The sequence below is a fragment of the Oncorhynchus keta genome, chromosome 34 (assembly GCF_023373465.1).
Source record: "Oncorhynchus keta strain PuntledgeMale-10-30-2019 chromosome 34, Oket_V2, whole genome shotgun sequence".
NCBI lineage: Eukaryota > Metazoa > Chordata > Actinopteri > Salmoniformes > Salmonidae > Oncorhynchus > Oncorhynchus keta.
Genome location: NC_068454.1, coordinates 65,770,921 through 65,894,869, shown reverse-complemented (window position 1 = coordinate 65,894,869; position 123,949 = coordinate 65,770,921). Strand labels below are relative to the sequence as shown.

General features: G+C 43.3%; 2 protein-coding genes and 2 pseudogenes across 2 annotated transcripts; 3 read left to right on the top strand and 1 right to left on the bottom strand.

Moving 5' to 3' along the window:
• Positions 1–27,845: 27,845 nt before the first annotated feature.
• LOC118367625 (metalloreductase STEAP4-like) lies at positions 27,846–73,699 on the top strand (annotated as a pseudogene).
• Positions 73,700–81,849: 8,150 nt separating this feature from the next.
• On the top strand, positions 81,850–93,531 carry LOC118367709 (metalloreductase STEAP4-like). Its single transcript, XM_035751320.2, has 10 exons — positions 81,850–82,565; positions 82,710–82,817; positions 83,135–83,205; positions 83,337–83,424; positions 88,758–89,036; positions 89,117–89,211; positions 90,547–90,657; positions 90,767–90,809; positions 91,688–91,852; positions 93,206–93,531. The coding sequence occupies exons 1-10, from the start codon at positions 82,344–82,346 to the stop codon at positions 93,467–93,469; spliced, it is 1,446 nt and encodes a 481-aa protein (XP_035607213.1). The 5' UTR covers positions 81,850–82,343; the 3' UTR covers positions 93,470–93,531.
• A 12,088-nt stretch (positions 93,532–105,619) lies between these two features.
• Positions 105,620–114,081, top strand: LOC118367624 (C-reactive protein-like; annotated as a pseudogene).
• A 4,548-nt stretch (positions 114,082–118,629) lies between these two features.
• On the bottom strand, positions 118,630–121,912 carry LOC118367623 (metalloreductase STEAP4-like). The gene is made up of 3 exons (XM_035751221.1): positions 121,814–121,912; positions 119,130–119,300; positions 118,630–118,887 (listed from the first exon to the last, which is right to left on the bottom strand). The coding sequence occupies exons 1-3, from the start codon at positions 121,910–121,912 to the stop codon at positions 118,630–118,632; spliced, it is 528 nt and encodes a 175-aa protein (XP_035607114.1).
• Between the last annotated feature and the right edge of the window lie 2,037 nt (positions 121,913–123,949).

Below are 123,949 nucleotides of genomic sequence, written 5' to 3'. Positions count from 1 at the left end.
TTTCCGTCATGCCTACTGCATTTCTTATTATTCAAGCAACAAAAAAAACAATGCCAAATGAGTAACTTCAGCACCTCTTTAAGTGTACATTTCCTCAGAAGTGTAAGAATACGTTCCTCATATTCCTCATATGTTCCTCATATTCTTATCGGCAGACTCAGTAGCCTCGGTTTTTTGGATGACTGCCTTGCCTGGTTCACCAATTACTTTGCAGACAGAGTTCAGTGTGTCAAATCGGTGGGCATGCTGTCCGGTCCTCTGGAAGTCTCTATGGGGGTGCCACAGGGTTCAATCCTCGGGCCGACTCTTTTTTCTGTATATATCAATGATGTTGCTCTTGCTGCGGGCGATTCCCTGATCCACCTCTACGCAGACGACACCATTCTATATACTTCCGGCCCGTCCTTGGACACTGTGCTATCTAACCTCCAAACTAGCTTCAATGCCATACAACACTCCTTCCGTGGCCTCCAACTGCTCTTAAACGCTAGTAAAATCAAATGCATGCTTTTCAACCGTTCGCTGCCTGCACCCGCACACCTGACCAGCATCACCACCCTGGATGTTTCCAACCTTGAATATGTGGACATCTATAAGTACCTAGGTGTCTGGCTAGACTGTAAACTCTCCTTCCAGACTCATATCAAACATCTCCAATCGAAAATCAAATCAAGAGTCGGCTTTCTATTCCGCAACAAAGCCTCCTTCACTCACGCCGCCAAACTTACCCTAGTAAAACTGACTATCCTACCGATCCTCGACTTTGGCGATGTCATCTACAAAATTGCTACTACTCAGCAAACTGGATGCAGTTTATCACAGTGCCATCCGTTTTGTCACTAAAGCACCTTATACCACCCACCACTGTGACTTGTACGCTCTAGTCGGCTGGCCCTCACTACATATTCGTCGCCAGACCCACTGGCTCCAGGTCATCTACAAGTCCATGCTAGGTAAAGCTCCGCCTTATCTCAGTTCACTTTGACGATGGCAACACCCATCCGTAGCACGCGCTCCAGCAGGTGTATCTCACTGATCATCCCTAAAGCCAACACCTCATTTGGCCGCCTTTCGTTCCAGTTCTCTGCTGCCTGTGACTGGAACGAATTGCAAAAATTTGTTCCATAAGTTGGAAACTTATCTCCCTCACCAACTTCAAACATCTGCTATCTGAGCAGCTAACCAATCGCTGCAGCTGTACATAGTCTATCGGTAAATAGCCCACCCATTTTTACCTACCTCATCCCCATACTGTTTTTATGTATTTACTTTTCTGTTCTTTTGCACACCAATATCTCTACCTGTACATGACCATCTGATCATTTATCACTCCAGTGTTAATCCGCAAAACTGTAATTATTCGCCTACCTCATGCCTTTTGCACACAATGTATATAGACTCCCCTTTTTTTCCTTCCTATTGTGTTATTGACTTGTTAATTGTTTACTCCATGTGTAACTCTGTGTTGTCTGCTCACACTGCTATGCTTTCTCTTGGCCAGGTCGCAGTTGCAAATGAGAACTTGTTCTCAACTAGCCTACCTGGTTAAATAATGGTGAAATAAAAAAAAAGAAAGAAAATAAAAGAAGATTACTTCCCTAAAGACTTGTTCCAGGACACAGTAAGCTATTCTACCTGCCAAGAGCAAATAAGGTGTCATGATTCCAAAGCCTGAACTCTCTCAGGAGAATCAGTTTGGCACAGAGGCCTGGTCATTTGTTTTGGTGGCTTGATCAGAGTAGTGGCACTGCAATTCGACTGAAAAGGACTAAGAAAACAATCAAACTTTACTCTGTGTGGCGACAGTTCGGCAACGCTGTGCTGTGCCTGGGTCAGAGATGGTAGGAGATCGTGATGGAGAAGAAAGTGAAGCAAGTATGGAGCATAGCGGTAAAAATAAAAGGGAGAAAAAAAAGGAAGTGGGAGAGAAAGAGAGTAGGGGTTTGAAGGGGAGCGATAGGTCGATGGAGGCAGAGATGAAGAAGAACAAGGAAGTGGGAGAGAAAGAGAGTAGGGGTTTGAAGGGGAGCGATAGGTCGATGGAGGCAGAGATGAAGAAGAAAAGGAAGTGGGAGAGAAAGAGAGTAGGGGTTTGAAGGGGAGCGATAGGTCGATGGAGGCAGAGATGAAGAAGAAAAGGAAGTTTGAGGAGAGCAACATAGTTTCCAAAGCCAGCGGCAGTTCGGAGGTAGAGCGTGCCGAGAAGGAAGGGCAAGCTAAGTCGCGAGGGGATCATGAGTCTGACGGCTGTGATAAAAGAGTTGATTGGGGAAGTTGTCAATGCTAACAAGTTAAGAGTGGAAGCCTTTTCTGTTCACATCATTTTTAGGATGATGCTTTTGTGGCGATGTTGGTGCGGTCTCTTGTTTCATTTGTATTTGGGAACCCATTGATGACATCATGGCAAAGAAACCCCTCTTGAAAAATGACTGCACTTTAGGCTATATGGATTAGTATTGTAGCAAATGCACTGATGTTGTCAAATTATATGATATAGGCTGGTAGGTAGGTAAGTATATCCGGCTGGCCGGCAAGCCAGGTAGGTAGGTCGGCTGGACCTACCTACCTGGCCAGACTACCAGATTAGGTAGGTAGTTCCGGCAAGCCAGGTAGGTTCAGCCGACTGACCAGGTAGGTCCGGATGAAACAGGAATTTATTGAGCTGATCAGCAACCTAAAAGGCTCTGAAAAGCATCCAATTATCTCCTGTCCCTTGCCATCATTGGGTCGCGGCTGCGAAAGTTTCAGCAGGCTCTTAGCACTTTAAATCTGGCTTAAAGTCTACTGCCAATCTGTAGGTGTAACCTTGGCTGACAATTTCAACACTTGTTGGAAACAAAAGATGCTCTACGGGGACAATGGACCCAAACCATCTAGGCACCTGGACCCTTTTCATATTTCAAGGCTGCGTTAAGATATTGACACAGAGACAGACCAAGCCCTGCTCAGGTAATACCTCCCGTCCTCTCTAAGCGTTATCGTCATACTGTTGTCTATGTCTGCCAGGGGTGTTGTCAGTTGTAATTTTGTACCCATTCACTCCACTCTTAGATCTGCTATTGTTAGCTCAAAAGAGGAACCCGCTGTGGCCTGCTCACCCAATGTTTTTAGTTCAAGTGTGAATTCCGTAAACCTGAATACCCCCTGGTTTTCAAATCGCGTAGAGGGCTTGGGCTATGCACCATCATTGGTTACTCTGAGAGTTCCTCATATTGACATTGGTTGCGGCCTCAGGCCCTATGGTGCTAACCTTGGCAAAGTCATTCCAATTTCTTATTGTTCCTCTATTACTAACAGGGATGGAACTGCAGTTCTATGAAATCTTTTATCCATACCAACTATATCAACCATCAGACAGGGCATGCAACCGCCTATTGAACATAGCTTGTTTGAGCTGGAGTTTCCATGTGACTTTAAAAATCGTAAAGGACTTGGGTTGATGCATCTGAACATTAGGAGCTTACTTCCTAAACTAGATTACATCAATATCTGAGCTATGCAGACGAATCCGGATATTCTGGTATGGACTGAAACTTGGAACTCTGGGGACATTCTGGACTCTGATATTAAAGCCATAGGCCACACATAAAAGCAGGCTCAGCTACACTCATAGACTGCATAAAAAACAACTGACATGGCTCATACTGCATTAAACAAAATGTGTTACAATAGTAATAATAGTAAAAAAAGGCAGATGCTTGTTTTTGATGTCTTCCCCACTAGATGGCGGTGTTGGCACAGACATGAAGAGTGGAACATGGAACCTAAAACTGAAGAAGGAGGTACATGAGGATTGTGGACGGATGTTGAGTTTAATTCGAAAGAGTTAGACCACATCCCATACCAACACTTAGATGGGCTGCATCTCCTCTTCTCCAGCCTTTTTCTGCACTAATTTGAAACTGCACTGGTGACCTATTCTGTGTAGGAAATGAGTCGGGTTAAAACAATACATACAAAAATAATTATTGTGCAATTTATATTATTTATATAGGCTACATTTAGATTTGTCTTTCATAATTTGGCATTAGTGCATAAACCTTAGCTTTAGGGCCTAACTTTACACGTGCCAAATAGCCTTCACGCCACATGCTTTTGTGAACTGGCAGAACAATTCCACTGAGGCAAAAACTAAAATGTCAGAATTGAATTCAATAAGAGAAAATCTGCAAAAGTTAAAATAAAGAGAAGGGAGGGCCAGAAAAGTAATGTTTAGGAAAGATTTGGGGAAGCGGTAAAAGAGGATGATAGCAGTGCCTATGTGTGATGACTGTGAGGCGCTACACTAATTTGACAGAGACAAGATGGGGACATCCAATAGACCTATGCCATGTCAATGAAAGGGTAGCCTACTCTTTAGATGGCTTAAGTGAAATCTGAACACTGATTATAGGTCTATAACCTTTCACATGTTTCCAAGCCGAACTGAAACATATTGGGTCGTTTTCACAGCTTTCTATTTCCTAACAACTGGTCAAACTGATGTCATTAGGACATTTGGCACAGAAAATCTTTCCTATTTTTCTTCCCTGTTCCTAAATGTATTTTCCCGTGAAAGCAGAGATGACACTGAAAACGTTACCGATGTCAACTAGTTTGAAGCATTCATTCTATAATTTATGACATTAGTCTGGTGAGCAAAACATTATTTCGTCTTCTAGGGCAACATACATTACATGACCAATGTATATGGGCACATGCTTGTCAAACATCTCATTCCAAAATCATGGGCATTAATATGGAGATGGTCCCTTACTTTGCTGCTATAACAGCCTCCACTCTTCTGGGAAGGCTTTCCACTAGATGTTGGAACATTGCTGTGGGGACTCGCTTCCGTTCAGCCACAATTAGTGAGGTCGGACACTGATGTTGGGTGATTAGGCCTGGCTCGCAGTCGGTGTTCCAATTCATCCCAAAGGTGTTTGACGGGGTTGAGGTCAGGGCTCTGTGCAGGCCAGTCAAGTTTTTCCACACCGATCTCGACAAACCATTTCTGTATGGAACTTGTTTTGTGCACGGGGGCATTGTCATGCTGAAATAGGAAAGGGCCTTCCCTGAACTGATGCCACAAAGTGAAAGCACAGAATCGTCTCAAATGCCTTTGTATGCTGTAGCGTTAAGATTTCCCTTCACTGGAACTAAGGGGCCTAGCCCGAACCATGAAAAACAACCCCATACCATTATTCCTCCTCTACCAAACTTCACAGTTAGCATTATGCATTGGGGCAGGTAGCGTTCTCCTGGCTTCCGCCAAATCCTGATTCGTCCGTCGGACTGCCAGATGGTGGAGCGTAATTCAATACTTGAGAGAACGCATTTCCATAGCTCCAGAATCCAATGACGGCGAGCTTTACACCCCTCCAGCCTACACTTGGCATTGCGTATGGTGATCTTAGGCTTGTGTGCAATTGCTCGGCCATGGAAACCCATTTCATGAAACTCCCAACGAACAGTTCTTGTGCTGACGTTGCATCCAGAGGCAGTTTGGATCTCGGTAGTGTTTTTACACCCTACGCGCTTCAGCACTTTTTTAATGATCAATTAGCCTTTTAAAATTATAAACTTGGATTAGCTAACACAACGTGCCATTGGAACACAGGAGTAATGGTTGCTGATAATGGGTCTCTGTACGCCTATGTAGATATTCCATTAAAAGTCAGCCGTTTCGAGCTACAATAGTCATTTACAACATTAACAATGTCTACACTATATTTCTGATCAATTTGTCAAAGACAAAAAAATGTGCTTTTCTTTCAAAAACAACCCCCAGAACCATCCTCACATACTTTGTGCCCCCGCTGGGTTTTGGTGTGTGTGTGTGTGTGTGTGTGTGTGTGTGTGTGTGTGTGTGTGTGTGTGTGTGTGTGTGTGTGTGTGTGTGTGTGTGTGTGTGTGTGTGTGTGTGTGTGTGTGTGTGTGTGTGTGTGTGTGTGTGTGTGTGTGTGTGTGTGTGTGTGTGTAAGTGATCTGATTTATAGAGAGAAGCTCTTTCAGAGGGCAGTGGAGATGTTGATCCATGCAGATATAATATCTCTGCTGTCAAAAAGGTTGGCACTGCTACCTGTGAATTGTGGCAGTCGGTCTCTCTCTGTCTCTCTGTGTCTGTTCCAACCATTTATATCCCTCATCCCTATATATATATCTTTCTCCCCCCTCTCTATCTATCGATCTATCTTTATATATATATATCTTTCTCCCCCCTCTCTATCTATCGATCTATCTTTATATATATATATATCTTTCTCCCCCCTCTCTATCTATCGATCTATCTTTATATATATATATATATCTTTCTCCCCCCTCTCTATCTATCGATCTATCTTTCCTCTCTTTTTCTCTGTCTCTGACTTCACCTTCCCCCTCTCTATCGTCCACTCTCTAGCTCCCTCTATTATTCTCTCTCCTCTTTCTCTCTCTATCGTCCACTCTCTAGCTCCCTCTATTATTCTATCTCTCCTCTTTCTATCTCTCTATCTCTCTGCACTTTATTTCTGTCTCTCCTTCAGGAGATAATATGATATCTGTGATGAGAAGCATTTCCTTGCTTTAACGATTCGATAACGACCCCCTCCTATCAATCCTTCACAACGTTGTCCACTCCACTCTGTTCTCCTGTCATGTGTGTCTCAGGCCGTTAACATTGATGGCACATTACGGAGTTAACTACGGAGATATCAAAAGTGCTCAAAATGTGAAATAACTTGGAAAGTGCATGCAAGTGCACTTAAGTGCATATAAGTACCTATAAGTTGCTATAATTGTATTCCAGCAGTCGGAAGAGGAGGTTGAGGACTTTTTAATAACTGTTGGAGTTCAATCTCATCCTGATTCGAAAGTCGTGTGTGTGTGTGTGTGTGTGTGTGTGTGTGTGTGTGTGTGTGTGTGTGTGTGTGTGTGTGTGTGTGTGTGTGTGTGTGTGTGTGTGTGTGTGTGTGTGTGTGTGTGTGTGTGTGTGTGTGTGTGTGTGTGTGTGTGTGTGTGTGTGTGTGTGTGGGGAGACTGAGACGGTATTAAAGAGACCTTATTACCAGGAATTAAATTATCAGCAGGAGGTTGAGGAGGAGGAGGGAGTTTATTTTCACCCAATAAATTCCCAGTGTTCTGTATCAGAACCCTACAATTCAGTAAGAATTAGCTGGCATTTGTGATATCATCAGATAGAACCACATAGAATGTTCCACGGAGGATAGAAGTATTCAGTCAGTACATCTAGCGTGTTTAATAGGAGTCTAGCACCTGTCAATCAAATTAAATAGAATTCTCACAATAAGAGATGTCGTTTCCCCAAATGCCATAAATCTGATCACCCTGTTGCAGGAGAACTTTCCTTTCCTAAAATGTGCAGTGTATTTGAGGTTTAAAAAGGCTTCCGAACTTTGTAGTTTCCACTTAGAAATGTCAGACTTGATTTTCTCTAATCCACATACAATAATGTCCATGAATTATAATCCACATAACAATTCACATTTCCTGTTGCTGCAGGATTATTTTAGTGCTGTATCTAACTGGCACAAATGAAGATCCTACATCTATATCTAAAGGTGAGATGGGGAGGGAGGGAAGTGATTGAAAAAGCGAGAGTGAGATTCTGAGGCAGAGAGTAAGAAACGGGGAGAGGGAGAGAGCAAGACGACGATGATGGTTTGTCTGGTGGGAGATGGCTGACTCCTGGCTGACTCTAATCAGCAGAAATGTAATGTCTTAATAGGCCAGTGCAGTTACACACACACACACACACACCCGCACACAGTTTTAAAAGGCCGTAGCAGTCAATAAAGTTCCTAATGTGCTTTAAGAAATTAAGCCTTTGGAAAGGAGCAGAGTGCATGTCGGATATTAACCCCAGGCAGTAACCTGCTCTATCAACACTCTAATTAAATTACCCTCTCTCTCTCACACACACACACACACACACACACACACACAAACTCTTCAAAAGGAGAATGAAATTAGTAAGGTAAGGGAGATAAGTCAGATGATGACTGTAGGCGTCTGTGCCAGTGGTCTATAGACGTCTATATTTATTGACCGTGGCTGTTTCTTATGGATTTATGTATTATGTTTTGATATCCTGTTTCAGAGCACAATCTCTCACTGGTCGCTGCACGCCTCAATATGAATCCCGAGTTGATATTTTCTTTGTAGAGATTGGCTTTTTAATGGAATATGTCACCCATCTGTGGGGCTTTCTGACCTTCTTTATTTCTTTCTCTTTTGCCTCAGTTCAATATTCAAAAGGCACTCACACATCTGAGCTATCTTTGTTGCTGGTCATGGTAACAATTGAATAAGATGAATTCAATCAATTGCAGAAGAAGGAAACCGCTCAGAATGTTTACGCTGTATTTTAAGGACAGGTGTTGTTTGTGTCCAACACTGTATCAGAGGTGTCAAGCTGTTTCTCAAGCAGACATTGTAATTGGATATTGACACAAAACCACTCCTGTCCCTAAAATATGGTGGACACATTTGAACCAACAGTGCCGTTTCCATTACCTGATGAAATTGGGACATCTGTCTAGACTCTCTTACTCTGAAACTCCCGAAGTCAATTCAGGCTACCATATTCAACAGAGGGTGTGTGTGTGTGTTTGCCATGCTGAGGTGCACTCTTATACTGAGACAGGAGACTGTCTGGGAGAATGCTGGACTGGGGAGAGCGGTTAGCAGCACATCAGCAGCTGTCACACACGCACACACACAAAAACACACAAACAAACACACAATGCACCTGGCAAGCGCTGACAAATGAAAAGACAGGGCCAGATAACTCCCATTCAACACACACACACACACACACACACACACACACACACACACACACACACACACACACACACACACACACACACACACACACACACACACACACACACACACACACACACACACACACACACACACACACACACACACACACACACACACACGAGTCCATCCCATATCCTATTCGAGCTAGCCCTCTTTCTTTGTCCTCCTGTATTAAGCTGTCAGTGTCAGTGTCAGATCCACTTCACAGAGATAAGGAGTTAGTGTGTTGGTACATGCGTGCTTGTGTTTGTGTTGGTTTTGGTTCATACCACCCACTCTATCTAGGAATCTCTTCCATAGACAGACAGCTATACATCTTATTGTCTTTCTTTGTGAGAAACGTTGACTGATCTGTTTTATAAAAGGCCATAGTGTATCATGAATGTAGTCACAGCCTACCACCTTGCCTTATAATCAGAGGTGTCATGCCCATAAGGGGCACAGGGTTTTTCCTGTTTAATATTTTGTTTTTAATAAATTGTTGTTAATATTGTATCTCTGTAATACTACTTGCCACCTAGCAATTTTATGAAGTTGGCTATAGCTAGTCCAGATTGGTTCCCAATCTCATAACTAGCTACCAAGAAAGTTATTTCAGACTATCAATCAAGTTAGAGTAGCTAGCTTGTCTAACTATCTTAGCTGGCATGGCTGCTGGCAAGGTTGGTAGACTTTAGAAAAGCAAACCATTACTAAACGTACTGGAAAAGACACACATTCCTTTCAATCTTTTACCCAGATTTTAACAGAGATGCAAAGAAACATATTACATTTCTTAAAAACACCAGTCAGGAGGATACAGAGAGCTCCAGAGGTTTGCTTAGTACCCCTCCAGACCACCCCCCAGCCATCTTCACATACTTTGTACCCCGCCAGATTTTGGGGGTGCATGACGCCTCTGCTCATAATGATGTATTATCCATGATGTACAGTGCTGTTATTTGCCCCCTTTCTAATTTTCTCTACGTTTGTATATGTTTTATACTGAATGTTATCAGATCAAAACCTAATGAGATGGGTCTCATTATGTCTGGCGAAAACCAAATGCTGCATATCACAGTAAGAACCTCATACCAACAATCAAGCATGGTGGAGGTAGTGGGATGGTTTGGGGATGCTTTGCTGCCTCAGGACCTGTACAACTTGCCTTAATAGAAGGAACCATGAATTCTGCTCTGTATCAGAGAATTCTACAGGAGAATGTCAGGCCATCCGTCTGTGAGCTGAAGCTGAAGTGCAGCTGGTTCACGCAGCAAAACAATGATCAAAAACACACAATCAAGTCTACATGGTTAAAAAGCAACACATTTGAAGTTTGGGAAGGGCCTAGTCGAAGTCCAGACATAATCCCAATGGAGATGTTGTGGAAGGACTTGAAACGAGCAGCTGATGCTTGAAAACCCACAAATGTTGCTGAGCTAAAGCAGTTCTGCATTCAAGAGTGGGCCAGAATTCCCCCACAGCAATGTGAGAGACTGGTCAACAACTACAGGAAGCATTTTGTTACAGTCATTGGAGCTAATGGTGGCACAAACCGTTATTGTGTAAGGGGGCAATTACTTTTTCACACAAGGGAATTGGGTGTTGTGAAACGGCTAGCTTAGTTAGCGGTGCGCGCTAAATAGCGTTTCAATCGGTTACGTCACTAGCTCTGAGACCTTGAAGTAGTAGTTCCCCTTCCTCTGCAAGGACCGTGGCTTTTGTGGAGCGATGGGTAACGATGATTCGAGGGGTGACTGTTGTTGATGTGTGCAGAGGGTCCTTGGTTCGCGCCCGGGTATGGGCGAGGGGACGGTCTAAAGTTATACTGTTACAGTTGCATAAATTTGTTAAATAAAATAAGTATTTTTTTGGTTATTTGTAAACTCTGGTTCCCTTTATCTAATATTAGGTTTTGGTTGAAGATCTGATAACATTCAGTATCAAAAATATGAAAAAATAGAGAAAATCAGAATGGGGGCACATACTTTTTCACGGCACTGTACCACATTCTCAAACACATTATGGCTTAAACTCTGTTTATAGTTTACCGTAATCATAAAAAGGTCTGGAGAGCAGATGGAACAAGAGCAGAAATGGGAATATAGGCTCATATAAGCTTATACACATACCAGATACACACACACACACTATTAATTTCACCAATCTCATTTTCTCTCAGTCCCTCTCTCCCCATCACACACACACACACACACACACACACACACACACACACACACACACACACACACACACACACAATGACTTAATGAAGAATAACTTTGTTCTGCATTCTCCCTCTCTTCTCCTGCAGTCATGGACCTTGGGAGGTCAGGGAGACAAAACATAGTCTAATATAGAAGGAGAATGCAGGACCACAGCCTTGGGGACTGAGAAACAGCAGTGTGTGTGTGTGTGTGTGTGTGTGTGTGTGTGTGTGTGTGTGTGTGTGTGTGTGTGTGTGTGTGTGGTGTGTGTGTGTGTGTGTGTGTGTGTGTGTGTGTGTGTGTGTGTGTGTGTGTGTGTGTGTGTGTGATGGGGAGAGAGGGACTGAGAGAAAATGAGATTGGTGAAATGAATAGTGCACTTTCTTTCCCCAAATGAAAGTGGCTCTCATATTTGGGGAAAAAGTGATGGGGTGTGAAGAAAATCCATCTGAAGGAGGGAGGGATGCCAGTATCCCTGATTAAATGACAAAGGCTCACAAACAGAAAACGAATCAGGGAGAAAAGCAGACAAACAGATTGTATAGAAAGCCAAGGGCTCGCCATGAGACAGTTAGAAACTTCACTGAAACTTTACTGTGAGACTTTACATGGAGAAAATGTACTCATCGTTACATGCAATGTACTTAATTAAAGTGGAATGGACAGTGTTTTAACTATTTTGCAGATATAAAACAAACAATCATAATATTTGTCAAAAAAAATCAAACTCCTAGTCAAAGGGTTTCAAACTGCCAAACTCCCATGTCACAACGCTTTATGATGCTGGGTGTAAAGTAAAGTGTTACCGTTGGCAGAATAAATGGATGCAGTTCAATACAGCATGGTTAATATTATTCATCAATACATTTCTTGGTCGTCCAAAAAAGTCTTGCTATCAATTTGTAAATCACAGCTGGCCTGGTACACTGTATGCTTCCTCTACCCATTCAGGATGCACTGTTTCAGTTTCAATGACTCAATATTTTGAACGGAAATGGATGACTGTAACTAAGGCTGGGAATGTCAACAAGTCAGTCATGATCACAAGTCAGTCATAACATGACTAATAGACTAGCACACTTGTGTCAAACACAATGTCTGCGGGCCGAATAGGACACACAAATTAGTATAAATTAGTCAAAAGTTTAGTTATCTACTTTATAAAATTACAGCTTGATGCGCTCGCATCGGTGAATTCAACTTTAATTGTTTTCGTGTGTCCCATTTACAGTAAGGTGACCAGATTTCTGAAATTAAAAACCGGGGACATTTCCAGCTCGGCAAGTCAATATATCATTAAAATATCCAATGTTATTATCTATTAAATAATAAAGGGGGACAATTCCAGTTTCATGTATTTAGTCTAACAGGCACGCTGTGATAGAGAAAACAACTATATTACAGAAACACTACAGACAAGACAGAACTGTCCGATCTGAACAGCCATTCAGGGGTCCTGGTAGTCTGGGTAGAATAAGAGCAGAAGAAAACATGAGCAAAATTGAAAAAACAGACAATAGTCTATGTGAAATACTTAACAACATAATAAATAAATAAGACGATGATGAGGTTGGTACCTACATTGTATACTTATACTGACCTAATCTGTATATTTCTCAGAATAATGTATCTTCTTCAGGATTGCTCTGTCTTTGGCCAGCTTGAACTCCTGGTAGAGGAGGTTGAAGTTTCAAATCAAATCAAATCAAATGTATTTATATAGCCCTTCGTACATCAGCTGATATCTCAAAGTGCTGTACAGAAACCCAGCCTAAAACCCCAAACAGCAAGCAATGCAGGTGTAGAAGCACGGTGGCTAGGAAAAACTCCCTAGAAAACTCCCTCTTCTTCCGAAAGGCCAAAACTATCAGGTACACATGAACAAACTAACAAAACAAAAAAATGTGAAAACTCAAATTACAGTCCTATCTGGTGCAAGAAACCTAATCAGAGACAACTAATGACACCTGGAACCAGGCTATGTGGGGTGGCCAGTCCTCTTCTGGCTGTGGACAGAGGGGCAGCTCGGGAAGGGGGAGGGGCTCTGGATTAACAGGGGCACAGAGGGACAGGGGCTCTGGCGCCTCTGGGCTGAGGGGCAGGGGCTGGCCAAGATGTTCAGAACGCTCCGCAGCGGCGCCAGACAGGCGGGGCGCCCAGCAGCGGCGCCCGGACAGGCGGGACATAAATGACCAGCAGCAGCGCCGGACAGGCGTCGAATAATAATAGCATGCAGCGGCGCCGGACAGGCGGGAACAGCTTGAGCGCGCCGGACAGGCGGGAGGCTCCGGCAGCGGCGCCGGACAGGCGGGAGGCTCCGGCAGCGGCGCCGGACAGGGCGGGAGCACCTGCAGAGAGGAGACAGAGAGACAGCCTGGTGCGTGGAGCTGCTACAGGAGGCAGCGGCGCCGGACAGGCGGGACGCTCCAGCAGCGGCGCCGGACAGGCGGGAGGCCCGCAGCGGCGCCGGACAGGCGGGAGGCTGGAGTGGCGCCGGACAGCGGGAGGCTCCGGCAGCGGCGCCGGACAGGCGGGAGGCTCAAGTCAGGTGGAACTGGGGCAGAGACAGCCTGGTGCGTGGGGCTGCCAACAGGAACTCCAGGCTGGGGAGACTCAGGGCTTGGTGTTAGAGAGCCTGAAAGACCGGGCTGTGGGGAGCACTGGTCTGGTGATGGCACCACTTCCCCAGGCTGGACAACAGCCCGAACAGGCACAGGTTGAACCGGGCTATTTGCTTGGCTGTTGCCCGGTCAGCAGCGCAGGCAGAGACATCCCAGCGCCCGGAGACACAGCACGCAGAGCCGGCGCAGGATAATTTGGGAGCAACATATCCTGGCTCAATGCCCACACTGGTGCATTAATTCCAGGCATAACACGGTGCCTGACCAGTAATGCGACAAGCAGACTCAGCTGCTACCTGGCCAGGTGTGCCCCCAAAATTTTGGGGCTGCCTCTCGTACCTGTCTGCCGTGCTGGCTCCTCATTTCAGCTTTCTGCCTCCAGCTCTGCTTTGGGGCTGCGATTTTCCCCAGCCCGTGCCCAGGGTCCCTCTCCGTTCAGTATCTGCTCCCATGTCCAGGAGTCCTGTGATGGTGGCTGTTGTTGATGCTGCTGCTGCTGTCGTCGCTGTCCTTTACCACGCCGCTGGTCCGATTTTGGTGGGTGATTCTGTAACGACAAATTACAGTCCTATCTGGTGCACACACAGAGACAGGAAACAATCACCCACAAACACACAGTGAAACTGGAAAAAAAACCTAGAGTAACAAACATGCTCCACGCCCTGACCATACTAACTAAACACAAAACACAGAAAATAAAGGTCAGAACGTGACAGAAAGGCTAGTCCTCTTCTGGCTGTGCCGGGTGGAGCAGAACATGGTGTTCAAATATTCATAAATGACCAGCATGGTCGAATAATAATAATGCAGAACAGTTGAAATTGGAGCAGATGTTTTCATCAAGTCAGGTAGTCCTGGGGCACGGTCCTAGGGCTCAGGTCCTCCGAGAGAGAGAAAGAAAGTTTGTCTTCACAATAAGTATGGTCTTGATGGTAGGAACAGTGAACCTATTTCTTGCTGCTGTCCATAGATCATTAATTTGGGAGAACACTCTCTCGACTGGTGCATTACTTCCAGGTAAGCACATGACAACAGACGCTAATCTAGCCAGGTTAGTGTGTGGGATGTCGTTCTCTTTGAAGTGAGTAACCACCATGCTCCATCTCTGACTAAGCGGTGTCTCAGATGTTTTCCATTCTTCAAGCGATCCCCCCTTTAGGAACTCTTGCTGGCCAGTAACCTCGTCAAACAATGCATTATCATTGATGGTCACATTAGGGCATTTTTCCTGTGGTTCCCTTTTTAAAAAGGAGACAATGTAAATCTTTTAGATGATCTGTGTGCTTTCCCCATGCTTGCAAGTAGTTCACAGCTGTAGTGAAGAATGATTGGGATGTTTTGTGAAAGCTCTCTTTAGACATGGCTCCATTTTCCTCCAGCTCTCTCAGAAGTCCTCTGACCAAAACTGGAATGAAGTTGTCATCACGTCTTGCAGTCAATTTTGCCTCAATATTTCTCAGAATTGCAGCGGACTCCACAGCACAGTGGTCCTGGCCTTCAAGCATCTTGATCGTGTCACTGAATACGGTCAAGTCTCCATGGACAAAGGCCAGCCAAAGTTCAGTCAGTGGATCTTCAAACATTGTTCATAGGACAACAGGGCATTCGTCTTCCGAAAAAAAAAAGGATTTCAATGGCACATACATTTTCAGCACTCTTTCTAGAGCAGGGAGCAGGGACAGCCAGCGAACATCACAGCAGTTCGCTCTAAAAATAGCACGAGCAAGTAGTTAGTAGAAGAGATAATGAAGCTGCTGTAGTGAGCAGCCCCCTCTGCTGGACAAAACAAGCACAACGCGATTGTGACGTCAACCGGTACACTCTGCTGCCCGATCTTTCTTGCCACGTAAAATATTATTTCACTTTGCAGTCTGTTTTTAACGCACAGTTAAAAACGGGGACATTTCCGGGGACAGCTCCAGCCGGGGACAGGCCACCAAAAACGGGGACGTCTGGTCACCCTAATTTACAGTGCAGCAGAGGGAAAGTGTATAGACACATGCCACAGTCCTAGCTAGGCTACTAAAATGTTGCAGTCTAGCTATGGTTTTTGAAGCTTGACAATGTATAATCAAAAAACTAAACCTGCAACAAAACACCATGCAAAGGAGAAACATGTAGACCTAATATAGCAACATTTAAGCAGTAGCCTATGGTGGCTATTCAACTACAATACATTTTGAGTACACCATACAGCAATGCTGCATTCAACTGCACCGGTGATCCATGCAGTACAAGGAGTATTTCTATCTGTAATAACGCCCACCTGTGGGGAAAACTCATTCTGATTAGCTGGGCCTGGCTCCCAGTGGGATGGCTCCAATGTAGGTGGGCCTATGCCCTCCCAGGCCCACCCATGGCTGTGCCCCTGCCCAGTCATGTGAAATCCATAGATTGGGGATAATGCATTTATTTCAATTGACTGATTTCCTTATATGAACTGTAATTCAGCAACAGTATCTATTTATGGCGCTAGATATTTATTTAGCACACTAAAAACACAGAGCCTAACATTAACTAGCTAGCTGCTGGTAGGATGTCATGTCATTGGAGGAATGGGTGAGTGGCTGGCTTTTTACCCTCACATCGTTTTTCGGTGGCTACAGATAGAGATGAAGGTGTCATTTGGTTAGCTAGCAAGAAATGTGAATAGTTTTGCTAACTAGATATGCTGAACTTGAACAACTGTTTTGTTATCCACAGTTCGCATATCTCTTAGTTGTCAATCAAATGTATTTGGTGTCGATCAAATGGGCGGCCAGGCAGACAAGTTCCCACTCAGTTGTCAAAACGTGGGTTTGGACAAGCATGGTAGGCAAGCTGTAGAAGGACGAGCATGCTACTAATGCAATTTTGACGCCAACTAGCTGAGAGAGTTTATCTAATGTTCCTTCGTTAGATTTTAGCTCATCTCGCTCTGGCGAGCATTAGTTGTTAATCTTGTTGTTGTTGATATGCATAGGCAACTGAGGGAGAGATTTCCTACCTTTTCAAGGTTGTTTGATCAATTGGACTGTAAAAGTTCCCAAATGTAAGAGGACTCCCGTGCTATTCACATATTTGCATAAATAATTTAAATAAAAGGTGTATTTTGAGGCTTTTGGCGAATGTGTTCTAATGATCTAAAGTTGCTCGATTGTCAGAAAAAAAGTTATTCTTCCTGGGGGTGTATATGAACAGATTTTAATAAGATTTCATGTTGCTAAAACGCTGTCAGCTCCACTTTAAACATTGAGCTTTAGTGCTCCTTTGAAAAAGGAAGAGCAATGCAGGGCTGTTGCGGTGACCATATTACCAGCAGTCCTGAGTCATGACCGCATTAAAATTCCACATGACCGGTGAGTCACGGTAATTTCCTCTCATGCACTCTGGACATGCGTTGGTTATACCCAAGTCTCTAACAACAAAATGGACAGCGCTTTCAGAGGTGATAATTAATTCAAAACGCCCACACGCATATAAGAGCTTATGCATATACATAGGCCTATATAGAGTGCATTCAGGAAGTATTCAGACCCCTTGAGGTTTTCCACATTTTGATATGTTACAGCCTTATTCTAAAATTGATTCAATTGTATATTTTTCTCATCAATCTACACACAATAGCCCAGAATGACAAACCAAAAACAGGTTATTCTAAATGTTTGCAAATATCTTACAAATAAAAAACAGAAATTATTAAGACCCTTTGCTATGAGACCCAAAATTGAGCTCAGGTGCATCCTGTTTCCATTGATCATCCTTGAGCTGTTTCTACAACTTGATTGGGCTCCACCAGTCAAAATTCAATTGAATAAATTCAATTGATTGGACATGATTTGGAAAGGCACACACCTGTCTATATAAGGTCCCACCGTTGACAGTGCATGTCAGAGCAAAAACCAAGCCATGAGGTCGAAAGATCTGTCCATAGAGCTCCGAGACAGGATTGTGTCGAGGCACAGATCTGGGGAAGTGTACCAAAGAAAATGCAGCATTGAAGGTCCCCAAGAATACAGTGGCCTCCATCATTCTGAAATGGAAGAAGTTTGGAACCACCAAGACTCTTCCTCGAGGTGGCCGCCCAGCCAAACTGCAATCGAGGGAGAAGGGCCTTGGACAGGGAGGTGACCAAGAACCCGATGGTCACTCTGACAGCGCTCTAGAGTTCCTCTGTGGAGATGGGAGAAATTCTAGAAGTTCAACCAGCTCTGCAGTACTCCACCAATCAGGCCTTTATGGTAGAGTGTCCAGATGGAAGCCACTCCTCAGTAAAAGGCACTTGACAGCCTGCTTTGAGTTCGTCAAAAGGCACCTAAAGGACTCTCAGACCATGAGAAACAAGATTCTCTGGTCTAATGAAACCAACATTGAACTCTTTTGCCTGAATGCCAAGTGTCACATCTGGAGGACACCGGGCACCATCCCTACGGGGTACCATACCTACATGGTGGTAGCAACATCATGCTGTGGGGATATTTTTCAGTGGCAGACTAGTCAGGATCGAGGAAAAGATGAACGGAGCAAAGTACAGAGACATCCTTGATAAAATCCTGCTACAGAGTGCTCAGGTCCTCTGATGGGGGCGAAGGTTCACCTTCTAATAGGACATCAACCCTAAGCAGACAGCCAAGACAACACAGGAGTGGCTTCGGGACAAGTCTCTGATGTCCTGGTGTGGGCCAGCCAGAGACCGGACATGAACCTGATCGAACATCTCTGGAATGACCTGAAAATAACTGTGTTGTGATGCTCCCCATCCGACAGAGCTTGAGAGGATCTGTAGAGAGGAATGGGAGAAACTCCCTAAATACAGGTGTGCCAAGCTTGTAGTGTCATACCCAAGAAGACTCAAAGCTGTAATCACTGCCAAAGGTGCTTCAACAAAGTACTGACTAAAGGGTCTGAATACTTATGTAACTGTGATATTTCCTGTTTTTGCTTTGTCATTATGGGGTATTATGTGTAGATTGATCAGGGGAAAAAAACAATGTAATCAATTTTAGGATAACGCTATAATGTAACAAAATGTGGAAATTGTCAACAGGTCTGAATACTTTCCGAACGTACTTTATGAGCCCCCCAAAAATCTAACCTGAATTAAAATTATTATTATGCCTTTCTACAAGACATAGCCTATTGCTTATTATGCATGGCAGAAAAACATATAAAAAACATATTTAAGATGTCTTTGGTAAATAATTGATCTAGCCTATACTCCAAAATTAAAATAATTCTAGTAATCTCCTTTAAGTGTCGACTTTATTATTATTAGCTGACTTGCCAAGTTAAATAAAGGTTAAATAAACAATGCAAAATGTATACTGGGTGGGCTGGTTACCTTATGCTATGCTCCAAACTTTCTATCCAATATGATGGTGGTCCTTCTGTAGCTCAGTTGGTAGAGCATGGCGCTTGTAACGCCAGGGAAGTGGGTTCAATCCCCGGGACCACCCATACGTAGAATGTATGCACACATGACTGTAAGTCGCTTTGGATAAAAGCGTCTGCTAAATGGCATATATTATTATATATGATAATATGGCTACAGGTTCATCTGCCTAACCTAAAGCACATTCTTGTGGGAAGCTGCTATAGACCACCAATTGCTATCAGTGAGCATCTGGAAAACATGTGTGAAAGGCTTGATATTGTATGTGATCTCAACAGAGGGGTATATTTTCTGGGTGATTTAAATATGAACTGTCTTTCATCAAGCTGCCCACTCAAGAAAAAGCTTCAAACTGTAACCAGTGCCTGCAGACTGGTTCAGGTTATCAGTCAACCTACCAGGGTAGTTACAAACAGCACAGGAATGAAATCAGCAACATGTATTGATCACATCTTTACTAATGCTGCAGAAATTTGCTTGACAGCAGTATCTATATGGATCAGATGTAGTGATCACAGTATAGTAGTCATATCTAGGAAAACCAAAGTTCCAAAGGCTGAGCATAATATAATGTATAAGAGGCCATACAATACTATTTTTTGTGATTCCTATGTTGTAGATATTTTTCCCCCTTCTGATGACCAGGTGGCGAATCGCATCTCTGCATGTCTGGCAGACATATCAGTGTGGATGACGGATCACCACCTCAAGCTGAACCTCGGCAAGACGGAGCTGCTCTTCCTCCCGGGGAAGGACTGCCCGTTCCATGATCTCGCCATCACGGTTGACAACTCCATTGTGTCCTCCTCCCAGAGCGCTAAGAACCTTGGCGTGATCCTGGACAACACCCTGTCGTTCTCAACTAACATCAAGGCGGTGGCCCGTTCCTGTAGGTTCATGCTCTACAACATCCGCAGAGTACGACCCTGCCTCACACAGGAAGCGGCGCAGGTCCTAATCCAGGCACTTGTCATCTCCCGTCTGGATTACTGCAACTCGCTGTTGGCTGGGCTCCCTGCCTGTGCCATTAAACCCCTACAACTCATCCAGAACACCGCAGCCCGTCTGGTGTTCAACCTTCCCAAGTTCTCTCACGTCACCCCGCTCCTCCGCTCTCTCCACTGGCTTCCAGTTGAAGCTCGCATCCGCTACAAGACCATGGTGCTTGCCTATGGAGCTGTGAGGGGAACGGCACCTCAGTACCTCCAGGCTCTGATCAGGCCCTACACCCAAACAAGGGCACTGCGTTCATCCACCTCTGGCCTGCTCGCCTCCCTACCACTGAGGAAGTACAGTTCCCGCTCAGCCCAGTCAAAACTGTTCGCTGCTCTGGCCCCCAATGGTGGAACAAACTCCCTCACGACGCCAGGACAGCGGAGTCAATCACCACCTTCCGGAGACACCTGAAACCCCACCTCTTTAAGGAATACCTAGGATAGGATAAAGTAATCCTTCTCACCCCCCTTAAAAGATTTAGATGCACTATTGTAAAGTGGCTGTTCCACTGGATGTCATAAGGTGAATGCACCAATTTGTAAGTCGCTCCGGATAAGAGCGTCTGCTAAATGACTTAAATGTAAATGTAAATGTAGATATAAATAATATTTGTTGGTCAGTGGTGTGTAATGAGAAGCAACCAGACGTTGCATTTGACACATTTATGAAATTGCTTATTGCAGTTACTAATAAGCATCCATTAAGAAAAGGTCTGTAAAAACTGTTAAATCCCCATGGATTAATGAGGAATTAAAAAATTGTATGGTTGAGAAGGAAGAGGCAAAAGGAATGGCAAATAAGTTTGGCTGCACAACCGATTGACATGCCAGCAACAAACGATGACACTACACATCCAAGTATAACTGATGAAATTATGAAAGCTAAGCATTGTCATTTTGACTTCTATCAACAATGACAAGCCACCGGGGTCTGACAAATTGGATGGAAAATTACTGAGGATAATAGTGGACGATATTGCCACTCCTATTTGCCATGTCTTCAATTTGAGCCTATTACAAAGTGTGTTCCCTCAGGCCTGGAGGGAAGCAAAAGTAATTCCACTACCTGAGAATAATAAAACCCACTTTACTGGCTCAAATAGCAAACCAATCAGCCTGTTACCAACCCTTAGTAAACTTTTGAAAAATGTGTGTTTGACCAGGTACAATTCTATTTTACAGTAAACAAACAGACTTTCAGCATGCTTATAGGGAAGGACATTCAACAAGCACAGCACTTACATAAATGGCTGATGATTGGCTGAGTGAAATTGATAATAAAACGTGGGCTGTTTTGTTAGACTTCAGTGCGTCTTTTGCCATTATCGATAACAGTCTGCTGCTGGACAAACATATGTGTTATGGCATTACACCCCCTGCTATATTGTGGATAAACAGTTACCTGTCTAACAGATCATAGAGGGTGTTCTTTGATGGAAGCCTCTCCAACATAATCCAGGTAGAATCAGGAATTCCCCAGGGCAGCTGTCTAGGCCCCTTACGTTTTTCAATCTTTACTAACTTCACTGGCTGCGCAGTTAGTTTAAGAATGGGAGGCAAGGAATAAGTTAGTTAAATATTTCAAAAATGAAAAGTATTGTATTTTGGACAAATCAGTCACTGAGGTGACTAAACTTCTTGTATTAACCCTGGATTGTAAATTGTCATGGTCATGGTGTCACGAGTCCGACCAAGGGTGGTTTCCCTTCCCGGTCGGGTGGCGCTCGGCGGTCGTCGTCACCGGCCTATTAGCTGACACTGATTGTCTTTCCTCCCCCCTCCTTATATGTTTATTGGTAGCACCTGTTTGTGATGATTAGTTTGTCTTTATTAGACAGCCGGCCCGCCTGGTTGTTGTGCGGGATTATTCATTGTAACCTTCGGCTCTGTAGTAGAGGAACGTGTTAGTTCCTGGTCGTGCATTTTTCAGTAGTCATTTTTCATTCCCTGTGTTTTGGGGCCGTTATTATTGTGAGCACCCTGTGGTGCGTTGGTGCAATTAAAGAGCACAGCATTGTACTCTCTGTCTCCTGCGTTTGACTCCACACCCACGACACCTGGAGTATTACACATGGTAACAGTAACAAAAATGGGGAGAAGTCTGTCCATAATAAAGCGCTGCTCTACCTTCTTAACAACACACTTTTGTGGTAAGCTTAAATTAAAGATATGGCAAATAGGAGTGGCGATATCTTCCACTATCCGCGTTCTTAGGAAACTATGCAGTATTTACTTTTTTTATGTATTATTTCATACATTGTTACTGCAGAAAATCTTAAGTCTTATTACATACAGCCGGGAAGAACTATTGGATATAAGAGCAACGTCAACTTACCAACATTATGACCAGGAATATGACTTTCCTGATGAGGATCCTCTCTTCGGACCACCACCCAGGACAATTAATCTAATCCCAGCAGTTGACCTAAAGCAACAGCGATGAAGAAGGGGCATATGGAGCGGTCTTCTGGTCAGGCTTCGTAAACGGGCACATCGCTCACCGCTCCCAAATATACTAATCGTGTCGTGGCAGAATAAGAAACCTTTAGGTAACATTTATAAATAAGATGTTTTATTAATTTTCATATTTAAACGTATCTTTTAAACCATGTGAAGGGATGATTGAAGGAGAACCAGTTATTTCTTGGCTCCACAATGTCTGTGTGCCAGTCCACTACAATTTCCCACTACACTTGCCAATGTCCAGTCTCTTGACAACAAGGTAGACGAAATACAAGCGATGGTTGCTTTCCAGAGAGACATCAGAGATTGTAACATTTTCTGTTTCATGGAAACATGGCTCTCTCGGGATATGTTGTTGGAATCGGTTCGTGCCAACAGAGATAAACACCTCTCTGGGAAAAGGAAAGGCGGGGTGTGTTCTTTATGATTGACAACTCATGGTGTAATCATAACAACATACAGGAACTCAAGTCCTGCTGCTCACAGACCTAGAACTCCTTACAATCAATTGGTGGCCATTCTACCTACCAAGAGATTTCTCGTCAGTTATAGTCACTGCTGTGTACATCCCCCCTCAAGCAAACACCAAGACGGCCCTCAAGGAACTTCACTGGACTCTATGTAAACTGGAAACTATATATACGGAGGCTGTAGTTATTGTAGCTGGGGATTTTAACAAAGCAAATTTGAGAATAATGCTACTTAAATCTTATCAGCATATTGATTGCACGACACGTAGGGCTAATACTCTCGACCACTGCTACTCTAACCTCCGCAATGCAAACAAATCCCTCCTCTGCCCTCACTTCGGCAAATCTGACCACGATGCTATCTTGCTCGTCCCGGTTTATAGGCAGAAACTCAAACAGGATGTACTAGTGATGAGAACCATTCAACGCTGGTCCAACCAATCGGAAGCCACGATCCAAGATTGTTTTCATCACGTGGACAGGAATATGTTCCGGTCAGCCTGAGGACAACATTGACCTATATGCTGACTCAATGAGTGTGTTTATAAATAAGTGCATTGGAGATGTTGTAACCACTGTGACGATTTAAACCTACCCTAACCAGAAACTGTGGATGGATGGCGGAATTCGCGTAAAACTGAAAACGCGATCCACCGCATTTAACCATTGAAAGAGGTCTGGAGATATGGCTGAATATAAACAGTGTAGTTATTCCCTCCACAAGGCAATCAAACAAGCGAAATGCTGGTACAGGGATAAGGTGGAGTGGCAATTCAACGGCTCAAACACGAGACGTATGTGGCAGGGTCTACAGGAAATCACGGATTCCAAAAACAAAAACAGCCTCGTCACAGATACCGACGTCAGGCTTCCTGACAAACTTAACATCTTCTTTGCCCACTTTGAGGATAATACAGTGCAACCATCGCGGCTCGCTAACTAAGACTGTGGCCCCCCTCTCCTTCACAGTGGACTGACGTGAGTAAAACATTTAAACTGGTTAACACTAGCAAGGCTGCTAGCGGAGCACAGACCTGACTAATGAGACATGCTGGACGCGGCCAGCAGAATAAACCAAAATGTTGAAGACTGTTGGAGCATGCTCCACACAAAATGTTGTCTATATAGATCACTAGGCCCCGTCCCAGCATGTCCCAAAACACTTTGTTGATGAAGGCCTGGAAGACTGAAGGAGCATTAGACAGTCCAAACTGCAGTCTATGGGGGTACCACAGGGTTCAATACTCGGGCTGACTCTTTTCTCTGTATATATGATGTCGCTCTTGCTGCGGGTGATTCCCTGATCCACCTCTACGCAGACGACACCATTCTGTATACATCTGGCCCTTCTTTGGACACTGTGTTAAATAACCTCCAAACGAGCTTCAATATCACACAACACTCCTTTTACGTGGCCTCCAACTGCTCTTAAACACTAGCAAAACCAAATACATGCTTTTCAACCGTTCGCTGCTCGCACCCGCCCGTCCGACTAGCATCACTACTCTGGACGGTACTGACCTAGAATACGTGGACAACTACAAATACCTAGGTGTCTGGCTAGACTGTAAACTCTCTTTCCAGACTCATATCAAACATCTCCAATCCAAAATCAAATCTAGAATCAGCTTCCTATTTCGCAACAAAGCCTCCTTCACTCACGCCGTCAAACTTACCCTAGTGAAACTGACTATCCTACCGATCCTCGACTTCAGCGATGTCATCTACAAAATAGCTTCCAATACTCTACTCAGCAAATTGGATGCAGTCGATCACAGTGCTATCCGTTTTGTTACCAAAGCGCCTTATACCACCCACCACTGCGACCTGTATGCTCTAGTCGGCTGGCCCTAGCTACATATTCGTTGCCTATGCTAGGTTAAGCTCCGCCTTACTTCAGCTCACTGGTCACGATAACAACACCCACCCATAGCACGCGCTCCAGCAGGTATATCTCACTGGTCATCCCCAAAGCCAACACCTACTTTGGTCGCCTTTCCTTCCAGTTCTCTGCTGCCAGTGACTGGAACGAATTGCAAAAATCGCTGAAGCTGGAGACTTACATTTCCCTCACTAACTTTAAACATCAGCTATCTGAGCAGCTAACCGATCGCTGCAGCTGTACATAGTCCATCTGTAAATAGCCCACCCAATCTACCTACCTCATCCCCATATATTATTTATTTACTTTACTGCTCTTTTGCACACCAGTATCACTACTTACACACCATCATCTGCTCATCGATCGCTCCAGTGTTAATCTGCTAAATTGTAATTACTTTGCTACTATGGCCTATTTATTGCCTTACCTCCTCATGCCATTGACACACACTGTATATAGACTTTCTTTTTTTTTCTTCTATTGTGTTGACTGGACGCTTGTTTATTCCATGTGTAACTTTGTGTTGTTGTTTCTGTCGCACTGCTTTGCTTTATCTTGGCCAGGTCTCAGTTGTAAATGAGAACTTGTTCTCAACTAGCTTACCTGGTTAAATAAAGGTGAAAAAAAAATGTAAATTAAAAAAATAACGAGATACTCCTAATGACCTATGGTCTTGGAAAAAAACATCTACCGTTCATCGCCTGCATGAATGCGCACCAGATTGTGGGCGCTCCTCATGTCCAGCTTCGTAAGTACTGCACCCCGTGCATTTGTTCGATGATGGTTGGGGTGAGGGGTGTTGTGTCTTTGGCTATGCCGGATTAAGTGATATGACATGCTATTCTATAAAATAATTTCTCCGTCATTAATATTACCTTATTGAGCTAATCATGTAAATGTAATTAACGAGAGTCGGGCACCACAAAATAATATTTTTGAGCTGTTATCTTCAGAATAAACACTTAAAGACCTAGTAATATTTTACATCAATAGCCATCAATATTAATCGTCATCTTAATTCAGTCTCATCTGAAAGTTGTAAATTATTGGTTTTCTGCACGAACCCTGGCTAACAAGTTGAACCAGCAATACAAAATTGGGTTAAATTATGTATTTACCAAATACCTAACTAATCACACAGAATTACACATACACATACTTAAATCATAACTTGATTACAAATTACGTCATAAAGGAAAATGTCCCTAGCGGGCGGAACAGATATGACAGCTTGTTACACAAAAGAAAAGGGGCTGGTTTTGAGTGAAAGAGCGGGAAGATTGAGGAACAAAGGGCGAAGCTGTGCTATCGTAAATACAGGATCTTATGCACTCTAAATTACCGGCCATTTGGAAAAGGAAAATGCAATAAATATTTACTCTGAGGTGTGCTTCGGTAGGCTGGTGGTAGATGGAAGGCCGTGTTGCCCAACCGAGTCCTTTGAAGAATGTCTCTGGTTATCAATTGGATACGTTGTAGTAACGTCGTTGTGTGATAGACGGGATACTCTGTCTGTTCCTTCCTGACCCTCGTTTGCCATAGCTGTTGCTAACTCAACGGCAAGGAGGTATCACTTCTGTAGTGAATAAGAGTTCGTACCATTCGCAACCAAAGCTCACGCTGATGTTGTCCTCGTTCTGTAGTTATTATCTGAACCATTCTGACATCGGACCGTTGTTCCTCACGTCCTTGGAAAAGGAGGTTACATTGTCATCAAGGGCTTATATAGGAAGGGAGAGGAGGGAGTGTTTAAAAAGTTTTATAGCCCATGTCCCTTCACAGGGGCGGGCCACTGATTGAGCAGAGCCCTATCTTATGAAAACCCAAATCTCACATTTTAGAAGCTAAAATTACATTTCATCCCATCATGAAACATTTCATATTCAAACATTTAAATTGAACAACAATTCCACGTGAATCCGATAACTCTGATGTGTAGACTTTCCACTGTAGAGTTTATGTCATCTCATCACTGATGAGAATGTCTCAGATGACAACTGAACAGACATCATATTCATTAAGTACCACCACATATGTTCCATTGGTCGGATTACCAGAATATAGTTCATTTCCCCCCACCTTCTGATGTTCCCACAATCTCTATGTTAACCAAGGGTTTTGCAAATGTAACATCAGTAGGGTAGAGAGAGGAAAAAGGGGGAAAGAGGTATTTATGACTGTCATAAACCTATCCCCAGGCCAACGTCATGACAGGGGAAAAGGATAGCTGAACTTGATGGTGGCCAATAATCAATGCAGAGGAGCAGTCCCCCATCTTTCTAAAAAAAGAAGCTTGATGAGGCTGGTGACTTGCGGATAAAACTCTGCTGGAGACTCTCCTGTACATAGTTCTCCATGGCCTCGGTCTCTGCATAGGAGAGGGGATAGACATGTCCTCTCGGGAGGGCTGCGTCAGACAACAGGTCAATGGCACAGTCCCAGGGGCGATGGGGAGGCAGGCATGTAGCCTGGGTCTTAGAAAAAACCTGGTACAGATCCTGGTACTCCTCTGGTAAATCCACTTGAGGAGCACAGTCCAGAATTTCCACCGTAGTGGTGTTGACAGACACCGCGAGATACCTCCCCTGATACTCTTACGACCAACCCAGCAGTCTCCTCTCAGACCAGGAAATAACTGGGTTATGCAAACTCAACCAGGAGTTTTGTTCTGAATGAGTATCCTGGATCAGCAAAGAAACAGGAACAGTAATGTGATGTAGGAGCCCTGTCCATATTGGACCATTATCCAGGGCTCAAACCGGAATGGGTGACAGTAGGGGAACCAAAGGGATGTGTAATTCAGTGGCCAGTGTCTAAAAAATTACCAGCAGCTCCGGAATCAATCAGAGCTAACTGGAGTGAAGGGTGAGAGTACTCATGGAATTTAACGGGAAAACACACTGGTTGATTTGACAGACAAGGAGAGGAGACCTTGCCTTCTACCTGGGTTAGCGCAGGAGAATTCCCTGGCTTGTCACTTCCTTGACTCATAGGGGATTGAGAGCAGGTCGGGGAGAAATTACCCCTTTCCCCACAATAGAAGCAGATGCCCAGATTCCTCCTTCTCCTGAGCTCTGCCTCGGGAAAACGTGCCAAGACCACCTCCATCGGCTCTGGCCATGGAGCAGGTGTAGCCATGGGCTCTGGATTCCGCGCAGGTTTACATCAGGACCACATGATATTGTCCAGCTGGATCGCCATGCTGATGAGCTGGTCGAGTGACAGTTTGTCATCACGGCAGGCTAACTCCAGCTGTACCTCCTCCCGCAGTCCGTTGCGGAAAACGGTGACCAGAGCCAACCCATTCCATCCGGTAAAAGCCGCGATAGTCCGGAACTCCAGGGCAAACACAGAGGCGGTCCTAGCTCCCTGGCATAGTTGGAGTAGACACTCCCCCTCCCTCTCTGCCCTCCACAGGATGATCAAACACCGAGCAGAAGAGGAGGGTGAAGCGCTCATAGGACTCGACCTTGGGCCCACCCTTCTCCCAGACCATGGCACCCCAGTCCAGAGCCTGTCTGGTCAGTGCCGAGATGATGATGGAAACCCTGTCTCCTCTGGAAACAGCCTTGGCATAGCGAGCGAGGTACAGGTCGCATTGTAGAAGGAACCCCTTGCATCTTGCTGTTGCGCCATTGAAGCACTCCGGGAGGGCCAGGGGTATTCCGAGGACCGGCTCCGATGGAGCGGAGGTAGGCCGTGGTCTTGGAGCTGGTACCGGAATCGGTGCTGGAGATTAGAGGGACTGCACATTCCGCTCCAAGCGCAAGATGGTTGCCAGCACACTGTCCATGGCGACACAGAGTCTGGAGAGACAGTCCTCATGGTGATGTACTGTCCCTAAAATGGTTGCAAGCTTGGCCTTCCCTGTTGTCTCCGTATGTTGGGTCGATCATTCTGTCATGTTGGTATAAAGGATTTGGAGAAAAGGCGCAGGAATACATCATCTGGGGTTTTTAATACAGCCAAAACAAACACGTATACAAACACTGGGATGTGCACAAACAAAAGAGCGTGGGTAAACCTCGTAGTACACAAAGACCCATAGTACACAAAGCACAAAACACGCAGCACAGGCTGAGACTACGCATAGGTACTCACACGACCAACGTGGAACAATTATCAACAGCCCAATGGGGAAACAAAGGGCACACTTTCACTGCAGTGCACTTTCCCTTAATCTGTGAATTTCCTGTTTTGGGACCTCAGTCAGTGGTCTCCCATGCTGGTTCTGGGAACTCAGGGTGTGTTGACTCCCGTTTGTGCTTTTTATGGTTATGGACTGGGGCTGGGGCTGGGGCTGGGGCTGGGGCTGGGGCTGGGGCTGGGGCTGGGGCTGGGGCTGGGGCTGGGGCTGGGGCTGGGGCTGAGACTGGAGGGTCATTGAACTGATGGTTCGTAATAAGGGTCTGTGTGGGGTAGAGAGCAGTTCAGGTCACACGCACTGCTGACAGGCCAGCTGTAAACGACGAGATACAGAAAAAACAACAGAAAACAGTTTTGTCTTATCTTGTGACCCACCCAGTAACATCAACACGGCCTCTGACTGGTCCTTAGCTAATACCAAACAATAATAAGCCTGATCAACCTAAGTCTGATTAACTACATTAATCACAGCTTTAGTTTGGACCTTGATTAGACTGAGTCTGGTGTTTTAATGCTGGGCAAGAACAAAAACTTGCAAATTCCAATAGCGGTCAAAGCCAAAACTGAAGAACCTTGTTATTATGGGAGGAAGTGGATGCATATTGTTAGTTGCCAGGTAGCAGACACTTTGCTGGTAAGGAGACAGACCAATCAGAAGGCCAGTAACAATGCCAGCGCTGTGCCCCATTATCAGTTTGTTTGTGTGTGTGTGTGTATCTGTATTTCCCCTCCCGCCTTATGAGATAATGACTGCTGGTGAGTGGGTGTGACATGGGTTCCAGAAGAAAACCCACAAATTACAGGCTAATGTAAGACCTAGTCTCTCTCTCCCTCTAGCTATTTCTCTCTCTCTTTTTCTTTCTCCAAATGCAAATACACAAAATATTATTATATAGGACAAGGTTTAACATCATTACTCAATTCCACCTCTGAAAGCTCCTCTTCCTGTGTTCATAGAACACCATAATTGCTGTGTTTGGGTTAAGGTGAACCACAGTTCTGCTGACCTGTGATTGCTCTCTGTGGTATAATGTGAGTGGTTGGGTAGCAGTGTGTCTTTGTGTGTCTGTCTTTGTGTGGTTCATGATGTGTATGGGAGGGTTGTTTATGTCGTTCCCACACACACACTGATCACAAACACGCACACACAGAGAGAGCTCAAATCAAATTTTCTTGGTTGCGTTCACATCTTTTGCAGAGGTTATCGCAGGTGCATCGAAACATTACCTTGCTTGACCATGCTGTCGGTCATGTAACTGTTTGTTACATGCAATATGTTTTGTGGACTTCACCGGACAGAGGTTGCTCTTCGGTTTTGTAATGAAAAAAAGTTCTGGTTCAATTTATTCTGCCACTGTGTCTTCATATTGTCTCAGACTTATGCCTATATATCAGGGTCCCAAGGCATATGAACTAACCGGTTGTAGAGCAAAATGCAATTATCACAACACATAGGTTGTAAAATGGCCATTTTTTAGCTTCCCCAGTGATTTTACCCATGCACCGCTACTAGCTTACTGTAAACTAAGCCCAGTCTAATGCTTGGGTTCATTAATTCCACTGTGCTCTGACCCCACCTCAAGCACTTAGATTCTTCTTCATGAAACCAGTGTTTCAAGACACTGTTCATGGTGATGTGACACAGTTATTCAGGTATTTCACATTAAGGTATGTACTTATCCCATCGTGCTCTAGCAACTCTTGTGGCGGGCCGCGCGCATGCATGCTGGCACGGCTGGCTTTTGGTTAAGCGAGCAGTGTGTCAAGAAGCAGTGTGTTTCGGAAAACGCATGGCTCTCAACCCTCGAATCTCCTGAGTCCATACGGGAGTTGCAGCGATGGGACAAGACTGTAACTACCAATTGGATATCACAAAAAAATATATAATTGATTCGATCACAATAGTGATATGCTCTAAAATGCTCTGGTGACAAACAAACTTTGATGCACTGTTTCCAATCATCCACATGGCTGGGAGAAACTATTCAAGTAAGTAAATACATTTCGAAAATGTTTTAAAAACCTATATTATTAGCTAACTAGCTACACTGCAGGGTAACTCAAATGAGCTGCTAACCTAGGTAAACTCACCCCATTCCGTACAAATGTGCGCAACCGCAACATTCAAACGAGGCTACAAAGAAAACTAATGGGACTGTAGCGATTGTGTTGCCTTCAAAATCTGGGCTGTGAACTACGTTTCTATTCAAGCGTTGATCGACATGGTAATGGCTCTATAGTATTGGAGAAAAGTTGAAAAAACTGACCCTCCATTACATCGTGACTTGTCATGCCGTAATGTACAGCACGCATAAAGCAACTATTTCTGTCTTACAATCTCTCTCCACCAGGTGTAGCACTTCTCTCATCGTTTAAAAACAAGAAATGGACAGTGACGGGGGTAAGTCATATATATTTTAGTCATATTTTGCGTCGTCACTGCAAGCGATCACGATTCTCAAAAAAACTGTTTACTTCTGAAAATCACTTTAGCATAAGGTGACCAGATTTCTGAAATTAAAACCGAGGACATTTCCAGTTTGGCGGTCAATATATATCATTAAAATATCCAATGTTATTATCTATGAAATATAAAAGGGGGACAATTCCAGTTTCATGTATTTAGTCTAACAGGCACGCTGTGATAGAGAAAACAACTATATTACAGAAACACTACAGACAAGACAGAACTGTCCGATCTGAACAGCCATTCAGGGGTCCTGGTAGTCTGGGTAGAATAAGAGCAGAAGAGAACATGAAAAAAAATGAAAAAACAGACAATAGTCTATGTGAAATACTTAACAACATAATAAATAAATAAGACGATGATGAGGTTATATTATGTAGTTACCACTTTTACCAACCTAATCTGTATATTTCTCAGAATAATGTATCTTGTTCAGGATTGCTCTGTCTTTGGCCAGCTTCTCCATGAACTCCTGGCAGGGGAGGTTGACGTTTGTCTTCACAACAAGCATGGCCTTGATGGTAGGAACAGTGAACCTATTTATTGCTGCTGTCCATATATCATTCATATTTTTTAAACTGCATTGTTGGTTAGGGGCTTGTAAGTAAGCATTTCACTGTAAGGTCTACGACACCTGTTGTATTCGGCACATGTGACTAATACAATTTGATTTTGATTTCATGCCTTGTAACTGGAGATTCCTTCAAAATTATTTCCTACAGTTACTGTGTAGGGCACTGCAAGGTTGAGTGACCAGGGCCATCTGCAACTGCCTCCTGGGGGAATTCAGGCATGTGAAGGCTACCTGTGTACTGCAGAATTTCATGAGGATGGACACAAGGACCAGGAGGGGATCTGCAGCTCACTGTCATGTGCCAGAGGAGAGGTCTACTGCAATGCAGGATATTTCAAGGATGGGGCCAACAATGCAGCAGTGGAGGCAATCTCTTCATTGGTTATACCCATGTGGGTGACTGAAAGACTAACGAGGTCAGTGGCGGTAATGCACCTAATTTGGTTGACCGTTTATTGTATGCATTAATTGGCGAAGTAGAGGACCTTGTGCATTTCAGGTCAAATAACAACTCGATGTTTATATTCCAGGACAAATTAGCTAGCAACAGCAAGCTAGCTAAATAGGACAAATTAGCTAAATTGCCATAAATGTTTAATACTTTTCGACCTGTCCCCAAATAAATATAATTGGTTCAGAGTTTGTTTTGATATTTTAACCTGTGTATTTTAACACGCGTTTGGTGTGGGGGGGGGGACAAAATAAATTTATGCACGATGGCGTACCCGCTCAGCCAGTTTGAAGTCCACAAAACATATTGCATGTACAGTAACAGACAGTTACATGACCTACAGCATGGTCAAGCAAGTTAATGTTTCTGACAATTTTGGACCACCGAACAATTGATTTAGAACCACAGAGAGTTACCGCAAGTCACAAAGAAAACAGGAGCTGCCTCCACTATTCCAGCACCATTTCAACTTCAACATTTCAACATCATCAAATCACCTCTGCTTAGTCTAATACAGTGACAACTAAAATATATTTAAAAACAATTTAGTCCAATTAACACCATAAACTAAATATGATGTGGCTGTCCATGGTTCTGATTTCTGTGTGAGAGCGTTTGTGCAAGTGGAAAAACATGTTGACTCACCGACTTGTAGAGAAACACCAATGCCATCCTCCTCTCTTTCATGTCTCTTTCATGCTGGCAAAACGGTCTATCACTCTGTCGTACGCTACATGCTTTTATTTTTGTTGTTGTCCTAGGCTACCTGGCTAAAATGCTCGCTAGCCTAACTTCCATTCATGGGCAACGTTAGCTAATTAACGTTAGTCTTCTACATCAAGCTACATATTGAACTTCCACCCTCTCAGGCCAGGGGCACAACAATGTATGAATTAATGGTTAGATCAGAATCGCCGTTATAATCATTGGCTAGTATGGAGAATTAAGTAAAACCACAAGTCCTAATCCCTTTCTCCATCCATGGCTAATTCCAGAAAAGGGCAATGTTTAGCAAGCTGGCTAGCTAGCCACTGGAAGATAACACAACCAGATGTAACAAATCAAGTTGTCTGTCAATGATGTATGCTCTCAATGGGATCTGATAGGAGTGACGCCAAATCCAAGCTGGTTTCCCTTAACACTTTTTTTGGTGCGCAAGGATGATTCACAGTTGAGCTTGCTCAATTTCGCTCAACGCTGATTCGCAAATGTTTTATACTTTTTTTGTCAAGGGAGGCCAGATGCTCGCTGGCTTCCCTTGCCTTCAATGCTATGGGTGGCAACAATGTTAAACGCGTTTGGACCAGACCGCATCAGATAGATGGCCTACATGTAGAGAGACAGAGAGGTGCTGTTTCGCTCACTTGTATGCTTTCTCCTGTGAGATCTATTCAGCCAATTGCGAATTGAAGAAGAAATTCTGAAACACAGAGATGAAGGATAAATTATTTTATGTTATTAAAAAATATATTGGTACGTTTTTTGGGGAAGCCTGGTGTCATGACTTCCGCCGAAGTCGGTTCCTCTCCTTGTTCGGGCTGTGTTCAGCGGTTGACGTCATCGGTCTTCTAGCCATCCCCGCTCCACCTTTCATTTTCCATTTGTTTTGTCTTGTTTTCCCGCACACCTGGTTCACATTACCTCATTAGACTAAATGTATATTACCCTCTGATTCCCCCATGTCTGTGTGTGGAATTGTTCTTTGTGTAGGGTGTTATGCTACAGGCTGGCTTGCGCTAGGTTTGTTTCAAACCTAGGTTTGTTTGTTTTGTTTATTCCGGTTCATGTTACCGTGGTTGTGCTTTGCGCTGCCTCGGCTGTGCCTTTGGGCCAGGGTGTATATTAAAGTTCTCCTGTTATCACCCATCTCTGCTCTCCTGCGCCTGACTTCCCGGCAACCAGTCACTCACCCCTTTACACCTGGCTTCCCTTGGTGTCCATGAATACACACTACTGAGTGTATTTTTGGTTTAAAATGCTGCTGACGTTTGTAATTTCCACGTAGAAATTTCAGACTCGATTTACCCTTATGAAAAATGTTTCAACCCCAACAAAAATTGGAATTTAATTATAATCCACATAATAATTCATATTTCCTGTTGCTGCAGGATTATTTTCCTGCTGTAGCAAACTGGCTCAAATTAAGATCATAAAGTGAGAGAGATGTGTGAAAGAGTGAGATTGTGAGGCAGAGAGCATGAGAGACAGCGTGAGAGAGTAAGAAAGAGGGAGAGAGAGAGATGATGGTTTGTCTGGGGAGAGCTGGCTGACTCTAAGCAGCAGAATGTAACGTCTTAATAGGCCAGTGCAGTTACACACACACACACACACACACACACACACACACACACACACACACACACACACACACACACACACACACACACACACACACACACACACACACACACACACACACACACACACACACACACACACACACACACACACACACACACACACACACACACACACACACACACACACACACACACACGTGCACAGTTTTAAAAGTCTGTTTAAAGTTCCTAATGTGCTTTAAGCAATTTAGCCTTTGGAGAGGAGCAGAGTGCATGTAGGATATTAACCCCTGGCAGTAACCTGCTCTAATTAAATTACCCTCACACACACATCTATAAAACACACACACTCTTCAAAAAGAGGATGAGATTAGTGAGGAGGAGGATAAGGGAGATAAATCAGATGATTACAGTGGTTGTCTGTGCTAGTGGTTTATAGTTTGGGGCGGCAGGTATCCTAGAGGTTAGAGAATTGGGCTAGTAACCAAAAGGTTGCTACATCAAATCCCTGGGCTGACAAGGTAAAAATCTGTTGTTCTACCCCTGAACAAGGCAGTTAACCCACTGTTCCTAGGCCGTCATTAAAAAAAAGAATGTGTTCTTAACGGACTTGCCTAGTTAAATAAATAAAATAGATAAATACTGTATTTATTGACTTTGGCTGTTTCTTATTGATTATGTATTATGTTTTGATTGCCAGTTCTGAGCACAATGTATCACTGGTTGCTGCATGCCTCCTAACATGAATCCTGAGTTGATATTTTCTTTGTAGAGATTGGCTTTTTAATGGAATATGTCACCCATCTGTGGGACTTTCTGGCCTTCTTTGTTTCTTCTTTTGTTTCTTTTTCTTTAGCCTCAATTCAATTAATTGCAGAAAAAGGAAACAGGCCAGAATGTTTACGCAGTATTTTAAGGACAGGTGTTATTGTGTCCTACAGTGTGTTGGAGGTGTCAAACTGTTTCTCTTGCAGACATTGTAATTGGATATTGACACAAAACCACACCTGAAATATAAAGGACATATTTGAATCCACAGTACAGTCTCCTTTTCCTGATGAAATCTGTCTAGACTCTCTTACTTTGAATCTCCCCGAAGGTCAATTCAGGCTACCATATTCAAAGGGTGTGTGTTTTTGTGTGTGCCATGCTGAGGAGCACTGTTGTGGTGAGACAGGAGACTGCCAATCAATTTGGCTGGGCCGCCAGCTCTAGGAAGAGTCTTGGTGGTTCCAAACTTCTTCCATTTCAGAATTATGGAGGCTACTGTGTTCTTGGGGACCTTCAATGCTGCAGATATTTTTTGGTACCCTTCCCCAGATCTGTGCCTGGAAACAATCCTGTCTCGGAGCTCTACAGACAATTATTTCGACCTCATGGCTTGGTTTTTGTTCTGGACCTTATATATACAGGTGTGTGCCTATCAAAATCATGTCCAATCAATTGAATTTACCACTGGTGGACTCCAATCAAGTTGTAGAAACATCTCAAGGATGATCAATAGAAACAGGATGCACCTGAGCTCAATTTTGAGTCTCAAAGCAAAGGGTCTGAATAATTTCTGTTATTTATTTGTAAGACATTTGCAAAACTTTCGAAAAACCTATTTTTGGTTTGTCATTCTGGGCTATTGTGTGTAGATTGATGAGAACATTTTAGAATAAGGCTGTAACATAACAAAATGTGGAAAAACTCAGGAGTCTGAATACTTCCTGAATGCACTCTATATAGGCCTATGTATATGCATAAGCTCTTATATGCGTGTGGGCGTTTTGAATTAATCATCACCTCTGAAAGCGCTGTCCATTTTGTTGTTAGGCTTTGAAACAACTTTCACAACGACCATATTTTCCACTCAGTTTTACCCTGGTGTTGAACTTCTTTCTTCAGTTTGATCAATCACGGTGAGTTTTAAAAGCATGATACTGTTTTTATGATGTGATTGATAGCGTTTTTTTATTTAATATATTTTTTGTATAGCATTTTCATTGATGTCAAAGTGGTTACAGGGACAATAGAGCCCTAAGTACCAGGCCATTAGCAACCTAATCGTTGTTAGCGACTCGGGTATAACCGACGCATGTCCAGAATGCATGAGAGGAAATTACCATGTGGAATTTTAATGCGGTCATGACTCATGAATGCCGGTAATATGGTCACCGCAACAGCCCTGCATTGTTCTTCCTTTTTCAAAAGAGCACTGAAGCTCAATATTTAAAGTGGAGCTGACAGCGTTTTAGAAACATGAAATCTTATTCAAATCTGTTCATATACACCCCCAGGAAGAATGTGACACATTTTTATTTCTGACAATCGAGAGGCTTTAGATCATTAGAAGGCATTCGCCAAAAGCCTCAAAATACACCTGAAATGATTTATGCAAATATGTGAATAGCACGGGAGTCCTCTTAACATTTGGGAACTTTACAGTCCAATTGATCAAACAACCTTGAAAAGGTAGGTGTAATGCTCCGGGTGTCGTGGGTGTGGAGTCAAATGCAGGAGACAGAGTTCAATGCTGTGCGTCTTTTAATAGCACCAACGCACCACAGGGTGCTCACAAAAGTTACGTTCCCAAACACAGGGAATCAAAAATTACAATGGAAAAAATCACGACCAGGCACAAACACGTACCTTTACAACAGAGCCGAAGGTTACATTGAAATAATCCCGCACAACAACCAGGCGGGCCGGCTGTCTAATAAAGACAAACTAATTAACATGAACAGGTGCTATCACTTAACATACAAGGAGGGGGAGGAAAAACAATCAGTGGCAGCTAATAGGCCGGTGACGACGACTGCCGAGCTCCACCCGCCCGGGAAGGGGAAACACCCTTGGTCGGACTCGTGACAGTAGGCAATCTCTCCCTCAGTTGCCTATGCATATCAACAACAACAAGATTAACAACTAATGCTCGCCAGAGCGAGATGAGCTAAAATCTAACAAGGGAACATTAGATAATCCCTCTCAGCTAGTTGGCATCAAAATTGCAGTAGTAGCATGCTCGTCCTTCTACAGCTTGCCTGCCAATGCATGCTTGTCCAAACCCACGTTTTGACAACTGAGTGGGAACTTGTCTGCCTGGTCGCCCATTTGATCGACACCAAATACATTTGATTGACATGCAAGAGATATGCGAACTGTGGATAACAAAACAGTCGTTGAAGTTCAGAACATCTAGTTAGCAAAACTATTCACATGTCTTGCTATCTAACCAAATGACACCTTCATCTCCAGCTGTAGCCACCGAAAAACGAGGTAAGGGGAAAAGGTCAGTCACTCACCCACTCCTCCAATGACAGGACATCATCCCAGCAGCTAGCTAGTTAATGTTAGGCTCCATGTTTTTAGCGTGCTAAATAAACATCTAGTGACATAAATAGATACTGTTGCTGAGTTACAGTTTATATGAGGAAATCAGTCAATTGAAATAAATGCATTATCCCCAATCTATGGATTTCACCTGACTGGGCAAGAACGCAGCCATGGGTGGGCCTGGGAGGGCATAGGCCCACCTACATTGGAGCCATCCCACTGGGAGCCAGGCCCAGCCAATCAGAATGAGTTTTCCCCACAGGTGGGCGTTATTACAGATAGAAATACTCCTGGTACTGCATGGATCACCGTTGCAGTTGAATGCAGCATTGCTGTATGGTGTACTCAAAATGTATTGTAGTTGAATAGCCACCATAGGCTACTGCTCAAATGTTGCTATAATAGGTCTACATGTTTCCCCTTTGCATGGTGTTTTGTTGCAGGTTTAGTTTTTTGGTTATTCATTGTCAAGCTTTAAAACCAATGCCAGACTGCAACATTTTAGTAGCCTAGCTAGGACTTTGGCATGTGTCTATACACTTCCCCTCTGCTGCAACTTTAAATGGGACACATGAAAACAATTAAAGTTGAATTCACCGATGCAAGCGCATAAAGCTGTAATTTTATAAAGTAGATAACTAAACTTTTGACTAATTTATACTAATTTGTGTGTCCTATTCGGCCCGCAGACATTGTGTTTGACACAAGTGTGCTAGTCTATTAGTCATGTTATGACTGACTTGTGATCATGACTGACTTGTTGACATTCCCAGCCTTAGTTACAGTCATCCATTTCTGTTCAAAAATATTGATTCATTGAAACTGAAACAGTGCATCCTGAATGGGTAGAGGAAGCAAACAGTGTCGCCTGCCAGGGCGGCAGGGTAGCCTAGTGGTTAGAGCGTTGGACTAGTAACTGAAAGGTTGCAAGTTCATATCTGCCGTTCTGCCCCTGAGCAGGCAGTTAACCCACTGTTCTTAGGCCGTCATTGAAAATAAGAATTTGTTCTTAACTGACTTGCCTAGTTAAATAAAGGTTAAATAAAAAAATGTAAAAATAAATGTACAACTTGATAGCAAGATTTTATGGACTACCAAGAAATGTGTTGGTAAATTACATGAATCATGCCTCATTGAACTGCTTCCTTCTATTCCGCCAACGGTAACACTTTACGCCCAGTAACATAATAAGCTATGACAAGGTCATAACCATATGGTAATAACGCTTTTTAAAATCATATTTGAAATAACTAGCAGAAAATACACTTTATGACACAGTCATGAAGCATTATGACCATCCAGTGTCACTTTACTTGGACAAAGAAAATACACTGACACTTTCAAGAAGAATTATGACCATCATAATCATATAAGCCAGATAGGCCTATCACGTACATGCCATTATGTCAGTCTCCAGTCAAAAAGAGGGTTTCTTGTCCTGCTCCTGCATTCATACCAATCATCAGCAACAGAGCATTGGGGGTAGATGCATGTCTAACATCAATGTGTGCGCAATTACAATGATAATTTAACATGGTTAATTTCAGAAATGTTGATTTAACATAAGCACACTGTTGGCAAGTAGGCTTAAAAAAGTAGTGGTGTCATGCAGTGGTTCCCAAACTTTTTATGGTCCTGTACCCCTTCAAACATTCAACCAGGTGCGTACCCCCTCTAGCACCAGGGTCAGCGCCATCTCAAATGCTGTTTTTTGCCATCATTGTATGCCTGCCACACAGACACGATACGATACATTTATTAAACATAAGAATGAATGTGAGTTGTTGTCACAACCCGGCTCATGGGAAGTGACAAAGAGCTCTTATAGGACCAGGACACAAATAATAATATAATCATAATAATCTTCAATAATTTTGCTCTTTATTTAGCCATCTTACATATAAAACCTTGTTTGTTCATCAAAAATTGTGAATAACTCACCACAGGTTAACTCCTTATGGCTGCAGGGGCAGTATTGAGTAGCTTGGATGAAAGGTGCTCAGAGTAAACTGCCTGCTCCTCAGTCTCAGTTGCTAATATATGCATATTATTATTAGTATTGGATTGAAAAGACTGAAGTTTCTAAAACTGTTTGAATGATGTCTGTGAGTATAACAGAAGGCTCTTCATCCGAACGTGGAAATAGCGCCTCCCAGCCATAACAAGTTAACAGCGTGATTTGCCAAGGCAGGATACTCTGAGCGCAGCCCGATCCAGAAATCTGGCAGTGGCTTCTGATTAAATTATATTTTCACAGAACCGCTTGATGCAATTTTGATGAGGCTCTCTTGTTCAGATATCGATAAGTGGATTGGAGGCAGGGTATGAAAGGGATAACGAATCCAGTTGTTTTGTGTCATCCGTTTCGGGAAAGTACCTGCGTAATTGCGCACCCAACTCAGGTGCTTCGCTATATCACATTTGACATTGTCCGCAAATGAGTTCATTTAAACACAAAAATCATACAATGATGGAAAGACCTGTGTGTTGCCTGTGTGTTCCCCTGTTTGGGAATACCTGGTGTAATGGAATGTTTTTCCTTGTGTGGTAGGTTTTGTAGGTTTAGACACATATGTAGATGTCCTAACCATCCATAAATTAATGCAACATATGTCACAACAGGTCTAAATATGTGTCATGACAGTGTTATGACCATATTATGACAAGTTATGTCAGCTGTTATGGCATATTATGACATGGTTATGACCGTTCAAGCAATGTTTTTTTTTGTCAAATAGAACACATTTTTTAAAACCTCTTATGAATTTGGTTTTGCATAAACCAGAATTTGGTTCCAGCGTAAACTGGAAGTTTGATATTTATGACGGATACTTTATTTATGTGCATTACATGTAACAATGAGTAAAGTTTCGAACAGACTCATAGGGAACACTTGGCTTTTATACAATCTGTTTGTCTGCTTTTCTCTCTGATTCGTTTTCTGTTTGTGGGCCTCTGTCATTTCATCAGGGATACTGGCATCCCTCCCTCCTTCAGATGGATTTTCTTCACACCCCATCACCTTTTTCCCCAAATATGAGAGCCACTTTCATTTGGGGAAAGAAAGTGCACTATTCATTTCACCAATGTCGTTTTCTCTGTCCCTCTCTCCCCATCACACACACACACACACACACACACACACACACACACACACACACACACACACACACACACACACACACACACACACACACACACACACACACACACACACACACACACACACACACACACACACACACCTGCTGTTTCTCATTCCCCAAGGCTGTGGTCCTGCATTCTCCTTCTATATTAGACTATGTTTTGTCTCCCTGACCTCCCATGATCCATGACTGCAGGAGAAGAGAGGGAGAATGCAGAACAAAGTTATTCTTCACTAAGTCATTCTGTGTGTGTGTGTGTGTGTGTGTGTGTGTGTGTGTGTGTGTGTGTATCTCTGGTGTATGTATAAGCCTATATGAGTGAGTGCGTGCATGCGTGTCTATTTGAATGTGCTTTTGTATGTGCATGAGTGAGTGTGTGCATGTGTGTGTTTTCTGTGCCTTTTCGGTGTGTGTGTGTGTGTGTGTGGTTACATGTGTGCGAGTATGCGCAGTGAGCGTGTGTGTATGTTCGTTTGTGATGATTAAGTTTCAGCATTGAGCTGCCCAGTGGACACAAGAAACACATACTCCCATTTCTCCTCTTTTTCCATCTGCTCTCCAGACCTTTTTATTATTACGGTAAACTATAAACTTAGTCTCTGTTCAAAGTTTAAGCCATAATGTGTTTGAGAATGTGGTACAGTGCTGTGAAAAAGTATGTGCCCCCATTCTGATTTTCTCTATTTTTGTTATCAGATCTTCAACCAAAACCTAATATTAGATAAAGGGAATCTGAGTTTACAAATCAAATAAGTGTAATTTTTTTGGTTATTTATTTATTTAAATTTATTCAACACCCAATTCCCTTGTGTGAAAAAGTAATTGCCCCCTTACACAATAACGGTTTGTGCCACCATTAGCTTCAATGACTGTAACCAAATGCTTCCTGTAGTTGTTGATCAGTCTCTCACATTGCTGTGGGGGAATTTTGGCCCACTCTTGCATGCAGAAATGCTTCAGCTCAGCAACATTTGTGGGTTTTCAAGGATCAACTGCTCCTTTTAAGTGCTCCCACAACATCTCCATTGGGATTAGGTCTGGACTTTGACTAGGCCCTTCCAAAACTTCAAATGTGTTGCTTTTGAACCATTTTCATGTAGACTTGATTGTGTATTTGGGATCATTGTCTTGCTGCATTACGCAGCTGTGCTTCAGTTTCAGCTCACAGACGGATGGCCTGATACAGAGCATAATTCAACGTCCCTTCTATTAAGGCAAGTCATCCAGTTCCTGAGGCAGCAAAGCATCCTCAAATCATAACACTTACCACCACCAAGCTTGACCGTTGGTCTGAGGTTCTTACTTTGACCGTTGGTCTTAGGTTCTTACTTTGGAATGAATTTGACGGTAATTTAGTTGTCTGTGGTTATTTCGTTCTCACTATAATTTGCATGAGTTATGTTACGGGTCTCGTTACCATCTCCCCTAGACTGTCGGGCCAAAAGGGATTCGTAACAATCATATTTAATATGAAATTAAGTATGTGTCAAGTCGGTTCCTTGCCTTGCCTCGTCACCGGTCTTCAAGCCATCGCCGATCCACCTTTAATTTCCATTTGTTTTGTCTTGTTTTCCCACACACCTGGTTTACATTTCCCTCATTACTTGCTGTGTATTTAACCCTCTGTCCCCCCCCCCATGTTTGTGTGAAATTGTTTGTTGTAAGTGCTTGTGCACATTTTGACTGGTGGCGACGGGTTTTGTACCCATATTTTGTATTTCTGGATGCCGTTGGTTTTGATAATTAAACTGCTCCGGTTATCACCCAGTTCTGCTCTCCTGCGTCTGACTTCCCTGCCACCAGTTACGCACCCCTTACAATATGTATTTTTCTGCATATCTAAGCAAACCCCTTAAGCTATCTTTATCCTCCTGACTGTGCTTATTTTTAAAGAAACTAAATATTCTTCTCTGCAAAAATCTGGGTAAAAGATTGAAAGGAATGTGAGTCTTAGTAATTGCTTTTATATCCAGTAGGCATGCCAGCTAAGATACTCTAACTTGATCTCTGTAGCTAGTTATGAGGTTGGGAGATTGGGAACCTGTCACGGTTTTCATATGGTGAAGGAGAGTCGGACCAAACTGCAGCGTGTCGATTGCGATCCATGTTTATTTAAACAAATGTAACACGAATCTAAAATACGAACACTACGAAACAATAAACGAAATGAAAACCGAAAACAGCCTATACATGTGTCAACTAACATCGAACAAGGACATCAAGACACTCAGGACAATCACCCACAATACAACCAAAGAATATGGCTGCCTAAATATGGTTCCCAATCAGAGACAACGATAAACACGTGCCTCTGATTGAGAACCACTTCAGACAGCCATAGACTTTCCTAGAACACCCCACTAAGCTACAACCCCACTAAGCTACACACCACATACAAAAACCCATGTCACACCCTGGCCTGACCAAATACATGCAGAAAAACACAAAATACTTCGACCAGGGTGTGACAGAACCCCCCTCCTAAGGTGCGGACTCCCGAACGCACCTCAAATCAATAGGGAGGGTCCGGGTGGGCGTCTGTCCATGGTGGCGGCTCCGGCGCGGGACGTGGACCCCACTCAGTTAATGTCTTAGTCCCCTCTCCTTGCGTCCCTGGATAGTCCAACCTCGCCGCCAACCATGGCCTAGTAGTCCTCACCCAGAACCCCACTAGACTGAGGAGCAGATCGGGACTGAGGTGAAGCTCGGCACTGAGGTGAAGCTCGGCACTGAGGTGAAGCTCGGGACTGAGGTGAAGCTCGGGACTGAGGTGAAGCTCGGGACTGAGGTGAAGCTCGGGACTGAAAAGGAAGCTCGGGAGTGAAAAGAAGCTCGGGAGTGAAAAGAAGCTCAGGAGTAAGAGGAAGCTCAGGAGTAAGAGGAAGCTCAGGCAGGTTGATGGATCTACCATATCCTGGCTGACTGGCAGATCCTGGCTGACTGGCGGATCCTGGCCGACTGACAGATCCTGGCTGACTGGCAGTTCTGGCAGATCCCCGGCTGACTGGCAGATCTGGAAGAGTCTGGCTGACTGGCAGATCTGGAAGATTCTGGCTGACTGGCAGATCTGGAAGAGCCTGGTTGACTGACAGTTCTGGCAGATCCCGGCTGACTGGCAGATCTGGAAGAGCCTGGTTGACTGGCAGATCTGGAAGAGCCTGGTTGACTGGCAGATCTGGAAGAGTCTGGCTGACTGGCAGATCTGGAAGAGCCTGGTTGACTGGCAGATCTGGAAGAGCCTGGTTGACTGGCAGATCTGGAAGAGCCTGGTTGACTGGCAGATCTGGAAGATTCTGGCTGACTGGCAGATCTGGAAGATTCTGGCTGACTGGCAGATCTGGAAGATTCTGGCTGACTGGCAGATCTGGAAGAGCCTGGCTGACTGGCAGATCTGGAAGAGCCTGGTTGACTGGCAGATCTGGAAGAATCTGGCTGACTGGCAGATCTGGAAGGGCCTGGTTGACTGGCAGATCTGGAAGATTCTGGCTGACTGGCAGATCTGGAAGATTCTGGCTGACTGGCAGATCTGGAAGATTCTGGCTGACTGGCAGATCTGGAAGAATCTGGCTGACTGGCAGATCTGGAAGAGCCTGGTTGACTGGCAGTTCTGGCAGATCCTGGCTGACTGGCAGCTCCTTGCAGACTGGCAGCTCCTTGCAGACTGACAGCTCTGGCTGCTTCATGCAGACTGACAGCTCTGGCTGCTTCATGCAGACTGACAGCTCTGACTGCTCCATGCAGACTGACAGCTCTGACTGCTCCATGCAGACTGACAGCTCTGACTGCTCCATGCAGACTGACAGCTCTGACTGCTCCATGCAGACTGACAGCTCTGACTGCTCCATGCAGACTGACAGCTCTGACTGCTCCATGCAGACTGACAGCTCTGACTGCTCCATGGAGACTGACAGCTCTGACTGCTCCATGCAGGCTGGCAGCTCTGACTGCTCCATGCAGGCTGACTCCGGTAGCGCAGGAGAGGAGAAAGGCTCCGACAGCGCTGGAGAGGCGGGAGACTCCGACAGCGCAGGAGACTCCGGCAGCAGCGGCGGACAGGCGGGAGACTCCGGCAGCAGCGGCGGACAGGCGGGAGACTCCGGCAGCACTGGAGAGGCGGGAGCCCCTGTAAGGATGAGCCGGAGAGACAGCCTGGTGCGGGGGGCTGCCACCGGAGGGCTGGTGCGTGGAGGTGGTGACGGATAGACCGGGCCGTGTAGGCACACTGGAGTTCTTGAGCACCAAGCCTGCCCAACCCTACCCGGTTGAATGGTCCCGGTCGCCCTGCCAGTGCGGCGAGGTGGAATAGCCCGCACTGGGCTATGCAGGCGAACCGGGGACACCGTACGCAAGGCTGGTGCCCTGTAAGCCGGCCCAAGGAGACGCACTGGAGACCAGATGCGTAGAGCCGGCTTCATGGCACTTGGCTCGATGCCCACTCTAGCCCGGCCGATACGCGGAGCTGGAATGTACCGCACCGGGCTGTGCACCCGCACTGGGGACACCGTGCGCTCCACAGCATAACACGGTGCCTGCCCGGTCTCTCCAGCCCCCCGGTAACCACAGGAAGTTGGCTCAGGTCTCCTACCTGGCGTAGCCATACTCACTGTGAGCCCCCCAAACATTTTTTTTGGGGGCTGACTCTCGGGCTTCCATCCGCTCTGCCGTGCTAGTTCCTCATAATGCCTCCAGCTCGGCCTTGGAGTGGCAATATTCTCCTGGCTGAGCCCAGGGTCCTTTACGGTCCAGTTCATCCTCCCATGTCCATTTCTCCAGGTAGTGCAGCCTCTCCCACTGCAGATGCTGCTGCTCCTGCTGCTGCTGCCTCTGTTGCCTCTCCTGTGGCTCCTGCCTGTTGACACGCTGCTTGGTCCGTTTGTGGTGGGTGATTCTGTCACGGTTTTCATATGGTGGAGAGTCAGACCAAACTGCAGCGTGTCGATTGCGATCCATGTTTATTTAAACAAACGTAAACACGACTAAACACGAACACTACAAAACAATAAACGAAACGAAAACCAAAAACAGCCTATACATGTGTCAACTAACATCGAACAAGGACATCAAGACAATCACCCACAATACAACCAAAGAATATGGCTGCCTAAATATGGTTCCCAATCAGAGACAACGATAAACACCTGCCTCTGATTGAGAACCACTTCAGACAGCCATAGACTTTCCTAGAACACCCCACTAAGCTACAACCCCACTAAGCTACACACCACATACAAAAACCCACGTCACACCCTGGCCTGACCAAATACATGAAGAAAAACACAAAATACTTCAACCAGGGCGTGACAGAACCGATCTGGACTAACTAATTCCAACTTCATAAAATTGCTAGGTGGCAAGTATTACAGCGGAACAACAGTTTTTAACAATCACTTTGGCACTAATTTCAGAACCTTGTGGACATTTTTCAAAACTAGACAAACTCAAAACGGTCATCACTTGTAACACAGGCTGTCCAATGTTCAAAACATTGCATTGTGCATTCATATCTTTAAAGAAACATTGTACTGAAAACCAGTTCCTAAGAAATATTGTTTTCCAACAAGAACTCACTGAGCAGAGACCTAAACATTTATTTTAATTTTAAATCTGAACGGTGTGTCCTCGGGGTTTTGCCTGCTACATAAGTTCTGTTACTCAGACATGATTCAAACAGTGTTAAACTTAGAGTGTTTCCTTTCCAAATCTATGAATAATATGCATATCTTATATTCTTGGCATGAGTAGCAGGAAGTTGAAATTGGGCACGCTATTTATCCAAAAGTGAAAATTCTGCCCCCTAGCCCCAAGAGGATAACCTTTTACAGCTAGACGTGCCGCTAGCGGGACACCTCAACAACTATAATGTAACAAAATGTGTTATAAGTCAACAGGTCTGAATATCTCCCAAATGCACAGTATGAGCCCCAAAAGATCTAACCTGAATTCAAATAATGATTGTGCCTTCATGCAATACATAGCCTATTGCATATTATGCATGGCAGAAAAAAACGGGGGAAAAAACGGAGTTAAGATAAATAATTGCTCTAGCCTGTACTCCAAAATTAAAATAATTCTAGTAATTGCCTTTGAGTGTCGACTTTATTATTATGCATACTGGGTGGACTGGATACATTATGCCATGCTCCAAATTTTCTGTACATGAGTGTTGGGGAGAACATGTAGGTCTAGGTGACACTGTTTCATTGATTGTGCAGGGTCTTACGATTATAGTGAATTTGTATTTGTGGAAACATTATACTATCGATGTTCCAGAACAGATTTCACTTGGTTTCCCAAATTAAGCATTGGGCGCGTCAGGGATCGTCTGCATGGCCAGGTGCTAAAATAGGACTTGGTTCTATTTGTGACGCTCAACGCGTTGCAAGTCCTGCCTCTTCCATCTCCTCATTGTTTTTTAGGAGGGATATACAGTGCCTTGCGAAAGTATTCGGCCCCCTTGAACTTTGCGACCTTTTGCCACACGCCCAATTTTTCAGTTTTTGATTTGTTAAAAAAGTTTGAAATATCCAACAAATGTCGTTTCACTTCATGATTGTGTCCCACTTGTTGTTGATTCTTCACAAAAAAATACAGTTTTATATCTTTATGTTTGAAGCCTGAAATGTGGCAAAAGGTCGCAAAGTTCAAGGGGGCCGAATACTTTCGCAAGGCACTGTACCTACGTGCCATCTGTGATTGAAATATGAACTGATGTCCACACTCTGGTGGGTTATGGCATTTCAGGTAAAATAACAATAATATATGCCATTTAGCAGACGCTTTTATCCAAAGCGACTTAGTCATGTGTGCATACATTCTACGTATGGGTGGTCCCGGGAATCGAACCCACTACCCTGGCGTTACAAGCGCCATGCTCTACCAACTGTGCTACAGAAGGACCACAATCCAATGTTTATATCCAAGGACAAATTGGCTAGCAACAGCAAGCTAGCTAGCTAAATTGCCATAATTGTTGAATGATTTTTAACCTGTCCCCAAATTATTATAATTGGTTCAGAGTTCGTTTTTATATTTCAACCTGTGCGTCCTGATCGCATCTGGTGTGGGGGGACAAAATCAACATGCGCATGTGCGGTCTGGTCATTATGTAACACGTTCAAAAGTGAATACTGGAACAATATTTCAAACATAGATCGCAGGGAATGGTCAGAGGCGATCTATATAACACTAATGTCATTTTGTTGGTTATTTTGTGATGTCATTAAAAATGTTATAAAGGAAATACTGTAACTTGGAAGGTATACCCACAACATGTATGACGTTTCCATACTATATGTTGTGCATGTAATATGAAAAAGGAGGGATGTGTTTTGAGAAGCTATAAGAGATAATAGTTTTTTTTATAACTTTACACAGTGAGTAGTAACAGCCCCTGAGTGAGGTCAGAGAGTGTGTCCTGCCAACTGTATAAATTATGGGTTAAGAAATTAAAAACGTGAAGCTGCAGCTGCACGTTTAAAGTGGTTTGAACTTTGAATCTCAACACGAAGTGGAGACGATAAACTCACCTCCCGGACAATCACTGGTACAGCTGATTAGCAGTACTAAGTAAAGTATCATTGAAAGCGAATTTAAGGAGCATTACGCTACCCTCATCACCCCACTGGGGAACCATCAATACGGGAAGCATCTTCAAGAGTGAATGGATGGAAAATAAACTACAAAGAAGGACACAGTAGCAGTCTTGGTGGAACCATTTTGGACAATCAGAGACTGACAAGCATGCCGCAGTAAGGCTCAAACCCATTTTTACAAGCCTGCCCTGTCCACCGAGAGATCCCCGGTGACCCAGGAATTTCACATAAATACATTCATGATTACTTACTCAAAGCGGGCGGCGGTTCGTGTGCAAAGTATAAGGTTAATGCAAGTGAGAGTAGTGTCTAAATGTACCAATGTTAAGTGTCTCTGTCCCTCTCTCTCTCCCTCTCCATCTCTTCTTTAATAAGCAGCAATGTTGTTGTCATTCCACTATGGACCTATTTTCTGCATATTAATTCTCCAGTCAGTAACCGGTGCAAAGTGTATGTTTATCCTATGTTCCCATTTAATTGGCTAGTAAATAAATAAATAAACCAGTTTGTGTAGTACTGAATCATAAGTAAGGCTATGGTTTTTGCAGATGCAAGGAGGTTATGACTGTTCAGAATGATGATATGATACGAGGTTATGATTAATAAGTTGACTGTTTATAGATGTGATATGTAAAGACCATTTAGAGTTTAATTAGGGAGATGGTAGGTCTTTAACGAACCGCTCTTGTGGTGACTCAGATCCTAATGAGTTAAATGTTACATGATTAAGTTAATCGGGTAACAATTAAACATAGTTAGTTAATTAGATCAATAACAGTCCTCAGATTAATGTTAGGGTCAAGTAACGACACTATCCATCATGATTGAATTCTCTACTCTATTCGAGTACATATTATTTCCCCTACCACTGTTCCTGCCCATTTGATAATGGGCCATTATAAATCTAAACTCATTTCACATGATAGTTGAGATGATAAAATTGAGAATAGTCTGACGGGTAAATGGTAACTTGATGAGAGAACTGTGTGCAGCCCGAGGCAATAATTAACACTAAATCTAGCATATAGAACCTGATTCAAATGATCCCTTCTCCTCTCAACATGGGAAAAATATTGTTTCTATTTCATTTAGCAAAGTTCAATTCTATTATTCTTACTATAAAATCATATAAAATAATGGCACGGGACTTATAAGTATATATTGTCTGTTAAATGAACAAGACTACAGCCTGTGGAATGGCGCATAGCCAGATAGGATAACATACAGTAGGCCAACTCATGTTTTGTTCTTCTAAAGTCTCTTTTTTTTTTAAATATCATAATGTTTCTTCAGATCTGCTTAAATAAATTATGGATTTATTGAGATGGTGAATATTAAATTGATTTAGACCTTGTCTTCCAAAAAGGCTCACATCAGTCACTTGTATGCGTGGAGCCGTGGAGATGCTAAAGGGGTTCATGTTTATTAGTGGTCAATTACCGTGAGGCTGGCAGAGTTTTGCATGACATTAACAGGCTGACAAAATTCCACGAACGCCACAGCCCTATACACTGTAGGGTTTGGACAAGGCCTACACACACACACACACACACACACACACACACACACACACACACACACACACACCAAGAGACACATATTGGGAGATGGATGGGAGAGGTAAATAGGTGTGTCATGGCAGCGTGATGAAACGAGAGAGAGGAGAATCCATCCTGTGTTCCCTCACACCGTAGTCTGAAATGTGTGTGTGTGTGTGTGTGTGTGTGTGTGTGTGTGTGTGTGTGTGTGTGTGTGTGTGTGTGTGTGTGTGTGTGTGTGTGTGTGTGTGTGTGTGTGTGTGTGTGTGTGTGTGTGTGTGTGTGTGTGTGTGTGTGTGTGTGTGTGTGTGATTCCTCTTGCTTCTGTCCATCTGCTGACAGCATCATGAAATAAGGCTGTGTGTGTGTTTGTTGCTCCCACTATGTGTGTAAGAGACAGAGGAGAGATAATGGTTGAGAATGCAACAGGGAGAGAGGGATGGAGGATAAGAAAGCCTTTTACATTTTTTTCAGTTAGGTGTCTCCCTGGTCACCTACTCATGATAGGTTGATAAGAGGTCACGTGTGTCATTCCTGTAACAGTGATGTCTTAGTGACTTATCGGTAATCCTAGTTTATATCCTTATTATATAAACTCATACATAAAACAAGGCTACAAACTAGTGATGCACCGATATGACATTTTTGGCCAATACCGATATCCGATATTTTCCTTGCCAAAAAAAACAATACCGATACCGATAACCGGTATTTGACATTTTTGCTGTCTTTTAAGCATTCTAGTACAGTTACACATGGACGCAGCGATCTAAGGCATTTAATCTCAGTGCAAGAGGTGTCACCACAATCCTTGGTTCGAGTCCAGGCTGTATCACATCCGGCCGTGATTGGGAGTCCCATAAAGCGGAGCACAATTGGCCCAGCGTCGTCCGGGTTTGGCCGGGGTAGGCCATTATTGTAAATAAGAATTTGTTCTAACTGATTTGCCGAGATAAATAAAGGTTACACACATACACCACACTTACCAAATAGTTATTTTTGTTGGCATTTACGTATGTCCCCATTACCAGTAAAACATAATCAAAACATTTCTTTGACTTACTTGCTGTGCTGTTTCGTTGTTAATTTGTTCAGTCGTTTCATTCTCAACCAGGATTTCTATGGAACGCCGTTTGGGTCTTCGCATGTCAAAAAATATACGTCAGATAACACTATCTGACATGTCAAATCAGCTTGGTGACCAATCAGGACCTGAATATGACTGACTGCACGTCACATAGTAATTTAAAGCGTTCATATATTTTTTACATAGTTATCACACATTGATTACACTATCACTCGTATTTCATATGTCACAACGATTCATCAATACATATGCTAAGATGCTGGTAAAGTTGTCTCTCACACCTACAGTGCTGGTCATCATGGATGCAAACAATGTTCTTCCCCAAAAACATAGCAAAATGACATTTACATTTTTATTTAATTTTTTTATTTCACCTTTATTTAACCAGGTAGGCCAGTTGAGAACAAGTTCTCATTTATACCTGCGACCTGGCCAAGATAAACCAGAGCTGTGCGACAAAAACAACAACACAGAGTTACAAATGGGATAGACAAACGTACAGTCAATAACACAATAGAAAAATCGATAAACAGTGTGTGCAAATGTAGTAAGATTAGGGAGGTAAAGCAATAAATGGGCCATAGTGGCGAAATAATTCAAATTTAGCATTAACACTGGAGTGATAGGTGTGCAGTAGAGATACTGGGGTGCAAAAGAGCAAAACAATTCTAACAATATGGGGATGAGGTAGTTGGGTGGGCTATTTACAGATGGGCTGTGTACAGCTGCAGTGATCGGTAAGCTGCTCTGACAGCTGATGCTCATAGTTAGTGAGGGAGATATAGAGTTATCGGATGTTTACATACACCTTAGCCAAATACATTTAAACTCAGATTTTCACAATTCCTGATGTTTAATCCTAGTAAAAATTACCTGTGTTAGGTCAGTTAGGTTCACCACTTTATTTTAAGAATGTGAAATGTCAGGATAATAGTTGACAGCGATTCATTTCAGCTTTTATTTTTTTCATCACATTTCCAGTGGATCAGAAGTTTACATACACTCAATTAGTATTCGGTAGCATTTCCTTTAAATGATTTAACTTGGGTCAAAGTTTTCGGGTAGCCTTCCACAAGCTTCCCACAAAAGGTTGGGTGACTTTTGGCCCATTCCTCCTGACAGAGCTGGTGTAACTGAGTCAGGTTTGTAGACCTCCTTGCTCGCACATGCTTTTTCAGTTCTGCCCACAAATTTTCTATGGGATTGAGGTCAGGGCTTTGTGATGGCCTCTCCAATTCCTTGACTTTGTTGTCCTTAAGCCATTATGCCACAACATTGGAAGTATGCTTGGTGTCATTGTCCTTTCGGAAGGCCCATTTGAGACCAAGCTTTAACTTCACGACTGATGTCTTGAGATGTTGCTTCAATATATAGACATAACTTTCCAATCCTCATGATACCATCTATTTTGTGAAGTGCACCAGTCCCTCCTGCAGAAAGCACCCCCACAACATGATGCTGCCACCCCCGTGCTTCACGGTTGGGATGGTGTTCTTCGGAATGCAAGCCACCCCCTTTTTCCTCCAAACATAACAATGGTCATTATGGCCAAACAGTTCTATTTTTGTTTCATCAGACCAGAGGACATTTCTTCAAAAAGTACGATCTTTGTCCACAAGTACAGTTGCAAACCGTAGTCTGGCTTTTTTTATGGCGGTTTTGGAGCATTGGCTTCTTCCTTAATGAGTGGCCATTCAGTTTATGTCGATATAGGACTCGTTTTACTGTGGATACAGATACTTTTGTACCTGTTTCCTCAAGCATCTTCACAATGTCCTTTGTTGTTGATCTGGTATTGATTTACACGTTTCGCACCAAAGTACGTTAATCTCTAGGAGACAGAATGCGTCTCCTTCCTGAGCAGTATGACGGCTGCGTGGTCTCATGGTGTTTATACTTGTGTACTATTGTTTGTACAGATGAAAGTGGTACTTTCAGACGTTTGGAAATTGCTCTCATGGATGAACCAGACTTGTGGAGGTCTACAATTTTTTTCTGAGGTATTGGCTGATTTATTTAGATTTTCCCATGATGTCAAGCAAAGAGGCACTGAGTTTGAAGGTAGGCTTTGAAAAATACATCCTCAGGTACACCTCTAATTGACTCAGAATATGTCAATTAGCCTATCAGAAGCTTCTAAAGTCATGACATAATTTTCTGGAATTTTCCAAGCTGTTTAAAGGCACAGTCAACTTAGTGTATGTAAACTTATGACCCACTGGAATTGTGATACAGTGAATTATAAGTGAAATAATCTGTCTGTTAACAATTGTTGGAAAAATTACTTTTGTCATGCACAAAGTAGATGTCCTAACCGACTTGCCATAACTTTAGTTTGTTAACAAGAAATTTGTGGAGTGGTTGAAAAACGAGTTTTAATGACTCCAACCTAAGTTTATGTAAACTTCCAACTTCAACTGTAAGTCTAAAGCTTCAGTGACTTTTGCAATTCTTTCCAGTCATTGGCAGCAGAGAACTGGAAGGAAAGGTGGCTTTGGGGATGACAAGTGAAGTACAGTGCCTTGCGAAAGTATTCGGCCCCCTTGAACTTTGCGACCTTTTGCCACATTTCAGGCTTCAAACATAAAGATATAAAACTGTATTTTTTTGTGAAGAATCAACAATAAGTGGGACACAATCATGAAGTGGAACGACATTTATTGGATATTTCAAACTTTTTTAACAAATCAAAAACTGAAAAATTGTGCGTGCAAAATTATTCAGCTCCTTTACTTTCAGTGCAGCAAACTCTCTCCAGAAGTTCAGTGAGGATCTCTGAATGATCCAATGTTGACCTAAATGACTAATGATGATAAATACAATCCACCTGTGTGTAATCAAGTCTCTGTATAAATGCACCTGCACTGTGATAGTCTCAGAGGTCCGTTAAAAGCGCAGAGAGCATCATGAAGAACAAGGAATACACCAGGCAGGTCCGAGATACTGTTGTGAAGAAGTTTAAAGCCGGATTTGGATACAAAAAGATTTCCCAAGCAGCCAAGAGGTCCATGATCACTCTGGATGAACTGCAGAGATCTACAGCTGAGGTGGAAGACTCTGTCCATAGGACAACAATCAGTCGTATATTGCACAAATCTGGCCTTTATGGAAGATTGGCAAGAAGAAAGCCATTTCTAAAAGATATCCATAAAAAGTGTTGTTTAAAGTTTGCCACAAGCCACCTGGAAGACACACCAAACATGTGGAAGAAGGTGCTCTGGTCAGATGAAACCAAAATTTAACTTTTTGGCAACAATGCAAAACGTTATGTTTGGCGTAAAAGCAACACCGCTCATCACCCTGAACACACCATGCCCACTGTCAAACATGGTGGTGGCAGCATCATGGTTTGGGCCTGCTTTTCTTCAGCAGGGACAGGGAAGATGGTTAAAATTGATGGGAAGATGGATGGAGCCAAATACAGGACCATTCTGGAAGAAAACCTGATGGAGTCTGCAAAAGACCTGAGACTGGGACGGAGATTTGTCTTCCAACAAGACAATGATCCAAAACATAAAGCAAAATCTACAATGGAATGGTTCAAAAATAAACATACCCAGGTGTTAGAATGGCCAAGTCAAAGTCCAGACCTGAATCCAATCGAGAATCTGTGGAAAGAACTGAAAACTGCTGTTCACAAATGCTCTCCATCCAACCTCACTGAGCTCGAGCTGTTTTGCAAGGAGAAATGGGAAAGAATTTCAGTCTCTCGATGTGCAAAACTGATAGAGACATACCCCAAGTGACTTACAGCTGTAATCGCAGCAAAAGGTGGCGCTACAAAGTATTAACTTAAGGGGGCTGAATAATTTTGCACGCCCAATTTTTCCATTTTGATTTGTTAAAAAAGTTTGAAATATCCAATAAATGTCGTTCCACTTCATGATTGTGTCCTACTTGTTGTTGATTCTTCACAAAAAAAATACAGTTTTATATCTTTATGTTTGAAGCCTGAAATGTGGCAAAAGGTCGCAAAGTTCAAGGGGGCCGAATACTTTTGCAAGGCACTGTATACCTGCTGGAGCGTGCTATGGGTGGGTGTTGCTATGGTGACCAGTGGGCTGAGATAAGGCGGGGTTTTACCTAGCAAAGACTTACAGATGACCTGGAGCCAGTGGGTTTGGCGACGGATATGTAGCGAGGGCCAGCCAACGAGAGCATACAGGTCGCAGTGGTGGGTAGTATATGGGGCTTTAGTGACCAAACGGGTGGCACTGTGATAGACTATGTCCAATTTTCTGAGTAGAGTGTTGGAGGCAATTTTGTAAATGACATCGCCGAAGTCAAGGATCGGTAGGATAGTCAGTTTTACGAGGGTATGTTTGACAGCCTAAGTGAAGGAGTCTTTTGTTTATGTGAGTCTGGAAGGAGAGTTTGTGGTCTAACCAGACACCTAGGTATCTGTAGTTGTCCACATATTCTAAGTCAGAATCGTCCAGAGTAATGGCAATATTCGGGCGGGCAGGTGCGGGCAGCGATCGTTTGAGGAGAATGCATTTAGTTTTACTAGCAAATAAGAGCAGTTGGAGGCCACAGAAGGAGATTGGCATTGAAGCTCATTTGGAGGTTTGTTAACACACTGTCCAAAAAAGGGCCAGATGTATACAGAAGGGTGTCATCTGCGTAGAGGTGGATCAGAGAATCAACAGCAGCAAGAGTGACAGTATTGATATATACAGAGAAAAGAGTCAGACAGAGAATTGAACCCTATGGCACCCCCATAGAGACTGCCAGGGGTCCAAACAACAATTTGACACACCGAACTCTATCTGAGAAGTAGTTGTTGAACCAGCTCCTGTATGCAACTGTATCTCTGACTCGTTTAAATACTTTAGAGGACAGTACCCCCCAGGGGTGCATCTATTTGACTTAACATTTAGCATCAGTATATACAGAATGACGTGGCCATCAACTGGACATTCAAATGTTTAGTGATTTCTGTTGTAACAGTTTGCTATGTTTCCATCATTCTAAACACAGCTCAGATGACAGTTATAGCTCTGGTTTACAGCATTATCCCTCTACACTCCTGGAAGGGGTGAATTGCTGATGTTTTTCACCCTTGTTGTTTTTGATTAAAACAAGCAATATTTGTTGAATGCTGAACTTGGTTTTGCATGGATTCTGCGACACGGTTAGCTTTTAACAATTTGTAAGTCGCTCTGGATAAGAGCGTCTGCTAAATGACTTAAATGTAAAATGTAAATGTAACAGCTAGGACTGCTATTTCTTGTCCTGGAATCCTGCTTAACAGACAGTTTGGAGCCTGCTTGACAGACAGGTTGAAGCCTGCTTGACAGAGCCTCTAATCTTAGTTAGCTAGCTAAGCTGCTAGCCTTCAAGCTAACAAAGTTATTCCCAGATAAGTTTTGCAATGGAGCCCTCTTTGGAGAAGTAAATGAACAGTTCCAGCGCTGTAGGAGCTGTATCTATTGCGCTTTGAGACAATGACTTATCAATGACCAAGCCCAGCTCAGTTCATCCCTATCATTGTGTCACTGAGTTGTCATAATACTTCAGCAAATGTACATTATACCAGGGGCGTTGGTAGACACAATTTAAGTAACCAAATCCATGTCCCTCCAACTTCTCTGAATGCCTCTAATCATCCTACAGTTATTATATGCATTAATCATGTGCCTATGAACCAGAGTTATACTCTTAGCACTGAGGCGATGTGCCCTAGTAGGAAGTCCACTGTGTGCAGCTCACCCTGCACTGACATAAATAACAAATTGTATGGTTGAGAGGGAATAGGCAAAAGGAATGGCAAATAAGTTTGGCTGCACAACCAATTGGCAAACATACAGCAAATTGAGAAATCATGTGACTAAACTGAATAAAATGAAGAAGAAACTATACTATGAAACACAGATAAATGATATAAAAAATGTATAGTAAAAATCTCTGGAGCACCTTAAATTAAAATTTGGACAAAAGGGCAAACTCAGCTCCATCATTCATTGAATCAAATGGCTAATTCATCACAAAACCCACTGATATTGCCAATTATTTCAATGATTTTTTTTCATTGGCAAGATTAGCAAATTTAGGCATGACATGCCAGCAACAAATGCTGACACTACACATCCAAGTATAACTGATCAAATTATGAAAGCTAAACATTGTCATTTTGAATTCTATCAACAATGATAAGCCTCCAGGGACTGACAAATTGGATGGAAAACTACCGAGGATAATAGTGGACGAATTTGCCATTCCTATTTGCCATGTCCTCAATTTAAGCCTACTAGAAAGTGTGTGCACTCAGGCCTGGAGGGAAGCAAAGTAATTCCGCTACCTAAGAATAATAAAGCCCCCTTTACTGGCTCTGTCACGCCCTGACCGTAGAGAGCTTGGTGTTCTATGGTTTTCTATTTCAATGTGTTTGGCCGGGTGTGGTTCTCAATCAGAGGCAGCTGTCTATCGTTGTCTCTGATTGAGAACCATACTTAGGTACCCTTTTCCCCCACCTGTTTTGTGGGAAGTAACTTTGACTTTGTTCAGGGCACATAGTCCAAAGCTTCCCGGTTTGGTTTTGTTCTTTGTTTTGTGGGTGTCATTTTTAATAAAGAGAAAATGTACGCTTACCATGCTGCACCTTGGTCCAGTCCTTCAGCCAGCCGTGACAGGCTCAAATAGCAAACCAATGAGCCTGTTACCAACCCTTAGTAAACTTTTGAAAAAATGTGTGTTTGACCAGATACAATTCTATTTTACAGTAAACAAACAGACTTTCAGCACGCTTATAGGGAAGGACATTAAACGGGCACAGCACTTACACAAATGGCAGATAATTGGCTGAGTGAAATTCATGATAAAAAGTTGTGTTTGTGGGGGGTGTTTTTTAGACTTTGGACATTATCGATAATAGTCTGCTGCTGGAAAAACTTATGTGTTATGGCTTTACACCCCCTGCTATATTGTGGATAAACAGTTACCTGTCCAACAGATCAGAGGGTGTTCTTTGATGGAAGCTTCTCCAACATAGTCCAGGTAGAATCAGGAATTCCCCAGGACAGCTGTCTAGGCCCCTTACTGGGTCTCGACCCCGCCCTGTGCAACTGGGTCTTGGAATTTCTGATGGGCCGTCCCCAGGTAGTGAAGGTAGGAAACACCATCTCCACCCCGCTGGTTCACAACACTGGTGCCCCACAAGGGTGCGTTCTCAGCCCTCTCCTGTACTCCCTGTTCTTCCATGACTGCGTGGCTATGCACGCTTCTAACTCAATCATCAAGTTTGCAGACGACTCTACAGTGGTAGGCCTGGTTACCAACAGCGACGAGACGGCCTACAGGGAGGAGGTGAGGTCCCTCCGAGTGTGGTGTCAGGAAAATAACCTCTCACTCAATGTCCTCAAAACAAAGGAGATGATCGTGGACTACAGGAAACAGCAGAGGGAGCACCCCCTCATCCACATCGACGGGACAGTAGTGGAGAAGGTGGAACGTTTTAAGTTCCTCGGTCCATCCACACAGACAGCATGGTGAAGAAGGCGCAACAGCTCCTCTTCAATCTCAGGAAGCTGAAGAAATTTGGCTTGTCATCTTAAACATTCACAAACACTCACAAACAGATGCACAATCGAGAGTATTCTGTCGGGCTGTATCACTGCCTGGTACGGCAATTGCACCACCCTCAACCGCAAGGCTCTCCAGAGGGTAGTGCGGTCTGCACAATGCATCACTGGGGGCAAACTACCTACCCTCCAGGACACCTACAGCACCTGATGTCACATGAAGACCAAAAAGATTATCAAGGACAACGACCTGCTGAGCCACTGCCTGTTCACCCCATTATCATCTAGAAGGTGAGGTCAGTACAGGTGCATCAAAGCTGGGACCGAGAGACTGAAAAACAGCTTCTATCTAATGCCATCATTGGTTTACTGGTTTACAGCCATCACTAACATTGAGAGGCTGCTGCCAACATACAGACTCAAATCTCTGGCCACTTAAATAAATGGACATAATAAAGGTATCACAAGTCACTTTAAATAACACCATCTTAATAATGTTTACATATCCTACATTACTCATCTAATATGTGTGACCATATCCCCTGTGCATCCCGCAAAGGTGGAGGTGTTGCTAACATTTACAATAGCAAATTTCAATTTACCCCCAAAAAATATGTTTTCGTCTTTTGAGCTCCTAGTCATGAAATCTATACAGCCTACTCAATCACTTTTTATAGCTACTGTTTACCCGGCCTCCTGGGCCATATACAGCATTCCTCACTGAATTCCCTGAATTCCTATCGGACCTTGTAGTCATAGCAGATAATATTCTATTTTTTGGTGATTTAAAAAAAAATATTCACATGGAAAAGTCCACAGACCCACTCCAAAAGGCTTTCGGAGCCATCATCGACTCAGTGGGTTTGGTCCAACATGTCTCTGGACCTACTCACTGCCACAGTTATACTCTGGACCTAGTTTTGTCCCATGGAATAAATGTTGTGGATCTTAATGTTTTTCCTCATAATCCTGGACTATTGGACCACCATTTTATTACGTTTGCAATCGCAACAAATAATCTGCTCAGTTGTGCTATGAATTCTCAGACAACCTAAAGATTCCTTGATGCCCTTCCAGACTCCCTCTGCCTACCCAAGGACGTCAGAGGACAAATATCAGTTAACCACCTAACTGAGGAGCTCAATTTAACCTTATGCAATATTCTAGATGCAGTTGCACCCCTAAAAACTAAAAACATTTGTCATAAGAAACTAGCTCCCTGGTATACAGAAAATACCTGAGCTCTGAAGCAAGCTTCTAGAAAATTGGAACGGAAATGGCGCCACACCAAACTGGAAGTCTTCCGACTAGCTTGGAAAGACAGTACCGTGCAGTATCAAAGAACCCTCACTGCTGCTCGATCATCCTATTTTTCCAACTTAATTGAGGAAAATAAGAACAATCCAAAATTTATTTTTGATACTGTCACAAAGCTAACTAAAAATCAGCATTCCCCAAGAGAGGATGGCTTTCACTTCAGCCGTGTTTCTGCTCCAGTTTCAACTGTTCTGCCTGCGGCTATGGAACCCTGACCTGTTCACCGGACGTGCTACCTGTTTTCAACTCACTAGAGACAGCAGGAATGGTAGAGATACTAATGATCGGCTATGAAAAGCCAACTGACATTTAATCCTGAGGTGCTGACGTGCTGCACCCTCGACAACTACTGTGATTATTATTATTTGACCGTGCTGGTCATTTTTGAACATTTGAACATCTTGGCCATGTTCTGTTATAATCTCCACCCGGCACAGCCAGAAGAGGACTGGCCACCCCTCATAGCCTGGTTCCTCTCTAGGTTTCTTCCTAGGTTTTCTAGGGAATTTTTCCTAGCCACCGTGCTTCTCCAAATGCATTGCTTGCTGTTTGGGGTTTTAGGCTGGGTTTCTCTACAGCACTTTGTGATATCAGCTGATGTAAGAAGGGCTAAATAAATCATTTTGATTTGATTCGATTTTTTTTTACATGTATATATTGTATTCTATAACATCTACTGCATCTTGCCTATGCCGCACGCCATCACTCATCCATATATATTTATATGTACATATTCTATTCATCCCTTTACATTTGTGTGTATTTGTGTGTACAAGGTAGTTGTTTTTGTGAATTTGTTAGATTACTGTTAGATATTACTGCATAGTCGGTTCTAGAAACACAAGCTTTCAAGACGCTAATTGTCACTTGCCACACAATCAGGATGTCAAATACATTGCATCATCATGATGATGTGGCAAGTGAAACTTAGCGTCTTGAAAGTCCTATATCTTGAAAACTTGGACTTTTCCTGTCATTTTTGTATTTTCCTGTAAATATTCCAATATTCCAATATTCCAAAGTCCAATATCTGCTGACATGCAAAATATTTATTTTGGGACTCTATTAACAGTGGACTAATGCAAAAGTACAAAAACATTGTTTTTAAGTGGATTTTTCCTTTAAGTGCCAGGGAGAGAAGAAATGAAGCAGAGCGTGTAGGCCTGCAGGCCTGGAGCGTTACAACGGTTTGAGAGGCAGCCTGACACACAGTTAACTGTTATTATACATGACTGTCAGAGTTAAATATTCAACAGAGTGTGGTCAGAGGGATAAATTATAGATAGACTACAGTCAGGAATTTGTTCAAGAGTGAGATTTGATGTCAAAGGGAATGATAGTAACGAAGAAAATGTGTAGAAAGGAGGGATGGTGAGGAGGGAGTGGAGTTGAATGGAGAGATGGGAATAAAGGTAAGAGTGTACTGTCAGTTTCCAGGCAGATGAGCTACTGGGAGATGAGCTGGTGGAGACAAGGACAGAGTCTCCATGGTCACTCACACACACACACTGGTCATCCAGGGTGCTGTTTTGGGACCTCAGTCAGTGGTCTCCCATGCTGGTCCTGGGAACTCAGGGTGTGTTGACTCCTGTTTGTGCTTTTTATGGTTATGGACTGGGGCTGGAGCTGAGACTGTAGGGTCATCGAACTGGTGGTTAGTAATAAGGGTCTGTGTGGGTTAGAGAGCAGTTCAGGTCACACGCACTGCTGACAGGCCAGCTGTAAACGACGAGATACAGAAAAAACAACTGAAAACAGTTTTATCTTGTCTTGTGACCCACCCAGTAACATCAACACGGCCTCTGTCTGGTCCTTAGCTAATACCAAACAATAATAAGCCTGATCAACCTAAGTCTGATTAACTACATTAATCAAAGCTTTAGTTTGGACCTTGATTAGAGTCTGGTGTTTCAGTGCTGGGCAAGAACAAAAACCTGCAAATTCCAAAAGTGGTCAAAGACATTACTGAAGAACCTTGTTATTAGGGCCTGCATATTGCATATTGTTAGTTGCCAGGTAGCAGAAACTTTGCTGGTAAGGAGACAGACCAATCAGAAGGCCAGTAACAATGCCAGCGCTGTGCCCCATTATCAGTTTGTTTGTGTGTGTGTGTGTGTGTATCTGTATTTCCCCTCCCGTCTTATGAGATAATGACTGCTGGTGAGTGGGTGTGACATGGGTTCCAGAAGAAAACCCACAAATTACAGGCTAATGTAAGACCTAGTCTCTCTCTCCCTCTAGCTATTTCTCTCTCTCTTTTTCTTTCTCCAAATGCAAATACACAAAATATTATTATATGGGACAAGGTTTAACATCATTACTCAATTCCACCTCTGAAAGCTCCTCTTCCTGTGTTCATAGAACACCATAATTGCTGTGTTTCGGTTAAGGTGAACCACAGTTCTGCTGACCTGTGACTGCTCTCTGTGGTATACTGTGGGTGGTTGGGTAGCAGTGTGTCTTTGTGTGTCTGTCTTTGTGTGGTTCATGATGTGTATGGGAGGGTTGTTTATGTCGTTCCCACACACAGAATGATCACAAACACGCACACACAGAGAGAGCTCAAATCAAATTTTCTTGGTTGCGTTCACATATTTTGGAGAGGTTATCGCAAGTGCATCGAAATGTTTATGCTTAGCTTCAACAATACAGTACCTTACAATACAAAACAATACACACAAATCCCAAAAATGTAAAGAAAGAAATGAAGAAATATCAGAATGAATGTCAGAGTACGGAATATAAATGAATGTATTACCGAACAATATAAAGGCAACAAGCAACCATTTCAAGGATTTTACTGAGTTACAGTTCATATAAGGAAATCAGTCAATTTAAATAAATGAATGTGGGCATTGTTACATGTTGTCTGAGGTTGTAAGGCCGGTTGGATGTACTGCCAAATTCTCTAAAATGACGTTGGAGGTGCTTATGGTGGAGAAATGAACATTCAATTACATTCTCTAGCAACAGCTATTGCGGCCATTCCTGCAATCAGCATGCCAATTACACGCTCCCTCAAAACCTGAGACATTTTAAAGTGGCCTTTTATTGCCCTCAGCACAAGGTGCACCTCTGTAAGAATCATTCTGCTAAATCAGCTTCTTGATATGCCACACCTCTCAAGATGAATGGATTCTATTGGCAAAGGGGAAATGTTCACTAACAGTGATGTAAACAAATTTGTGCACATCATTTGAGAGAAATAAGCTTTTTGTGCATATAGAACATTTCAGGGATCTTTTATTTAATCTCATGAAACATGGGACCAACACTTTACTTTACATACTTTGCTTTTATACTTTTGATCAGTGTGTGTGTATATATATATAGTGGCAGTTGGCAGAGAGAGATGAGGAGAGTGGTGATTGAAGGTAGATATCTTGCAGCCTGCTGGCTCCACCCCGAGCCTCATATGGACTTCCTGCCCCAACGAGGCAAGCCTGGGGATCATTAAGCCATGGAGTGATTGGGAATAAAAGAGGAAGCGGGCTGCACAAACAGGGAGAGGACCGTGTGATTACACCCCACTGTGTACTGAACTAGTTTGGCTGAGGACCTGGGTTTTGTGATTACCCCTGGAGAACGGCATGGACAACAAGAACGGACTGTGAACTGGTTGCTGAATCCTTACTTCCATCAGCTACAAGAGCGTTAGTGAGGTCGAGCACTGATGTTGGGCCATTAGGCCTGGCTTGCAATCGGCATTCCAAATTATCGCAAAGGTTTTCCATGGGGTTGAGGTTAGGGCTCTGTGCAGGCCAGTCAAGTTCTTCCACACTGATCTCAACAAACCATTTCTGTATGGACCTCACAGGGTCCAGGGGCATTGTCATGCTGAAACAGGAAAGGGCCTTCCCCAAACTGCTGCCATAATGTTGGAAGCACAGAATCGTCTAGAATGTCATTGTATGATGTAGCGTTAGCCCGAACCATGAAAAACATCCCCAGACCATTGTTCCTCCTCCACCAAACTTTTCAGTCGGTCACTATACATGGTGACAGGTAGCGTTCTCCTGGCATCCGCCAAAGCCACATTTGTCCTTCGGACTTCCAGATGGTAAAGCATGATTCATCACTTAAGAGAATATGTTTTCACTGCTCTAGAGTCGAATGGCTGTGTTCTTTACACCACTCCAGCTAATGCTTTGGCATTGCTTATGGTGATATTAGGCTTGTGTTTGGCCATGGAAACCCATTTCATGAAGCTCCTGATGAACAGCTTCATTCTGATGTTTCATTTCGTATACATTATAAAAAATAAAAACATAATTCCACTTTGACCTTTTGAGGTATTGTGTGTAGGCCAGTGACATATAATCTCAATTTAATCCATGACAAATGCAGGTTGTAACACATCAAAATGGGGAGGAAAGTCAAGGGGTGTGACTACTTTTTCAAGGCATTGTACATTTTGACTGTCAGCATGTCGATTTTACTTTCTCTCCTCTGTGTTCATTAAGAACATGGAGCTAGAAACCTGTATTGTGCATCCTCTGTAAAGAGAAGCATACAGAAAGAAGCATGTGCACACACACATACATGGGGACACACTCCTACCAGACTTGGCCAATGTTTATTTATTTTGTATTTGATTTAAAAAGACCAACTTTTCAAATACTTTGGGTAGTTGAATATAGAGTTTTAAAAGGCAATACTTTTCTATGATATACAACTTCACCTCCCTTAAAACCCCAAAATGTTTGAAGGTATTTTGAACACCTCAGAAAACCAAATAATATTTGAGTTATTTGAAAAGAAACAAAACATATTTATTTGTTGACTACCAAATATAAACTACAAAGGTTAGTTGAATTCGTCAAAATACCATCAGCTCAATATTTATTGGGACCCTTGGAGCTATTTTTTTTTTTTTTTTAAGGCTGTCGAAAATATGTATTTCAATTACTGAGCTATTTTCAATGCACATTTTCTGGGGAAATTATATTATTTTATACTAATACAATGGCTCAGAGAAAGTAATAATAAAACAACCATTTTATTGGCACCCCTGTTTTCGACACACTAGAACCTTCCCCTTGTGAGGATAATGACACTGGCCTTTTTCTGACTTGTTTGATGAGTTGGAGAACACATTTGGAGCAATTATTTTTGTCCAATTAACCATTTCTTTGTGGATTGTTATTAGTGTTTGGGGTTATTGTCTTGCTGGAAGATCCACTTGATGGCAAGTTCCGACATCCTGGCAGAGGCAACCAGGTTTTTTGTTAAAATGTCAAGGCACTGAGTAAAGTTAATTATGCAGTTGACCTTAAGACAAAGGGCCCCAGGACGAATGGAAGCAAAATAGCCCCATAACATAAAAAAGATCCACCATATTTAACAGTAGATAATTGGGTGGCAGGTAGCCTAGTGGTTTAGGGCATTAGGCCAGTAACAGAGATGTTGCTGGTTTGAATCCCTGAGCTGACTAGGCGATGTGCCCTTGAGCAAGGCACTTAACCCCAATTGCTCCTGTAAGTCGCTGTGGATAAGTGTTTGCTAAATTATGCAGCTACTTTTCTGCATACACTTCTGTATTTCAACGCTAAATCCACAACTGGCATGCTTGTCCAAGGAGCTCTATTGTCATGTCATCTGACAAAAGCACCTGTCTCAATCCAAGTGCCAATGTCGTTTAGCAAACTCCAGGCATTTGCATTTTTCTATAATTTTAGAAAAGGCTCAGTGTTGTTATCCTCATAAAGTGAGCTATTGAATGGTATTGAAAACTGGTTTGTCAATAATTGACCCCTACCTTTTTGAGATTTTTTTTATTACTTGTTAAACAAAATATTTTTCTCTCAGCAATTGTATTAGTACAAAGTATTATAATTTCCCAAATTTTTGAATGTATTTGAATGATTTATTTTGTACAGGCATTTTTGCTCATCTTTATCAAGGGCGTAAATGATTTCGGACCCCACTGTATGTGCATAAATATGTCAGGTGTATGTCTTCTGCGGGGAAAGTGCAAAGGCCAAGCAGGCGGTGATGGTGGTAGCCACTAAGCTGTGTCTCAGTGCCCTGGACCGGGGCTTTCTCTCAGTGGCCCGGGAGCTGGAGGACTTCCCCCTGCAGCTGTTCCCCCAGTGGAGGCTCCCCCTGTACATCGCCATTGGCCTCAGCGCTGCCTTCTTCTTCTATCGGCTGATCAGAGACATCATCTATGCATACGTCACACAGGGCGAAGACATCTCCTTCAGAATCATGGTCTCACTGGCCAACAAGGTACTGGCCCACAGACCCTCTGAGTGTTTGTGTTCTGTTTGTTTCTGTGTGTGTTACCAGCTGTTCAAGGTGTGTGTGTGTGTTCTCTCCAGGTGTATCCCATCGTGTCTCTGATCATGCTGTCTCTGTTACCTGCCTGATGTCCTGGCTTCCTTCCTGCAGCTCTACAGAGGCACCAAGTACAGGTCAGACCTCTGTGGGTGTGTGTGTTTGCATGCATGTATGTTCACACGATGTTGCATATGTATTTATGTTGATTATAAGTGTTTATGTATGTTTAACATCAGGCGCTTTCCTGATTGGCTGGATGCTGTGCAGGAAACAGCCTCAAATCTTCTGGCACTGGGGTTTGCCTTTCTGCATGTGCTCTATACACTTATCATACCCATACGGTCAGTGGAACACACACTAAAATGCACACGCATACACACACAGTGGCATGTATCTTTCTTTAGTTTTTAGTAAAGTATTGATTTTGTTCTCAAGTACTTTCTGATGTTCTGGGTCACTGAACACACTGTCTCTCTGGCAAGAACACCTACCTGGCTGTAAGGTCTAAATTAAACACTTTCAAAACATTGAATAGACAAAATTGTGTACAGATGTAGGACCTTAATTTGACCACTCTGTTGTTGCTGAGAATTTTCCTGTGCTGTAGGATTTACATAAATTCACACCAATACATGGTTACATTAAAGAGATTCTCCTGAACTTTTAAACTTCTTAGCCAGTAGTTCTGATAGTAGCAGTCATTAGCTAAAACTGGTCCCCAAAAATGCGTAGTACGTTATATATGTGCACCATGTCATTGGTTTCTCTCTTTCTCTCTGCTGTGGGCACTGAGCCTTTGGGCCCGCCCTGCAACCTCATTCGATAACGCTGGGCAGGCCTCTTGTTAGCTGTCACTCAAATGTGAGGAGCTGAAGCTCTTTGGCTAGAACTCAAATTGTTAGGAGGCTGGCCCATATGGGGGAAATGCAGGGAAAATGTTATGGCTCAACTTCAAGAAAACAGTCGCTTTCATACTAAGTATTTTGTGGCTAATTGAGGTAAGAAAGTCATTTCGCTCATTGATTATGAATGTATGAACTACACATTGAGACATCCAGCCCAAAGCAGGATGTTTAAAAAATACTTTCTTCGTCACCAAAGTTCTGTCTTAACAGCGTTGCACTTTCATGTAGCCTAATTTTGGTCAGTTAATTGCCTAACCACCAATCAAGTAACATTACATTAGTGAAAAAGTGTGAACAGACAAAACATTCAAATCCTGTTGCTGCAGGATTATTTTGCTGTGACACAATACTGGTCATATTAAGATCATACATCTGTACATTGGACACACACCTACAGTATATAGCAGGAATCAAGCACTGGTTTTGATTATTCCTCTCTCCCTGTCTCTCCCTGTCTCTCCCTGTCTCTCTCCTGCCTTGTCTCTCTCTCAGATCAGAGAGAACAGGACCACAGTGTTTGATACCACAATGGCCTGGCGTGCGACTCCTACTTGTCCCTGGGAATTCTAGGATTTAGCCTGTACGTCCTGTTAGGAATCACATCTCTTCCCTCCATCAGTAACGTTCTCAGCTGGAGGGAGTTCAGCTTCATACAGGTGGGATCAGCAGGACCGGTCACACTGAATGCTTAGGCCAGACTCACCTGCAAGGCACAAATTTTCTGCCCATTTTTCCTTGCGATGGAGGGGAAAATTGATAGTTACGTAACGCAATATTATTTTGGACGATGTTATATTGATACTTTGACTCCAAGTATCAATTTGTTGCTAGATAGTTAGCTAGGTCTAGTCGGCTGTGCCCCTGGTATTTTTCATCCATTAGCTTGTTCTCATATTATTTTTAAACAGTATGCCAATGTTTTCAGCACTTTTATTTCCATGACTGATAAAAACATTTTCTCATGCTCTCTTGTCTCTCTGCAGCAGACACATAGTGAACAACATCAAATCGCAATAAAATCTAAGTATCGAATCATGATACACATAGAATCGTGAGAATTGCAATACGTATCGCATTGCACCTAAGTATCGTGATAATATTGTATCATGAGGTCCCTGGCAATTGCTGTTCTGCCTGCGTCTATGGAATCCTGACCTGTTGACTGGACGTGCTACCTGTCCCAGACCTATTATTTGACCATGCTGGTCATTTATGAACATTTGAACATCTTGGCCATGTTCTGTTATAATCTCCACCCGGCACATCCAGAAGAGGACGAGCAATCCCTCATAGCCTGGTTCCTCTCTGGGTTTCTTTCTAGGGAGTTTTTCATAGCCAATGTGCTTCAACGGCAGGGTAGCCTAGTGGTTAGAGCGTCGGACTAGTAACCGGAAGGTTGCAAGTTCAAACCCCCGAGCTGACAAGGTACAAATCTGTCGTTCTGCCCCTGAACAGGCAGTTAACCCACTGTTCCCAGGCCGTCATTGAAAATAACTAACTAACTAATAATTTGTTCTTAACTGACTTGCCTGGTTAAATAAAGGTAAAAAAATAAAAACACCTGCATTGCTTGCTGTTTGGGGTTTTAGGCTGGGTTTCTGTACAGCACTTTGAGATATCAGCTGATGTACGAAGGGCTATATAAATACATTTGATTTGAATTACCTGCCCTAATTTGTACACTTATCTCCTTCAGTGTTTCCCTTATTAACGTATTCATGTGGGGTGCAGAGCCAACATCCAGGCCAGAATGCAATAGTACTCCAGGAAAGTAATCTGATTTTCAGCAGACAAGCCAGAGGTTATGCGCTGGGGATAATAAGCTGTGTTTCCATCGCTACAGGGAACACACACACTCATTCATAAATGCAACTGGGTCAGGAGAAACTCCGGCTCATTCTCTAATTCATTCATTCCCCACAAATTGGTGCAGTGATTTAAATGTTAAGTTATTCATCAGATATAATATAGGAAGAATATATTAGAGCAGGCCAGGAGAATTCACCTTGCGATGCATGTGCAGGGGTGTCATCTGCCCCCAAAATTTGAGGGGACAAAATTACAGTGTCTGGGGATGGCTTGGTGATGGTCCGGACTGGTGGCCTGAAGTTGGAGAATTTGGCATTTTTCCTGTAATCTAGAACCATAATCATTAGACTTAATTCTATGTCAAATATATGTTGGCTATGCCGGATTAATTGCTATGACATGCTATTCTATAATTTCTCCGTAATTAATATCACCTGATTGAGCTAATCATGTAAATGTAATTAACTAGAGTCGGGCACCACAAAATAATATTTATAGAGCTGTTATCTTCCGAATAAACTCTTAAAGATTTAGTAATATTTTACATCAATAGCAGTCAACATTAATTGTCATTTTACTTCAGTCTCATAATCTGAAAGTTGTAAATTCTTGGTTATGTTCAAGAACCCTGGCTAACAATTTGAATCAGCAATACAAAATTGGGTTTATTTATTTACTAGATACCTAACTAATCACACAGAATTACATATACAAAGAAGGAATTATACCTAGATAATTCTTTACGTCATAAAGGAAAACGTCCCTAGCGGTCGGAACAGATATGACAGCTTGTTACACAAAGGAAAAGGGGCTGGGTTGAGTGAAAGAGCGGGAGACTGGGGGAACAAAGGGAAGAAGCTGTGCTATCGTAAATACAGTATCTTATGCATTCTAAATTACTGCCCATTTGGAAAAGGAAAATGCAATAAATATTTACTCTGAGCTGCGCTTCAGTAGGTTGGTGGTAGATGGAAGACCGTGTTGCCAAAACTAGTCCTCCTCCTACCTCATTGGAATAGATAGGTATGTTGTCGTCAAGAGCTTATATAGGAAGGAAGAGGAGGGTGTGTTTGAAAAGTTTTACAACCTCTGTCTCTTCATGTGGGCGGGCCACTGAGTGAGCAGCCCTAACTTATGAAAACTCACATCTCACATTTTAGAAGCTAAAATCACATTTCATCCCATCACAAATAATTTCATATTCAAACATTTAAATTGAACAACAATTCCATGTGAATCTGATGTATAGACTTTCCACTGTAGAGTTTGTCATCTTCTCATTGATGAGAATGTCTCAGATGACAACCGAACTGACATCATATTCATTAAGTACCACTGCACATGTTCAATTGTTCAGATGACCAGAATATAGTTCATTTCCCCCCACATTCTGACGTTCTCAGAATCTATGTTAACCAAGGGTTTTTAAAATGTAACCTCAGTAGGTTAGAGAAGGGGGGAAAGAGGTATTTATGACTGTCATAAACCTATACCCCAGGTCAACGGCATGACACCAGCGTATCTAAGCATACCTCTTGAGCGGTCTGACTGGTGATCTTTTTTTTTTAAAGAAACAATATGTTTCTCTGCATCTCTGCTCAAATCTGGGTGAAACCTTGCCAGCAGGCGTGCCAGCTAAGATAGTTAGAAAAGCTAGCTACACTAACTTCATTGATAGCCTGAAAAAACTTATTGGTGGCTAGTTATGAGGTGAGACTGGGAACCTAACATTTCTAGGTGGCTAGAAGTATTACAAAGAAACAACATTATATACATTTTCTTTAAACAGAACAAATCTGAGGTGCGCATATTGGGCTGACGCCTCTGTCTGTGTGCGCGTGTGTGTCTGTTAAGGTAGGCCAGAGGTCTGTCTCTGTGAAGGTCAGTCCTTCATGATCATTCGTGATCATTGTTAAATTATACAACAATTTCCCCTTCGCTAAGCCACACCCCCTTCGTTACTTTTTCAACCTTGGGCAGCAATTTCCCGGGAAGCCCAATTTTCTGTTCAAACCACCTGTAACGGCTTTCTTCTGTGGACGAAGCAGAGAACCAAAGCGCAGCGTGGATAGTGTTCATCATGTTTAATAACGACGATAAATGTGAACACTACAAAATACAAAGCAACAAATGTGAAAAAAACTAAACAGTTCTGTCTGGTGTAGCCACATGAACAACCACCCACAAAACCCAACACAAAACAGGCTACCTAAATATGGTTCCCAATCAGAGACAATGACTAACACCTGCCTCTGATTGAGAACCATATCAGGCCAAACAGAATGCACACTCAGCTCACGTCCTGACCAACACTAAAACAAAGAAAACACAAAAGAATTATGGTCAGAATGTGACACCACCATTGGAGGCAACCGCTCAGGATGATCTTAAATTGTGTTTTAAAGTAACTGTCCAGTGAAAATATATTCTGTTAACTCTTAACTAGATAAGGTTATTAACTAATCCTATACCAGTATTTGTGGCCAAAGCATAAATTGGAGAAAAAACACTATCACTTGCTATCCAACGGAGCACTGCGTTTGGTTGACTAATATTCTGGGGTGGGGTTTAGCGAAGGGTCAATTAAGGGAACTTTATCTGGCCAGCCTGTGTTTCCTATGTTTCTCCAGAATTCTCCTTGCACAGGTCCATTGCCTAGAGTTATTAGTCCTTTCTGGGATAAACGTGAAGAGACTGTGCATAGGCTATCCTAAAACTACACTATATATTTAATATAATTGTCAAAAGTTTGGGTGTGCTTGTGCGTGTGACAGGGGCATGCACAGACCCTGAGAAAAGACCCCCATAGAAAAGCATAGAGTAGACCTTTATTTTATGCAAATCCCATTAATGCCACTGTAAGCAAGCTTATAGCCTACTACTCAAAGAGGGCAACGAGAGGTGAGCTATCAGCTAATCACAGTGAATGTAGAATGAGCTTGTTAGCTAGCTAGTTAGTTTGTTAGCTATTATGTTGAAACAATCTAACTAGATTTTACCTGTGATTGTTCTGCTGCTAACATCAGCCTCTTAAACCTACTGTGGGCAGAGTGGTGGGGGCGATATTTTCAACAAAAAAAAGAGAAATGAGCTAGTTTGATAGGCAATTCATTTAAATGGCATTAGAGAAAATAGACAAATTCAAACAAAGTTTATTTTCTCATCGGATGGCAAAGGGCAGGTGCTCAAACTCCCTTAGACCTCTATCTGTGCACATGCCTGGCGTATATGTGTGTGTGGTTCATGTGTTTGTGTTCTTTTCTCCCCCACCAGTTCAAGCTGGGTCACCTGACTCTGCTGTTGTGTACGGCTCACACCTACCTGTATGGCTGGAACAAGTTCCTGCGTTCCTCCACCTACAAGAGGTACACCCCACCGGGCTACATGCTGTGTCTGGTGCTTCCCTCTGTGGTGCTGCTGCTCAAGCTGCTGCTCATCACCCCCTGTGTGGACCGAACCATCACCCGCATACGCCAGGGATGGGAGAGGGGGGCAGATCAGAGGAACCCTAAAGACAGCCAACCACTGATACTGTACAGGACTGACTGCAACCTCAGTGTGATGACAGCTTTGTCTTCAAGGCATGAACTCTTGTTTCTTTGCTATTATTCCCTCAAAGGTTGGCTAACATTCAATCATCATTTGTTTCTAGGATCAAAACCAACAATTTATGTTTTTTTATTTATTTCACCTTTATTTAACCAGGTAGACAAGTTGAGAACAAGTTCTCATTTACAATTACGACCTGGCCATGATAAAGCAAAGCAGTTCGACACATACAACAACACAGAGTTACACATGGAGAAAAACAAACATACAGTCAATAATACAGTAGAAAAATAAGTCTATATACGATGTGAGCAAATGAGGTGAGAAGGCCATGGTGGAGAAGTAAATGCAATATAGCAAGTAAAACCCTGGAATGGTTGATTTGCAGTGGAAGAATGTGCGAAGTAGAGATAGAAATAATGGGGTGCAAAAGAGCTAAATAAATAAATACAGTAGGGGAAGAGGTCATTTTTGGGATACATTATAGATGGGCTATGTATTGGTGCAGTAATCAGTGAGCTGCTCTGACAGCTGGTGCTTAACTCTAGTGAGGAGTTAAGTGTTTCCAGTTTCAGAGATTTTTGTAGTTTGTTCCAGTCATTGGCAGCAGAGAACTGGAAGGAGAGGGGGCCAAAGGAAGAATTGGTTTTGGGGGTTACCAGAGAGATATACCTGCTGGAGCGCGTGCTACAGGTGGGTGCTGCTACGGTGACCAGGAGCTGGAGCCAGTGGGTTTGGCGACGAGTATGAAGCGAGGGTCAGCCAACGAGAGCATACAGGTCGCAGTGGTGGGTAGTATATGGGGCTTTGGTGACAAAACGGATGGCGGATTGGTAGGATGGTGTTAGTGGAATTCTAAATTCCTATATGTTTTGTAGCCAAAACCAAATTCGCACTCTTTCTATTTCATTAATGAGTTGTAAGTTCATTAATTATGCATGAAGTAGATCGAGGCCAGTCTTAAAAGGCAGGTAACAGCATTTAATTCAAGAGAGTACTAACCAAAAATACAAAGAACCTTACATTTTAAAGAGAGAACATAAAATGACATCATCAGTTTCTCACACTCTCTCCGATCCACACAATAGCGCAGTGTTTTCAGGTCTGGAGATTTCTTCTACTCCCCTCATAAACCAAACATTCCAATCTGTCTAAAAGATATCTTCTCCTCCACTAATGGAATATCAAGGACCATTCTTATCTGTCAGAAAAGATATATCATCCCTCTCCCTTAAACTTCCGGCAAGGTACAGACAATTAATTTGTTTTACTTACATTTTCAGTAACAGCTTAACCAAGAACCCATACATTTCATACCATAACATAATATAATTAGAATAAATGGTTCTAATTTAAATTTATACATTATTAATCATTTCAACTATAATTTCCTCCAACAGATGGTCAGTTTAACGAGGGTATGTTTAGCAGCATGAGTTAAGGATGCTTTCGAAAATCTAGAATTGGCTTCCTATTAACTTTGGATTGGAGATGTTTGATATGCGTCTGGAAGGAGAGTTTACAGTATAACCAGACACCTAGGTATTTGTAGTTGTCCACATATTCTAAGTCAGAACCATCCAGAGTAGTGATGCTGGACGGGCGGGCAGGTGCAGGCAGCGATCGGGTTGAAGAGTATGCATTTGGTTTTACTTGTATTTAAGAACAGTTGGAGGCCACGGAAGGAGAGTTGTATGGCATTGAAGCTCATCTGGAAGCTTGTTGACACAATGTCCAGGTGGATCAGAGACTCACCAGCAGCAAGATCAACATCATTGATGTATACAGAGAAGAGAGTCGGCCCAAGAATTGAACCCTGTGGCACCCCCATAGACGCTGCCAGAGGCCCGGACAACAGGCCCTCCGATTTGACACACGGAACTCTATCAGAGAAGTAGTTGGTGAACCAGGCGAGGCAATCATTTGAGAAACCAAGGCTATCCAGTCTGCCGATGATGATGTGGTGCTTGACAGAGTTGAAAGCCTTGGCCAGGTCAATGAATATGGCTGCACAGTATTGTTTCTTATAGATGGCGGTTAAGATATCGTTTGGGACCTTGAGCGTGGCTGAGGTGCACCCATGACCAGCTCTGAAACCAGATTGCATAGCGGAGAAGGTGTGGTGGGATTCGAAATGGTCGGTAATCTGTTTGTTGACTTGGCTTTCGAAGACCTTAGAAAGGCAGGGTAGGATAGATATAGCTCTGTAAAAGTTTGGGTCAAGAGTGTCCCCCCCTTTGAAGAGGGGGATGACCGCAACTGCTTTCCAATCTTTGGGAATCTCAGACGACACGAAAGAGAGGTTGAACAGCCTAGTAATAGGGGTTGCAACAATTTAAGAAGATCATTTTTTAGAAAGAAAGGGTCCAGATTGTCTCGCCCGGCTGATTTGTAGGGGTCCAGATTTTGCAGCTCTTTCAGAACATCAGCTGACTGGATTTGGGAGACGGAGAAAAGGGGAAGGCTTGCGCGAGTTCCTGGGGGGGGTACAGTGCTGTTGATCGGGGTAGGGGTAGCCAGGTGGAAAGCATGGCCAGAAAAATGTGGTGATGTGGCGAGCTCACAGAACAGGGCTCCGGGCAGCCGAGCGGAAATGGAGGAAAACTCGCCTCCCTGCGGACCTGGCATCCTTTCACTCCCTCCTCTCTACATTTTCCTCCTCTGTCTCTGCTGCTAAAGCCACTTTCTACCACTCTAAATTCCAAGCATCTGCCTCTAACCCTAGGAAGCTCTTTGCCACCTTCTCCTCCCTCCTGAATCCTCCTCCCCCCCCCCTCCTCCCTCTCTGCAGATGACTTCGTCAACCATTTTGAAAAGAAGGTCGACGACATCCGATCCTCGTTTGCTAAGTCAAACGACACCGCTGGTTCTGCTCACACTGCCCTACCCTGTGCTCTGACCTCTTTCTCCCCTCTCTCTCCAGATGAAATCTCGCGTCTTGTGACGGCCGGCCGCCCAACAACCTGCCCGCTTGACCCTATCCCCTCCTCTCTTCTCCAGACCATTTCCGGAGACCTTCTCCCTTACCTCACCTCACTCATCAACTCATCCCTGACCGCTGGCTACGTCCCTTCCGTCTTCAAGAGAGCGAGAGTTGCACCCCTTCTGAAAAAACCTACACTCGATCCCTCCGATGTCAACAACTACAGACCAGTATCCCTTCTTTCTTTTCTCTCCAAAACTCTTGAACGTGCCGTCCTTGGCCAGCTCTCCCGCTATCTCTCTCAGAATGACCTTCTTGATCCAAATCAGTCAGGTTTCAAGACTAGTCATTCAACTGAGACTGCTCTTCTCTGTATCACGGAGGCGCTCCGCACTGCTAAAGCTAACTCTCTCTCCTCTGCTCTCATCCTTCTAGACCTATCGGCTGCCTTCGATACTGTGAACCATCAGATCCTCCTCTCCACCCTCTCCGAGTTGGGCATCTCCGGCGCGGCCCACGCTTGGATTGCGTCCTACCTGACAGGTCGCTCCTACCAGGTGGCGTGGCGAGAATCTGTCTCCTCACCACGCGCTCTCACCACTGGTGTCCCCCAGGGCTATGTTCTAGGCCCTCTCCTATTCTCGCTATACACCAAGTCACTTGGCTCTGTCATAACCTCACATGGTCTCTCCTATCATTGCTATGCAGACGACACACAATTAATCTTCTCCTTTCCCCCTTCTGATGACCAGGTGGCGAATCGCATCTCTGCATGTCTGGCAGACATATCAGTGTGGATGACGGATCACCACCTCAAGCTGAACCTCGGCAAGACGGAGCTGCTCTTCCTCCCGGGGAAGGACTGCCCGTTCCATGATCTCGCCATCACGGTTGACAACTCCATTGTGTCCTCTTCCCAGAGCGCTAAGAACCTTGGCGTGATCCTGGACAACACCCTGTCGTTCTCAACTAACATCAAGGCGGTGGCCCGTTGCTGTAGGTTCATGCTCTACAACATCCGCAGAGTACGACCCTGCCTCACACAGGAAGCGGCGCAGGTCCTAATCCAGGCACTTGTCATCTCCCGTCTGGACTACTGCAACTCGCTGTTGGCTGGGCTCCCTGCCTGTGCCATTAAACCCCTACAACTCATCCAGAACACCGCAGCCCGTCTGGTGTTCAACCTTCCCAAGTTCTCTCACGTCACCCCGCTCCTCCGCTCTCTCCACTGGCTTCCAGTTGAAGCTCGCATCCGCTACAAGACCATGGTGCTTGCCTACGGAGCTGTGAGGGGAACGGCACCTCAGTACCTCCAGGCTCTGATCAGGCCCTACACCCAAACAAGGGCACTGCGTTCATCCACCTCTGGCCTGCTCGCCTCCCTACCACTGAGGAAGTACAGTTCCCGCTCAGCCCAGTCAAAACTGTTCGCTGCTCTGGCCCCCAATGGTGGAACAAACTCCCTCACGACGCCAGGACAGCGGAGTCAATCACCACCTTCCGGAGACACCTGAAACCCCACCTCTTTAAGGAATACCTAGGATAGGATAAAGTAATCCTTCTCACCCCCCCTTAAAAGATTTAGATGCACTATTGTAAAGTGGCTGTTCCACTGGATGTCATAAGGTGAATGCACCAATTTGTAAGTCGCTCTGGATAAGAGCGTCTGCTAAATGACTTAAATGTAAATGTAAATGTAATGCTCAACAGGCCTTGCCTTCCGGACTAAAGGCAGAACAGACAATCAGACTGTAACCATTAACCCTCAAACACATTTCAACCAAGTATCTTTTATGCTATCTGGTAACTTTCTATAATTGTGTAAATTGAAAAGGCCATGACACTAGATGTCGTTCAGCTGACAGTATAACATAAGAAACTGACAATGTAAATAAACGGTGAGCTTACAGTACATACTGTGTCGGTTGCGTGATTTAGCTTTCAGTGGTTCTATCATGCTAGGATAAATATAACCTTGTTACGAATGTCAGAGCTGCTTGAAGGCGTGAAATTAAACATTAATGCAAAGGCAGGATGTAAGCCAGTGTGTTTCACAATGTTGCTGGTGTCGTTACAACTTAATACCGTCCTGAAGATATGCACTGATATATAATTTTGTAGATCAGCGTTCACCCATGCACTACACACACACACACACACACACAAATCAGAACCATCGACAGCCACATCTTATTTAGCTTACCTTGATTGGACTAAATTGTTTTTGGTGTCTTTTAGTTGTCACTGTTTTAGACTAATCAGAGGTGATTTGATGATGTTGAAGTTGAAATGGTGCTGGAATAGTGGAGGCAGCTCCTGTTTTCTTTGCAACTTGCGGTAGAATCACTCTCCGTGGTTGTAAATCAATGATTGTTTATTAGTCCGAAAACCATGCTGTAGGTCATGTTACTGTTTGTTACATTTAATATGTTTTGTGGACTTCAATAGACCAAATCAAATCAAATTGTATTTGTCACATACACATGGTTAGCAGATGTTAGTGCGAGTGTAGCGAAATGCTTGTACTTCTAGTTCTGACAATGCAGTAATAACCAACTAGTAATCTAGCTAACAATTCCAAAACTACTACCTTATAGACACAAGTGTAACGGGATAAAGAATATGTACATAAAGATATATGAATGAGTGATGGTACAGAGTGGCATAGGCAAGATACAGTAGATGGTATTGAGTGCAGTATATACATATGAGATGAGTATGTAAACAAAGTGGCAAGTGATACATGTATTACATAAGGATGCAGTATATGATATAGAGTACAGTATATACGTATACATATGAGATGAATAATGTAGTGAACATTATATTAGGTAGCATTGTTTAAAGTGGCTAGTGATATATTTTACATCATTTCCCATCAATTCCCATTATTAAAGTGGCTGGAGTTGAGTGTTTAGCAGTCTGATGGCCTTGAGATAGAAGCTGTTTTTCAGTCTCTCGGTCCCAGCTTTGATGCACCTGTACTGACCTCGCCTTCTGGATGATAGCGGGGTGAACAGGCAGTGGCTCGGGTGGTTGCTGTCCTTGACGATCTTTATGGCCTTCCTGTGGCATCGGGTGGTGTAGGTGTCCTGGAGGGCAGGTAGTTTGCCCCCGGTGAAGCGTTGTGCAGACCTCACTACCCTCTGGAGAGCCTTACGGTTGTGGGCGGAGCAGTTGCCGTACCAGGCGGTGATACAGCCCGACAGGATGCTCTCGATTGTGCATCTGTAGAAGTTTGTGAGTGCTTTTGGTGATAAGCCAAATTTCTTCAGCCTCCTGAGGTTGAAGAGGCGCTGCTGCGCCTTCTTCACGATGCTGTCTGTGTGGGTGGACCAATTCAGTTTGTCTGTGTTGTGTACGCCGAGGAACTTAAAACGTACTACCCTCTCCACTGCTGTTCCATCGATGTGGATAGGGGGGTGTTCCCTCTGCTGTTTCCTAAAGTCCACAATCATCTCCTTAGTTTTGTTGACGTTGAGTGTGAGGTTATTTTCCTGACACCACACTCCGAGGGCCCTCACCTCCTCCCTGTAGGCCGTCTCGTGAGTTGCTGGTAATCAAGCCTACCACTGTAGTGTCGTCCTCAAACTTGATGATTGAGTTGGATCTGCGTGGCCAGCAGTCTTGGGAACAGGGAGTACAGGAGAGGGCCCTCTTGAAGCACCCTTGTGGGGCCCCAGTGTTGAGGATCAGACGGGGTGGAGATGTTGATTGCCTACCCTCACCACCTGGGGGCGGCCCGTCAGGAAGTCAGTACCCAGTTGCACAGGGCGGGGTCGAGACCCAGGGTCTTGAGCTTGATGACGAGCTTGGGGGCACTATGGTGTTGAATGCCGAGCTGTAGTCGTTTCAAGACTAGTCATGAACAGCATTCTCACATAGGTTTCCTCTTGTCCAGATGGGTTAGGGCAGTGTGCAGTGTGGTTGAGATTGCAACGTCTGTGGACCTATTTGGGAGGTATGCAAATTGGGGTCTAGGGTGTCAGGTAGGGTGGAGGTGATATGGTCGTTGACTAGTCTCTCAAAGCACTTCATGATGACGGAAGTGAGTGCCTGGGAGTCATTTAGCTCAGTTATCTTAGCTTTCTTGGGAACAGGAACAATGGTGGCCCTCTTGAAGCATGTGGGAACAACAGACTGGGATAGGGATTGATTGAATATGTCCGTAAACACACCAGCCAGCTGGTCTGCGCATGCTCTGAGGGCGCGGCTTGGGATGCCGTCTGTGCCTGCAGCCTTGCGAGGGTTGACACGTTTAAATGTTTTCCTCATGTCGGCTGCAGTGAAGGAGAGTCCGCAAATTTTAGTTGCGGGCAGTGTCAGTGGCACTGTATTGTCCTCAAAGCGGGCAAAAAAGTTATTTAGTCTGCCTGGGAGCAAGACATCCTGGTCCGTGACGGTGCTGGTTCTCTTTTTGTAATCCGTGATTGACTGTAGACCCTGCCACATACTTCTTGTGTCTGAGCCGTTGAATTGAGATTCTATTTTGTCTCTATACTGACGCTTAGCTTGTTTGATTGCCTTGCGGAGGGAATAGTTACACTGTTTGTATTCGGTCATTTCCAGTCACCTTGCCCTGATTAAAAGCAGTGGTTCTCGCTTTCATTTTCACGTGAATGCTGCCATCAATCCACGGTTTCTGGTTTGGGAATGTTTTAATCGTTGCTATGGGAATGACATCTTCAACGCACGTTCTAATGAACTCGCACACCGAATCAGCGTATTCGTCTATGTTGTCGTCTGACGCAATACGGAACATATCCCAGTCCATGTGATGGAAGCAGTCTTGGAGTGTGGAATCAGATTGGTCGGACCAGCGTTGAACAGACCTCAGAGCGGGAGCTTCTTGTTTTAGTTTCTGTCTGTAGGCAGGGATCAACAAAATGGAGTCGTGGTCAGCTTTTCCGAAAGGAAGTTGTGGAAGTTGGAATAGCAATGATCCAAGGTTTTTCCCGCCCTGGTTGCGCAATCGATATGCTGATCAAATTTAGGGAGTCTTGTTTTCAGATTAGCCTTGTTAAAATCCCCAGCTACAATGAATGCAGCCTCCGGATATATGGATTCCAGTTTGCAAAGAGTCAAATAAAGTTCGTTCAGAGCCATTGATGTGTCTGCTTGGGGGGGAATATATACGTCTGTGATTATAATCGAAGAGAATTCCCTTGGTAGATAATGCGGTCTACATTTGATTGTGAGGAATTCTAAATCAGGTGAACAGAAGGACTTGAGTTCCTGTATGTTGTTTTGGCCACACCACGTCACATTAACCATAAAGCATACGCCCCCGCCCCTCTTCTTACCAGAAAGATGTTTGTTTCTGTCGGCGCGATGCGTGGAGAAACCCGCTGGCTGCACCGTCTCCGATAGACAGAGGTTGCTCTCTGGTGTTGTGATGAAAAAAAGGTGTGGTTGTATATTATTCTGCCACTGTGTCTTCATATTGTCTCAGACTTGTATATCACAGTCCCAAGGCAAATTAACTAACAGTTTATATAACAAACAATGGAATTATCACAACACAGGTTGTAATTTGGCTATGTTTTTACTGGCTGAGCTTCCTCAGTGATTTTTTTCCACACGCTGGTTTAATGTGACTAAGAAAACGTTTAAAAAATATTTTTGCATCTGAGCTCCGAGAACGTGCGGCTCTCCTTTATTTTGTTAAGTGTTCCACTCCGCTAGCCAGCACCTCGCCTAAATAGGTATGCATTTCTTTCGCCTCTAGATTACTGTAAACTAAGCCCAGTCTAAATCTTGGGTTCACTAATTCCACTGTGCTCTGACCCCACCTCAAGCATTTTGATTGTTCTTGCTTTCATGAAACCAGTGTTTCAAGACACTGTTCATGGTGATGTGACACAGTTCTTCTGGTATTTCACATTCTGTGCTTTTTGAAGATACAAGCTTATTGTTGCACACAATGGAATGTTGGCATCTTTGAACAAAAGCCATTAGAGGTAAGGTAGTATTACAACAAACCAAAGTGCATCTGCTGTTGTGTTATTGTCATGAACTGTGGACCTGTGCTTGTGTGAATCCAGAAAGACAACAGTGATCTGGCGTCTTTCCAGGTCTGGAATTCCACTATTATCTAACCTCCCTGCTTCCCAGAAACCACTGGCCTCTCCTCAGAGACACTGAAGAGTGAGTGCCATGGGTTTCCTTCACACACACACACACATGCAAAAACACACCGCTCTTCTTCCAAAATAGTTTCCGGCATGGCAGAGAGACTACTCCCTTCCCTCCTCCCTCCAGGAGCATGCCCAGACACAAATAAAGACTACGTCTGTAGTGTCAGTCAGACTTTCATCTGGAAAACTCAGAGGAGCTGCTCCAACTCTGAAGATTATTGTTTGGGACATGTAATGCCGAAAACATTTAATGTCCTAGCATTTATTGACAGTGCTCTGTCTGGACTGTAAACGTCTAGAGGAGGTGTCTGCTGAAGAACTTAGCGAAGTGAAAGGGATGTTCATCCTGCGAGCTCCATTTATGTGGATGTACTTTTTCTGTGATTGCAACTTCAGGAAGGTATTTTAAATTCTTTGGTCTTTCTGACACTTTCTGTTGACTATCTACGACTCGAGGAGATCTTTGCCTGTCTCTGTTCAGGCATGACGGGTCAGGAGAGGAGTGAGGAGAAGAGTGAATGTGTGTCACTGTCTCCGATGAGGGAGGCTGTGCCTGCCCCACCTGAGTGTGAGAGGGTGTGTGTGTTTGGGACGGGGGACCTGGGGCGCTCTCTGGGCCTGCGTCTGCTGCAGGCAGGGTACGGGGTGGTGTTCGGCAGCCGACGGCCCCACAGAAGCAGCAGCCTCATACCCCACGGAGCACAGGTACAAAATAAAATAGATCTGGTGACATGTTTTTACTGTGTTGTAAATGTATTTCAATATATTAGTTTACGTTTGAAGGAGTATATGTGAATATACTGTACTTGTGTTTATGTGTGTATCAACATGTTGATGATGTATATGCAGGTCCTGGGCCATGCTGCAGCTGCTCAGTCAGCCCATCTGATCTTCATTGCAGTCCAGAGAGAACACTACGACTTCCTGGTACCACTGGCCAATCAGCTAAAGGGAAAGGTAGCATATATGTTTTATTACATTTGCAATATGTATGAATGTCTGTTTTGTCAGCATGTAACTGTAAAGTTGCCGAATATAATGTATATCCCAGCGTATTTAGCCAGTATATTCTATGTCCCAGTGTATTTCAAATCAAATTTGTATTGGTCACATACACATGGTTAGCAGATGATATTGCGCGTCAAGCGAAATGCTTGTTTATTTAGCCAATGTATTGTATGTACCAGTGCATTTAGCCAATATAATGTGAATTCCAATGTTTTTGGCAAATATAAAGTATGAATCAGTGTATTTGATTCCATATTGAATTGCAGCTGTTGGTGGACCTCAGTAACAACCTGAGGAAGAATCAGTACCCAGAGGCCAACGCAGAATACCTGCAAAGGTGAGCGCTATACAGTAAATGTTGTTATTATGTGTATGTTTTTTTGTAAATTAGGAATGTTTTAATATGTTGATGTGTATGTTGATGTGTATGTTGATGTAATGTAAATGTGGTTATATGTACATGAACAGCCTGGTCCCTGGAGCTGAGGTGGTTAAAGGCTTCAACACCCTGTCTGCCTGGAGTCTGCAGAATGGACCTTCAGATGCCAACAGACAGGTACACGAATCAAGGTTCAAGCCATGCCCATGAAACCAATTGGCTGCTAGACTCAAGTCTATATACACTACATGTGTAGTGTGTACACTACATGTGTACAAAAGTATGTGGACACATGCTCGTCAAACATCTCATTCCAAAATTATGGGCATTAAAATGGAGTTGGTCCCCCCTTTGCTGCTATTACAGCCCCCAGTCTTCTGGGAAGGCTTTCCACTAACATTGTTGCAGGGACTGGCTTCCATTCATCCACAAGAGGGATGGCAGCGTAGCCTAGTGGTTAGAGCATTGGACTAGTAACCGGAAGGTTGCGACAAAGTACAAATCTGTTGTTCTGCCCCTGAACAGGCAGTTAACCCACTGTTCCCAGGCCGTCATTGAAAATAAGAATGTGTTCTTAACTGACTTGCCTGGTTAAATAAAGGTTTAAAAAAAAAAGAGCAGTAGTGAGTTGTCAGTTTTCCAATTCACTCAAAAGGTGTTCAATGGCCCTTACCACCCCCAGGTGGTAAGGGTAGGTAACAACACATCTGATCCGGGAGCCCCTTAGGGTTGCGTGCTCAGTCCCTCCCTGTTCACTGATGACTGCACGACTCCAACACCATCATTAAGTTTGCCGATGACACAACAGCCTGATCACCGACAACGACGAAACAGCCTATCTGGAGGAGGTCAGAGAGAAAACTGAGGATGGATCAACAACATTGTAGTTGAGTGAAAAGAAGAAAGCATGTACAGAATAAAAATATTCCAAAACATGCATCCTGTTTGCAACAAGACACTAAAGTAATACTGCAATAAATGTGGCAAAGCGATTCACTTTTTGTCCTGAATACCAAGTGTTATATTTTTTGGGCAAATCCAATGCAACACATTGCTGAGTACCACTCCATCTATTTTCAAGCATAGTGGTGGCTTCGTCGTGTTATGAGTATGCTTGTAATCGTTAAGGACTGGGACATGTTTCAGGATAAACAATTAATGGAATAGAGCTAAGCATCAAAGCCTACTTCATTCAAACATACCCTCGTAAAACTGACTATCATACCGATCCTTGACTTTTGTAATTTACAAAATAACTGCCAACACTCTACTCAGCAAATTGGATGTAGTCTATCACAGTGGCATCCGTTTTGTCACCAAAGTCCCATATACTACCCATCACTGCGATCTGTATGCTCTCGATGGCTGGCCCTCGTTACATATTCGCATATTCGTCACCAAACCCACTGGGTCCAGGTCATCTATACGTCTGTGCTAGGTAAAGCCCAGCCTTATCTCAGCCCACTGATCACCATAGCAACACCCACCTGTAGCATGCGCTCCAGCAGGTATATTTCACTAGTCATCCCCAAAGCCAAAACATCCTTTTGGCCACCTTTCCTTCCAGTTCTCTGCTGCCAATGACTGGAACGAATTGCAAAAATCACTGAAGCTGGAGTCTGTTGATGATAAGATTGGAGGAACTGAACCAGGACACGGTGGAATAAAGTATAAGTAAGGCTGTTTATTCAGTGAAAAGTATTGCTCAGGCGTGCACGGGCTCGTTCAATTGACTCAGAAGGAGGCAGCTGAAGAGGGCCCCGAAACATGTTGTGCATAAGATTTTGTACATAGAATGACGTAGGTAGAATCGTCTTTGTTCTTGCTTCGGACTGGTTGGCGTAGAACAGCAGGGCTGGGTCTGGTCCCGCTGTCACTTCTCCATTGGTGCAGAGCTGAGTTCTTTGTTCTCTGTGCTGGTGTGTGTGTGCCTGTGTGAAACTGTGTGTGTGTGTGTGTTATTGTAGTCAGCCACCTGTGCAGGGGGGTGCCAGTGCGGTTAGTATCTGCTGGGGAACAGGGAGAGGGGAGGTTATGAATCAGAGAGCATTTATTAGTGCAAGCTATAGTTGCAAGGTTAGGCCACAGGCAGACAACAGTCAGTGAATGCGTTTTTACATGTGTTAATATGTTATTACAAGTCTTATATCTCCCTCTCTAACTTTAAGCATCAGCTGTCAGTGCAGCTTACCGATCACTGTACCTGTGCACAGCCAATCTGTAAATAGCACACCCAACTACTTCATCCCCATATTGTTATTTATCTTCTTGCTCTTTTCCACCCCAATACCTCTACTTGCACATCATCATTTGCACATCTATCACTCCAGTGTTAATGCTAAATCTTGCAACTGAAAGGTTGTTAGAGCGTTGGGCTAGTAACTGAAAGGTTGCTAGATTGAATCCCGAGCTGACAAGGTAAAAATCGTTCTGCCCCTGAACAAGGCAGTTAACCCACTGTTCCTCAGCCATCATTGATAATAAGAATTTGTTCTTAACTGACTTGCCTAGTTAAATAAAGGTAAAAAATAGATAAATATAGATTTTTCTGTTGTGTTATTGACTGTACGTTTGTTTATGTGTAACTCTGTGTTGTTGTTTTTGTCACACTGCTTTGCTTTATCTTGGCCAGGTCGCAGTTGTAAATGAGAACTTGTCCTCAACTGGCCTACCTGGTTAAATAAAGGTGAAATAAAAATACAATAAATAAAAGCATGAGCAAAATCCTACAGGAAAACCTGGTTCAGTCTGCTTTCCACCAGCCACTGGTAGCTGAATTCACCTTTCAGCAGGACAATAACCTAAAACTCAAGACCAAATCTACACTGGAGTTGCTTACCTAGAAGACAGGGAATGAAAATGGTTGTCTTACTTTCTCTCCTCCGTGCTGAATAAGTACAGCTTCGTTCTGGAGCTAGAAACCTGTATTGTGCATTGTGGGGGACAATTAACCAATTCTTGGTGGATTTTATTAGTGCTTGGGGTTATTGTCTTGCTGGAAATACACTTTCATCCAAGTTCTGGCGTCCTGGTAGAGGCAATCAAGTTAATTGTAAAAAAATCCAGGTACTAGGTAAAGTTAATGATGCCATTGACCTTAACAAGGACCCAAGGACCAGCGTAAGCAAAATATCATCTCGATTCTGTCTTATGTAGCAACATTTGAAATTGTGTTTTTTTACATTTTACAAAGTAGAGGCTCAGAGCTAGAAAATAGTATATCATACACTACAGTTGAGAAACAATGGGAAAGTAATTCTGCTTCGAAACCTCAGTTTTAAGAAAGAACACCCATTCAGCATCATTCACACCCTCTTAAGCCTTAGCCCCACCCATCTCTTTTAGGATTCACGCGAGGCCAAAGATTTCATGACTAAACGTTAGTTTAAACTAAGTCTATCGACAGTTGTTGCATTGACATCAGGAACATCAAACCTGTCGTTGTCGTTAGGAAAAAGTATAAACACAAAAACGAAAGGCTGCATTAGCAGCTTGGTGGTCCAAAATAGCATAACTAATGTATTTACATAACTTCTTAGGGCTAGGCCTCTTTTATCTCAATTCCTGTTGCTCAGGCCCTGAAGCCAGGATATGCATATAATTGGTACCATTGGAAAGAAAACACTTTGAAGTTAATAGAAATGTTATAGTAATGTAGGAGAATATAACACAAAAGATATGGTAGGAGAAAATCCTAGCCTAGCCCTTAACACCAATAAACCCACCCATTTACAGAAAATAGCTTGCGGTTGTGAGTGTGACGAAATAAAAGCAGGTCATTCTACCGTAGCATGTTAGTACTTGGACAATGTCTCGTTGGCCTAACATTATACCCTCATTTGACTTTGGTGCAGGTCATGTTCTTCACGATACCATCTCTGTTAAAAACATACAATATCAATTAAAATCAAAGCTACTTGCATAGTGGAGTCTTCTGTTTAGACATGTAGTGAGCCAGCCAGCTAATGTTAGCTAAACAATGAACCATAATCCCAACTCATAACGTCCCTATTCTTCATGAATCTGCAGGTAGCTAACCAACCAGGTTCAGTATTATCTAGCTAGCTAATGTTAGGCTATAACTAGCAATGCAAATGGCTCAGAGATACAAATAATATTACTACACAGATTATACACATAACGTTAGTAAGCTATATATATATAGCTTATATATGCTTTCATTTGAAATGAAAACAACTTTCTGACAAAATAGAAACATATAATATCTGAAAATGTAGCTAGCTATACTATCTTACCTGGATAGACGGATAGACACTTCCCCCTCTCTGTCACGGATACCATGGTTGTCCTTAGTTTTAAGATGCATTTTATATGTGTTCTCTTTTCGACTCCCTCTGCATATTTGCAATCAAATGCCAGAATTTCCTCCATCTCCTTAGCTATCATAATCTAATTCCACTGATTTCAAAACTCGGTCCTCCAGAAAGTGGTGAACAACACTTTTGCAGTTCTACATGTACTACGTGATATCTTTAAAGAAAGCCACATTCGAAAGGATTATCTACACAAACTGACCAGATCATGTTATAGACAGAAGCGTGCTACATGGCAACCAATCCGAATAATGGATGGCATGTCCAGCCCATCCATTATCTCAGCCAATCATGGCTGGCGGGAAGGTTCCTGACTTTTCCAAAAAGAAATCAACTAGGCAATTTTATTTGTATTTACTGATGGCATACACGTTTGTTATTAAGGCACATGAAAGTTCACATGTTCCAGAAGGCATTTCTGACTAAAAAAACATTTTGATTTTTTAAATAAAAATTATATTCAAATGTCTCTCCTGTGAAGTAGTGACGCGCAACATACGCCTAGTGTCCTGAAATTAGTCAAATATTTAACAGTGGGTTTGAAGTACATTTCTGCATATGCTTGTGTTTTTCAATGCCAAATCCACAACTGGTGCGCTCAGCCTTGATTTGGTCTTATGTAGCAACATTTGAAATGGTGTTTTTTACATTAGATAAAAGCAGAGACACAGAGCTACACAATGGTATATCATATACTGCATTTGAGGAACAATGGGAAAGTACTTCTGCTTTGAAAGTTGATTAACTTTTAACCTCACTTTTGAGGAATTGTTTTGGTACATACTGGAGAGCTCTAGTTGAGGTTTGCCTAGTTAAATAAAGGTAAAGCAAATACTGGAGGACTCTTCTTTGTCTACGTCCATTCAGCACCTTTTACACCCTCTAGTTTTCTGAAACGGGTCACATTTTAGAATAAGGCTCAGTGTCGTTAACCTCACAAAGTGAGGTAATGAAAACAGAGGTGTCAATACCTTTTTTAAAGATTATTACTTGTTAAACAAAATATCTTTCACTAAGCACAAGTATTAGTATAAAATAATATAATGTCCCACATTTTTGGAACATACATTATAGCTCAGTATTTGAATGAGTTATTTTATGTAGGTATTTTTGTGCATATTTATAAAGGGTGTCAATAATTTCGGACTCCACTGTATGTGCATAAATATATGTCAGGTGTATATCTGCGGGGAAAGTGTGGAGGCCAAGCAGGCGGTGATGGCGGTAGCCACCAAGCTGGGTTTCAGTGCCCTGGACCGGGGCTTTCTCTCAGTGGCCCGGGAGCTGGAGGACTTCCCCCTGCAGCTGTTCCCCCAGTGGAGGCTCCCCCTGCACATCGCCACTGGCCTCAGTGCTGCCTTCGTCTTCTACCTGCTGATCAGAGACATCATCTATGCATACGTCACCCAGGGCAAAGACATCTCCTTCAGAATCATAGTCTCACTGGCTAACAAGGTACTGGCCACAGGCCCTCGATGTGTTTGTGTTTCTGTGTGTGTTATCAGCTGTTCAAGGTGTGTGTGTGTTCTCGCCAGGTGTGTCCCATCGTGTCTCTGATCATGCTGTCTCTCTGTTACCTGCCTGGTGTCCTGGCTTCCTTCCTGCAGCTCTACAGAGGCACCAAGTACAGGTCAGTACAGGTGTATGTGAGTGTGTTTGCATACATGTATACAATACAATGTATGTATATGTGTGCATCTACACTACATGACCAAAAGTATGTGGAAACCAGCTTGACAAACAGCTCATTCCAAAATCAGGGGCATTAATATGGAGTTGGTCCACCCTATGCTACTATAACAGCCTCAAATCTTCTGGGAAGGCTATTCATTCGATGTTGGAACATTGCTGCAGGGACTTGCTTCCATTCAGCCACAAGAGCATTAGTGAGGTCGGGCACTGATGTTGAGCGATTAGGCCTGGCTAGCAGTTGGTGTTCCAATTTATCCCAAGGGTGTTCCATGGGGTTAAGACCAGTGCTCTGTGCAGGCCAGTCAAGTTCTTCCACACCAATCTCGACAAACCATTTCTGAATGGACCTCGCTTTGTGCACGGGGCATTGTCATCCTGAAACAGGAAAGGGCCTTCCTCAAACTGTTGCCACAACATTGGAAGCACAGAATCATCTAGAATGTAATTGTATGCTGTAGCGTTAAGATGTCCCTTCACTAGAACTAAGGGGCCTAGCCCGAACCATCAAAACAGCCCCAGAAAATTATTCTTCCTCCATCAAACTTTACATTTGGCACTATGCAGTCGGGCAGGTAGCGTTCTCCTGGCATCCACCAAACCCAGATTAGTCCGTTGGACTGCCAGAGAACGCGTTTCCACCGCTCCAGAGTCCAATGGTAGAGAGCTTTACACCACTCCTGCCTACACTTGGCTTTGCGCATGGTGATCTTAGGCTTTTGTGTGGCTGCTCGCTATGGAAACCCACCTCATGAAGCTCCAGACGAACAGTTATTGTGCTGACGTTGCTTTCAGAGGCAGACTGTCTTGGTGCTAATAGGGTTATCTTCCCTACCTTGTCACCACACAACTGATTGGCTCAAACTCAAAAGGAAGGAAAGAAATTCCACAAATTAACTTTTAACAAGGCACACCGGTTAATTGAAATGCATTCCAGGTGACTACCTCATGAAGCTGGTTGAGAAATGCCAAGTGTGCAAAGCTGTCATCAAGGCAAAGGGTGGCTATTTGAAGAATCTCAAATATAAAATATATTTTCATTTATTTAACACTTTTTTGGTTATTACAGGATTCCATGTGTTATTTCATAGTTTTGAAGTCTTCACAATTATTCTAGTAATAATAAAGAAAAACCCTTGAATGAGTAGGTGTTCTAAAACTTTTGACCAGTAGTGTACTTTTGTGTGTATATATAGATATATATATATATTGTATTTTTGTATATTATATATTGTATTTTTGTTGATTATAAGTGTTTATGTATGTTTAACATCAGGCGCTTCCCTGATTGGCTGGACCGCTGGATGCTGTGCAGGAAACAGCTAGGTCTTCTGGCACTGGGGTTCGCCTTTCTGCATGTGCTCTATACACTTATCATACCCATACGGTCAGTGGAACATTCACTCAAATGCCCACGCAGACACGTGCACACACACACACAGTGGAATGTGTCTCCCTTTGGATTTTAGTAAAGAAAGTATTGATTTTGTTCCCAGGTACTATGTGAGGTTCAAGGCCACTGAACGCACTGTCTCTGTGGTAAGAACACCTACACATTTTCAAACAGTGAACAATGGATAGACAAAATAGTGTACAGATTTAAGATCTTAATTTGATCACTCTGTTGTCGCTGAGATTTTTATGCGCCGCAGGGTTTACATAAATTCACACTAATACATTATATTAAAGAGATTCTCTGGAACTTTTTGTGTACTTTTTGGCCAGTAGCTCTGAAAGTAGCACTCACGAGCCAAAAGTGGCGAAAACTAATACTTTGTGACACCACGTCATTGCTTTCTCTGTATCTGCTGTGGCCACTGAGTCGTTGGGCCAGCCCTGCAACCTCATTGGTTAATGCTGGGCTGGCCTCTTGCTAGCTGTCACTCAAATGCGAGGGGCTGAAGCTCTTTGGCTAGAACTCAAATTGCTAGGGAGCTGGCCCACATGGGGGAAATGTAGGGAAAATGGCGATGCACAGCTTCAAGAAAACAGTCACTTTTCAAGTATTTTGCGGCTAATTAAGGTAAGAAAGAAATGTATGAACCACATATTGAGCCATCCAGCCCAATGCAGGAGGTTTAAAAAATAAAGTATTATCTTAGTCGCCAACGTACTCAAGCATGTCTTAACAGTATAGCACTTTTCATGTAGCCTAATTTTGGCCAGCTAATAGCCTAACCATCAATCAAGTAACATTACATTGGTGGAAAATTGTGAACGGAATTAACGTTCAAGTGCTGTTGCTGAAGGATTATTTTTTGCTTTGACAACACTGGTCATATTAAGATCCTACATCTGTATATTGGACACACACCTACAGTATATAGCAGTATTCAGGCACTGGTTTTGATTATAAACACTGGTTTACACCTCTCTCTTGCTCACTCTTTCTCTCTCTCTCGCTCTCTCTCGCTCAGATCAGAGAGAACAGGACCACTGAGTTTGATACAACGGCGGCCTGGCGTGGCGACTCCTACTTATCCCTGGGAATTCTGGGATTTAGCCTGTACGTCCTATTGGGAATCACATCTCTTCCCTCCGTCAGTAACGTTCTCAGCTGGAGGGAGTTCAGCTTCATACAGGTGGGATTACCAGAATGGAGCACACTGAATACTTAGACCAGACATTTTTACTAGCGTTGGGTGAATAAATCGACACATTTACATATCGCAATAATATTTTGTACAATATTATATTGATACTTTGACTCCAAGTACCGATTTGCCTAGTGCTAGTCAGCTGTGCCCCTGGTATTTTTCATCCTATAGCTTGTTCTCCATCATCTTTTTAAATAGTGAGCCAACATGTTTTATTTCCATGACTGATAAAAAAAAAACATTTTTCTCACCCTCTCTCGTCTTTCTGCACCAGACATACCCTATCGCACCTAAGTATCGTGATAATGTCGCATTGAGGTCCCTGGCAATTCCCAACCCTAATTTGTACACTTATCTCCTTCAGTGTTTCCCTTATTAACGTATTCATGTGGGGTGCAGAGCCGACATCCAGGCCAGAATGCAATAAAACTCCAGGAAAGTAATCTGATTTTCAGCAGACAAGCCAGAGGTTATGCGCTGGGGATATGAAGCTGTATTCCCATCACTACAGAGAACACACACTCATTCATAAATGCAACTGGGTCAGGAGAAACTCCGGCTCATTCTCTAATTCATTCATTTCCCTCAAATTGATGCAGTGATTTAAATGTTAAATTATTCATCAGATGTAATTTAGGAGGAATATATTACAACAGGTTAGAAGAATTCACCTAGAGATCGTGTGTGTGTGTGTGTGTGTGTGCGCGCTTGCAGGGGCAGAATGCACCCCAAAAAATCTGAGGGGCACAAGGTACGTGAGGATAGCTGGGTGATGGCTAGGCCTCCCATCTGGAAGTTGTAGCATTTTGCGTTTGTCAAACACCTGAAGCAGCTCTTTCCTGTAATCTAGAGCCATAATCATTATGCTTAATTCCATCTATCCTCCTGACTGGTGGTTCTTTTTTTAAAGAAACTAAATATTCTTCTCTGCATCTCTGCTAAAATCTGGGTAAAAGCTTGAAAGGAATGTGAGTCTTATTCAGTACATTTAGTAACTGCCTGCTTTTTTCAAGTCGACCAACCTTGCCAGCAGGCATGCCAGCTAAGATGGTTATACAAGCTAGCTACTCTAACTTGATTGATAGCAAAGAATGGCTTCTTGGCAGCTAGGGTGGGGTAAGATAAAAACAGTTATAAATTAACTAGTTAGATGGGCAATTCACTTAGATAACAAACAAAACAATAGACACAAATGTACACAAAAAAGTTAAATTTCTCATGGGATGGCAAAAGGGCAGGTGCTCAAGCTCCCTTAGACCTCTATCTGTGCACGTGCCTGGCATGTGTGTGTATGCGTGTGTGGTTCATGTGTTTATGTGTTCTTTTCTCCCCCACCAGTCCAAGCTGGGTCACCTGACTCTGCTGTTATGTACGGCTCACACCTACCTGTATGGCTGGAACAAGTTTCTGAGTTCTTCCACCTACAAGTGGTACACCCCACCGGGCTACATGCTGTGTCTGGTGATTCCCTCTGTGGTGCTGCTGCTCAAGCTGCTGCTCATCACCCCCTGTGTGGACCGAACCATCACCCGTATACGCCAGGGTTGGGAGAGGGGGGCAGATCAGAGGAACCCTAAAGACAGCCAACCACTGATACCTTAGACACACACACACACACACACACACACACACACACACACACACACACACACACAAAATAACACCCTCAGTGTGATGACAGCTTTGTCAAGGCATGAACTCTTGTTTCTTTGCTATTATACCCTCTGAGGTTGTCTACCATTCAATCATCGTTTGCAATGTTTCTGGGATATAAAAAAAACAGCAATAACATTTAATTGATATGCAGTCATATTTATTTTTGTATTACACTGTAAACATTGTTGCATTTTAATGCATATATTTTTAACCATACGTAAACCAGACACTAGCTTTCACTCTTGCTCTCTCTCGCTCTCTTACTGTATATCCTCTCTCTTACTGTATATCCTCTCTCTTACTGTATATCCTCTCTTACTGTATATCCTCTCTCTACTGTATATCCTCTCTCTTACTGTATATCCTCTCTCTTACTGTATATCCTCTCTCTTACTGTATATCCTCTCTCTTACTGTATATCCTCTCTCTTACTGTATATCCTCTCTCTTACTGTATATCCTCTCTCTTCTTTGACTGATTGTACAGTTATCCCCAGATGAAACACAGGTTTTAGAGACGTGTAAAAGTGTTTCAATTTATATTTTGTGTCTGTCTGATACATCTCCAGTTGCAGGTCAGACACATAAAAACACATTTATCAGTGTGATCCTCTCTGGGGCTGAGTGTTTTTATTTCCTCCAGAAAACAGACTCTCTGAAACCCAGCAACAGGCTTCCCTTTCATCACTAGATAGACAAAGTGGCCCACAGTGTCTTCTGTTATAGGGAGCACTTCCTTTGTGGTGAATATAACTGGCTGTTTGTGTAGATGCCAAATATCGAAATACATAGATGAAGAGGCAAAGCACAAAGACACACTGCCATAAACAGCTTGAACCAACACTAAAAACACAGGAACAGTGTGAAAACAATGTTGATTCAACCAGTGTGTGCCCAGTGAGATCTTTTAGACATGATTGAAGTGACAAGGTTAATTATTTGTATTGCTTCAATAAAATAAATGGGTATATATTTTTCCTCACTTACTTACTTATTAAAATACTACACACACAAAATATGAAGTGAAGTTCCATTAGCCTATTAGACTTTTGGAGAAATTTGTGATTTCTTCATGAAAGAACAGTTAGTGGCAAAAGTGACACACAATCAGTGGCAACCCCTTATTCAGCCCCACCTGTTTATCTAAATAAATGTCATGTTTTTTGTTGACTGTTTTGCATGTTATTTTAATAATAATAATAATGTAAAAAATATATATTATTGAGTTAATAAAGCTGCATACAAAAATCTTAGCTAGCAAGTTAGACAAGCAAGTTAGACAAGCAGTCATCGTCATGATTCCAGTCGATAATCTACTGGCTAATCCTTGTCATATGAAGAGAAATTCGAGATAAAATGTATCGGTGCTCAACATACAGTTGAAATCGGAACTTTGCATACACTTATGTTGGAGTCATTAAAACTAGTTTTTCAACCATTCCACAAATGTGTTGATAATAAACTATAGTTTTGGCAAGTCAGGTTAGGACATCTAATTTGTGCATGGCACAAGTAATTCTTCAACAATTGTTTACAGACAGATTATTTCACTTATAATTCACTGTATCACAATTCCAGTGGGTCAGATGCTGTTGCTAACTCAACGGCGAGGAGGTATCACTTCTTTAATGAATATGAGTTCAAATATGAGTTCAAAAAACTCACACTGAGGTTGGCTTAGTTCTGTAGTTGACATGTTAGTCCTTTTTAACTTCTTGACGCACCCATCCCGTTAGTGGGATCATTTTCATCAACATCCACTGAATTACAGAGCGCCAAATTCAAATTAAATTACAAAAAATATTTAATTTTCATGAAATCACAAGTGCAATATAGCAAAACACAGCTTAGCTTGTTGTTAATCCACCTGGCATATCAGATTTCAATAAAGCTTTTCGGCGAAAGCTATCGAAGTGTTTATGTAAGCACATCTCTCTAAGTAGACAAAATATTACAAACAGCTCGCAGCCAAGTAGATTGGTCACGAAAGCAATAAGTTAAATCGCTTACCTTTGATGATCTTCTGATGTTTGCACTCACGAGACTCCCAGTTACGCAATAAATGTTCCTTTTGTTCCATAAAGATTGCATTTTTATATCCAAAATATCTCCATTGGTTAGGCGTGTTGTGTTCAGAAATCCACAGGCTCGAGCGGTCACGACATCGCAGACGACAATTCCAAATAGTATCCGTAAAGTGCGTAGAAAGATGTCAAATGTTTTTTATAATCAATCCTCAGGTTGTTTTTACAATATATAATCGATAATATGTCAACCGGAATGTAGCTTCTTCCATAGGAGAGAGAGAGAAAATGGCTGTTGCGCATGAAAAACTCTGCTGGCACACAGCCATCCACTGATGCGATGGGTTCTTTCTCGCTCATTTTTTAAAATTAAAGCCTGAAACTATTTGTAAAAGGCTGTTCACAGCTTGAGGAAGCCATAGGAAAAGGAATCTTGTTGATATCCCTTTAAATGGAGGCAAGGCATCCAATGGAACAGAGACCTTTCAGGAAAAACGGCACTTCCTTGTTGGATTTTCCTCAGGTTTTCGCCTGCAATATCAGTTCTGTTAAACTCACAGACAATATTTCGACTGTTTTGGAAACGTTACAGTGTTTTCGATCCTTATATATGCATATTCTAGTTTCTGGGCCTGAGAAATAGGCAGTTTCAAATGGGTACGTTTTTTTTTGCCAAAAACTAATACTGCCCCCTACACTCAAGAAGTTAACGTATGAACCGTCGTCCTCACGTCCTCGGAACAGGAGATTACATTTTCGTCGAGGCTTTATATAGTGGAGGGAGAAGGGTGTGTTTTCTTAGTTTTATAACCCATGTCTCTTCACAGGGGCGGGCCACTGATTGAGCAGAGCCCTATCCTTATGAAAACCCAAATCTCTCATTTGGAAGCTAAAATCTTTTCACCAATAATTTTATATTCAAACATTTAAATTGGGCAACAATTTCATGTGAATCTGATTACTCTAATGTGTAGACTTTCCACTGTAGGGTTTATGTCATCCTATCATTGATGAGAATGTCTCAGATGACAACCGAACTGACATCATATTCATTACGTACCAACCCATATGTTCAACTGGTTGGATTACCAAAATATGGTTAATTTCCTACACTTTCTGATGTCCCCACAATCTCTATGTTAACCAAGTGATTTTCAAATGTCACATCAGTAGGGTAGAGAGAGGAAAAAGGGGGGGGGTATTTATGACTGTCATAAACCTACCCCCAGGCCAACGTCATGACATTGGTATAATGCTATTTTTATGAATGTGTTTTGTGAGTGTTTGTAAAGTACTTAGAGCTGCAAGTTTATCAATGTTATATCAAAACTTGTGACTGCTATTTTTCACCTGGATCAAATAAATATTTATATTGTTATGTTCTTCAATACATATCTACAGTATGAATGAAAACCCTGATGTAAAATTCCCGGTTTAGGAATCATTTCTTGACGAACTCAAAAAATTAAGATCTATTAAAGTTCAAGTTGTCTATTATGCTGATGTTTCCTCTTGTGTGACTGAGTCAATATTTCAATAAGTAAGGGAACTGGTGAAAAATAATACATGTTTAGGTCAATAATGCCTGTCAAGTTTGCATGATATACCTGTTTCCTTTTTGTGTCATAACTTAACTGCTGATGATAGAAATGAAACAAGTAGAAGAGGAAACAAGTAGAAGATAAGTATTCAGCTCTCTCACACACACCAACAAGGCACTCTGACAACCCATAAGGTAAGATCATGTATTTTACAAATTCATGTTAACCATTGCCCTGTGTCTTTTGTGTGGGACATCAAACGGGTGTCCTGACTCTGTGGTCACTAAAGAACCCATGGCACTTATGGTAAAAGTAGGGGTGTTAAACCCCCGTGTTCTGGCGAAATACCCCATCTGTCCCTCATACCATCATGGCCACCTAATCATCCCCAGCTTCCAATTGGCTCATTCATCCACTTCACCCCTGTACCTATTCCCCAGGTCGTTGCTGTGCAAGAGAACGTGTTCTCAGTCAACTTAAAAAAGCTTATTTAAAATAAAAAAATAAACAGCACCATGAATATAACTTAAATGGTCTGCTTATTAGCATACAGGGCAAATGTTTTTCACACAGCTATGATAAATGTTATATTACTGTTCTGCTCAGTAACATACAGGACAGATGTTTATAATATGCATTAGAAAAAGTTAATTGATTAAGACAAAACAACAGTTTTTTTTATTCTTACGACATGGAGAAATTCCTACTAGTAATTGTGGTGATTACAACATGCTGTGCTGTACCTCAATGTAACATAGTCACTGTGATAACTGCAATGAAATGTGACAGTAAATAGTAGATAGTAAAACGTATTCTGTTTAGATATGTTTAACGGTTTGTCTTTGCTCACTACTATTTAAACTTTTGGTAGAGTACACAATTTGCACCTGTTAATTTTTCCAAGTCGAATGAAATGTAAGATGAAAAATGCACATAGTCTTTTCTGCTTGAAAATAAAGCATCCAACATTGAAAAGAACAAGAAAGCATTCCAACATGTTGTTGTTTCCTGTTTCAGGATTCGTTCAGCGGGCGTTTCAACCAGCATTAGTCATTTGTTGGCCTGCTGACAGATGTCCACATCTGCTGTCTCCATGTGAGATCCAGAGGTACAGAAATCAGATGAAATTGACCACCAGCGACATGCTCAACAGGCCTTGCCTTCCGGACTAAAGGCAGAACAGACAATCAGACTGTAACCATTAACCCTCAAACACATTTTAACCAAGTATCTTTTATGCTGTCTGGTAACTTTCCATAATTGTGTAAATTGAAAAGGCCATGACACTAGATGTCGATCAGCTGACAGTATACCATAAGAAACTGACAATGTAAATAAACGGTGAGCTTACTGAGTATGTTGCGTGATTTAGCTGTCAGTGGTTCTATCATGCTAGGATAAATATAACCTTGTTACGAATGTCAGAGCTGCTCGAAGGCGTGAAATTAAACATTAATGCAAAGGCAGGATGTAAGCCAGTGTGTTTCACAATGTTGCTGGTGTCGTTACAACTTAATACCGTCCCGAAGATATGCACTGATATATAATTTTGTAGATCAGCGTTCACCCATGCACTACACACACGCACACGCACGCACACACACACACACGCACACATACACACACACGCACACATACACACACACGCACACATACACATACACATACACGCACACATACACACACACGCACACATACACACACACGCACACGCACGCACACACACACACACGCACACATACACACGCACACATACACACACACGCACATACACACATACACATACACATACACGCACACATACACGCACACATACACGCACACATACACGCACACATACACGCACACATACACATACACATACACGCACACATACACATACACATACACATACACGCACACATACACACACACACGCACATAACACATAGACACGCACACGCACACATACACATACACATACACACACACACACGCGCACACGCACACACAACCTGCTGCAAAAACGTAACAATGTAATATTAACATCAGCAACCTGATAATATGAGAATAACACACACACACACGCACACGCACAAACAACACACACGCGATATGGTAATATGAGAGTGAAAACTGTTGCCCAAAGCAGAACGTTTCACAGGAGGCATCCTATATTATCCAGCATCTCTAACATGTGCATGTGTGTGTATGTGGATAGGATTGGTTTTCAACATCTGAGACCATACTAATATAATGTTTGTTGCCATAGCTATAACCATAGTTATAACTGATCCTCTGTAGACAGTAGAAAAACAACAACCACAGGTCATATATCCCAATACTCACATTTTATTCCCAGATGTTGATACAGAAACACCACTGAGGATTCTAATACTACACACGAAGTTTAGAGAACATTCATCCCTCGTAATTTTCTTATCAAACCCTAAACGGTGTTTTCTGCCTATTTAATTTATTAAACTGCAGTTTTTCATGTTCTGTGGCAGTACTTGCCTTGGTGTGAATTCATTCCACAGTCATTGTGTGTTTAAAATAATTCCTTGTGGCAGGAAATTCTACATCAGCAGAGGAATGTTGATGTTTTACAGTAGTCTGTCTGGCTGGAGTGAAGATGGTGGGTGTAGGGACTGCGCACCCATACCCTCCCTGCGCAGGCCTTTTGCTCCACCCCCTCCCCCATCCGCACAGAAGGCCAGCCCTCATGGCCCAACGACCTCAGGAGCACCATCAAGAGCATAATATCGGGCTGCATCACAGCCTGGCACAGCAACTCCACCGCCACGGACCGCAAGGCTCTCCAGTGGGTGATACGTGCAGTCGTACGCACCATTGAACACACACTGCCTGCCCTACAGGACACCTACAACACCAGGTGTCGCAGGAATTCCAAGATAATCATCAGGGACCCGAGCCACCCAAACCATGCTCTGTTCTCCCAGCTTCAAACACTCAAACGTGGGCAGTACAGGAGCATCATGGCGAAAACTGAAAGACTGGCCAATAGTTTCTACCCTCAGACCATCAGGCTGCTGAATAGCCACCACTAGTCAGCTACATGCTCCCCCTCCCCCTGCTACTCCCCTTATGGACATCCCCCCCTCCGCTACTCCCCCCCACACCCTCAAATCTCACTTACCTTATCTGCTGCTTCCCATATGAACATTCCACTCCTGTTGCAACCATGGAGTGGTTTTTGCTGTGAAAAACCTCATTCCTCCAGCGCATCACTGAATCCCCTGTTGGTGCTGGACGCAGACAATGAAACAAAAAAAGTTCTCAACACTTCCATTCAAAACACACCACACCGGGGTGGGTTCGGAACACCAGATCTGGGAATGTGTACTAACTGTAATGCCCTCAAAAACCCTGCAATCACTAACATCTTTCGGCATCTTTTCTCTAACAAACTCCCCCGAACCACTCCCCCAACACCATATAGACTGAGAAGCAGCTTCTGAATCAGTCGGGTACACCAAAAAACATCACCAAACCCTCCTGTCCAACCCAGACACCACCACTCTCCAATTCTCCCTCTCCTAGGCTTAAGCAGAGACCCAGCGTACTCTTTGTGCCATTGAGGACAACTGGTGGGTCCAAAAGGCAGATGAGATCAAAAAACACCCAAAACACCATAACCCTTGTCAGGTCTGCCAAGGGCAAGACGCTTTTCAAGGACCACCAAAGGATCTTAGAGAGATGGCGGAGCACTTCGAAAACTTCCTCAACCACTTCAACCTCACAGACCTGCTCAACCTCGACAAACTTCCAGACATCCCACCCATTCAGGGACTACACATCCCACCAAAGTTCCCTGAGGTCCACCAGGTGGTCAAAGGTCTGAAAAACAACAAGTTCTGGACCCAATGACATCCCAGCTACGATCCTGAAGCATGGGAGATACCTCTTCCTTTGCCACTTGCATCGTCTCATCAAGTCTATCTGGCTATCCAAAACCATACCACAGGACTGGAAGGATGCAAATATTGTAGTTATCTACAAGACTAAGGGTGATAAAGCGGCTTACGGCAATAGCATTCTACACCATCAACTGTGAGATACTCAGGCAGCAGCTCACCAAACTTTGGGTGCCACCCAAGTTTCTGAGCATCCTAAAACTGTCACACCCTTTTTCACCTGTCTGTTTCACCTGTCCTTGTACTTGTCTCCACCACCCTCTGGGTATCGCCCATCTTCCCCATTATCCCCTGTGTATTTATACCTGTGTTTTCTGTCTGTCTGTTGCCAGTTCTCTTGTTTGTTCAAGCCTACCAGCGTTTTATTTAATAATAATATAATAATAATATAATAATATAATAATATATATATGCCATTTAGCAGTTTTATTTCAGCTCCTGTTTTTCCCTAGTCTCTCTTTTTTTCATCCTCCTGGTTTTTAAACTTTGCTTGTCCTGACTCTGTACCCGCCCACCTTGTCCTGACTCTGTACCTGCCTGTCTCTGACCCTGAGCCTGCTTGCCGTCCTGTACGTTTGCTCCACCTCTGGATTACCAACCTCTGCCTGACCTGAGCCTGCCTGCCGTCCTGTATCTTGGCCTCTGTTCTGGATTATTGACCCCTGCCTGCCTTGACCTGTCATTTGCCTGCCCCTGTGTTACAATAAACATTGCTACTTCCACAGTCTGCACTTGGGTCTTACCTTGATGCCTGATAAAAACAGTTCCATGAAGGAATGCATGCCAGAGTGGTGCTCAGTGGGCTTCAATCAGAACCCTTCAACATGGGGGTATGGGTCAAGCAAGGATGTGTTCTGGCTCCAGTCATATTAAACATGCTCCTTGTTGCCGTCAAACACCTGTCACACAACTCCCTCAGCTCAATCGACAGAACCCAGCTACAGTACCATCTGGCTTGAAACTTTTCAACCTACAGGACTCCTGCTTAGTGTCATGTAACTATTGTTAATGTTCATTCAGGATGCCAAATTGCATGTCACAGGTACAAGGCCATCATTGATGGTCATCAGAAGACTGGGCAGGGGAGAAGGAAGTGGGAGTTCTACTCCATCATGGAGGAGGTCCTCTCTGGTGAACCCCGCAGTCATTTTTCATCTTTTCCCACACACAACACTCACATCCCATACCAACCCCAACATCACTACACACACAACATACAGCACACAATACTAATTACACTGTCACTCAACCCAGCACCTCTGCAAACACCCCACACACAGCACACTACAGTAACACTGATGCACTCTCATCCTCTCCCTCTGCTACAGCACCTTATAACTCTCATGCCAACACCACTCCCCATTCTCAACCCAAAAAGAAGACCAAATGAGATGCTCGAGGCAAAACTGGACAATATCATCACACTTCAGAAACAGACAGTTCAAGCACAGAGTGTTAGGAACAATATTCTTAAACACTTTACCGCTCCACTCCAGAATTTCAAAGAACAGTAGCCTAAATCTATTTATTGATTTATTGTTTAATTGTACACATAATGAATTATCCCGACAATTTTCCTTTTTCGTATGTTTAACTGAAATCGTTAATAACTAATTGTTTTGGAGCATGTTTTCTGGAGAACACATGCACTGGCAATCCTATGGTACTTTGTTAAGAAGGCACATGTCCAAGTATAGCAGTCTCCTCCACTTGGATATCCCAAACGCCCTCTAAATGTGTCCACGTGTTGAACTGTGGACCTGGTTGAAATGCTTTTGTTCATCTTCAAGGTGGCCGTTGTTTCTGAATGGGACAATTAAGTCCACGCTCAGGGCGTATGCAGAATCCCAGAGCAGATGGAATTGGGTTGGTCTCCAGGTGGGCCTTGAGGTCGCTGGTCCTTTACACTCTGACATCGTGCATAGAACCAGCATTCCCTGTGTAGATGTTTGTAAAAAATTAGCTGGCTGTCGCACACTACCTAGAGTTCCTGTGGCCATCAGCCACAGGAAGGCCAACACCCTATTTTCAATGGGTCCACCTCTATGAGACAGCAGAGGAGCCAGGTCTTCACACGGTATCTGGAACAAAGCAAAATAAGAATCTGTTAGCTCTGTCCTTCAGCTGAGAACATTTAACAATCTTGAGTTATCTGCTATTCATTGGTGTTGTTGATTTACTGCACAATTGCTATGTAAAATCTGCCAGTAGATGGCAGCAGTAGCCTATTGCTAGTCCGTTTACAAAGGTTTACAGTGCAGAGTATCTTAAATAGTAGGCTGTAATTTATGAGGTTAGTGTTAGAAAATTAATTAATGATTGGTAAATTGGTAAATCACTACTTTTTAAATCTGGACACTGAAACATCATGTATTTGCCTATGTTTTGATATATAGAAATATATATGTTTTTTTATCATTCTTTTAATTCAGTTGCATAAGAGGCAATTCTACTGACCAAACAAACCGCAAATGAAGACTGCAAAGCTGTGATTGGCTAGCTAGATCATTTTTAAATTTTATTTCACCTTTATTTAACCAGGTAGGCCAGTTGAGAACAAGTTCTCATTTACAACTGCGACCTTGCAATGAGACTGGGCTTGTTTGTATTATGATTGATATTATTTTATTCAGGAAATCAGACAGTGTTCAGAATTGTTTAAAGAGGAGTATGCACATATCATAAATAGTACATCTATTATAATACATGCAAAATATAATATGCAAATGTGGTGCAAAGTACCTGGAAGGTCTTCTGACCCATCTGAAAGTGATCCCGAAAGGAGAGGTCACTCACTGTATGTTGGGATTATCTCTTCCACATAATTCAGTATTCTACCGGACTCATCTTCAATCCCATATATAGCAACTGCTAGTAGGGGAAACGGTGCTTCAATAGGATCAGGAACAAAATCTTTAAAAAATCTTCCACAATTGCTCCAGCAAGAACAGCTGCTCTTCTTGCTACATCCATTTCATTTTGCCAAGAACTAACAGAAATTGAACATTGAAAACATTCAACAAACTCTGTTCAAAACAATCTCATAGTTCGCCACGAGCATTCACAAACCAAATCCTTGTGGAACACACTTCTGGTCTCCTCCTTCTACCTCTCTGTCGGCCTCCAAGTCAATACCCAGAAAACAGAAATACTTGCTTGACTCATCTACAGTACCCCAGTGTGCCCTTCAAAGTGGTACCCCATTTCATCTACCTTGGTGCTGCCCTCTCCCCTACATGCTCCCTTGGCAACAAAATCCACACTCTATTTAGAATCCAGCACATCCTAGAGCTAACCTGGGAGGACAGATTACCCAACATCGAGATCCTCGACAACACCAAGTCTTCCTGCATTGAGGCAAGCATGGTTAAACGAATCCTTCACTGGCTCGTCCCCACGTGATGCACATGCCTGATCACCGCCTCCCCCGCTGAGTTCTCTACTGACAACTCGATGCAGCCAAACGCCCCTCGCTGGAGGTCAGAAACAAAAACGTTGACTAAATCCCTCCAGCCTGGAAACCTTAGCACTGGTCAGGTGCACCTAGCAGTATACCTGTGCAAGAGGGATTCAGCACCTGGAAGACGCTATCTTACAAATGAAATACAAGAGACTCACCCCAATACGCAGCTGGGATAATGCAATCCGACTCCCACACAGCTGCACCAGTGTGTTGCTCTCACATCGGCCTCCACAACCAGATGAAGTGACACAAGCACCAAAAGATATAACCCACCCCTACCCCAGCGTCCCCAAGGGGAGCACCGTCATGATCGTCTTCGATGGACAACCAAGATAGTGTGTGTGTAGGCATGTGTTTGTTTATGTGCGTGTGTGTCATACTAATTTAAAAATCAACGAATAGTGGGAAACTACGCAATCACGCATGACATATTCTCAGTATGCAAAAATATGTTTTATAGTGTGTGGATTTTTGAAAATCAAGTGTGGTTTAAATGCCAGGATGTTATACTCATTTCGGCTCTTCATCTAGTAGATTTCGATGCACACTTTTCCACATTGCATTGGAAGAAGTGGGCTGCAAATGATAGGCCCTAGTTCTCTTCAAGAAGCCAAACAACTAAGCTAGGCTACATATTTGGGAAGATGACGAATAGCAAAGCTTCTGCGGTGGTGTTTAAATGTAGGTGTCATGCCCTGACCTTAGTTTTCTATGTTTTATGTATTATTTTGGTCAGGGCAGGGTGTGACGAGGGTGGGTATGCTTGTTTGTCCTGTCTAGTTTTTTTGTATACCTAGAGGTGTTTGTTAGTCTAGGTTTATTATAGGTCTATGGTGGCCGGAATTGCTTCCCAATCAGACAGCTGTTTATCGTTGTCTCTGATTGGGGATCCTATTTAGTTTGCCATTTCCATTTTGGTGTGGTGGGTTATTGTCTATGTGTAGTTGCATGTCAGCACTCGTGTTTATAGCGTCACGTTCGTGTTGTTATTTTGTTATTTTGTTAGTGTTCTTCATTTAATAAAGAAGAATGTATTCATCTCACACTGCACCTTGGTCTCCTCACTATGACGAACGTGACAGAATAACCCACCAAATAAGGACCAAGCAGCGTGTGAATGAGGAGCGGACATCCTGGACCTGGGAGGAGGTAATGGCAGGGGACAAGACCCTGCAATGGAAGCAGGTGGAGATAGCACAGGAGGAAAGGCGACGATACGAAGAGTCAAGGCAACCACAGAAAACCCCAAGATAATTATTTGGGGGAGGCACATGGAGCAGTCGGCGGAGCCAAGGAGTAAACCAGAGCCAGTCTGGGAGAAGGACAATTCGGAGGAGAGAGAAATGGGGGAGTTGTTGAGTTGGTGGACGACGCACGGATTTGGAATAAAATAATGTGTTGTCAGTTTGGTGCCACCTGAGTCAGCTCTCCGTACTCGTCCTGAAACGTGTGTTAAAGTTCCGGAACAATTGATGCCGGCTATACACACCAGATCTCTAGTGTACCTTCAAAACCCAGTGCGTCCTGTGCCAACTTCTCGCACTCTCCCTCAAGTGCGCTTCCTCAGTCAGGTGTGTCCTGTTCCTGCTCCTCGCACTCGCCCTGAGGTGCGTGTCCCCAGCCTGGTACCACCAGTGCCGGCACCACGCACCAGGCCTACAGTGCGCCTCGGCAGTCCAGTACGCCCTGTTCCTCCTCCCCGCACTCTCCTTGAGGTGCGTGTCACCAGCCCGGTACCACCAGTGCCAGCACCAGGCTTCCAGTGCACCTCCAGGGTCCAGTACGTCCTGTTTCTGCTCCTCGCACTCGCCCTGAAGTGCGTGTCCCCAGCCCGGTACAGCAGTGCTGGCACCACGCACCAGGCCTACAGTGCACCTCGGCAGTCCAGAGCGTCCGGCGACAGTACCCAGTCCAGAGCGTCCGGCGACAGTACCCAGTCCAGAGCGTCCGGCGACAGTACCCAGTCCAGTGCATCCGGCGACAGTACCCAGTCCAGAAGGTCCGGCGACAGTACCCAGTCCAGAACGTCCGGCGACAGTACCCAGTCCAGAACGTCCGGCGACAGTACCCAGTCCAGAACGTCTGGCGACAGTACCCAGTCCAGAGCGTCCGGCGACAGTACCCAGTCCAGAGCGTCCGGCAACAGTACCCAGTCCAGAGCGTCCGGCAACAGTACCTAGTCCAGAACGTCCTGCGACAGTACACAGTCCGGAACCTCCGGCGACGGGCCACAGTCCGGAACCTCCAACGACGGGCCACAGTCCGGGGTCTCCAGCGACAGTCCGGGGTCTCCAGCGACGGTCCCCAGTCCGGGGTCTCTATTGACGGTCCCCAGTCCGGTGACTCCAGCGACGGTCCCCAGTCCAGGACATCCGGCGATGATCCACACAGCGAGGGTCCCCAGCCCGGGGCCTACGGCAAGGATCCGCAGTCCAGAGCCTCCGACAATAATCCACGGGTCTGTACTACAAGAGCGGACTCAGTGTAAAGAAGGGGGGGCGGCGTCCAGAACCAGAGCCGCCACAGAGGTTAGATGCCCACCCAGACCCTCCCATATAGGTTTAGGTTTGCGGCTGGGAGTCCACACCTTTGGGGGTGGGGGGGTACTGTCACGCCCTGACCTTAGTTATCTTTGTTTTCTTTATTATTTTGGTTAGGTCAGGGTGTGACGAGGGTGGTATGTGTGTTTTCGTCTTGTCTAGGGTTTTTTGTATCTATGGGGTTTTGGTATTGTCGAGGTAAATGTAGGTCTATGGTGGCCTGAATTGGTTCCCAATCAGAGACAGCTGTTTATCGTTATCTCTGATTGGGGATCCTATTTAGGTTGCCATTTGCCCTTTTGGTTTCGTGGGTTATTGTCTATGTGTTGCATGTCAGCACTCGTGTGATATAGTGTCACATTCGATTTGTTTCTTTGTTAGTTTGTTTAGTGTTTTTCCTTCATTAAAAGAAGAAAGAATGCTTGTCCCGCAGCGCCTTAGTCTCATCAATATGACGAACGTGACAGTAGGTTAAGTCATTTTTTTCTCTTTAAAATGATCACAAGTAGCCTTTTGCGACAGACAGCTTTACAGCTTTGAAAACAGAAGTGTGTTTTTTTTCTCATTGAAAAGTGTGTCTTGTTCTCTTGGCTTTCATCAGACATTTTAAACTAAACACCAAACCCTCTTTTGATTTCTGAATGTGTCTGCACCTGGGACTCGGGATGTGGCTGCGTTACTGATATCATGTTAATCAGGCCTTTTGATTTGAACATATGGATTGTTTTACTTTTGTAGGCTAGTCCAGGGTTTCCAAAACTCGTGGATTAAGCCCCAGCAGTCATTCTGATCTCGTTCCTAGAGTTTTAGTGTATTATGTTGCTGTCCAGCGGTTCTGAATTTGCCATGCAACCAACTGTCGAAGATTGTCTATGCACTAGCCTTCTGATTTTAACATTTGAAAAGTTTTGGTGTGTGTACTAGGACATTATTTCATTTATACATGCACTTTGGTTTCACTAATGAATATGTTGAAATTGGACATAATTATCTGTTTCTCTCTTCAGTCTTTTTAAATAGGATAAATGGGCTACATATATACAGTATGGACTACAGTATATGCCTAAACCAGCCTGAGTAGACTATAACTCCATTCCTATTCAAGTCAGAGTTTAGATAAATTAATCCAATTGGAAATTAGCTATTATCAGCGATGGATGTCTGTTGAATTTGGAAAAATCCACCCGCACTTGACCCACCTACTCATCCAGTCAGGAGCCGCTACTGCTTTGTTGCGGCTGTGGCATAATGCATGCTTTTTACTAAACAGTACTTGTTAAGTAGTATCTGAAGATGAGTACATAAACTCAGCAAAAAAAGAAACGTTCTCTCACTGTCAACTGCGTTTATTTTCAGCAAAGTTTTGATTTTGACCCCCCTTTGTTCAGGGACACATTATTCAATTTCTGTTAGTCACATGTATGTGGAACTTGTTCAGTTTATGTATAATTTGTTGAACCTTATGTTCATACAAATATTTACACATGTTAAGATTGATGAAAATAAACGCAGTTGACAGTGAGAGAACGTTTCTTTTTTTGCTGAGTTTATGTACTCATCTTCGTAACAAGTACTGTGTGGCCACCAGCTGCAGTGCATCTCCTCCTCATGGACTGCACCAGATTTGCCAGTTCTTGCTGTGAGATGTTACCCCACTCTTCCACCAAGGCACCTGGAAGTTCCTGGACATTTCTGAGGGGAATGGCCCTAGCCCTCACCCTCCGATCCAACAGGTCCCAGACGTGCTCAATGGGGTTGAGATCCGGGCTCTTCGCTGGCCATGGCAGAACACTGATATTCCTGTCTTGCAGGAAATCACGCACAGAATGAGCAGTATGGCTGGTGGCATTGTCATGCTGGAGGGTCATGTCAGGATGAGCCTGCAGGAAGGGTACCACATGAGGGAGGAGGATGTCTTCCTTGTAACGCACAGCGTTGAGATTGCCTGCAATGACAACAACCTCAGTCCGATGATGCTGTGACACACCGCCCCAGACCATGATGGACCCTCCACCTCCAAATCGATCCCGCTCCAGAGTACAGGTCTCGGTGTAACGCTCATTCCTTCAACAATAAATGCGAATCCGAACACCACCCATGGTGAGACAAAACCGCAACTCGTCAGTGAAGAACACTTTTTGCCAGTCCTGTCTGGTCCAGCGACGGTGGGTTTGTGCCCATAGGGGACGTTGTTGCCGGTGATGTCTGGTGAGGACCTGCCTTACAACAGGCCTACAAGCCTTCAGTCCAGCCTCTCTCAGCCTATTGCGGACAGGTGCTTTGCTGGAGGGACAGGAGGGACTGGTGCATTTCATAAAATAGATGGCATCATGAGGGAAGGAAAATTGTGGATACATTGAAGCAACATCTCAAGACATCAGTCAGGAAGTTGAGGCTTGGTCGCAAATGGGTCTTCCAAATGGACAATGACCCCAAGCATTCTTCCAAAGTTGTGGCAAAATGGCTTAAGGACAACAAAGTCAAGGTATTGGAGTGTCCATCACAAAGCCCTGACCTCAACCCCATAGAAAATGTGTGGGCAGAACTGAAAAAGTGTGTGCGAGCAAGGAGGCCTACAAACCTGATTCAGTTACACCAGCTCTGTCATGAGGAATGGGCCAAAATTCTCCCAACTTATTGAGGGAAGCTTGTAGAAGGCTACATAAAATGCTTGACCCAAGTTTAAATTGTTTAGGGCGATGTTACCAAATACTAATTGAGTGCATGTAAACTTCTGACCCAATGGGAATGTGATGAAAGATATGAAAGCTGAAATAATAATAGTAGAGAGAATGATTTCTGACATTTCACATTATTATATGAAGTGGTGATCCTAACTGACCTAAGACAGGGAATTTTTACAAAGATTAAATGTCAGGAATTGTGAAATTGAATTTACATGTATTTGGCTAAGGTGTATGTAAACTTCAACTGTATGTCTTGCTCCCATGCAGAGTTTGTATTTGCATAGGAAGGTGGATTAATAGCAGGCATCTAAAAATGGGTATTGGGAATATTGTCAACCCTCAGAGTATCAAATGAGACAAATGTCTTATCGACAAATAGGTCACAATAAAGACCAGACCGTTCCTATGCCAAACCACAAACCTAGGCTACTTAATTGGGAAGATGACGAATAGCAAAGCTTCTGTGGTGGTGTTCAAATGTAAGTTTTTCTCCTTAAAATGATCACAAGTAGCATTTTACGTCTATATCTTTGAAATATACGTTTAAATGTATTTATTTTTTAACCTAAAGTGGATTTCTGTTTTCTCATTGAAAAGTGTTTCTTAATCTCTTGGTTTTCATCAGAGATTTTAAACTAAACACCAAACCCTCTTTTGATTTCTGAATGTGTCTGCACCTGGGACTCGGGATGTGGCTGCGTTACTGATATCATGTTAATCAGGCTTTTTGATTTGAACATATGGATTGTTTTACTTTTGTAGGCTAGTCCAGGGTTTCCAAAACTCGGTCCTTGTGTTGTAACAAGGTTGGGGTGGTATACAGAAGATAGCCCTATTTGGTAAATGACCAAGTCCATATTTTGGCAAGAACAGCTCAAATAAGCAAAGAGTAACGACAGTCCATCATTACTTTAAGACAGAAAGGTCAGTCAATCCGGAAAATGTAAAGAACTTTGAAAGTTTCTTAAAGTGCAGTCGCAAAAACCATCAAGCGCTATGATGAAACTGGCTCTCATGAGGACCGCCACAGGAAAGGAAGACCCAGAGTTACCTTTGCTGCAGAGGATAAGTTCTTTAGAGTTACCACCCTCAGAATTTGCAGTCCAAATAAATGCATAACAAAGTTCAACTAACAGACACATCTCAACACCAACTGTTCAGAGCAGACTGCATGAATCAGGCCTTCATGGTAGAATTGCTGCAAATAAACCACTACTAAAGAACATCAATAAGAAGAAGAGACTTGCTTGGGCCAGAAAACACGAGCAATGGACATTAGACCGGTGGAAATCTGTCCTTTGGTCTGATGAGTATTTCTGAGACACCAAGTAGGTGAACGGATGATCTCTGCATGTGTGGTTCCCACCTTGAAGCATGGAGGAGGAGGTGTGGGGGTGCTCTGCCGGTGACACTGTCTGTGATTATTTATTTATTTTAATTCAAGGCACACTTAACCATCATGGCTACCACAGCATTCTGCAGCAATGTGCCATCCCATCTGGTTTGTGCTTAGTGGGACTATCATTTGTTTTTCAACAGGACAATGACCCCAAACACACCTCCAGGCTGTGTAAAGGCGATTTGACCAAGGAGAGTGATGGAGTGCCTCATCAGATGACCTGTCCGCCACAATCACCCGACCTCATCCCAATTGAGATGGGTTGGGATGAGTTGGACCAGAGAGAGAAGGAACAGCAGCCAACAAGTTTTCAGCATATGTGGGAACTCCTTCAAGACTGTTGGAAAAGCATTCCAGGTGTAGCTGGTTGAGAGAATGCCAAGAGTGTGCAAAGCTGTCAAGGCAATGGTTCCCTACATTGAATAATCTCAAATATAAAATATATTTTGATTAAATAGGATAAATGGGCTACATATATATAGTATGGACTACAGTATATGCCTAAACCAGCCTGAGTTGGCCTATAACTCCAGTCCTATTCTATTTAGAATTTAGATAAATTAATCCAATTGGAAATTAGCAATGGATGTCTGTTGAATTTTGATCCACCCTCACTCAACCCCACCCCACCTACTCAGCCAGACAGGAGCCGCTACTGCATTGCGGCTGTGGCATACTGCATGCTTTTTACTAAACGGTACTTGCTAAATAGTATGCCACGATGAGTACATAGTATGTAGTACGCTAGCTTGGGTATTCGGACACAGCAACCCTCAGGAAACAGAAAAGCTCTGTCCATGTTTGTCAAAACTATCTTTATCTCACTCGAAGATAGCTGTCCATTTCTTCTGCAGTCAGTGAAACAGTATGAGAGAGATGGCAACCTATTCCCTATATAGTGCACTACTTTCCCTGGACAAAACCCTAGTTTCACCTCTAGTCATTATTATCCTTACACCTCTGAAGACTAGACACTTCCATGGCAGTTGGAATTATCTACAGCCTTTTATCTCTGAACACTACCCCCCACATATACCCAATGGGACCTGGTCAAAAGTAGTGCACTAAAAAGGGAATAGGGTCCGATTTGGGATGGACACACACAGTATGCCTTCGGGAAAAAATGAATGTTTGAAACCATTCACTTCATCCAGGGAGAACCTATGTCTGTTATCCATCTACAGAGAAACAATATATCCCCAAGTGCAGGATGAAGTGTATCCTTGGCACTGAAGTCAGTTTAGCATTTATTGCCCTAGTGTTTCAAAAGTTAGGATTTGGGAAGGGTAAACACATCCTAGACATGCACCGGTTCTACGGCAAGTAGAAGATTAATAGCATACAGGGCAGGCTATGCAACAGAAAAAGTGAATAGATGGTGCTAATAATGAACTTAGAGGATATAACCCATTTTGTATGGACATTGCCATTGGGGGCTTCCACCACCAATATTAGCTTTATACTTTTTTCAAATATAAAAAGAAGAAAATGACTACTTTAATAACGAGATGGCCTCAATGGCACTGTCCTTGTTCACAGATGCCATACTGAAACATACAAAGATGGGTCCCCTCACTGACTCTATTGACCAGACTTAAACGTAACTCTCAACTAGCTGCCTCGAACACCACTCATCCATTACCTCAACATGAGCTGCTACTCATTGCCAATCAGCCTCCACACCAGTCCTCACTCTCCTTAATCCCCATGACTTATACCCGACCAAACTAACATTCCTCCTCTCTGTTCTGCAGTGCATTACACTGTAATATAAACAGTTCTCTGTAGCTCAGTTGGTAGAGCATGGCGCTTGTAACGCCAGGGTAGTGGGTTCGATTCCCGGGACCACCCATACGTAGAATGTATGCACACATGACTGTAAGTCGCTTTGGATAAAAGCGTCTGCTAAATGGCATATATTATTATATTTAAACAGTTAATTTAAATTAATTACAATTATCCTTACCCAATATGGAGAACTTATTACTAGTGCTTGTGGTAATATAGTCACTGATAACGGTAATGAAATGTGACAGTAAATAATACACTTATTTTGTATGTTGGGGCTTTTGTTTGCTCATTTTACAAGCTCTCGCTAGAGTGCACACTTTGTAGCAGTTTTTCTAAGTTGGGTGAAATGTAACTATTTAAGACTACATAGACCAAAGGTGAAATGAAAGATTTTTTTGATCAGGTAAAATTTGTTCACTACAATCTGTCTGCAGACCCCTCAGGTAAAAATGTTGACCTTTCCACAAGAGACCGACACAGCTCATGTGAGACTAATGACTTAGAGAGAAATCTCACACACTGAAAACAAACTGAAGTTTTTTTTCATTGACTAATGTTCAACTTATTAAAACAAATTTAACTTTTTGCAAGTTGTATGATGCATGAACCATAACCATTTCTCACCACATGTGTCTCCAGGTTTTTCACAAATCTCAGAAGGAACCACATCCTGTTCTCCCTTGCCACACTTATAGATGACGCTTTTGTCATCTTCAAGAGGACGGTGGCAGGTGAGATCGAACAATGTTCCAAGAACGGCGCTGAAATCTTTGATGGCCAGGACTACACCCTCAACACCTGGCACTCTCTGCGCCTCTGCGACAGACCTTGGACAGCTGTGGCTAGATGGCAAACCCAGCACCAGGAAATTCCTCCAATCTGAAGCCATCAAAGGAAGGCTTTTCGACCGGCAGCAGTCATTCATTGGCCTGCTGACGGATGTCCACATGTGGGACAACATGCGGTCTTCCTGTGAGATCCAAAGGTACACTAACCATACAATCTTCACCCCTGGAAACGTTCTCAACTGGGGGGTCCTGGACTTCCAGACCACAGACCGAGTACTGCTGGAGAACAAGCAGTCCGACTAACCGTTCAAACATGTAATCAATCAAATAAATTGTCAAATGACGTTATGCTATTGGGTAATGTTCTGTAATTGACAATTGCAATGCCATACCAGTCTTTCAGTTGTGTGGACAATATACCATACGCTGTCATGCACCCTACAGCAGACAACAATTAACACCAGCAATCTGAGAATAACACATCCTCCTGCAATATGTCAATGAGTAATATACAAACTCTTGCCCAAGCAGAAAATGTAACCAGAGGCATCCTATTATCCATCATCTACAGCAATATTTATCTGCAATTTTAGGCAAGTAGGATTGGTATTCAACATCTAAGACCATATTAAGATAATGGCTGTGTTCGAGCAGCTACATTTTGTCCCCATAATGCAAAATTCTTTGAAAGGTGGTGACAAAGATGAAGAGTTCATGCAGGGTGTTTACCATTAGGGTGGAAAAATAGTCAGTTCCTGTCTACTTAATGGAATGGCTCTCCCACAAACCCTAATGTGATAGCAGCTGGGTCTGGTCTATTTAGTTAATTGACTTCAATTAATCCAGCAAGTGGGGTGTTTTGCTTCCTCTTCAGTCTCTGGCGGTGACCAACGATGGATGTCACTGCCTTTCAAAGTGTTACATTATCGGAATAAAAACCAACTGACTTGCACCTATATTTCGACATTCATAAACTTCAGAAAATCCTTGTGATGAAAGGTCATGTAGTTTTTTATATTCTCCTTAAAGTCACTGCAGTTTCTTCCCAGCAATATGTAGTCATCACCTGTATTGTGGGTAGCACTATTTGTCAACCAATCAATTAGGGGTTTTTTGGTTGACCAATGCAAATGTGACAAACGGGAACCAACTTTGCTGCAACTTTAAAGCTACAGGGATACAAATGAGTGATATTTGAGACTTCTTTAACCGATTTAATTGTACACGTTTCAATAGAAAAGTTTATTTCCTTTATATTGAAACATATAAACACAAAACATGTAAAGTGTTGGTCCCATGTTTCGTGCTGAAATAAAGGATCCCAGAAATGTTCCGTAAGCACAGAAATCGTATTTCTCTCAAATACTGGGCACATTTGTTTACATCCCTGTTAGTAAGCATTTCTCCTTTGCCAAAATAATCTATCCACCTGACAGGTGTGGCATATCAATGAGCTGATTAAACAGCATGATCATTACACAGGTGCACCTTATGCTGGGGACAAAAGGTCACTCTTAAATGTGCAGTTTTGACTCAACACTCAGCTGTTGCCAGATATTGAAAGTTAATTTCTCTACCATACATACATAAATTTGAGAAAATTTGGCAGTACATCCACCCGGCCTCACAACAGCAGACCACGTGTAACCACGCCAGCTCAGGACCTCCACATCCAGATTCTTTACCTGCTGGATTGTCTGAGGCCAGCCACCCAGACATCCTTGATATGTTTCTACAACTTGATTGGAGTCCACCTGTGGTAAATTCAGTTGCTTAGACATGATTTGGAAAGGCACACACCTGTCTATATAAGGTCCCACAGTTGACAGTACATGTCAGACCAAAAACCAAGCCATGAGGTCGAAGGAATTGTCCGTAGAGCTCCGAGACAGCATTGTGTCGAGGCACAGATCTGGGGAAGGGTACCAAACAATTTCTGCAACATCGAAGGTCCCCAAGAACAGAGGCCTCTGTGAGGGGAAAATTATGTATTCACCATATTTCTTGGCTATGTAACAATTATTTACATAACGAACAGTAAGATATTTCTGTCCTGTAAATGCTGTGTTTTATGGTCTCCACACTATCACCCTGCAGCTAGTCTGGGTGTTGAGGACATGGGTTTGTACTAGAGATAGCTTGAAGCTGACAATTGATTTGTGTTGGTGATAAAAACCTAAAAGCTAGCATTATATAGACAAGATGTGGTGTGTGTGACTCGAGATAGAGAGAGCCTGGAAGAGTTAAGAACAATGTCGCGCCTGTATGGTTGAAATATGCTTCTCTCTCTTTGCTTACTGGGGTGCTATCCTCAGTTACAGTGCCTTGCGAAAGTATTCGGCCCCCTTGAACTTTGCGACCTTTTGCCACATTTCAGGCTTCAAACATAAAGATATAAAACTGTATTTTTTTGTGAAGAATCAACAACAAGTTGGACACAATCATGAAGTGGAACGATATTTATTGGATATTTCAAACTTTTTTAACAAATCAAAAACTGAAAAATTGGGTGTGCAAAATTATTCAGCCCCTTTACTTTCAGTGCAGCAAACTCTCTCCAGAAGTTCAGGGAGGATCTCTGAATGATCCAATGTTGACCTAAATGACTAATGATGATAAATACGATCCACCTGTGTGTAATCAAGTCTCCGTATAAATGCACCTGCACTGTGATAGTCTCAGAGGTCCGTTAAAAGCGCAGAGAACATCATGAAGAACAAGGAACACACCAGGCAGGTCCGAGATACTGTTGTGAAGAAGTTTAAAGCCGGATTTGGATACAAGAAGATTTCCCAAGCTTTAAACATCCCAAGGAGCACTGTGCAAGCGATAATATTGAAATGGAAGGAGTATCAGACCACTGCAAATCTACCAAGACCTGGCCGTCCCTCTAAACTTTCAGCTCATACAAGGAGAAGACTGATCAGAGATGCAGCCAAGAGGCCCATGATCACTCTGGATGAACTGCAGAGATCTACAGCTGAGGTGGGAGACTCTGTCCATAGGACAACAATCAGTCGTATATTGCACAAATCTGGCCTTTATGGAAGAGTGTCAAGAAGAAAGCAATTTCTTAAAGATATCCATAAAAAGTGTTGTTTAAAGTTTGCCACAAGCCACCTGGGAGACACACCAAACATGTGGAAGAAGGTGCTCTGGTCAGATGAAACCAAAATTGAACTTTTTGGCAACAATGCAAAACGTTATGTTTGGCGTAAAAGAAACACAGCTCATCACCCTGAACACACCATCCCCACTGTCAAACATGGTGGTGGCAGCATCATGGTTTGGGCCTGCTTTTCTTCAGCAGGGACAGGGAAGATGGTTAAAATTGATGGGAAGATGGATGGAGCCAAATACAGGACCATTCTGGAAGAAAACCTGATGGAGTCTGCAAAAGACCTGAGACTGGGACGGAGATTTGTCTTCCAACAAGACAATGATCCAAAACATAAAGCAAAATCTACAATGGAATGGTTAAAAAATAAACATATCCAGCTGTTAGAATGGCCAAGTCAAAGTCCAGACCTGAATCCAATCGAGAATCTGTGGAAAGAACTGAAAACTGCTGTTCACAAATGCTCTCCATCCAACCTCACTGAGCTCGAGCTGTTTTGCAAGGAGGAATGGGAAAAAATGTCAGTCTCTCGATGTGCAAAACTGATAGAGACATACCCCAAGCGGCTTACAGCTGTAATCGCAGCAAAAGCTGGCGCTACAAAGTATTAACTTAAGGGGGCTGAATAATTTTGCGAGCATAGAAGTAATTTAGCTTGTCTGGTTGGCTCGTGTCACTGGGCATCTCGTGGCTTTGCTTCCCTAGTCTGTAATAGTTTACAAGCCCTGACACATCCAACTGGCATCAGAGCCAGTGTAGTACGATTCAATCTTAGTCCTATATTGATGCTTTGCCTTTTTGATGGTTCGTCGGGGAGCATAGCGGGATTTCTTATACGTTTCTTATACGGTTAGAGTCCCGCTCCTTGAAAGAGGCAGCTCTACCCTTTAGCTCAGTGAGGATGTTGCCTGTAATCCATGGCTTCTGGTGTGGGTATGTACGTACAGTCACTATGAGGACGACGTCATCGATGCACTTATTGATGAAACCAGTGACTGATGTGGTGTACTCTTCAATGCCATCGGAAGAATCCCGGAACATATTCCAGTTTATGCAAACAAAACAGTCCTGTAGCTTAGCATCTGCTTCATTTGACCACTTTTTTATTTACCAGGTCACTGGTGCTTCCTTCTTTAGTTTTTGCTTGAAAGCAGGAATCAGGAGGATAGAATTATGGTCAGATTTGCTAAAGGAGGAGAGCTTTGTACACATTTCTGTGTGTGGAGTAAAGATGGTCTAGAGTTTTTTTTCCCTCTGGTTGCACATTTAACATGTTGGCATAAACGAGGTAAAACCTATTTAAGTTTCCCTGCATTAAGAACAGGTGTGCAAAGCTTGTAGCATCATACCCGAGAAGACCTGAGGCTGTAATCACTGCCAAAGATGCGTCAACAAAGTACTGAGTAAAGGGTCCGAATACTTATGTACATTTGATATTTCAGGTTTTTAATTTTAATACATTTGCAAAACATTTTAAAAACCTGTTTTTGCTTTATCATGTGATATTGTGTGTAGATTGATGAGGGGGAAAACAAATCCATTTTACAATTAAGGCTGTAACGCAGCAAAATGTGGAAAAAGTAAAGGGGTCTGAATACCTTTCGAATGACCTGTATCCCGAGACTCGGAGAAGTGTATCCTAGACATATGATATGTCAGTTTTTCATTTTCTGCCCTAATAGTTAAAGTTAGGATTTTTTATGGGTATATCTGTACATGTGGGCAAGATACAGTGACCCTGTGGAGTTATTTGTATTGCATCTTAATCATATAACTCAAATCAAGAAATACTTCATTACTAAGGTATGTAAAAACAACCATTAATCACAGTAATTATTTTCAGAGGTGGCTGATTTTTCGTCTCCTACCCCCTGCCCCGCCCCTCTCCCAGCCCTGGCGTATCCGGGTGACGGTGTGGTCCACACAGGGGGTGATGAGCAGCAGCTTGAGCAGCAGCACCACAGAGGAAAGCACCAGACACAGCATGTAGCCTGGTGGGGTGTAACACTTGTAGGTGGAGGAACGCAGGAACTTGTTCCAGCCATACAGGAAGCCATGGGCTCTACACAACAGCAGTGTCAGATGGCCCAGCTTGGACTGGTGGGGAGAGCACACAACACAAGTGTCTCCAGTGATCACAATTTGTGACGTATCGATTTAACCCTATCTACAGCTCTGATGATAACTGAATCAATCTTATTATTTACAGCTCCATGATGCCGCAGGAAATTCTCAGAGAAACACATTTTCAGAAGTGAAAGAGTGATAACAGAGAGGGTTAGATTTTGACACATGTACAGACACGCATGCACAAGAACACACGCATGCATTCCCTGTACCTGTACGAAGCTGAACTCCCTCCAGCTGAGAGCTGCTCCTACAGAGGGCAAGGAGGTGATCCCCAGCAGGACGTAGAGACAGAAGCCCAGGATCCCCAGGACATAGAAGGAATCTGTGCCCCAGGCCTCTGTGTTGTCAAAGTCAAATGGAGTGGTCTTATTGGCTTTTCTCTGAGAGAGAGAGATGAAGAGAGACAGCAAGAGGCTGGTAAAAACTAAAGATACATTATTATCTTTATCCCAGTCACAAAAATATACAGTTGAAGTCGGAAGTTTAAATACACCTTAGTCAAATACATTTAAACTCAGTTTATTTAATCCTAGTAAAAATGTCCTGTTTTAGGTCAGTTCGGATCACCACTTTATTTTAAGAATGTGACATGTCAGAATAATAGTAGAGAGAATGATTAATTTCAGCTTTTATTTCTTTCATCACATTCCCAGTGGGTCAGAAGTTTAAAAAACACTCAATTAGTATTTGGTAGCATTAACTTTAAATTGTTTAACTTGTGTCAAATGTTTTGGGTAGCCTTCCACAAGCGTCCCACAATAAGTTGGGTGAATTTTGGCCAATTCCTCCTGACAGAGCTGGTGTAACTGAGTCAGGTTTGTAGACCTCCTTGCTCGCACAAGCTTTTCCAGTTCTGCCCACAAATATGCTATAGGGTTGAGGTCAGGGCTTTGAGACGGCCACTCCAATACCTTGACTTTGTTGTCCTTAAGCAATTTTGCCACAACTTTGTAAGTATGCTTGGGGTCATTGTCCATTTGGACGACCCAGTTGCGACCAAGCTTTAATTTCCTGACTGATGTCTTGAGATGTTGCTTCAATATACCCACAATATTTCCTTTCCTCATGATGTCATCTATTTTGTGAAGTGCACCAGTCCCTCCTGCAGCAAAGCACCCCCACAACATGATGCTGCCACCCCTGTTCTTCACGGATCGGATGGTGTTCTTCGGCTTGCAAGCATCCTCCTTTTTCCTCCAAACATAATGATGGTCATTGTGACCAAACAGTTCTATTTTTGTTTCATCAGACCAGAGGACATTTCTCCAAAAAGTTAGTTCTTTGTCCTCATGTGCAGTTGCAAACCGTAGTCTGGCTTTTTTATGGCGGTTTGGAGCAGTGGCTTCTTCCTTGCTGAGCGGCCTTTCAGGTTATGTCGATATAGGACTCATTTTTACTGTGGATATAGATACTTTTGTACCTATCTCCTCCAGCATCTTCACAAGGTCCTTTGCTGTTGTTCTGGGATTGATTTGCACTTTTCGCACCAAAGTACGTTAATCTCTAGGAGACAGAACGCTTCTCCTTCCTGAGCGGTATGACGGCTGCGTGGTCCCATGGTTTTTATACGTGCATTCTATTGTTTGTAGAATAAAACCTTTAGTCGTTTGGAAATTGCTCCCAAGGATGAATCAGACTTGTGGAGGGCTACAATTTCTTTCTGAGGTCTTGGCTGATTTCTTTTGATTTCCCATGATGTGAAGCAAAGAGGAACTGAGTTTGAAGGTATGCCTTGAAATACATCCACAAAGGCACAGTCAACTTAGTGGTTGTAAACTTCTGACCCCTTGGAATTGTGATACAGTGAATTATAAGTGAAATAATCTGTCTGAAAGAGCTGCTGGAAAAATGACTTGTGTCATGCACAATGTAGATGTCCTAACCGACTTTCCAAAACTACAGTTTGTTAACAAGAAATTTGTGGAGTGGTTGAAAAATGAGTTTTAATGACTCCAACCTAAGTGTATGTAAAACTTCAACTGTATAGTGTATTGGGGAGAGAATCAAGAGTAGTTTCACTAGATATTGTGTGTAAGTGGACCGGGCAGTGAGCCGTGTCTCTGTACATTACTAGTAAAGTAATAGTATGGGGACGTGGACCAAGGATCTCTGTCTGAATGTAATTGTGACACAAGCAGAGCACCCCTGTGGATTTAATCAAACTGCAAGGCAGGGAATGCACATACGCATGCATGCACACTCACACACACACACCTCTTTCTCACGGACGCACGCACGCACGCACGGACGCACACACACACACACACACACACACACACACACACACACACACACACACACACACACACACACACACACACACACACACACACACACACACACACTCTCTTTATCTTTCTCTGTCACATACACACATTAACACACAAACAAACACTACTGCAGTGCTCTATTGTGTTGAAAAATAGGTAGTTATGAGGGAAGAGCAGTGTGTGTGTTCAAAGAGCATGTGAGGCAGATTCAGGTCTCCTCTCCAGAGGGTTGAGGTGTTTGTTTTTCTCTCTGAAGCTGAGGCATAAAGTGCCTCATCTCCACAACATAGCTAAGTGTGTGTGTGTGTGTGTGTGTGTGTGTGTGTGTGTGTGTGTGTGTGTGTGTGTGTGTGTGTGTGTGTGTGTGTGTGTGTGTGTGTGTGTGTGTGTGTGTGTGTGTGTGTGTGTGTGTGTGTGTGTGTGTGTGTGTGTGTGTGTGTGTGTGTGTGTGTTTGTATACTATAACAATGCTGTCCTTGTTTCACCAGGCAATGGAAATTCACTAAAGAATGTAAGTAAAACAAACAAAATGCCTCCACACTGGCCCCACAACCCACAGAATACTCCCTTATGTTTTCTCAATTATTTGTTTTCTTTATTGTCAGGTGTTTATGTGCGTGTACCTGTTTCCCGGCCAGTGGTCCATTCTGCAGAGCCCAGGCAGACAGGGTGTTGAATCCTTTAACCACCTCAGCTCCAGGAACCAGACTGCTCAGGAACATAACATTATAACCACATTTACAGTACATCAACATACTGTAAATGTAAATACTGTAAATCTACATACTGTAGATACACATCAACATATGAAAACATTCCTTGTCTAAGGCACTGCATAGCAGTGTGGCGGCGTCACTATCGTCACGGGTTCAATCTCAGGCTGTGTCACAACCGTCCGTGACCGGGAGTCCCATAGGGCGGCGCACAATTGGCCCAGTGTCGTCCGGGATAGGGGAGGGTTTGGCCAGGGGGGGGGCATTGGGATATTTATTTATTTATTTGTATTTATTTATTTTTTGACCAGAGGAAAAAGTGCCTTCATCACCACTTCCAGCAGAATCTAGTCTCCCATCCAGGACCAACCTGCTTAACTTCTGAGGAAAGCCAGCAGTGGGATGCAGGGTGGTATGCTTCTGACAGTAAGTGACCATAAGAGAGAAAGAGGGTGAGAGAGTGAGACAGAGGGAGAAAGAGAGGCTATCACAGTTTACAGTAGAACATCTCTCTCTCTCTTTCTCTCTCTCTCTCTCGCTCTCTCTCTCTCTCTCTCTCTCTCTGTGTCTCTGTCTCTCAGTCTTATGGCTTGGGGGTAGAAGCTGTTCAGGTTCCTTTTGGTCCCCGACTTGGCGCTCCAGTACCGCTTGCCGTTCAGTAGCCGAGTGAACAGTCTATGGCTTAGGTGGCTGGTTTCTTTGACAATTTCCCAGGCCTTTCTCTGACACCACCTGGTATAGAGGTCTGCACCACCTTCTGTAGCACCTTGCGATCGTTGTCATACCAAGCAGTGATGCAGCCAGTCAAAATGCTCTCAATGGAGTAGCTGTATAACTTTTTGAGGATCTGAGAGGCCATGCAAAATCTTTTCAACCTCCTGAGGGGGAGAGGAGCTGTGCCCCATCGATTTGGAAGGGGGCGTGCTCGCCCTTCCATTTCCTGTAGTCCACGATCAGCTCCTTTGTCTTGCTGAAATTTAGGGAGAGGTTGTTGTCCTGGCACCACACTGCCAGTTCTTTGGCCTCCTCCCTGTTGGCTGTCTCATCGTCAGGCCTACCACCGTCGTGTCGTCAGCAAACTTGATGATGGTGTTGGAGTCGTGAGTGGCCACACAATCATGGGTGAACAGGGAGTACAGGAGGGGAGTAAGTGCACACCCCTGAGGGGCCCTGTGTTGAGGGTCAGCGTGGCGGATGTGTTTTACCTACTCTCACTACCTGGGGGCGGACCATCAGAAAGTCCAGGGCCCAAAGCATTTCATGGTTACAGATGCGAGTCCTACGAGACGATAGTCATTTATGCAGGTTACTTTTGAGGAACAGGAAGAGTTTTTTTTTATTTTATTATTTTTTTTATTTCACCTTTATTTAACCAGGTAGGCTAGTTGAGAACAGGTTCTCATTTGCAACTGCGACCTGGCCAAGATAAAGCATAGCAGTGTGAACAGACAACACAGAGTTACACATGGAGTAAACAATTTACAAGTCAATAACACAGAGAAAAAAGGGGAGTCTATATACAATGTGTGCAAAAGGCATGAGGAGGTAGGCGAATAATTACAATATTGCAGATTAACACTGGAGTGATAAATGATCAGATGATCATGTACAGGTAGAGATATTGGTGTGCAAAAGAGCAGAAAAGTAAATAAATAAAAACTGTGGGGATGAGGTAGGTGAAAATGGGTGTGCTATTTACCAATAGATTATGTACAGCTGCAGCGATCGGTTAGCTGCTCAGCTAGCTGATGTTTGAAGTTGGTGAGGGAGATAAAAGTCTCCAACTTCAGCGATTTTTGCAATTTGTTCCAGTCACAGGCAGCAGAGAACTGGAACGAAAGGCGGCCGAATGAGGTGTTGGCTTTAGGGATGATCAATGAGATACACCTGCTGGAGCGCGTGCTACGGATGGGTGTTGCCATCGTGATCAGTGAGCTGAGATAAGGCGGAGCTTTGCCTAGCATGGCCTTGTAGATGACCTGGAGCCAGTGGGTCTGGCGACGAATATGTAGCAGGGGCCAGCCGACTAGAGCATACAAGTAGTAT

Bases quoted from the DNA above. Each gene is read 5' to 3' on its own strand.
- LOC118367709 (XM_035751320.2), top strand. From the start codon at position 82,344: ATGACGGGTCAGGAGAGGAGTGAGGAGAAGAGTGAATGTGTGTCACTG. The intron at 89,212-90,546 runs GTCAGTACAGGT...GTTTAACATCAG, and splicing joins TACAGAGGCACCAAGTACAG to GCGCTTCCCTGATTGGCTGG. The intron at 90,658-90,766 runs GTCAGTGGAACA...TTTTGTTCCCAG, and splicing joins ACACTTATCATACCCATACG to GTACTATGTGAGGTTCAAGG.
- LOC118367623 (XM_035751221.1), bottom strand. From the start codon at position 121,912: ATGTTCCTGAGCAGTCTGGTTCCTGGAGCTGAGGTGGTTAAAGGATTC. The intron at 119,301-121,813 runs GTACACGCACAT...TCTCTCTCTCAG, and splicing joins GACCACTGGCCGGGAAACAG to AGAAAAGCCAATAAGACCAC. The intron at 118,888-119,129 runs GTACAGGGAATG...TCTCCCCACCAG, and splicing joins GGGAGTTCAGCTTCGTACAG to TCCAAGCTGGGCCATCTGAC.